This window comes from Ylistrum balloti, unplaced genomic scaffold, assembly GCF_031769215.1.
Source record: "Ylistrum balloti isolate Yb309-2 unplaced genomic scaffold, AGI_CSIRO_Ybal_v1 Utg369724, whole genome shotgun sequence".
NCBI classification, from domain to species: domain Eukaryota; kingdom Metazoa; phylum Mollusca; class Bivalvia; order Pectinida; family Pectinidae; genus Ylistrum; species Ylistrum balloti.
This window is the reverse complement of record NW_026781942.1, coordinates 3128243-3272421: the sequence shown is the minus strand read 5'-3', so window position 1 is coordinate 3272421 and position 144179 is coordinate 3128243. Positions and strand designations below refer to the sequence as shown.

At 34.3% G+C, this 144179-nt stretch overlaps 2 protein-coding genes across 5 annotated transcripts; both read left to right on the top strand.

Annotated features, from left to right (window-relative positions):
- The first annotated feature begins 50404 nt into the window (after positions 1 to 50404).
- LOC132565530 (mucin-2-like) lies at positions 50405 to 58872 on the top strand. The gene is made up of 3 exons (XM_060230180.1): positions 50405 to 50486; positions 57323 to 57559; positions 57797 to 58872. The coding sequence occupies exons 1-3, from the start codon at positions 50405 to 50407 to the stop codon at positions 58870 to 58872; spliced, it is 1395 nt and encodes a 464-aa protein (XP_060086163.1).
- Positions 58873 to 59523: 651 nt separating this feature from the next.
- LOC132565465 (histone deacetylase 4-like) lies at positions 59524 to 142213 on the top strand. Of its 4 annotated transcripts, none has more exons than XM_060230110.1 (25): positions 59524 to 59738; positions 68399 to 68467; positions 85960 to 86174; positions 91750 to 91885; positions 92200 to 92305; positions 93611 to 93708; positions 100379 to 100516; positions 105242 to 105342; positions 122578 to 122697; positions 123965 to 124097; positions 124418 to 124616; positions 124982 to 125237; positions 125406 to 125661; positions 126133 to 126266; positions 126499 to 126616; positions 127550 to 127644; positions 132203 to 132256; positions 132581 to 132636; positions 133113 to 133200; positions 133619 to 133836; positions 133974 to 134092; positions 134428 to 134561; positions 135027 to 135111; positions 136274 to 136409; positions 136630 to 142213. In XM_060230110.1, the coding sequence occupies exons 2-25, from the start codon at positions 68425 to 68427 to the stop codon at positions 136676 to 136678; spliced, it is 3087 nt and encodes a 1028-aa protein (XP_060086093.1). In that variant the 5' UTR covers positions 59524 to 59738; positions 68399 to 68424; the 3' UTR covers positions 136679 to 142213. The 4 variants fall into 4 exon arrangements, with proteins under 4 accessions (XP_060086093.1, XP_060086092.1, XP_060086095.1 ...); XM_060230109.1 differs by having other exon boundaries at positions 123962 to 124097; XM_060230112.1 differs by lacking the exon at positions 100379 to 100516 and having other exon boundaries at positions 123962 to 124097.
- The last annotated feature ends 1966 nt before the right edge of the window (positions 142214 to 144179 follow it).

Genomic DNA, 144179 nt, shown 5'->3' with positions numbered 1-144179 from the left:
TGTTGCTGCTAGAACACAATATCTCAAATGTAACTTTTTGGAGAGAACGGACATCGTATGGTTATTAAAAACACAACACTTGCGAAGTAAGTGAGTGTTTTGTTCATATAAATGACACTTTTAGTAAAATTTTGATTACTTACAAAATCATAGGCAGTTGCATTCAAAAGTTGTACAAAATGGCTGTATGAAAAATTTGGGAGCAAATTTACACTGTTTAGGCATTATTGGGATTGGTTTTTGTGTAGTCGGTGCTGATTGTGTGTTTAGGCATTATTGGGATTGGTTTTTGTGTAGTCGGTGCTGATTGTGTGTTTAGGCATTATTGGGATTGGTTTTTGTGTAGTCGGTGCTGATTGTGTGTTTAGGCATTATTGGGATTGGTATTTGTGTAGTCGGTGCTGATTGTGTGTTTAGGCATTATTGGGATTGGTATTTGTGTAGTCGGTGCTGATTGTGTGTTTAGGCATTATTGGGATTGGTATTTGTGTAGTCGGTGCTGATTGTGTGTTTAGGCATTATTGGGATTGGTATTTGTGTAGTCGGTGCTGATTGTGTGTTTAGGCATTATTGGGATTGGTATTTGTGTAGTCGGTGCTGATTGTGAAGGTTTTAGTTTCTGTAGAGGTTGATGTTGAAGGATAAATAATACCTGTAACAGGTGGGATGGGCAGCTATTTTGTAGCACCTCAGACAAAGACACAATGATCAGCCAAGGTGATCAACTCCAATAAAAACAAATATTACAATAATCAATGTTTCAGTTTGAACTATATCATAATAAACGTTTTTCTTTTTGTAATTTATAAAAAGAATAAGGAGCAAGGAAAAAATATTTTAACAAATGGGATATCATAATATTTTCACCTGAAATTAAGAAAAGGCCAATGTTCTTCAGACCTGGCTATTGTGGCTCTGTAATATATTAGATACCTTTAGAAGTCAACAAATTGTGACAACTGTAAACTCAAAGTCTATCAGTTCTTTACAATCTCATGTCTTTGTCTCGAAAATAGCCAAGATATATAACTTAAGTGTAGTGTCACGTGATGGGTCTTTCTTCTCACACAATAGCTGTGTTTTATATATAGGCTGGTAATATCAGAACCTTTTAATTCCTCTATTCATTGTAGGTGTCCATGCCAAAAACAATTTGTTGCAAAACAATTGTTAAATCAATTATTCTATGCTTAATTACTTGTTTTTTTTCTGAGTGGTGGGTCACCTTTGTGTTCGTTTTGATTCGTTCTGTTTAGAAGAATTTCTGTCCTGTTCAAAATAAACAGGCCAGACAAAGTACACCAGCACCGCTGAATCATTCAGACGTCAATCAAGGTAAAGTCGTGTTTGGTAGTAGAAAAATGTACCTTTAGTTTTGTAGCAATTTTTTGTGGTATATTTCTTTTAAAATTGATATTTTGTGATGTGTTTCATCAAACGCTTTCGTGTTTGCCAACTGTCAATGGAGAAGACAGTGATACCATCCTTTCATAGCATTAGGTCAGGACCAGCTAAATCAAGGGTAACAGGATAAAAGGGTTATGTGCATAACTACCTTTTTCACCTCATTTTCTATATGTGTATTTCGCTAAACATGGAGTATTTAACATGTACACAAATAAATCAACCACTTTATAATTATGTACAGTCTTATATTCCTCACATATTTACTATACCTCTCATTCATAATTCTTGGAGCTGCAACTGGCAGCTTTGGCTGCTAGAAGCACTTGAATGGTTCTTTATCCTAGGATATATAACCAGACATATTTCATTGTCTAGCTTCCATTCCATAGCATCCCTTCCTAAATCTCTGTCACATGTTTCAATCACTTAACAAATAGCAGTGTTGTCCATTTTTGTGTTTAAGAAGATAAAGAAATGTGAGACTGAAATGGGTAACTTATAAGAAGCCTGTTAAAAGTAGGACATTGTCTTTTTTCTGCTTCACCTGGTTCAATCACATTTTGAAAATAACCATTATAAATCTTGTTATAAAGGTGTGAAACTTAGGGTAAAGGATTCTGGATATTTCTTATGGAAAATATCTAAAATCCTTCTTGATTATTATCCCGGTTTGACAATGACCTAATGTTACCTGGGCTGCCATTTTTTTCAGAAGAACATAGATATGGACACACAGGTTGATACAATCTTAGTACATAGCATATGAAGACTTCCATAGACTAGAAAAATTCTGATTTCCAAAATATTTTTGACATGAACTTTTGAACTTCTTTGCATTGCCATCTTCAGCAACCTCCGACAGCAATCGCTTATGATGGTACGTCTTCAAAACAAATTGAACTTATTATTATAATAATTTAATCACAGATATCAGATTATCTAAACTGAAAACTAAAAAGTCTCGAGTAATAATCGGTTTCTTGCTGAATCAGGAGCTTGATCCTGGCATGTGTAGGTGCATAGACAATCCAAAATCTGGTCGGGTGAGACTACTGATATCCAAGGGAATAGGATTTAACAGGCGTAAATCTAAAGGTGTTCCAAAGCACGTTGTCTTGAATGAAAAACGTGCATTGCTTAATATCCTGATGGGTGATATGGGCAAGTCACTCACCGCGGTCTAAATATTGGGTTGACACTGGGAAATCAGTTGAGTTGGCAATACTGAAAAGAAATCATGTACGAAAATCATACAATGTCACAAAAGCATTTTAAGTGATTATGTTTGACATAAACATTTATCAATTTATATTGTTAAGTAATTTCAAAATGCCTTAAAAAAAATGAAATGTCAAATCAAAATTTGATAAGTATAATAAGTCCGTGAATTCCAATATTTGATGCATCTTGACACAAAATATTTATTTTAAAAAAGCATTTTTTCATTCTAGCATTATTGTATATTATCAGAATTTGTGTTACATAATTACATAACATAGCCAATCCGTTAAGTTACAGCCAGATGACTCGGTTTTCTCAGTTCGGAATGGGACATTTCTGCCTCTGTTGCAAAAAACAATACTTTAATATCCAAGTAAAATGCTAAAAAGCAATCTATTGTACCTATCTTGTGCCTTTTAAAGGAATACATCATATATGCTTATTTGAGGTGAAAAAACCCTCCACAACAGTTGACTTTCTTAAAACCAATGAACCCACAAAACTCCAAACTTACAGGTCCAAGAAGACCAACCAATTCAATGTAAGCATTGTTTTGAGATGTAAGGTTTGAATTTGGTGTGTCTAGCGTCTGCACTGTTTGGCAGTTTTCCTGAAGGTTATGCCAGTCTATACATTCTTTGACACTATAAAAATCTACAGTTGTATTGGTTCTGTTTTAAAACCTGACTACCTGTGAAGTTGACTAATTGCTCTGCCATTTTATTTGCAGTTTATGGTAAAGTCATACTTTTTGTCAAGACTTGTTTTATGATTTAAAAGATTTTGGAGGTGTTTAAGTGAGTGTCTTGGAGTATATAGTTCAAACAAGCTAAAGACAACAAGGTTATATAAAATCGTTTTTAGAATGATGTATTTTAAAAGTTAAATGATACCCCTTTTGATAAAGAATTCAAAATGATTTCTGATTTATATTTTTTTTCAGTTTTCAATTGTCAACATTTGTGTACTAGTCAAAGCATTATCTAGGTTTTAATGGTGGAGGGTGTCACTTGGGATTAAATTGGAGTTATCTCCCTTATAGAATTATTTTAATTGGTATTTAGTCACAATTCTTCATCAATTAATTACATACAATACGATTGTAAAAATTTTCACTTCCCTATAGACAGTTATGTAGCACAATAGTTCATTAACTGAAAATATAAATTCCTGTGTTAAATGAATTTCAAAGCCTGGAATTATAGTTATCAGGGCATCATAATTGTTTATGAAGATTTAGTATAAAGCTTATTTTTTTCAATAGATAAGTACTTTGTTTTACATATGATGCAGAAATATAACAATTAGGCATAAATGATATTAAAAAAAATATCTATTTTGATTTGTTTTGAATTCTAGATATTTTGTTTTTAATTGTGTTTATGTATCTGTTTTAATTATCAGTAAAGGTTAAAGTTGTCAATAACATCTCAACACACTGTCACATATGTCTAATTAATTAAATCTGCCACATCAACGTGTTTCATTATATATAGAACTTACTTTCCCTACACAGTGTATATTTATCATAATTCCACCAACTAGGATTGTGTAAATTATAACGTCTGGAAAGTTTGTGTATGATCTCTGACGTCAATTGTAAACTCTACAGTTGCTAGGCAGAGGCATTTTGATCATAATATCAGTACTATATTTTGAATTGTTTCACTGTTCTGAAGACACCATAAAACCCTAGTATGCTGAAATATGTGAACTAATAAATTATACTGATATCTTCTGCCGGATGCTGTCTAGTGCTTTCTATCTTCAGCTTAGTTGATCACATTGTTATGTAAAATTTGTTTTAAATGATTGTTTATCTAGTTGTGTATGTCTTTGGTTCATTTTAAATAATCTACAGGTAGATGTATATAATATATGATGTTTCTTTGTTTGTGTGCTGCAAGGGTTTATTGTCTTGTCAACAGCAATGGTCATGTTGATATATTTGATACAGAGACTTCTCATAGTAGTAAATGGTGGCTTTGGGCCTTCCCTATGTTGTTCAGTGAGGAAGTCACCAGCTATTACAAGTAGACCCACATAAAAACAACCCTGGCTGTTAACTTGGTGATAAACCTAATAAACAAATAACATCAGATTTATAAAAGTTGAGGGACAATGATCGGATGTAATCAATTATCTAATGGTTTAACCTCATCTGATACAATGATTGACAGTAATTTTTCTTAATGGTTCATTGGTACCTTAATATTTCCTTGTGCTCTAGTCAAAGCAAAATGCATATCATGAATAATGAAGATTCCAATAGCCAATCATTTTCATTCTTATGCAAATTGTTTGGTCAGTGAGATATTTAAGGTCAAAGTTACAAAAATGATATATTACTGTAATGGAGAATGTATTCAACAAAAGAAAACCATAATGTAATAAATAGTTACATTTCTGTACATATAAAAAATTATGTACTTGAGAAGCAATTTCATCAGTATCTAATGAACTTTAGTATGATGTGTTTGTAGATTAGACTTTAGATAATTGATGAGTATGTCTAACTACTTACTAAAATAGTATATTTAATCACCATCGTTATTGAAGTACTCTTGTTTCCACTAGAAATTGTCACATTATATTAAGGTTATGGGTTTAAATATTTCATTATGAGAATGAAAATAATTAGCCAATTATAATAAAAAAAATGCATGAAACAGCATTTTAAACGTATCTTCGCAGTCAATGCCAATACAGTGTATGAATAATTTATAATGAAACAATTTTATCACATTAACAGAAACACATAGACCCATAGTCTATTTATATACTGAGAGGAAAAGGAAAAACAGACACAACTTCAAATTAATGATTTAATAGAAAAATCTTAATGAGCAATATTCCTAAATGTGAAATGTGACAGTGAACTTTGAATATTGGACCATCCATCTTCAAATTTTCTGAAATTTTGAACAAATGAGGGCTTCATTAGGGTCCCTGATATACACAAAGTTGAAATAATGGCAGTTGGCAGACTGATGCCAGATATCATATGTACCCTCCCCAAACAGCTTAGCATCTCTAATTCTGCGTGGCATGGAGTTCATAAAGACATTGAGTGTTAGTAGAGGAATGTTATTCCATTCCTCGGTAAGTGCATTAACCAATCGTTGGAGGTTATTTGGGGTATTTGCCGAATTCTGAACTCTTTTGTCTAATTCAATAGGTATGATGTTATGTGTTGCGAGAAAGTCCCTACAAACTTTTGAAATGTGTGGCCTAGCGTTATCATGCTGAAAGGTCAAATGACACAACGTTAGTCCTCAGGATCTGATCTTGATAGTGTACAGCTGTTAAATTCCTGTTAATGATCACAAAAGTTGTCTTTAAACCATGAGAAATTCCTCCCCAAACCATTACCGATCCACTCCCAGATCTGTCATGCTCCAAAATACAAGTGTCTGCACTCTCCTCGACACTGGTACACATGTTGACAGCCATAACATGACATAACAGGAATCAAGATTCATGTGTGAAGAGCATGAACCTCCAGTGTCTCAGGGAAATGTCTGGGCACCAGTGTTGTCAACCATTGTAGTGATAGTGGTGTAAATCTCGCAGTCTGTTTCTCACACTTTTTGGGTGGATTTGACAGTTTCCATTACCAATGGTATTATGTGCCATTTCAGCTGCCTTTAATCTCCAGTCTTGCAAGTGGGCAAGCTTAATGAACAGATCTTGTCGTCATAACTTTACAAGTGGATGTTCTGATCTCCCATCAATTCCCATAGTGTTGAAACTTTTCTTTTCAGTATATAAATGTCATGTACTGAATATTGTAAACCATGATAGTGAATTTTTTTCTAAACTTTTCCCTTGTGCGATTATTTCAGAATTGATTGAATTTCTTTTTTTTTCCAACTTTATTTATTGTACAATTGTGAAACAAGTTTTTCCAACTTATATTAATTACTTGCGTTGTCCCTGATCTAACCACACATACATATTTATTAGTTTGTACAAACTGTATATAATAAAATGGCTATAACACCATTATATTAAGTTAATATGACATCAGTACAGTTAAGAAATCATTGTAACCAGTAATTAATTGGTTATGACTGGTTGTGACAAAACACCTGAGAGACTAGAGGTGCTGTTTATCTGTTGTTGTCCACACTTGGGACTCACAAGTTGCATTCAGATTAATAATTCTTAGAAAGCATAAGTGTTAAAGAGACTAAGTTTGTTTATATCTCAGAGTCAACAAATCAAAACAAGATAAGAATAGAGACCTGCATTTCTTAAGTCTAATTCATGGGGGTTAAAAATTGGAAAATTTGTAAATTTTGAGAATTTGATTAATAAATATCTATATATTGTAGATAAACACCATTATTTGATATGAAAAAGGTTTTTTTCCAAAGAAAATGGATTTTTTTCATTCTGAAATTTTCATATCTTCTGAGTCTGTAAGTCTTGAAATTGAAATTTTGCTGAATCAGGGAGTCAATTATAGTGTTGTCTTTTTGAATCTTTACACAGAATTAAAATTAAACTTTTCACAAAACTCCAGCCTGTCAAATTTCACACAATAACTGAGGCCGCTTGTGATGTCAGCCATGAATTCTTGTTTAAATGTAACTGACTGAGTGTATAATTATAAACAAAAGCTGGATCATACAGAATTTGGTGCCTTCATAGTCCAACAATTGGGACCTTCTATTTAACCTCTCTACTGACTTGGTATATGTGATTTTAAAAGTCATCTTGGGACACGTGTTTAACACATGAAATAGTGATGTCACACAGTGAGTATTTGTTGATAGTTTGTCTTAATGAGTAACAAATTATTGTGTTTGGTGATATAAACACACTACATATTTACTACACAATTTGATAAGTATTGCAAACAAGAAGATAGAGAGAGTAACAAAAATAACTACCATTATGCTTTGACCCTTGTCTCCCACCATGCACCGTCCACCGTCCGTAAACTTTTGGCACTTTAAACTTCTTCTCAAGTTTCACAGTTAAAATTGAGCTCAAACTAGCATGAAGTGATCCTGAGGTGTTCCTGACCAAGTGTTTTATTTTTTGAGTATGCCTGAAATCCAAGATGACCACCATCTTGAAAAAAATATTTTAAACTTCTTCTCCAGCTCCACTAGTGCCATTGAGCTCAACATTGGTGGGAATGTTAAGGAAAGGTAGCCAACAAAGTGTTATTATTTTTCAACCTTGTCAAAACTTTGTAACATGATTGTGCAATCATAGTTTTCCTGTTCAACTTATATTTCAAACTTCTTCTCAAGTTTCATCAGTTGGATTGAGATCCAACTTTACTGTCAAAAAATAGGTAACACTTGTTACAGTTATCTACTCCTTACCAAGATTATTATCTACATCATAGAAAACAGCTTCTTAGTAAGATTTCATTAAAAGTAGAAAAAATAATCCTTCTCATGGTTGAAAATTTCTGTAGTCAGATGACCATTAAGGCCTCTTGTTGTCAATGGAAAATAGATGAGAGAAAAGTTAATTATTACAATTTATTGACTTTTTATCTGATGTTCAGATAGTTTGCATTAATGAATTTGATATTTACAGTAAGGGAAACAACTCTGAGATAAACCATAGATAATGTGAAAGGTAGCATACGGCCTTAAGTAAGTGTTTTTCTAGAATATTACAAATATATTGTATAGCTGCTTATGTTCATGGAGATGATCTTTTCGCTATGAGTATGATTAGTATGATTTTGAAAGTTTAATCTGTGAAATAATGAGACAAGCTTATTAGATTCTTTTTACATCCAGGTTGGAAATTTGAATTCACAGAGATATAATTGGATCTTTTTAATAGAAATTTATTACAAGAAATTTGACTTGTGGAAATTACCAGCAATATGGTATTAGACAAGATGTGGTTGAAATATGTTAATCCTTAGAATCCTTGAATTGGATGATAGTTAATGTGAAGATTATATAACAGTTCTGATTATCTTACTTGGTTAACAGAAATATTTTTATGACATGTTACAAGAACAATGACTCAGGTGACCAAGTGAACAGACCAGAATGAAACAGCTGCTGTTATTATTCACATTGAATTGATATGTATTGCCTGGTTTTCTGATGTATTTCGCTGATTCTTATTCCAACTGATCAACCCGATAGGTCAGGATTACTTACAGCCATCAAGTTTAGTCTATTGTTGGGCCATATTCTGTCTGCTGTGCACCTTGCATAAACATTGACATTTTGAATTTTGCTTAGCCTAAGTGTCCTTAGTTTATGGGTCAGTCTGTAATCAAGTATGGTCATTATGGCTGCCATCTTGAAAAACTTGTTTTTCCTGATAGCATTAACCTGGAAACTTCTGGGAATATTGAGACACTAAATAAAATCGAAAAGTGATGTTGTTTTCCTTTTTGCCTTTATTTATAAAATATTCTGAAATGCTTCAGTCATTTTCCAACTGTTCCCAATAAGTATTACTACTGATTTAATAATATCATTGTTCACATCATATGCCATCATAATCAATATCTGACCATCCCAACCAATGAAAAATTACCCAAGTATTGTAAAAAGGCTGACGATGATAATACCTTGTATAATTATGTGTTTCAAGATTCCAAATATAAGGTCAAGTTCACTGTTTGTAATGAAGGTCATGGTCACTTTCAAATTTAAGATCATGATGACGATTTCTTATGAAGGTCATGGTCACAGTTTGTAATTAAGGTCATGGTCACATTGTGGTAAAATTAAGGTCATGGTCACTTTGTAATCAAGGTCATGGTCACTGTTTGTAATCAAGGTCATGGTCACTGTTTGTAATTAAGGTCATGATCAGTTTTAGTTATTTAGGTCAGAGTCACTTATAGTAATTTAGATAAATAAGTGGGGAAAAAACTGTTAATGCTTATGAAAATTTCTTAATATTAGTTGTTTATTGTGTAACCCTGGTAAAATACTAGCCGCAAAATACCACTCGGCTAGAGAGAACTTCTCTTTAGCTCAATTGGTTGAGCGTCAGACTAGTAAGCCAGGGGTCCCAGGATCAATTCCTAGTGGAGGCAATGAGATGATAAATGACCTCTGTTACGTAAGTGCCCATGTAGGGACTGGGGAATAGTACTTAGCCATGCCCCACCAGTGTTACTTTCACAAGTACCACTGTGACCCCTGGACACTCGAGGATGAGTTATTTCCTAGAAAGGGAATATGCAAACCTGGTCAAATACTATCCACAATATACCGATTCTCTTTAGCTCGATTGATTGAGCATCAGACTAGTAAGCCAGGTGTCCCGGGTTCGATTCCTAGCGGAGGCATATAAACAAATGATGACCTCTGTTACAATTGTACACACAGGAGGTGTGGGGCAGTTCATGTCTTAGTGGCATTTTCTTGTTAGATGCTTTATTAATTTTTGTTGCACATATTTTTTATTAGTTTTTAAACCATTTTAAGTTGAGAATGCAGCAAAAACAAATTTAATCCTTTTAATGATAATGTTACTTTCATGTTTCAAATGTTGAGGCAAAAATTGTATCCAGATAGATAGAAATAGTTTGATATCTTTGCTGAAATAAGATGTTGATTTCATTTCTGAAGTGAGGATATATGTTTATACCACTGTGGTTTTATGGTCAGAGGATGAGATAAAAGTTTAGGAACAGGAATCAAGAATTTTTAGGTTATTTCTTTTAAGAATATTGGCATCGTAACCAGGAATCAGAATGATGCGTTCTGTATTTATAATCTGATAACCCCCTGGTGGTTAATTGAATGAGAAACCCGGATGCGGTTTCGTTATGTGTTTATCATGGTGGCAATCTAATATTTTCTTTTAATAGTGGATCAGGCAAAAGCAACACCTGGAAAACAAATGTAACATGACAAGACTTTATATTTAGTCCATGTCATATTAAGTCAGTATACATGATTTTGTTACTTTTTGTTCACTTAAATGTACAGGACTTCATATTCAGTCAGTATCATATGAAAAAGTGACTTTATTTTATGTTTAAAACTTCAGACTTGTTTGAGTCAACATCATAATCTATCCATTGAGTGGTGCATCGTCGAAGAAAGAAAATGAACAACTTGTTGAGACTGTTATTTTGTGACATGACTGAATATTTCACAGTAAAACAATATTTTTGTTAGCTGTGGTATAATCAAGAGTCGATGATTCAGGCAGAAATGTTGATAAGTGGTCAGAGATTGTCACACAATGGTGAAGTGTGTACAATGTTAAGTTTCGGTACTTATTGGGGCTCATTTGTATGGACGGAAATGACACTTATTTCAATAAGCATTCTTTGATGTTAAGTGATACATTTATGTTAAATGTGGAGGTCTGTACTCATACTAATTTTAATCACAGTTTGTACATCACTGCCTCCTTGTTAAGTGATCTGTTTTTTTTTTTTTTTTTGCATTTTCAAAGATTATTTCCACGGTTACTGAAACTTAAGTTGCTGAATGGAAAAGTGTTTGGGCCTTTAAAACCAGTAAAAAATTACTAATATTCTGTTGAAATAGTCTGAATGGCTTGGAAACCAAAACACAGATAATTATTAGAATGTGTTGTTTGACAGCTTACATAACAAAATATTAATATTTGTATGATATGAAAGGTTAAAGGTCAGATGATAGCCTCCATTGACAAGATAGAGACCTCTGATTGTTGATTCAGGATGAACATTTATCTGTTATCATTGTCTGTCTAGATACAGTTTGGTTGTTTTGAAATTTTACTATGATATTGATAAAGCATTTGGTAAATAATATTGTGTGATGCTGATACATACCAACAACCAATGTCTCCTTACAAGATGTTTACTTTTCAGCAGTGGAAAACACACAACACTGTGAACTGAAAAGTTGTCAGTTTAGATCTGTATGCTTCATTGTAACTGTCCAGTTAAGTGATTCTAAACCATTATCATGTTGTTCGTTAATGAATACAAGACAAGACTTTACTCCAGGGGAAAATAGCAATCATTTGAGTGAAGTTTTGAATGGTCCAAGATTTTTCGAGATACCTTAACACCTATCTTAGGTTGTAGATGATGTGAATACTATTATCCTGTAAAGTTACAGCAAATTTGTAGCACTGTTTAAACTGAAACAATTTCCTGCAATACACATTAAATTAGTGGATTTTAGCTATGTAGATATTTGTTTATATAACTTGACTTACAGATTCTTCTTCCCTTCTTTCATTCCATTTCTTAAAGAAAATGGAAGCATTTCACATTAGTTTGTATAGTGTTGATATATATACATATTGAAGAGTTTGATAGCTTTGATATCCGTTAAGGAGATACAAAATCATCTCAGGATAACGATATTGGATTGAAAAAAAAGTTGGATATATATGTGTATCTTGTTATCTGTGTTTGACAGTTTTTATAACATAATGTTTCATGACTTCTTTTTTGTATCTATAGGTATTGAGATAGTTTTGCAATCGGATTGAGATATTTTAATGACATTTTACAAATTTATTAAAATTCCATAGTATTAATGAACAGTAATTTGGAAACTTCATTCATATTTCAAATGATTTTCACAGCTGTTAAATTGAATTAATATAAAAGAGTAATCTCCCCTTAAGAACTGTGTTGTTGACAGAATAAATTGCGAGTTATGAAATAACGAGATTATAAAATCTGCTGGATGTAAATGTTATTGCGTGTACCAGAGTTATTATGATTAAATTTTACACGTTTGGAGATATTTTTAGTCTTCAATAACCTTGACCCATTTTACTTAAAACATTAAACTCTTGAAAACTAGAAATAACTATCGCTGTCAGAAACACATTGTAGATGCCTCCAGCGAAAAAAAACCTTTTTAACGACTCAACGTATTTTATCAATTTTTAAGGTTTATATAATTTGTTGACCTCCATTTGAACAACAAAATGTCTGTTTAAAGACGTGGACTTCTCTTTTTAGTGTACAGATCTGTTTGAGTCGAAATACAATATGTCACTGTTACCATATTTTAGTGTCATTGCTATTTCATGACACCTTTGAAAGTGCTTTCGTGACGTCTCTAACATCTTTGGACAAGGTTTTTCATCAGACTTCCAATATTGTAAGAATGTCAAATTCCCGTACAGACTAAACATGCATTGTTTTACTTTACAGCTAGGGTAAATTCATACTAAAATTTCTGTGATTAAATTTTGCATGAAAAAATCATATTGCAACAGTCGAAAGCCATCAAACTTAAAAGATTCCAATGTGCAATAATCAACATCTGTATAGTTCAGCTACCTATTGAAAGACAATCCGTAAGATGGATCTGTTTTCAGTATTAAAACCTGCTTTACATTTAAGTCGCCTTGAAGTCTTCCTGTAACTGACTGGTTTTGTAAGCGAAACAAAAACATGTGACAAGAATTAAAGTAATTTTTACTTGGTATATTTTACACAGGATCTTATTTGGTATTTTGAGACAATTCGCATGAGAACAAAATATTGCTGAAAACAAAAATAAATAAAACAAATGGAAATAAAGTTCAAGCTTTATTAGGAAAGTGTCCATTTGGCATGTTATTTTCTTGAGTGAGAAATACTTGCTATGCTATAAGCTTACCCCAAAGAAATGGTTGTTTTAGAGCGACCTCACCCAGAGGTCTTACGACCCAGTAATGAGTTTTTTACCGATGCTTCAGTGCTGTAGTCTGTTGAGGGGTAATAGTAAAGGTAGATTTAAGGGGTCCCAGTGTCTGAAGATTGCGTCTATAGCCATTATAAACATAGGAATTATTCATGATGTGGTCCTCTTATAGAGCAGGTGACTTTTACTACCCCAGGAACAGGGATGTTTACTTCCTAAGGCTTACGATGATTTGGTAAATATAAGTGAATGGTACAGTGGTGGCAAAGGTTTTATATGCTAAGGAATAGTTACTTGCAGTTTTCTGTAAGAAATCGACAGTTTTTTTGTTTGTTTGTTATTTTTATCATGAAGTAAAGGAAGTTTACTTTTTTCCACAGAAAAATAAATTTGGTCATGAAAACAAATTTTTTGTGTGCACACAATAACCAAATTTTCCCCTTGGCTAAATTTCACTCAGGTAGATGAAATTACACTCATGTATTTTGTTATTATAAATCTTTCTTTTATGTAACTCAATTCTTATACATTTATCTTGTGATAAAAACAGAAAAAAGTAACATCATCCATTGTTGTTACATACAGTGACACTCTGAAGCTATTACTAGCCATGTTATATATACTATAGAGGTTTAGGTCTGTATTAATTACATACAAAGACCTAATTTTTTCTGCCTTTGAAAGTGAAGGAAAATCACCAAAAATAGATACTGTGAAAAAACCCACGAAAAATAAATATCCTAAGTTGGGATGCACATGATTTTCAGTTTTTTTTCAGGGAAATAATCTAAGATTCTGTGAGGCCGCCATCATTGATTGTCGGGATGATCTGGCACTCATAACTAACACAAAAAGGACTTGACAATTTATATATGAACAACAATGATAAGCAAGATAATTACTGTCTATGTTAATGCAAATCATTCGAGTCATTATCGTGCAAAATCTGGACAGAATGTTTGAAAATGTTTTAGCAACTAGCAAGACAAATGATTGGTAATGACAGTGGCCTGTTTTGGGCATTGAAAAATATGTTGATTATAATTTGATTATCTTTTAAAACACTAACATATTTTAACTGTTAAGAAATTGGCAGGTTTCATTTTATTTTCCTTACGTGGAATATCGCGTTTAAGCAGAAGCCATGAGCACATGTCTAATTTCATGTGTATCAGCGGATGTTAGCATTGACATATTAGTATGCGGAATGTGGATTGAGACTTTTCATTGGACTAGGGATTTTACTCATTTTTTTATTAAAATTGATCTTATTGCTGTTTACAAAGCTTATCTATACATCTACTCATGACGAGGGAGTAGTCTAGGTCTTGTTATCTTACCAAAATGTGTAATGTAAAACTTTTCTTCTTTTGACAATACACATATACACGTACAGTACATTCCATGTGATTCCATTCCGTGCTCCGTATACAGATCCCTTACATATACAGAGTTGGGGCCCCAATTTATGTCAGCTGGCACATGCTTGATGTGACAGCAAGACACGAAAGAAAAGTTGACTGGCGGAGGTTGTAATTACCTGGTTTGGTCATGAATTGCTAGATAATGACTTGTACCTGTGATTTCAACACTGAGCACTGTTGATTAGGGCTGGTGTAAGGACATGTGCTTGTATACACAAGATAAATAAGGGATAATTGGATAGGTAAACTTAATGACAGCGAGATGTGTCTCATGTCAAAGAAAGCAAGTTAGTGAGTGAGATAAAAATTGGCTCTCACAGAGATTGATTTCTTGGCTCTCACAGAGATTGATTTCTTGGCTCACAGAGATTGATTTCTTGGCTCACAGAGATTGATTTCTTGGCTCACAGAGATTGATTTCTTGGCTCACAGAGATTGATTTCTTGGCTCACAGAGATTGATTTCTTGGCTCACAGAGATTGATTTCTTGGCTCTTGATTTCTTGGCTCACAGAGATTGATTTCTTGGCTCACAGAGATTGATTTCTTGGCTCACATGATTTCTTGGCTCACAGAGATTGATTTCTTGGCTCACAGAGATTGATTTCTTGGCTCACAGAGATTGATTTCTTGGCTCACAGAGATTGATTTCTTGGCTCACAGAGATTGATTTCTTGGTTCACAGAGATTGATTTCTTGGTTCACAGAGATTGATTTCTTGGCTCACAGAGATTGATTTCTTGGCTCACAGAGATTGATTTCTTGGCTCTCACAGAGATTGATTTCTTGGCTCACAGAGATTGATTTCTTGGCTCTCACAGAGATTGATTTCTTGGCTCACAGAGATTGATTTCTTGGTTCACAGAGATTGATTTCTTGGCTCACAGAGATTGATTTCTTGGCTCACAGAGATTGATTTCTTGGCTCACAGAGATTGATTTCTTGGCTCACAGAGATTGATTTCTTGGCTCACAGAGATTGATTTCTTGGCTCACAGAGATTGATTTCTTGGCTCACAGAGATTGATTTCTTGGCTCACAGAGATTGATTTCTTGACTCACAGAGATTGATTTCTTGGCTCACAGAGATTGATTTCTTGGCTCACAGAGATTGATTTCTTGGCTCACAGAGATTGATTTCTTGGCTCACAGAGATTGATTTCTTGGCTCACAGAGATTGATTTCTTGGCTCACAGAGATTGATTTCTTGGCTCACAGAGATTGATTTCTTGGCTCACAGAGATTGATTTCTTGGCTCACAGAGATTGATTTCTTGGCTCTCACAGAGATTGATTTCTTGGCTCACAGAGATTGATTTCTTGGCTCACAGAGATTGATTTCTTGGCTCACACAGAGATTGATTTCTTGGCTCACAGAGATTGATTTCTTGGCTCACAGAGATTGATTTCTTTTCTTGGCTCACAGAGATTGATTTCTTGGCTCACAGAGATTGATTTCTTGGCTCACAGAGATTGATTTCTTGGCTCACAGAGATTGATTTCTTGGCTCTCACAGAGATTGATTTCTTGGCTCTCACAGAGATTGATTTCTTGGCTCACAGAGATTGATTTCTTGGCTCACAGAGATTGATTTCTTGGCTCTCACAGAGATTGATTTCTTGGCTCACAGAGATTGATTTCTTGGCTCACAGAGATTGATTTCTTGGCTCACAGAGATTGATTTCTTGGCTCACAGAGATTGATTTCTTGGCTCACAGAGATTGATTTCTTGGCTCACAGAGATTGATTTCTTGGCTCACAGAGATTGATTTCTTGGCTCACAGAGATTGATTTCTTGGCTCACAGAGATTGATTTCTTGGCTCACAGAGATTGATTTCTTGGCTCACAGAGATTGATTTCTTGGCTCACAGAGATTGATTTCTTGGCTCATTTCTTGGCTCACAGAGATTGATTTCTTGGCTCACAGAGATTGATTTCTTGGCTCACAGAGATTGATTTCTTGGCTCACAGAGATTGATTTCTTGGCTCACAGAGATTGATTTCTTGGCTCACAGAGATTGATTTCTTGGCTTGGCTCACAGAGATTGATTTCTTGGCTCACAGAGATTTGATTTCTTGGCTCACAGAGATTGATTTCTTGGCTCACAGAGATTGATTTCTTGGCTCTCACAGAGATTGATTTCTTGGTTCACAGAGATTGATTTCTTGGCTCACAGAGATTGATTTCTTGGCTCACAGAGATTGATTTCTTGGCTCACAGAGATTGATTTCTTGGCTCTCACAGAGATTGATTTCTTGGCTCTCACAGAGATTGATTTCTTGGCTCACAGAGATTGATTTCTTGGTTCACAGAGATTGATTTCTTGGCTCTCACAGAGATTGATTTCTTGGCTCTTGATTTCTTGGCTCACAGAGATTGATTTCTTGGCTCACAGAGATTGATTTCTTGGCTCACATGATTTCTTGGCTCACAGAGATTGATTTCTTGGCTCACAGAGATTGATTTCTTGGCTCACAGAGATTGATTTCTTGGCTCACAGAGATTGATTTCTTGGCTCACAGAGATTGATTTCTTGGCTCACATAGATGATTTCTTGGCTCACAGAGATTGATTTCTTGGCTCACAGAGATTGATTTCTTGGCTCACAGAGATTGATTTCTTGGCTCACATGATTTCTTGGCTCACAGAGATTGATTTCTTGGCTCACAGAGATTGATTTCTTGGCTCACAGAGATTGATTTCTTGGCTCACATGATTTCTTGGCTCACAGAGATTGATTTCTTGGCTCACAGAGATTGATTTCTTGGCTCACAGAGATTGATTTCTTGGCTCACAGAGATTGATTTCTTGGCTCACAGAGATTGATTTCTTGGCTCACAGAGATTGATTTCTTGGCTCACAGAGATTGATTTCTTGGCTCACAGAGATTGATTTCTTGGCTCACAGAGATTGATTTCTTGGCTCACAGAGATTGATTTCTTGGCTCACAGAGATTGATTTCTTGGCTCACAGAGATTGATTTCTTGGCTCACAGAGATTGATTTCTTGGCTCACAGAGATTGATTTCTTGGCTCACAGAGATTGATTTCTTGGCTCTCACAGAGATTGATTTCTTGGCTCACAGAGATTGATTTCTTGGCTCACAGAGATTGATTTCTTGGCTCACAGAGATTGATTTCTTGGCTCACAGAGATTGATTTCTTGGCTCACAGAGATTGATTTCTTGGCTCACAGAGATTGATTTCTTGGCTCACAGAGATTGATTTCTTGGCTCTTGATTTCTTGGCTCTCACAGAGATTGATTTCTTGGTTCACAGAGATTGATTTCTTGGTTCACAGAGATTGATTTCTTGGCTCACAGAGATTGATTTCTTGGCTCACAGAGATTGATTTCTTGGCTCACAGAGATTGATTTCTTGACTCACAGAGATTGATTTCTTGGCTCACAGAGATTGATTTCTTGACTCACAGAGATTGATTTCTTGGCTCACAGAGATTGATTTCTTGGCTCACAGAGATTGATTTCTTGGCTCACAGAGATTGATTTCTTGGCTCACAGAGATTGATTTCTTGGCTCACAGAGATTGATTTCTTGGTTCACAGAGATTGATTTCTTGGCTCACAGAGATTGATTTCTTGGCTCACAGAGATTGATTTCTTGGCTCTCACAGAGATTGATTTCTTGGCTCACAGAGATTGATTTCTTGGCTCACAGAGATTGATTTCTTGGCTCACAGAGATTGATTTCTTGGCTCACAGAGATTGATTTCTTGGCTCACAGAGATTGATTTCTTGGCTCACAGAGATTGATTTCTTGGCTCACATGATTTCTTGGCTCACAGAGATTGATTTCTTGGCTCACAGAGATTGATTTCTTGGCTCTTGATTTCTTGGCTCACAGAGATTGATTTCTTGGCTCACAGAGATTGATTTCTTGGCTCACAGAGATTGATTTCTTGGCTCACAGAGATTGATTTCTTGGCTCACAGAGATTGATTTCTTGGCTCACAGAGATTGATTTCTTGGCTCTCACAGAGATTGATTTCTTGGCTCACAGAGATTGATTTCTTGGCTCACAGAGATTGATTTCTTGGCTCACAGAGATTGATTTCTTGGCTCTCACAGAGATTGATTTCTTGGCTCACAGAGATTGATTTCTTGGTTCACAGAGATTGATTTCTTGGCTCTCACAGAGATTGATTTCTTGGCTCTCACAGAGATTGATTTCTTGGCTCACAGAGATTGATTTCTTGGCTCACAGAGATTGATTTCTTGGCTCACATGATTTCTTGGCTCACAGAGATTGATTTCTTGGCTCACAGAGATTGATTTCTTGGCTCTCACAGAGATCACAGAGATTGATTTCTTGGCTCACAGAGATTGATTTCTTGGCTCACATAATTTCTTGTCTAACAGAGATTTATTTCTTGTCTAACAGAGATTGATTTCTTGGCTCACAGAGATTGATTTCTTGGCTCACAGAGATTGATTTCACAGAGATTGATTTCTTGATTTCTTGGCTCACAGAGATTGATTTCTTGGCTCACAGAGATTGATTTCTTGGCTCACAGAGATTGATTTCTTGGCTCTCACAGAGATTGATTTCTTGGCTCACAGAGATTGATTTCTTGGCTCACAGAGATTGATTTCTTGGCTCACAGATTTCTTGATTGATTTCTTGGCTCACAGAGATTGATTTCTTGGCTCACAGAGATTGATTTCTTGGCTCACAGAGATTGATTTCTTGGCTCTCACAGAGATTGATTTCTTGGCTCTCACAGAGATTGATTTCTTGGCTCACAGAGATTGATTTCTTGGCTCACAGAGATTGATTTCTTGGTTCACAGAGATTGATTTCTTGGCTCACAGAGATTGATTTCTTGGCTCACAGAGATTGATTTCTTGGCTCACAGAGATTGATTTCTTGGCTCTCACAGAGATTGATTTCTTGGCTCTCACAGAGATTGATTTCTTGGCTCTCACAGAGATTGATTTCTTGGCTCACAGAGATTGATTTCTTGGCTCACAGAGATTGATTTCTTGGCTCACAGAGATTGATTTCTTGGTTCACAGAGATTGATTTCTTGGTTCACAGAGATTGATTTCTTGGTGATTGATTTCTTGGCTGCACAAGAGTGTGGGAAGAGGGTAGAGGGAGGATGGAAGGTAGTGGTGCACAGGGGTGTGGGAAGAGGGTAGAGGGAGGATGGAAGGGAGTAGTGCACAAGAGTGTGGGAAGAGGGTAGAGGAAGGATGAAAGGGAGTGGTGCACAGGAGTGTGGGAAGAGGGTAGAGGGAGGATGGAAGGGAGTGGTGCACAGGAGTGTGGGAAGAGGGTAGAGGAAGGATGGAAGGGAGTGGTGCACAGGAGTGTGGGAAGAGGAAAGAGGGAGGATGGAAGGGAGTGGTGCACAGGGGTGTGGGAAGAGGGTAGAGGGAGGATGGAAGGGAGTGGTGCACAGGGATGTGGGAAGAGGGTAGAGGGAGGATGGAAGGGAGTGGTGCACAGGAGTGTGGGAAGAGGGTAGAGGGAGGATGGAAGGGAGTGGTGCACAGGGGTGTGGGAAGAGGGTAGAGGGAGGATGGAAGGTAGTGGTGCACAGGGGTGTGGGAAGAGGGTAGAGGGAGGATGGAAGGGAGTAGTGCACAAGAGTGTGGGAAGAGGGTAGAGGAAGGATGAAAGGGAGTGGTGCACAGGAGTGTGGGAAGAGGGTAGAGGGAGGATGGAAGGGAGTGGTGCACAGGAGTGTGGGAAGAGGGTAGAGGAAGGATGGAAGGGAGTGGTGCACAGGAGTGTGGGAAGAGGGTAGAGGGAGGATGGAAGGGAGTGGTGCACAGGAGTGTGGGAAGAGGGTAGAGGAAGGATGGAAGGGAGTGGTGCACAGGAGTGTGGGAAGAGGAAAGAGGGAGGATGGAAGGGAGTGGTGCACAGGGGTGTGGGAAGAGGGTAGAGGGAGGATGGAAGGGAGTGGTGCACAGGGATGTGGGAAGAGGGTAGAGGGAGGATGGAAGGGAGTGGTGCACAGGAGTGTGGGAAGAGGGTAGAGGAAGGATGGAAGGGAGTGGTGCACAGGGGTGTGGGAAGAGGATAGAGGGAGGATGGAAGGGAGTAGTGCACAGGGGTATGGTAAGAGGATAGAGGGAGGATGGAAGGGAGTGGTGCACAGGGGTGTGGGAAGAGGGTAGAGGAAGGATGGAAGGGAGTGGTGCACAGGAGTGTGGGAAGAGGGTAGAGGAAGGATGGAAGGGAGTGGTGCACAGGGGTGTGGGAAGAGGGTAGAGGAAGGATGAAAGGGAGTGGTGCACAGGGGTGTGGGAAGAGGGTAGAGGAAGGATGAAAGGGAGTAGTGCACAGGGGTGTGGGAAGAGGGTAGAGGGAGGATGGAAGGGAGTGGTGCACAGGGGTGTGGGAAGAGGGTAGAGGAAGGATGGAAGGGAATGGTGCACAGGGGTGTGGGAAGAGGGTACAGAAAGGATGGAAGAAGAGAGGAAACTGCTTTTGATCAAATAAAAAGAAATGGAGATGTCATATGTCTTAATGAAGAGAGCAATTGTGATATTTATTCTGCAATGAAATCCTGCCTGATAATGAACCTCTACCAATATGTAATGTTGTTGTCTTGTCCTGTGATAAGCCCACCCTTTGCTATTATTCTGCTATAATATATTAACTCCCTTGGTTTACTGTAGAAAACTAGGTTATTAAAAAAAGGCAGAATCATTATAGACACTGACTGTATTCAGTATCAATAGTTAGGTCTGGAAGTCAAGTTTATATATCATTGATGATAGTGGAGATACTAAAACAATCAACTTGCTGGGTGTATATTGTCATGTATACAACTGTTTTGTCTGGAAGCAATCAGATCTGGACAAAGCCTTACCATTGTCTCTACATTTATAAGTCCAGCGAAATTGGTTTCTATTTCAGTGTCCTGAAAATGTATATTTCATGAGGGATATTTTGGTTAAACTTTGTCTTCAGTGTGTCAACTTTTCTTTGTTATTTTTGTCATTGATAGAGAGTGGTTCCTTTCGTTGTCCCTCTCCATTGCAGCCTTTCCTGAATGATAAATATTTTTTGCTCCCAGTTGGTTTTGATTAAAATGTCTTTAGCCTGTCAATACCAAAAATGTTCCCAGATGAGCATGTGGTTGGTTTAGGAAGCAATATTGAAGTATAGTATTTGTTTTTAATAGATTTGTGATATTAAAAAAAGATGGTTCTACTTCTGCAACAGCAAGTTTTATTGTTTTCTCATAATGAGAACCAAATCCCTTGACCCCTCTCCCTTATAAAGACCCTCACTATTCATATACCTTATAATAATGATGTTACATTTGACTGAATAATTTAGTTTAGGAAAAGCAATGAAAACAGATATTTTTCTTGAGCTATAATTTTGTCTAGTTTCGAACAATTAAAATTTAACCCACTTAATTATCTTTATCTTTATAATTCTGCCTCCAAGTTAATCTACCAACTGAAGGATTTATAAAATGGCCCCCACCTCACTGTCCAAGTAAGTGTTACTTATGTTTAACATGACAAAAGGTCTGCTGATCAGATGGTGATTTTATAGAACATGATCTACAAAGTTGAACACCAAATAAAGTTTGACATGAACAGATTCCCCAGAGCTTGACAAGAGAAGGTTCCCTGTATAAAGTTAGACAAGAGAAGGTTCCCTGTATAAAGTTTGACAAGAGAAGGTTCCCTGTATAAAGTTAGACAAGAGAAGGTTCTCTGTATAAAGTTTGACAAGAGAAGGTTCCCTGTATAAAGTTAGACAAGAGAAGGTTCTCTGTATAAAGTTAGACAAGAGAAGGTTCCCTGTATAAAGTTTGACAAGAGAAGGTTCTCTGTATAAAGTTTGACAAGAGAAGGTTCTCTGTATAAAGTTTGACATGAGAAGGTTCTCTGTATAAAGTTAGACAAGAGAAGGTTCTCTGTATAAAGTTTGACAAGAGAAGGTTCCCTGTATAAAGTTTGACAAGAGAAGGTTCTCTTTATAAAGTTTGACATGAGAAGGTTCTCTGTATAAAGTTTGACAAGAGAAGGTTCTCTGTATAAAGTTAGACAAGAGAAGGTTCTCTGTATAAAGTTTGACAAGAGAAGGTTCCCTGTATAAAGTTAGATAAAAGAAGGTTCCCTGTGTTAACTTAGACATGAGAAGGTTCTCTTTATAAAGTTTGACAAGAGAAGGTTCCTTGTATAAAGTTTGACATGAGAAGGTTCCCTGTATAAAGTTTGACAAGAGAAGGTTCTCTGTATAAAGTTTGACAAGAGAAGGTTCCCTGTGTTAAGTTTGACATGAGAAGGTTCCCTGTATAAAGTTAGACAAGAGAAGGTTCTCTGTATAAAGTTAGACAAGAGAAGGTTCCCTTTGTTAAGTTTGACATGAGAAGGTTCCCTGTATAAAGTTTGACAAGAGAAGGTTCTCTGTGTTAAGTTTGACAAGAGAAGGTTCTCTGTATAAAGTTTGACAAGAGAAGGTTCCCTTTGTTAAGTTTGACATGAGAAGGTTCTCTTTATAAAGTTTGACAAGAGAAGGTTCTCTGTATAAAGTTTGACAAGAGAAGGTTCTCTGTATAAAGTTTGACAAGAGAAGGTTCCCTGTGTTAAGTTTGACAAGAGAAGGTTCTCTGTATAAAGTTTGACAAGAGAAGGTTCTCTGTATAAAGTTTGACAAGAGAAGGTTCCCTGTGTTAAGTTTGACAAGAGAAGGTTCTCTGTATAAAGTTTGACAAGAGAAGGTTCTCTGTATAAAGTTTGACAAGAGAAGGTTCCTTGTGTTAAGTTTGACAAGAGAAGGTTCTCTGTATAAAGTTTGACAAGAGAAGGTTCCCTGTGTTAAGTTTGACAAGAGAAGGTTCTCTGTATAAAGTTTGACAAGAGAAGGTTCCCTGTATAAAGTTTGACAAGAGAAGGTTCCCTGTATAAAGTTTGACAAGAGAAGGTTCCCTGTATAAAGTTTGACAAGAGAAGGTTCCCTGTATAAAGTTTGACAAGAGAAGGTTCTCTGTATAAAGTTAGATAAAAGAAGGTTCCCTGTATAAAGTTTGACAAGAGAAGGTTCCCTGTATAAAGTTTGACAAGAGAAGGTTCTCTGTATAAAGTTAGACAAGAGAAGGTTCTCTGTATAAAGTTTGACAAGAGAAGGTTCTCTTTATAAAGTTAGATAAAAGAAGGTTCCCTGTATAAAGTTTGACAAGAGAAGGTTCTCTGTATAAAGTTAGAAAGAGTTTGTGTTACAAGAGAAGAAGGTTCCCTGTAAGTAGACAAGAGAAGGTTCCCTGTATAAAGTTTGACAAGAGAAGGTTCCCTGTGTTAAGTTTGACAAGAGAAGGTGCCCTTTATAAAGTTTGACAAGAGAAGGTTCTCTGTATAAAGTTAGACAAGAGAAGGTTCTCTGTATAAAGTTTGACAAGAGAAGGTTCCCTGTGTTAAGTTTGACATGAGAAGGTTCCCTGTATAAAGTTAGACAAGAGAAGGTTCTCTGTATAAAGTTTGACAAGAGAAGGTTCCCTGTGTTAAGTTTGACATGAGAAGGTTCTCTGTATAAAGTTTGACAAGAGAAGGTTCCCTGTATAAAGTTTGACAAGAGAAGGTTCTCTGTATAAAGTTTGACAAGAGAAGGTTCCCTGTGTTAAGTTTGACAAGAGAAGGTTCTCTGTATAAAGTTTGACAAGAGAAGGTTCCCTGTGTTAAGTTTGACATGAGAAGGTTCCCTGTGTTAAGTTTGACAAGAGAAGGTTCCCTGTATAAAGTTTGACATGAGAAGGTTCCCTGTGTTAAGTTTGACAAGAGAAGGTTCTCTGTATAAAGTTTGACAAGAGAAGGTTCCCTTTGTTAAGTTTGACAAGAGAAGGTTCCCTGTATAAAGTTTGACATGAGAAGGTTCTCTGTATAAAGTTAGACAAGAGAAGGTTCTCTGTATAAAGTTTGACAAGAGAAGGTTCTCTGTATAAAGTTTGACAAGAGAAGGTTCTCTGTATAAAGTTAGACAAGAGAAGGTTCTCTGTATAAAGTTTGACAAGAGAAGGTTCTCTGTATAAAGTTTGACAAGAGAAGGTTCCCTTTGTTAAGTTTGACAAGAGAAGGTTCTCTGTATAAAGTTTGACAGAGAAGGTTCTCTGTATAAAGTTTGACAAGAGAAGGTTCTCTGTATAAAGTTTGACAAGAGAAGGTTCTCTGTATAAAGTTTGACAAGAGAAGGTTCTCTGTATAAAGTTTGACAAGAGAAGGTTCCCTGTGTTAAGTTTGACAAGAGAAGGTTCCCTGTGTTAAATTTGACAAGAGAAGGTTCCCTGTGTTAAGTTTGACAAGAGAAGGTTCCCTGTATAAAGTTTGACAAGAGAAGGTTCTCTGTATAAAGTTTGACAAGAGAAGGTTCTCTGTATAAAGTTTGACAAGAGAAGGTTCCCTGTGTTAAGTTTGACAAGAGAAGGTTCCCTATATAAAGTTAGACAAGAGAAGGTTCCCTGTATAAAGTTTGACAAGAGAATGATCTCTGTATAAAGTTTGACAAGAGAAGGTTCCCTGTGTTAAGTTTGACAAGAGAAGGTTCCCTGTGTTAAGTTTGACAAGAGAAGGTTCCCTGTGTTAAGTTTGACAAGAGAAGGTTCCCTGTATAAAGTTTGACAAGAGAAGGTTCTCTGTATAAAGTTTGACAAGAGAAGGTTCCCTGTGTTAAGTTTGACAAGAGAAGGTTCTCTGTATAAAGTTTGACAAGAGAAGGTTCCCTGTATAAAGTTAGACAAGAGAAGGTTCTCTGTATAAAGTTTGACAAGAGAATGTTCTCTGTATAAAGTTTGACATGAGAAGGTTCCCTGTGTTAAGTTTGACAAGAGAAGGTTCTCTGTATAAAGTTAGACAAGAGAAGGTTCTCTGTATAAAGTTTGACAAGAGAAGGTTCCCTTTGTTAAGTTTGACAAGAGAAGGTTCCCTGTATAAAGTTTGACAAGAGAAGGTTCCCTGTGTTAAGTTTGACAAGAGAAGGTGCCCTTTATAAAGTTTGACAAGAGAAGGTTCCCTGTGTTAAGTTTGACAAGACAAGAGAAAGGTTCTCTGTTAAAGTTCTCTGACAAGAGAAGGTTCCCTGTATAAAGTTAGACAAGAGAAGGTTCTCTGTATAAAGTTTGACAAGAGAAGGTTCTCTGTATAAAGTTTGACAAGAGAAGGTTCCCTGCATAAAGTTTGACAAGAGAAGGTTCCCTGTGTTAAGTTTGACATGAGAAGGTTCCCTGCATAAAGTTTGACAAGAGAAGGTTCCCTGTGTTAAGTTAGACAAGAGAAGGTTCCCTTTGTTAAGTTTGACAAGAGAAGGTTCCCTGTATAAAGTTTGACAAGAGAAGGTTCTCTGTGTTAAGTTTGACATGAGAAGGTTCTCTGTATAAAGTTTGACAAGAGAAGGTTCTCTGTATAAAGTTTGACAAGAGAAGGTTCTCTTTATAAAGTTTGACATGAGAAGGTTCCCGGTGTTAAGTTTGACAAGAGAAGGTTCCCTGTATAAAGTTTGACAAGAGAAGGTTCTCTGTGTTAAGTTTGACAAGAGAAGGTTCTCTTTATAAAGTTTGACAAGAGAAGGTTCCCTGTATAAAGTTTGACAAGAGAAGGTTCCCTTTGTTAAGTTTGACATGAGAAGGTTCCCTGTATAAAGTTTGACAAGAGAAGGTTCCCTGTATAAAGTTTGACATGAGAAGGTTCTCTTTATAAAGTTTGACAAGAGAAGGTTCTCTGTATAAAGTTTGACAAGAGAAGGTTCTCTGTATAAAGTTTGACAAGAGAAGGTTCTCTGTATAAAGTTTGACAAGAGAAGGTTCTCTGTATAAAGTTTGACAAGAGAAGGTTCTCTGTATAAAGTTTGACAAGAGAAGGTTCTCTGTATAAAGTTTGACAAGAGAAGGTTCTCTGTATAAAGTTTGACATGAGAAGGTTCTCTGTATAAAGTTTGACAAGAGAAGGTTCTCTGTATAAAGTTTGACATGAGAAGGTTCTCTTTATAAAGTTTGACAAGAGAAGGTTCCCTGTATAAAGTTTGACATGAGAAGGTTCTCTGTATAAAGTTTGACAAGAGAAGGTTCTCTGTATAAAGTTTGACATGAGAAGGTTCTCTGTATAAAGTTTGACAAGAGAAGGTTCCCTGTGTTAAGTTTGACATGAGAAGGTTCTCTGTATAAAGTTTGACAAGAGAAGGTTCCCTGTATTAAGTTTGACATGAGAAGGTTCTCTGTATAAAGTTTGACATGAGAAGGTTCTCTGTATAAAGTTTGACAAGAGAAGGTTCCCTGTGTTAAGTTTGACAAGAGAAGGTTCCCTGTGTTAAGTTTGACATGAGAAGGTTCCCTGTATAAAGTTTGACAAGAGAAGGTTCCCTGTGTTAAGTTTGACATGAGAAGGTTCCCTGTATAAAGTTTGACAAGAGAAGGTTCCCTGTGTTAAGTTTGACATGAGAAGGTTCCCTGTATTAAGTTTGACAAGAGAAGGTTCTCTGTATAAAGTTTGACATGAGAAGGTTCTCTGTATAAAGTTTGACAAGAGAAGGTTCCCTGTGTTAAGTTTGACAGTAGAAGATATATATGCAGTTTATACTGGTGAGGTTCCATGTACAAAGTTTATTAAGCCTGAGAAATTTTCCTATGTTTTCATATATATGTATATATAGAGGTAAGGCTAACACTTACTAAGGCTGTAGGATCTCCAGCTCTGATTGGCTGGATGAAAATAACTTTTTGATAACTATACACACTTGTTATTCATGGCTAGGACAACTAAGTAGGTGTACTTAGGTCAGCCAGCTTGTTTACACTTGCCGATGGTGTGTCTCTATCACTATACCAAGAGTAGTGTATTCCTTAAACATTTAAGGGAGGAATTTCCAAGAGGATTAACGTATGTGTAATCAAAACTGTCCCTGTTATGTGGACTGGTTTTAAAAGTCTCCACAATGTGTAATTTCCACTGCATCTGACCTTGTCTACAGGATCACCAGCTATTAGTCTACATGTTTATATATATACACCTTTGCGTTAGGAAGGAACATTGAATTGAAAGTGGAGTGGGTCTGGGTCACAGCTAAATATATATTCAACCAGGTTAATCAAAAGTTTGATACACTTGACACAGAAGAGGAACGTAAATTGTGGAGATTTGGAATTAATGACATCTCATTGATGTGAGAAGTGTTTCTGTAATATCGTCTACAAACCTACATAGTTTTGACTTTAATGTGTGTTTACGCAACCTGTTCTACTTTTTTCATGTGTTTACAAAGTAGAACTGGATTTTAAAGGAAGCAATGATCCAGGGGACCTAAATATATCATCTGTAGACTTACTCCTAGGTAAGATTAGTGTGAGGGATTGGCCACTTTAAAGTCTATTTGTGGTAGTAGTTGAAACTCTCGTATTGGTGGCCGATATTCTGTGTATGTGACTGCTAAAGTTTTACTTTTAATCACACTCCTATGATGCTTTAATCTCAAACCTCATTTATTTGATTTAGTTAAAGAATCTATCAAGAATTCCATTTTAAATATAATTGGAAAACGAGTCATAATTTGAATTCTGAATCGAAAATTGTTGAGCTGATTTAAACTTAAATTATATTCATTATCAAATTTTTGCGGTATTGGAAGTATATAAATATAACATTAATGTCTTATTTTACTCTGGAACTGCAGTGACCTGATTACCCCACTACCAGCATTTTAAAACTTCGGTGACATATAATATTATTCTTCTGTCACTATTTATAGTCACACTGCTGTCACACATGTGACGAGAAATCACTGATAAGGCACCTCTCTCAGCTTCCAACGATAAGAGATCCAGATCGTAAAGCACACAGACGGTCAATACAAAACTGTAATTATAGCTGTAGGTAGGTCAGCTATTACCTTCATCAGGCCTGTACACTCAGCCACAGTAGTTGGGCATATGCAAATGCTTAATAAATACCTCTATTATTTCTGAACTGGCTTCTATTGGAAAAACACAACAATCAAATGTTGATTTTTTTTTTTTCAGTTGTTATTGTCCAATGTGTATGGTAGTATAATACTGCCAATGTTAACTACAGTAAAATTTACCTAGCAGTATTTCACAAGTCTGTGTGTGTTACAGACAAATGGTCTGTGGCAATGAATCAATACAGATTGCCTACCTTGGATTGAGGCAACAGTGACCAACCAATTAGATGTCCTAACCTGGATGAACATTCTGTTAATAATGCATTGATGTGACAGTTGACAAATATACATCTGTAAATGTTGGAGAAAGATCAACCTTCATTATTAGACATGTCAGCATTACGGATTAATATAGTACTATTTATAAGGTCGCAATGTGAAATGTCTGGATCGATGAAATTGCGATTGTGAATTGGATATCGTGACAAATTTTTGTGTACTTATTATATATATAGCTGTTTTGTGAGACAAGATCAGTGCTCCAACTTCATCCCAAGATGTCATCCAATGGTAGTTTCCTGAATTTTAAATGTAAGTATAACATATTTTATGTTTGTGTTCAGGAAATATAAACCATTTCAAGTATCTGTTTTTTATTTCACAATGAATTCTTTCATAACAGCAGCTGATCAAATATGTATGATGCGAGAAGTATCCAGAAGTTGAAATGTCAGTCTGGATTGGCACTGAACATTTCAACAGTCTGCTAACAGTTACCTGTGAAAACTTTTAGATGTTTAATAGTTTGAACAGATCAACAGCCATCTACTTTTGTCATCTTTCTTGTTGTTGAAGTATTCATGGCTCAATGAATATCACATCAACTTAGAGGCACAGAAAAGTTTTTTGAGTTTGACCTCATTTGACTGTTTAAGTAATAGCTACCTGTGTTTTTTACCTGTGTCTATAAGACAACAGGTGGCAAGGTGTGACATGAATAACAGATTACTTAAAGGAATCTTCTTAGTGTTAATGTTAATTACTCTATCATTAGATGAGATAATGTTTAATGGAAAGCTCCAATGTATCATTAAATTCACTATGGTTGCAATGAGAACCAATATAAAGAATTCTGTTGTTTTGCATGTTTTCAAAAAATCTTGTGACAGACTGAATGACTGTTTCAACTAAACCATAAGGTTGTAAACTGTATAGGAATGCAATTTGACTAACCTGGTTAAAAAGAAATTGAAAGTGATGATGTTGGACTGTAACTTTATACATTTAGCTGTAGGACAGTAGCTTTATACATTTAGCTGTAGGACGGTAGCTTTATACATTTAGCTGTAGGACAGTAACTTTATACATTTAGCTGTAGGATTGTAGCTTTATACATTTAGCTGTAGGACAGTAACTTTATACATTTAGCTGTAGGATTGTAGCTTTATACATTTAGCTGTAGGATTATAGCTTTATACATTTAGCTGTAGGACAGTAACTTTATACATGTAGCTGTAGGATTGTAGCTTTATACATTTAGCTGTAGGATTTTAGCTTTATACATTTAGCTGTAGGACGGTAACTTTATACATTTAGCTGTAGGATTGTAGCTTTATACATTTAGCTGTAGGACAGTAACTTTATACATTTAGCTGTAGGACAGTAACTTTATACATTTAGCTGTAGGATTATACCTTTATACATTTAGCTGTAGGATTGTAGCTTTATACATTTAGCTGTAGGACAGTAACTTTATACATTTAGCTGTAGGACAGTAACTTTATACATTTAGCTGTAGGATTGTAGCTTTATACATTTAGCTGTAGGACCGTAGCTTTATACATTTAGCTGTAGGATTGTAGCTTTATACATTTAGCTATAGGACAGTAACTTTATACATTTAGCTGTAGGATTGTAGCTTTATACATTTAGCTGTAGGACAGTAACTTTATACATTTAGCTGTAGGATTGTAGCTTTATACATTTAGCTGTAGGATTATAGCTTTATACATTTAGCTGTAGGACAGTAACATACATTTAGCTGTAGGATTGTAGCTTTATACATTTAGCTGTAGGACAGTAACTTTATACATTTAGCTGTAGGACAGTAACTTTATACATTTAGCTGTAGGACGGTAGTTTTATACATTTAGCTGTAGGACAGTAACTTTATACATTTAGCTGTAGGACAGTAACTTTATACATTTAGCTGTAGGATTATACCTTTATACATTTAGCTGTAGGACAGTAACTTTATACATTTAGCTGTAGGACAGTAGTTTTATACATTTAGCTGTAGGACAGTAGTTTTATACATTTAGCTGTAGGACAGTAGTTTTATACATTTAGCTGTAGGATTGTAGCTTTATACATTTAGCTGTAGGACAGTAACTTTATACATTTAGCTGTAGGACAGTAGTTTTATACATTTAGCTGTAGGACAGTAGTTTTATACATTTAGCTGTAGGATTGTAACTTTATACATTTAGCTGTAGGACAGTAGTTTTATACATTTAGCTGTAGGACGGTAGTATTTTATAAATCAGATACAGTACTGTAGTATTTTATAAATCAGACAGCAGGACAGTAGTACTGTACATTGTAGCTGCAGGTCTGGAGCATTTTACAGCACACTTCAACTCCAGGACTGTATCAGTTTACATTTTGAGCTGCAAGATGGAAGCACTTTACTTTGTGAATGTATAAGCATTTCACAGTTCAGACACAATGTAACATTGTATATCAACTGTGTTCGTGTAGTATTTTCAACTGCAATGATTAGGCATTGTATATTTCAGCTATGACACTGTAGCATTGCATATTGTAGCAATTCTACTTAATAAATTCATTAATCTGTTTGTCTCTTGAACAAATGTGAATGACTGGGTCATCTATGGTTTTTTAGTTTGTTTTGATTTAAGCTAAGTTGTAAAGTTGTAATGATTTTATCAAAGTAGGTCATTGACACACATTATAAAGTACATGTAGAGACAGAGAGATGTAGTTACACTCTTTAAACTCCAGACCTAGTGGAGAAACTGCCAGATGTTCCTACCAGTAAAAAAAACATTGGATGTCGATAGGGGGTTCCTATGGTAACTAGTGTTTTTATACAGAATCTCATTAATGTGAAAACTGAAAATTCCTGCATGTTCTAAAGATGGATTCATCATATGATGCATTTGGATCAGTTGATTTCTTAAAATGGGTTAGAATTTGATTATTGCTAATGCTGCAATGAAAAGAATGAAAGAATTTTTTAAAAAATTCACTCTCATTCGTAAATATTGAATCTCATATATAGCTCAGTCTGTGACATTTTCATGATGTGAATCAATACAATATTTTCTTCAGGCATTAATTCCAATGAAACTAAGAAACTCTCTGAAACGAAAAACAGCTGAACCCTCTTTCTCTGAAAGTAGAATGTTCCAACTGTTGGATTAGGTGAGTGAAAATAGCTTAATCTTCTCTATCCCTGAAAGTAGAATGTTCCAACAGTTGGATTAGGTGGGTGAAAAACAGTTGAACCCTCTCTATCTGAAAGTAGAATGTTCCAACTGTTGGATTAGATGGGTGAAAAACAGTTGAACCCTCTCTATCTGAAAGTAGAATGTTCCAACTGTTGGATTAGGTGAGTGAAAATAGCTTAATCTTCTCTATCCCTGAAAGTAGAATGTTCCAACAGTTGGATTAGGTGGGTGAAAAACAGTTGAACCCTCTCTATCTGAAAGTAGAATGTTCCAACAGTTGGATTAGATGGGTGAAAAACAGTTGAACCCTCTCTATCTGAAAGTAGAATGTTCCAACAGTTGGATTAGATGGGTGAAAAACAGTTGAACCCTCTCTATCTGAAAGTAGAATGTTCCAACAGTTGGATTAGGTGAGTGAAAATAGCTTAATCTTCTCTATCCCTGAAAGTAGAATGTTCCAACAGTTGGATTAGGTGGGTGAAAAACAGTTGAACCCTCTCTATCTGAAAGTAGAATGTTCCAACTGTTGGATTAGGTGAGTGAAAATAGCTTAATCTTCTCTATCCCTGAAAGTAGAATGTTCCAACAGTTGGATTAGGTGGGTGAAAAACAGTTGAACCCTCTCTATCTGAAAGTAGAATGTTCCAACTGTTGGATTAGGTGGGTGAAAAACAGTTGAACCCTCTCTATCTGAAAGTAGAATGTTCCAACTGTTGGATTAGGTGGGTTAAAAACAGTTGAACCCTCTCTATCTGAAAGTAGAATGTTCCAACTGTTGGATTAGGTGGGTGAAAAACAGTTGAACCCTCTCTATCTGAAAGTAGAATGTTCCAACAGTTGGATTAGGTGGGTGAAAAACAGTTGAACCCTCTCTATCTGAAAGTAGAATGTTCCAACTGTTGGATTAGGTGGGTGAAAAACAGTTGAACCCTCTCTATCTGAAAGTAGAATGTTCCAACTGTTGGATTAGATGGGTGAAAAACAGTTGAACCCTCTCTATCTGAAAGTAGAATGTTCCAACAGTTGGATTAGGTGGGTGAAAAACAGTTGAACCCTCTCTATCTGAAAGTAGAATGTTCCAACTGTTGGATTAGGTGGATGAAATTTGCAATGAAGGAATAAAAGGATACCAGGAAGTAGAGAATGAAAAGGAGGTTATTTGGGTGTAAAAGTTTGGAGGAATTTCATCTGTTTTTTTCCTGTTTTAGATAAGGGCTTGATCTTACTCTCCACTCCTTATGAGAAATGGAAAATATCTGAAAACTAACAGGTGGTGCTGCATTATTTGTTTACATTGAAAATAATCTTTTCTTTAGGACAAGAATGAGTTAAGTGCCTGTCTGGATATCAGTCACTTCTCACAAGTAAAATGGATAGATATAGTATACATGTCATGGTGTCAGTTTGCTGGTATCAGTGTAATGGTGTCTTTGTGTCCTGATGACAGTTTGCTAGTGTTTTTGTTTATGGTCCTGTGTCAGATTGAGGATGCGTCTGTGTCCTGTGTCAGATTGAGGATGCGTCTGTGTCCTGTGTCAGATTGAGGATGCCTCTGTGTCCTGTGTCAGATTGAGGATGCCTCTGTGTCCTGGTTGTGTCCTGTGTCAGATTGAGGATGTCTCTGTGTCCTGGTTGTGTTCTGATGTCAGATTGAGGATGCGTCTGTGTCCTGGTTGTGTCCTGTGTCAGATTGAGGATGCGTCTGTGTCCTAGTTGTGTCCTGTGTCAGATTGAGGATGCATCTGTGTCCTGGTTGTGTCCTGATGTCAGATTGAGGATGCCTCTGTGTCCTGGTTGTGTCCTGATGTCAGATTGAGGATGCCTCTGTGTCCTGGTTGTGTCCTAATGTCAGATTGAGGATGCCTCTGAGTCCTGGTTGTGTCCTGATGTCAGATTGAGGATGCCTCTGTGTCCTGGTTGTGTCCTGATGTCAGATTGATGATGCCTCTGTGTCCTGGTTGTGTGCTGATGTCAGATTGAGGATGCCTCTGTGTCCTGGTTGTGTGCTGATGTCGGATTGAGGATGCCTCCGAGTCCTGATTGTGTGCTGATGTCAGATTGAGGATGCGTCTGTGTCCTAGTTGTGTGCTGATGTCAGATTGAGGATGCATCTGTGTCCTGGTTGTGTCCTGATGTCAGATTGAGGATGCCTCTGAGTCCTGATTGTGTGCTGATGTCAGATTGAGGATGCCTCTGTGTCCTAGTTGTGTCCTGATGTCAGATTGAGGATGCATCTGTGTCCTGGTTGTGTGCTGATGTCAGATTGATGATGCCTCTGTGTCCTGGTTGTGTGCTGATGTCAGATTGAGGATGCATCTGTGTCCTGGTTGTGTCCTGATGTCAGATTGAGGATGCCTCTGAGTCCTGATTGTGTGCTGATGTCAGATTGAGGATGCCTCTGTGTCCTAGTTGTGTCCTGATGTCAGATTGAGGATGCCTCTGTGTCCTGGTTGTGTCCTGATGTCAGATTGAGGATGCCTCTGTGTCTCCTGATGTCAGATTGAGGATGCCTCTGTGTCCTGGTTGTGTCCTGATGTCAGATTGAGGATGCCTCTGTGTCCTGGTTGTTTCCTGATGTCAGATTGAGGATGCCTCTGAGTCCTGGTTGTGTCCTGATGTCAGATTGAGGATGCCTCTGTGTCCTGTTGTGTCCTGATGTCTATGTAGCAGTGTCAATTTAGGTGTCATAGAATCTGTCTGAGAGTGACTGTCTTTGCTGTGGGTAATTTAGTGATGTTTTTGAAAACCTCGCCTATATCAGACTTCATTTGTTATCTAATAACAAGCAAATCAGTGTTTTCCTCAGCTGCTGTTGCCTCCATCTTAATTTTCTTAATTTTGCATCCTGTTGCGTAGACTATGATTAAGCTGTTGACTTTCCAAATGACCTTTATAAAGTTTTATATTGATCTAAATTTATTTATATTTCAGAACATTTATTTTGGATTAGATGACATTAAAGTTCCTAATAACAGTGGACACTCATTGCCTATAAACAGATATTTTATTTCTAAGTTTTTCTTAAAATATCTTTGATATATGGTAATAATTTTTCAATTCCAATATTTTAGGACATATTTGCCTTTATTTTAAATGTTGTCTGATTGTAAACCTGTCTATTTTTAACTAGTAAGTACATTGTATAAATATACCTTCAATATCTTAATCATTTCAGGTGGATAGTGTGTTCCATTATAAATACATGAGAATTTGTTTATAGGTTTGATAACACTCCAATCCTCAGGGGGTCTGTTCTCTATTGCTTGTTTAGTCTTGTTATTGTTCAACTCTTATACGGTAGATGTTCAAAACATTTGCTGGAATATTTATATCAGTATTGTGATAGCTGATTCTTTGAGTGTTGATATTTTCAACTGCTTCTTATTCTGTTTAATGGAGATGTTTTCCAGAATGAATGATTTTGATAATCAAACCTGCATGCGTATTATATAGATATTTTCGTAATTTTTCTACTAGAAACTGTAAGCTTTTTTTCCCCATAATTAACCATTAATGATAGTTACATAAGGAATCTCACCTAAGAATGGAAATCTGTGTGCCAATAGGAACATGCTTGGCAATATGCTCCTCTTTATTGATAGCTGTTTTGTAGATTTACAAGCAAGTTTCCTTGTCCAGTAATAAGCCCACCCTTTGACTTTGAGTAGGTCATCTGTAATTATTGAGTGATTAATCAGGGTGTATTCATGGTGCCAATGGAAGTAAACAAACTTAATTGGTACTATGATAATTTTATACAACAAGATTAATAAAGAAATATGAAATAATATTGATTATTATAAATGTTTTGTATATTGTGATGAAAATAACAGGACAAAAGAGTTTTACATCAATAGATTGTCATGCTTCATCTTCAAGGCTGGAAAAACCCAGTAGAAGGAGATCTTGTTCAACAATGGCAGGTGTACAGGGTTGGCAACCCTGGTATATTTATTTGATGAGAATTTTCTATTATGATTTTGTGGTATCAAAGTTGTATGGGTTCATACCGTACACAAAAACAAGTTGATGCCCTTTTACATATTTTGGTATACATTGTATATCTACAAATAGCATATTATACGAGTATCCTGTTTGATAGTTATCACCTACCTGTGAGTTACCTGTCCCTGATTTACGTCGTCATGTAAAACTATCAGTGTATGAGATACATCCTGTTCGTAATCTTCAACCGTGCCCTGTTGTAATATATATCTACACTGTTGCGGTCATTTTGGTTTGGCAACAATATGAATTACATATATGTTTGACATTGAAATAATGCAAAACATGGACTGTATGACTCTGACAATGATTGACAGAGGTCTGGTGATTTTTGTTTAGTGTAGTTATAAATATACAAAAAACAAAAATATTTAACAAAATTATATAACAAAAATGTTTGAAAATGTCAGAATGTTAAATTAAATACAGCTATGTTAGTATCATATATGTTAAAATAAATAGTTGCATGCTACATAGATACTATATAAAATGGTATTTAAATTTCATATTCATCAAAATGTAATTACTACAATTGTTAATATACATATTTTGTGCAAATATATTTTTGTAGAATTTCTTTTTTGTTTGTGAAACTCTACAAAGTTAAATTTAATTCCAAGATTCCTCATTATGATTAATTACATTGTAATAGATAAAGGCGTACATTTTATTCAGTTGATTAATTACGCTGTCTGCCCAAATAAAGATATTATTATTTATTTATGTCTATGTTTTGGTATGATAACAAGGTGGTTTTACCTTACACCTCGGAACATTACACTAACTGACCTTTAACTGGAAATTATCAATACATTTTTTGACCAATGGTACGAGCATTATTTGTTAATAGAACAAAAGAACAAATAAAACTTCTCCATCGCAAGATATTGATCAAATTTTAATGCTAGCTGTGAATTGGTATGTGCAACCTTTTTTCTGTTTGATCGCTTTATTTGCCAATAAATGTAAGTCAATAATTGATATTTTCATGGATTAAATATGTGTACCATTCAACCACAACTACACAATGCAGTGTATCAGTTATAACTTAGACGTAGTATTCAAATAAAAATATTTGTTTTTCTCAATGAAAAACTGTACATATACATTATTGACTTTCTTTTCTGGAACATAACATATCAACATGACCTGGTATTTATTTATATTGTCACACAGCAATCAAATGCCAGAACAACATAAACATATGTATATATGGTGATTTTGTTTTAGTAAATTTGCCAGCAGCTTTACCTCAGGTTAAGTTATTAACACTATCATATTGAGAGACATTCGGAATCAGTTGGTCTTTCTGCTTTTTAAGCTATTTTGATGTCACATTTCCTGAACTTCAGATACTGCCATACATACAAACAACATGGCATTTAGGACAAAGACTTAAATAGAAATTATCAAGTATTAGATCAAGTTGTTTAACAGTTGGTCCATTGTCATAACGATAAGATTAAGCTATGTTAAAAGTCAACATTTTACAGTGTGATTTAATAAATGAAGGATTTTTTTTCAAATTTTGAAAGAAATTTCTTTCTTAAAAAACAATGCATTCTTTGTAACTTTTGTTTATTAAATCCTCAGAAAGTACATGTACAAATAAAAACATTTTTTAAGTACAGGCCTAATTCATGACTGTGACTGAAAGAAGATTGATTAAATGTTTTGACATCAGTTGAACCGCAGATTTTCTTTAAAGCTGATTTTTCATATTCAGGCGATATCAAGAAAGATTTTGTCTTTACAACAAGTCAGTATAAAGTTGTTGCCCCATGAACTTATCATAAAAGGAAACCATGGAAGTGATCCTTGTCTGATGCCCAGGATTTATTTGAAAAGCTGCATATTATCTAAAAGGTGTTTTGAGAATTTAGCTATGTCGTATTAATTATATTATAATTATAATAATTTTATTAAAAACCTAATGAAAAAAAAGGTTTAATTTCTGTGCCTACCCAAAAGTTTTAAAGTTCTCAAGGAAAGACTACTAAAATCATAATTACCTTCCTTTAAAATCATTATCAAAATACTTTTTAAAATCATTCACCTGTAGTACTTACCTTCCCATAAATTATTCTCCCCTTTCTGCTGACAGATCCCTGATCCCCTATTCTCCCCTAGACTTTACCTCCCCTTTCTGCTGACAGATCCCAGATCCCCTATTCTCCCCTAGACTATCACTTTACCTCCCCTTTCTGCTGACAGATCCCTGATCCCCTTTCTGCTGACAGATCCCTGATACCTTATTCTCCCCCAGACTATCACTTTTCTCCCCTTTCTGCTGACAGATCCCTGATCCCCTATTCTCCCCTAGACTATCACTTTACCTCCCCTTTCTGCTGACAGATCCCTGATCCCCTATTCTCCCCCTGACAGATCCCTGATTACCTCCCCTTTCTGCTGACCCTGATCCCCTATTCTCCCCCAGATCCCCCCTTTCTGATCCCCTATTCCCCTCACTTTACCTCCCCTTTCTGCTGACAGATCCCTGATCCCCTATTCTCCCCTAGACAATCACTTTACCTCCCCTTTCTGCTGATAGATCCCTGATCCCCTATTCTCCCCCAGACTTTACCTCCCCTTTCTGCTGACAGATCCCTGATCCCCTATTCTCCCCTAGACTATCACTTTACCTCCCCTTTCTGCTGACAGATCCCTGATCCCCTATTCTCCCCCAGACTTTACCTCCCCTTTCTGCTGACAGATCCCTGATCCCCTATTCTCCCCCAGACTATCACTTTACCTCCCCTTTCTCAGAGGTTAAAGCTGTTACACAACAACAGTGATTGAAATAGCAGTTTGTGCACATTTGATGCATAATATTTTATCCATACATTTATCTCTTTGCTTTCATACCTAGCCTCTCTTCCACAACAAACAAGATTGTGATACCAGGCTTGTTTATAATTCTAAACTCTCTCCCATTTCCTTATACATCTCTTAATTCTCTTCTAGGTTTTGATGTTGCCTTGATTACTATAGACTGATATGTCCATTTTATAGACGGGCTTGTAAACAAGACTGTGTAAAAAATAACCTAGATATGTTTACATACTGGATGTAGATAATTATACTACATAGATATTCCTATGTAAACTGTGATCGTTTTACTATCCTACCAATGCTGTTTTAATAAATACAGAATTGGATGAAAAGTTTTGTGTGGTAAATTTTATCTTCATTTGCTTCGATGTATGTTAGTTTTTCCTTGCCTACCCCATCCCATTCACCTCCCTCTCCCCCCCTATCTTGTTCCCTCCATCTCTCCCTCCCTCCACTCCTACACTGTACAGCACTCCTGACGAGGAGATGCATGTTCTGGTGCAGAGAATGTGCATGCATTGAGGAAGTATTAAAAAGGCTATACCTGTCAAGTTCCTGCAGACTGTCTGGTCTCTCAACACGGCTCTGTTGGCAAGGTCAAGGTCGTGAGGTCATATCTTGTAACTCCACATCTCATTGTCTGGAAAGAAATATGTTAATTTAGGGAAAGAATTTTATACAATATGATGTTTTTGAAGCTAGTTATTTAAAATTGTACATCAATTAAAATTACATTTCTTTAATATTTTTAAAAGCATATTGATTAATAATTTTAAATGTTTAGATAACTTTAATATGAGGGATTGTTTAACATTCATGTATGATTCTGAATTCCACTCAGCTGAGAAGTTTTCATTGTTTTGTAGATAATGGTTCTACTTTCAGATCCAAGGGTTCACAGGTTTTACCTTACCACAAAGTGTATTATCAATATACAACCTTTGACATTCACTGTTAGAAGGCACCACATGATTTATGTATAAAATAATATACATAATTGTTATCTCATACAAAAATACTGTAAATATATCTTAAAATAATGAAAATTTGGGTCATCCAAAAACTGTGATAAGATCATGGATGTCTTTATACATTTTAGAAATAGAAACTATTTCTACTATTTTTTCATATTTTTTTTGTGGTTTGAGAGATTTTCATCCAGCAAATATGTGATAAAATGAAAAGATTTTACAGATAAGAGATAAACCAAGGAGAATGGAGTAAGGATATACACATACCAGTCAGGACTTGAAGTCTGATTGAGACCATCAGAATTTTTTTCAAATTGAGATTTTTCAAGTGAAACCAATTTTCATGATGTAATATTCACCATAACCTGTCACCATACCTGGTCAAGGTCTTATTCTGCATGGCCCAGAGTTTTCTGTTCTGGGTTGCACAGGGGTAGGGCTTGCCTGTCCGGCGATCCCTGGGTAGGGCTTGCCTGTCCGGCGATCCCTGGGTAGGGCTTGCCTGTCCGGCGATCCCTGGGTAGGGCTTGCCTGTCCGGCGATCCCTGGGTAACCCAGAACAGAAAACTCTGGGCCAAGCAGAAATGGACTGGACCAGGTAACTAAATGGGAGGGAAGGCTGGACCAGTGTACTAAAGTTATGGTATTCAATACTGAAATGAAATTGAATTTACCATGTGTGTTTGTACATATGGTTTGACATGTTGGAAAATGAAATATGATATCATTCAAATAGATATTTTACCTACTCTAAGAAATTTCAAATACTGGTACTAATTAATTTTTGACTGTTATTGTCTTTGAGTTTTGATTTATACTCTCTATAATGCATTTAGAAATGTTTCTATTGATATCCTAGCCAAATGACTGATGGCCTATGTACATCAGGTAAAGACATGAGGTGCATGGTTCAATATTTCATACCTATAGTGGTTTGTGTTTCTCAGGAAGCTTTTAAACTGGTCAGTATGTACCAATGTGGTTTTGTCTTTGGGCATGACTCTTCAGTGAGTAAGGCACCAGCAACTACATGGTGACCCTGCTTCAAGGTGATCCTGGCTGTTCAAGGGACTCTAAAACTAGTAAAAAAATTGGAAAAGTACAGTGATGATATTTTGTTTTCATTGAATCAATTACCTATATTGCATTGTGCAGATTTTCTGTCAAAACCCTTTTTCCAAAGATTAATGTGAATGTACCATTTGATAAAACAAAACCCCCCATAATGGCATGCTTGCACAGGCATGAGATATGGTGTTCCTTTATGTCTATCAAGAATTGTTGACCTTGATCAAATAAATTTTCTCATACGTTAAATAAAGTTGTATATGTTGTTTGTGTGGCCTACGAGGTATTAGCTGGAGTTTATAAATAACTCTCTCTAATGCTTCAATAATAGATTGACTTCTTACGTAAAACATGAAGTTGTCATAGTTTGCTTAGTGACGAGATTGAGGGAAAGATTGAATTGGTCTGGTATACCAGGATATGTGAATAGTTTAAGAATAGTTTCAGAATCAAAAGTCATTTTTCAATTTTTTAATGTGAAAAGGCCTCCTGTTTGAAATCTGTTGAAGTTATGAATGCAGTTGTATGGATTGTAATGACTTTGTGAACGTTTCAGTAAAAAAAATCAGTACCTTACATTGAAAGTTCAGTTCTTGCTTGTATAGATACTTTCCTGTAAAGTGAACAGAGAGTCAAACTGGCCATAAAGACCACAAGCACTTGTCTGTAAAGACCACTTTCTTATACTAAATGCCTGCCTAGACTGGCCACTTCTGTATAGGAAACACCTGTCTATAAAGACCATCTCTATCAGACACCTGTCTATTAACACCACTTCTATATAGTAAATACCTTGCTACAAAGATCACCTCTTGCAAACACCTGACTATAATGACCACCTCTATATAGCAACTACCTGTCAGTTTATACCCCTTGTTTCCATTTTGTATATGATATAGTTCACAGTCTTGGAACCTCTCTATGTAAACCACCTGTCTATAGAGGCCACCTTACATTACTCCCGTGTGTGGCTTTTATAGACAGTTTTTACTGCTATTTCCATAACTACCTCAGCATTATAGTCTCTTTGGCAAAAGGTTAATATTCGTTTCACAATATTGTTTCCTCATTAACCTTTAATTCAGGTACACTAATCAAACACTGCCATTTTACTTACTATTTAGATAGGTACCACACCTAGTCTCGTTATCATTACATAGTAATGGTAATTACCAAAATCAGCACATTAACAGGTAATTGTCTGCTCATTTCCCACAGGACTAGAGACAGCTAATTAACCTTAAAGGCTTATTAAATATTTATGTCCAATCTATGACAAGCTGACATAAAGGACTTTGAAAAAGAAAACAGTGGTTTGTAGCTTTTTTTGTACCTGTATGTCTAGGTATTTCTTAAATTTTGTGTGAAAGGTTCAAGGGTCACTGTGGAATGCAGTTCAAATGTCATGTGTGATAAAAATATGTATGAAATTTGCTGTGTAATTTGAATAAAAGTTTTTGAAGGAATAGTAGGACATGGCAGATAAAAGTTACAGTGTTAAATGTAGGTCAGAGGTGAATGTTAGTTTTAAGGAGAAATAAGGTTGAAAATTATGGGAAGTGATTGTCAACAGAAAATAAGGAAGTGGCTATTAGGAGTAGGGGTCAGGGAGTGTGGGAAGTAGAGTTTAGAAGAAAAACAGGGGTCAAGAGTTCAGAGAAAGAAAGGTCAAAATTGTTGAAAAAAGACAACTGTTTACTTGGTTAAAAACAGGTAAAAGGTCATGGAAAATAGAGGTCAAAAGTTGTGAAAAAGGGTCAAGCGGAAGTCCTTTACATTTGGAGCAACACACAAATTGTCAGAGATATATGTAAATGGATTTAGAACAATGAATAGAAAATTTTACAACAAAGTAAGTTTGTTTTCAAGTTCCTAATGAATTACATAAAACAAAGATTTCATGGGTTAATAAAATTTTTTGTATAAGGAGAGTTATCTCCCATTTCATTTCAACTCCACAGTATAAACTATTAGAAAGATTTTAAAGTTGTGACACAAAGTTGACAGATGAACACCCCCTGATATACTGGAGAGGGTAGGTAGTAAGAGTATTCTGGAGTGAATGTAAATGTGTTCCCTGTTTGCGAAGAACATTTTCAAGATCCCGACTGGAATGAAAGAATGTGCTCAGTTTTCATGAGAAAACAATTTTCTGTGGTAGTTCAATAGCACTCAGGTTCACAAATATTGGCTTAATTTCAAAACATCTATTACAGATCGTAAAAACTGCACTTAAACATTCTCCTTCGATGATTAAACAACAGTAGTAGAACAGAGTTATATTTAGAAATGGCTGTGGATATTACTTGCAAATTAGACATTATCCACACAAACCATGTCATGTCTTCTTTTGCAGGACTGTTCATATGTCCTTCCCTGGATATATTGGAGAAGGGGTGCATTTTGGAAGGTAATTTCCAACAAATAGATACAGAAATAGGGAGACAGACAAATTTGATGTAGAATTAAGTTAGCTGTAGCTGAAATAGCCTTGTAGATTAGCTCTGAGGTAGTGTAGTTTTAAGTGCTTGTCTCATGTCCAGTTATATGTGATGAATATCTTTCCCAATCAAATCTTGTCTACAATTCCAGCAGTGGAAAGTTGCTTAAATATGTATCAATAATTTTATCTTATTTGTTTTTATCAGGATTCAGAAAAAATGATATAATGAGGAAAGTAGATAAGATAAAGGAAGATTGAAGAATTTAGACTGGTTTTACAGGCAGATCGTCATTAAGGACGACAGGCGATCTTTAAGGCAGAAATTTTTATACAAGAGTTAAAAAGCTATGTTGACTTCATTGTTACGTAATAACTGTTTACTTGGTTTATTGCCTTGTGAAAAGCCAGGAATTACCTGGTAGTAGCTGGTGGCATCTTTACTGAACAACATACAGAAGGCCCATTGCATACCATTCAGAGCAATATTTAGGTAAAGAGTCCTTAATCAAGGAGACAACCATGACAGCACCTGTTCTTTTCTTAGCTTCTTGAAAAATGCAAATCACCATGGTAGGTAGCCTCGATCACAGGACATTAAATCTTCATCTGATGTTGACTGACAAGATGATGATTATTGGTATCAAATGCAGATTACTACTGATTGAAAACATCAATGTTTTTGCTTCTCAATTCTAGGTTTGATAAAAGTCTGTTTACTAGATCACTGATTGACCAGATGATGAGGTAGAATACATAATTCACATTAAAGACATATAAATAATAACAATCAATGTTAGTAGTAATTTCAGACTCTATAAATAAATATATCTATCTTTGTTTGTACGCAGTGTGAATGTCCTCTGGACCATTTACCTTTAGCATGGAGTGCCACCAGCTTTGACAAAAGCAATTTATTTTCATGAAAGAACATAAAACATCAACATAAATTTATACACCTAACAGAGGTATCATGATGTTAATGATATGATGTTATTGTAAATATATATATATATAGATGAGAGGTACCTGTCCGTCATGTTCATGTAAAATAAATATGTGAGGACCTGTCGGTCATGTTCATAGATAGTGTGGACATGTCACTTTGAACATTTATTTCAGTATTTTATTGGTGAATGCTTCAAATCACATGTTAAAGATGGTTGCCATTCATGTTTAAAACAATGCATCTTTTCTTATGGTAACAGAAAATGAATTATTTGGAATGATGAACAATCAACTGCCATCCAGGGGTTCCTTAATCTTAAAACACTGAATCCACAGGCAAATTTCTCTGAGAAAAGTGAACTGATGATTGATGGCTGACTGAAGAATAATACATTTTCCTGGGGTTTTTATTCTCATTGATTTTATGGGTACTTTTTATCCATAATTCATATGTACATGAGATAATCAACAGATTTAAAAATGACATGTATTTTAGTACTTGTGTACTTTGTGGGGGAGAGCGGGGTGGGGGGGTGGGAGAGGGAATAGAAGGCTACATCACCTGAGGTAGATTTGAGTTGCATCGTTTAAATAATTTTCAGTAGCTGTATTTCTTGGCAAAGACACTTTACCCATTATATTGCTCGAGATGGCATGAAGTGGTCCTCTTGTATGTTGTTCAGGACTACAGCTACAGAATTGTCCCTGATACAAAGTGACCCTTCCTGGTATGTGTATGTTGTTCAGGACTACAGCTACAGAATTGTCCCTGATACAAAGTGACCCTTCCTGGTATGTGTATGTTGTTCAGGACTGTTCATACAAAGTGACTATGTGTATGTTGTTCAGCTATAGCTAGAATTGTCCCTGATACAAAGTGACCCTTCCTGGTATGTGTATGTTGTTCAGGACTACAGCTACAGAATTGTCCCTGATACAAAGTGACCCTTCCTGGTATGTGTATGTTGTTCAGGACTACAGCTACAGAATTGTCCCTGATACAAAGTGACCCTTCCTGGTATGTGTTTCAGTTGTCTATTCTTGGATCAGGAGAAAACAAATTTATCAAAATGGAAATGTGCGTGTGAATTATGGGAGAAGTTGCCATCTTGTTTCTAATTGGTTGTTACATGCTGTGGTATACATATTAATCATATTCTATTTCTAAAGACTGGTAAAAGTAAATTTGCCTTACCAAAGTATACAGGGCTAATTACCATATTTGTTCTAATAATCACCTGAGGAGAGAAATTACTGAATTAAAAGAAAATTGAACAGTATTCTAGGACAGAGATTACTAGCAGTAAGGATAAGAAGTTAAAGATATACGAAGTTAGTTAACTTGACAGCTATACAACAATAGAATGATAACATTTCAGTTCATTTGACTGTTCGAAATATGGCAACAGGGCTATAATTGGAGGACTATGAAAAGTCGTGGTGAAAAGGTTTTTCAACTATTTTATTTTTGCCCTCATAGCTGGTAATGGGTGAATGAAATTGAAAAATAATGTCATTCTGACAAAATCTTGAGTGTCATGTCAGTAAATGATTTAATTTTCAAGAAAAAATAGATAGTATCACTTTCATTGAGGTGACATGTTTGGGTTTTTTTCAGCAAAATAGATTTTAAATATTTTCGGAAATATAACAATTTGGATATGATTTTGGTGTCTTGTAAAGCTGTATACTGGTAATTGACCAAGGTGATTCATGTTTTGATTTTAAATATTACAACATAAATATCTTATGTGGTCATGATGTTCCATTTTCTCTGTTCCTGTATCGTACAATAAACCAGACTGATATTTAATTCTAGTCGACATCTAGTTCTTTTGCAATCATTGGTTTTTTCTTTATAAATTTTACCTTAATTTTTGAGCACTTAGTCTTTGTCAGTTTTCAATAATAATAATTTTGAAATCATATTGACGAAACTAGGCCCTTGGTACACAAATGGTTGTAAAAAGTTTTGTTTATGTAAATATTCTGCACATTACAGAAGCATTTTTAGGTCCGTTTAAATAGTTGGTAATTACTTATTGAAAATCTATCCATACATGATTGTGTACATCAAAATTATCTGGAAAAGGATTGTTAAGTAAGATTATGTTATTGAATTTTATTGTATGCAGCTGGTCTTCTATATTTGTGTGTAGCAAGTGGTTGACAGGTGGTTTACTTATTGTAGTGGTCGATCTGAGTGGGATTCTGGTTGTGGGTGGGATGGGGTGTTTGAGGGGTATGTTGAGAGGGGTGTAACATGTTTACAGAGAGAGAAAAGGGGGAAAATATAGAGTGGAGCGCAAATAACATACTTATAGGAAAACTAGACCATGCCTGATGATAAATGAACTGTTCAACGATAAATATATACCAATTCTATTTCAATGTCCTGTAATAAGCCCACCCCATTACTTTCACTAAGATTTAATATCTTGATTCCTGGGGTTTATTGTAGTATAAATTGGACAAGGAAAAAATACAGAAATAAAAGATAAGGGATGCATTATGTCGTAGATCTACCTACTTTTGTAATGGAATGCGATGAACGTTTCTCCCAAAGAATGTTACTATGGGGGGTATTTAGTATATTAATACTCAGAGATGGAAATAGAGAAGAAGGTACTGTGTTGTAGTGATTAGCATGCAGGCAAAACATTCAAGAAAAGAAAATGTCTTAAATCATTACGTGAATGGTAGATTTTCTGAGCTGTCTGTTGCGTGTTACTGGATACTGGCTGTAGTAAATGTTCACTCAAGCATTTATATCAAGATGTGAATATTACTGCTAATGTTAACAAATATTTGATAGACATAATTTAGGTTTAAGATTTGACATCATTTTTCAACCTTGATATTATCTTGAATTACTTTTATCAGTTTCTTAAAAATTTTATTTCAGAATTTGAAATATGACTATTAGATTAGTATAATATAGTGTACACTAAATTTGACTTTAAATTTGTGAAGATATTCCTACTATTTTATAAAAATTTCAGAAGATGAAATATTAAAATTTCTTTTAAAAAATGGAATTTATTGTAATAAAATACTTTGTGAATTAAAAAGTTGAAAATCAATTTTCTATGTGAGATTTGTGGACATTTACCACATGTTTAAGGGGAGGAACAGCAGAGTATGCATTTGGTTACAATGGGGTCTGTTGTTTTCATAGCTGATGAAGCCAGATACCACACACCAAGCCAATGTATAGAAATTGTAGGCAGCCATTTTCTCATCCTGTGTAATTTATTCTCAGATTATTTCCAAAACAAAAACTGTGGCACTGACACCTGTCTTTACCAGGACCTGTCCTAAATGACACTTTGTGTGATATATGACAGGATTTTATAGGTATAAACTAGCATTCTTAATCACATTAATTCATGGCATTTGGACCTAGAATGTTAATTCTACCAAGTTGTTTGCCTTAGTACTGGTATAGTCGTCATTGATTGGTTGTTTGACTTAGTACTGGTATAGTCGTCATTGATTGGTTGTTTGACTTAGTACTGGTATAGTCTAATCATTGATTGGTTGTTTGACTTAGTACTGGTATAGTCGTCATTGATTGGTTGTTTGACTTAGTACTGGTATAGTCGTCATTGATTGGTTGTTTGACTTAGTACTGGTATAGTCTAATCATTGATTGGTTGTTTGACTTAGTACTGGTATAGTCTAATCATTGATTGGTTGTTTGACTTAGTACTGGTATAGTCGTCATTGATTGGTTGTTTGACTTAGTACTGATATAGTCTAATCATTGATTGGTTGTTTGACTTAGTACTGGTATAGTCTCATTGATTGGTTGTTTGACTTAGTACTGGTATAGTGTCATTGATTGGTTGTTTGACTTAGTACTGATATAGTCTAATCATTGATTGGTTGTTTGACTTAGTACTGGTATAGTCGTCATTGATTGGTTGTTTGACTTAGTACTGGTATAGTCGTCATTGGTTGGTTGTTTGACTTAGTACTGGTATAGTCTAATCATTGATTGGTTGTTTGACTTAGTACTGGTATAGTCGTCATTGATTGGTTGTTTGACTTAGTATCAGTATGAGCTAGTCATTGGTTGGTTGTTTGACTTAGTATCAGTATGAGCTAGTCATTGGTTGGTTGTTTGACTTAGTATCAGTATGAGCTAGTCATTGGTTGGTTGTTTGACTTAGTATCAGTATGAGCTAGTCATTGGTTGGTTGTTTGACTTAGTCATTGGTTGGTTGTGTTTGTATTAGCTAGTCATTGGTTGGTTGTTTGACTTAGTATCAGTATGAGCTAGTCATTGGTTGGTTGTTTGACTTAGTATCAGTATTAGCTAGTCATTGGTTGGTTGTTTGAATTTGATACAGCTTTAACAAAGAGCCATGACATGTAGTGTTGTAGCATTTCACCTAATTTATATAAACTTCCATATTTTAGATTGTAGCATCCATCAAATATTGCTTATCATATATCATGCAAGACACTGCACATACACAACAACTACACACTCTTCAACAAACAACTATTGTTCCTATGTTTATTATTGTTTTAAAAATGATTTTCTTATGTCAAACTTGCTTTATTATGACCCAAAAATATTAATTTCAAAATGCCACTTATTAGGGTTTGTTGATATTTATAGAAAATTCCTTCAATCAATGATAGCAGAGGAAAATCAGCATTAAAGAAAGATTTTTAGTTTTATATAAAGAATACTTAGAATTTAGATACATCCAGAACACAATATTTAATGGACCAGCACCTTTGAAAGATTATTTTATTAAACCAGCATTAAACCTGTAATGAATTTAAATAGAAGAAGAAAAAAAAAGTAATTTTTCCTGCTTGGTGAATTTATTGTCACAATGATAATGAATATTTGGGTGGTCTTACCTTCACAAGTCTTAGTTATTAAAGTTTTTTTTGAAAGCACTGACTTAATTAAGTGTTTATTTATTCATGTCTTTTTCAGTGACAATTCATATTTTATATGAGTCTGAAGACATATTCCAGAAACCATTTAAAATCTATTTGCACTTCAAAATTGATTTTCAGTTCAGCATTACATTAAAATTGGTTTTTTATGCCTGTATAAAGTCACTCAGGTGGAAAGAAGTTGTAACTCTTGGGGTTTGAAGTCAATTAATAAATAATGCTATGTAGCGATATCTTGCTAATTTGGGTTCATTTTACTGGGGGGACTATTTTTCAGATCAATTTGAAAAGCAAAAACCAAATGAGAAATATTTATACAAAAGTTCATGCACTTTTAATTACTAAAGATAGCTCAGTAAAATCATGACACAGAAATTTACATGGAAGTGTTTTCGCTGATTAATATAGAGTTAAACGTAAATTTGCCTGGAACCATTGTGCAAGCAAAAGAGATCTAGGCATAATATTTCTGATTGTGATTACATGATAATCTGAAGTTCCAACTCGGTAGACACAGTTTTGGCATGTTTAACATCCTATTTAAAAAGACTCCTGAATGAAAAGCACCTTTTGATATTTTTAGGCATAGTTTAGCCGGGAAATGAATTACCTTGTATCACACATCTGTTTCCTCCTTCTAGGACTCATAAGTGATGCTAAGGATTTGATGAAACCTAAGAGACAAGAAAAATCATCTTTAAATGGGGATAAAGGTGACTAGGACCTTCATTTACTATAGTAATACTGGTAGAATTCTGAAACTTCAAAATATGAGGTAGAATTTTGAAACTTGCTTATCAAGTTTTGTTTTTTGTTTTTGTTTTCTTAAAAGGTTTTCAGTGTAATTCACCGATTAAGATTTATGTAAATCATTTAGAAATTGAATGGGTGGAGAGAGGATAGAAGAGAGAAATTCAGGGAGTTTGGGGATGGTGGAAGGAAAGGAGGGGAAGGCTTTCTGTGATAATACTTTGTGAAAAAGGAGTTGATAGAGGAGATGACCAGGGGGAGGGGGGCAGATTAAGATATAATACTTTGTGATAGGTAGTTGAGGATAGAGAAGGTGAGGGGGAGGGGGGCGGGGGGCTTCAGATATAATACTAAATGCTTCAAAAATTCACCACAGGTGGTTCATATATGACTGCAGGTCCATGGTGATGGTTCTATATCGAGAGTGAAAATATTCCAGATATGTGTTTTGTGCCAGGTTTTTATAGATATGGGTGTACCATCAATCATTGGAGAGGGTGTGGAAGATATAACAACTGACTTCTTGATGGTAATCCCTACTCTAGTTCTCGGTTTGTTTTGCAAGTCAACTGCCAATATACATAAAGTTACCCATTTCTAGATAACAAATTAATTATGGAGTGTACCTTTAGAACATCATTTTGTCTAGCATTGATTTTTTTTACTTCTGTAATATACTTTTAATCTTGTTACTTGTAATAAATCGTTGCCCTTGATCCCTGGCGTTAAATTGAAAGACCTATAGATAAAGAGTATCTGTTGTTGTATTTCTGTATCATATATTAACTTCTTTAAATGAGATTAATAAATGGCAATTCAGAAAATATATATATATATATATGTGTGTGTGTATATTTTGGTATTAAATGACAGCATAATCGTAAAATGAATATTTTTCAGTGAGATTTACAAAACGTTTCCAGAATTAGAGGGAATATTTACATTCATAAAATCCACTGAATCACTGCATTCCTAAAATACTGATATAGATGCCAAGATTCTTGTTATGGACATAACTTTGTAAATACACCTGCCCTTATTATAAACCATACTGCACATGTTTTAAGCCAAAGAAAAGCATTGTACCCACCTTTTGATCTCGTAATGTCAAGTTTTCATTGTTTGCATGTTGAACCTTCCAAACTCTGGCTAGGTTCTGGGAAGTATGGAATGGCCGAATGAATGTTACTCCATATTTGTGACTGAAATGATTTTTCTAAATATTGTATTTTCCGGGTATAAACAGCACCTGAATATAAGCCGCAGGGCTAGTTTTTAGTGACTTTTTTGTTTGCTCCACATATGCACCAAGATGCACCAAGATATAAACAGTTATGTTGACCAAAGTTTGTTGATATAAAAGAAAACGGAAGGCAATTTATAAAGGTCATCAGTACTAACTGAGTTCTATAAAACTTATACCAAGAAGATGAAACCTTAAGTGTAAAGTGTTGTAATATCTATTGGGAAGATGAAATCGAAGTTTAATGATGGATATTCAGATTAGCATATTGCACACTGATATATATATCAGTCTATATATATGTATATATATATATATGTATATATATATATATGTCTATATATTCTGAATTAGAAGAATGATTGGTCAATATATTCTGAATTTTAAAAAATGCCTAAATCTGATAAATTTGCTTTGAAACTTCATCAACAATTAGCTTACTAGAAAGGATATTAGGCCTTGTTAATGATAAGCAGAATTTTGACGTTTCTGATGATACTACACATGGTTGGTTAGTGAAGTCTGATGAAGGACTTCTTGAAATGTTTTTGAATTATGATAAAAAATTGTGATAATTTGAAATTCTTTGGAAGAAACATAGGCTATGAAAGATACGGATTTTAGTGAGTGATCTACAACACAAGGAATACTGAGGGTCATTATATCTGGTCTCCACAAGTTTCTCTTCAAGATTCGTCTAATATTTGTAAACTGATGTCTATATTCTGTCTTTCTGTAAAGCAGAGTTTTCTTGTCAGTAGCTATTGATTGTAAGGTCATTAGTTCTTGCAAGAAAATTTTGTTGTTTTGTCACAAATTAATGACATCAATATCTCACACACAAACGATGTATCAATTAATACCTGTTCACAACAAGAGCAGATAACTATGCATTATAAAAAGGTAGAATTTAATTATTATAAAGCTAAAGGTCAGAGATCAAACAGACGATGAGAAGGATCAATCTAATTTGACAAGGTTTATTTCCAACCTTAGGTTTGTGGGGCAGGATGGTTGGGAGGATAGGGAAGTGGGTAGTGTTTTATCCCATTCTGAATCAATGTCAAATTTTGAGAAACAGGCTTTAGTTCTTATACTTATTCAATAGAATCATAACAACATCAGGTTCTACACATGATCTGATATACAAAGAAGGAGGACGTGTGGGACATGGGGAAGGGGGACGTTTTGCTTGTCTTATTTACGGTAGTAGATATTTTCTGATATCTAGTTGTTTCCATGCGATTCTTCTACTTAATATCTTCCAAATAAAGTTTCAAAATATGACTTTCTTGTAATTAATACTTCCCGGTACCATGAAACAACCTTGACTAAATCATTAAAAGTTATAATAAGGATTAACAAAGTAGTCTACTTAAGGTATAAAGCTTGTTCATTCCACTCAAATGTTCAGCCATGCAGACCTTAATTTTTCTTGACAAGGCCATGCAAAATCTCTTTACAAGTTCAATGTATGGAGAATTTTGCAAACAAGGAGATTATCCAAAAGCTCAGGTAGAAGTGTGAAAAAATTTGAAAAAGATTAAGATTTGAGACAAGATGACTGCACTGTTGTTAGAACTGTACACTATGTTAAAAGTTCAGCTTATGTAGGTGTTGTGTTTGTAGACTGCTATTCTTATATCATGACTCCTGTTTGTGTTGTAGTATTTTCGAAACTACTAGTTCATTCCATGTTAAGATTTACTGTTTTTTTAAAGTCACCTATAAGATGTCATTTAACAATGGGTATTTTTTCCTTTAATTCCTCTACAAATTTGGTGGGAAATGTTGAATGGTGGCTCTGTTCATCTGTCTGTTCATCCTTCTGTCCAATGATGATAAGACAATTAATTATCCACAAATTACATCCATGGGATTCTGAATTTGACCTGTATTTCAAGCTTCGGTGATTTAGGTCAAAATTGCATGTTAATTGGTACCTGTAATGTTACTGATTTAATTAATGATAGGTGCTAATTACATTTGTTTACCAATTATTATTGGTAATGTTTCATTGCTATGCTGTTTATAAATCTATTTACCAAATTTGATAAATAAAGCATGGAAAGTTTACTTAATACTTTACTGGTGATCATTTATCAGTGCTTTTCCTGTGAGAGATAAATGTAGATATAAACATTATTTATTTTACAACAATTGCAAAACAAGCTATCAACTTTTATGAATCACTCTTGTTGACGCGGATGGAAGTACACGAAGGGTGGGAGGAAACCGCATGACACGGGGAAAACCCACATGGTCAGACAGGTGACCCAATATCTTTACAGGTCGTACCAGGAATCGTACCCTGGATGGGTAGGTGATAAACAAGTGTGTTACCACTGTACTACCCGAGTATCTTGTTAGAGATATTGAGTTAAACAGGATTTCTCTAATGGCAGTTTATGTATGGCAATTGTTGAAGATGCACAAATTCATCATAACACTATCTGTTACAAATTGATATTGTACTTAAATTTGTGTTAACTGTATGTGATGCTGTTTGGCCTCACAGTGATACATAGGTTAGTGGAATCATGACTGACACTATGATGAGTTTGGTGCATTGGTTATGCCACACATGTAACAATGTCATCCTTCTGCTATTATCTAACTTTATGTCACTGGTTTATTATCCCCTACATACTGACCACAATCCATTGTGTAGTTTTTGTAGTAGGACTACCTAGCCTCTTCTGTAGAATAGCATTGTCTTTGTGTATATAGAGATCAAAATAGATTAAGCCCGACAGACTTGATAGTGTCTATCCGTTAAATCTATAGTAGCCAACACTATAATTACAATTTGTGTCAAATTGTCTTGTAATGTTTAAAGATAATCAGTAATGATTGTAAAGGCTGGAAGATTTATATAGAAAATTTTAAGTCTTCCATATTGTAAACATTTAAGTGCTGTATACTGTAAACATTTAAGTGTTGTATACTGTAAACATTTAAGTGTTGTATACTGCAAACATTTAAGTGTTGTATACTGTAAACATTTAAGTGTTGTATATTGCAAGTATTTAAGTGTTGTGTATTGCAAACATTTAAGTGTTGTATATTGCAAACATTTAAGTGTTGTATACTGTAAACATTTAAGTGTTGTATATTGCAAACATTTAAGTGTTGTATACTGTAAACATTTAAGTGTTGTATATTGCAAACATTTAAGTGTTGCATACTGTAAACATTTAAGTGTTGTATACTGTAAACATTTGTGTCTCGGATACTGTAAACTTTGTGTCTCGTAAACTGTAAACTTTTAAGTCCTCTATACTGTAAGCATATATGTCTCATGTTTTATTTTATGGTAAATGTTTTGAGTCTTTTACACTGTAAAAGTTTAAGTCTCAAAAACTGTAAACATTAAGTCTCAAAAACTGTAAACATTAGTCTCAAAAACTGTAAACATTAGTCTCAAAAACTGTAAACATTAGTCTCAAAAACTGTAAATATTAGTCTCAAAAACTGTAAATATTAGTCTCAAAAACTGTAAATATTAGTCTCAAAAACTGTAAATATTAGTCTCAAAAACTGTAAATATTAGTCTCAAAAACTGTAAACATTAGTCTCAAAAACTGTAAATATTAGTCTCAAAAACTGTAAATATTAGTCTCAAAAACTGTAAACATTAGTCTCAAAAACTGTAAACATTAGTCTCAAAAACTGTAAATATTAGTCTCAAAAACTGTAAACATTAGTCTCAAAAACTGTAAATATTAGTCTCAAAAACTGTAAACATTAGTCTCAAAAACTGTAAACATTAGTCTCAAAAACTGTAAATATTAGTCTCAAAAACTGTAAACATTAGTCTCAAAAACTGTAAATATTAGTCTCAAAAACTGTAAATATTAGTCTCAAAAACTGTAAATATTAGTCTCAAAAACTTAGTCTCAAAAACTGTAAATATTAGTCTCAAAAACTGTAAATATTAGTCTCAAAAACTGTAAACATCAGTCTCAAAAACTGTAAACATTAGTCTCAAAAACTGTAAATATTAGTCTCAAAAACTGTAAACATTAGTCTCAAAAACTGTAAACATTAGTCTCAAAAACTGTAAACATTAGTCTCAAAAACTGTAAACATTAGTCTCAAAAACTGTAAATATTAGTCTCAAAAACTGTAAATATTAGTCTCAAAAACTGTAAACATTAGTCTCAAAAACTGTAAACATTAGTCTCAAAAACTGTAAACATTAGTCTCAAAAACTGTAAACATTAGTCTCAAAAACTGTAAACATTAGTCTCAAAAACTGTAAACATTAGTCTCAAAAACTGTAAACATATTAGTCTCAAAAACTGTAAACATTAGTCTCAAAAACTGTAAACATTAGTCTCAAAAACTGTAAACATTAGTCTCAAAAACTGTAAACATTAGTCTCAAAAACTGTAAACATTAAAAAACTGTAAACATTAGTCTCAAAAACTGTAAACATTAGTAAAAACTGTATTAGTCTCAAAAACTGTAAACATTAGTCTCAAAAACTGTAAAAACATTAGTCTCAAAAACTGTAAACATTAGTCTCAAAAACAAAAACTGTAAACATTAGTCTCAAAAACTGTAAACATTAGTCTCAAAAACTGTAAATATTAAACTGTAAATCTCAAAAACTGTAAACATTAAAAAACTGTCTCAAAAACTGTAAACATTAGTCTCAAAAACTGTAAACATTATTAGTCTCAAAAACTGTAAATATTAGTCTCAAAAACTGTAAACATTAGTCTCAAAAACTGTAAACATTAGTCTCAAAAACTGTAAACTTAGTCTCAAAAACTGTAAACATTAGTCTCAAAAACTGTAAACATTAGTCTCAAAAACTGTAAACATTAGTCTCAAAAACTGTAAACATTAGTCTCAAAAACTGTAAACATTAGTCTCAAAAACTGTAAATATTAGTCTCAAAAACTGTAAACAAAAACTGTAAATATTAGTCTCAAAAACTGTAAACATATTCAAAAACTGTCATTAGTCAAAAACTGTAAATATTAGTCTCAAAAACTGTAAACATTAGTCTCAAAAACTGTAAACATTAGTCTCAAAAACTGTAAACATTAGTCTCAAAAACTGTAAACATTATCTCAAAAACTGTCATTAGTCAAAAACTGTAAACATTAGTCTCAAAAACTGTAAATATTAGTCTCAAAAACTGTAAATATTAGTCTCAAAAACTGTAAATATTAGTCTCAAAAACTGTAAACATTAAGTCTCAAAAACTGAAAACATTAGTCTCAAAAACTGTAAACATTAGTCTCAAAAACTGTAAACATTAGTCTCAAAAACTGTAAACATTAGTCTCAAAAACTGTAAAAATTAGTCTCAAAAACTGTAAACATTAGTCTCAAAAACTGTAAACATTAGTCTCAAAAACTGTAAACATTAGTCTCAAAAACTGTAAACATTAGTCTCAAAAACTGTAAACATTAGTCTCAAAAACTGTAAACATTAGTCTCAAAAACTGTAAATATTAGTCTCAAAAACTGTAAACATTAAGTCTCAAAAACTGTAAACATTAGTCTCAAAAACTGTAAACATTAGTCTCAAAAACTGTAAACATTAGTCTCAAAAACTGTAAACATTAGTCTCAAAAACTGTCAACATTAGTCTCAAAAACTGTAAATATTAGTCTCAAAAACTGTAAACATTAGTCTCAAAAACTGTAAATATTAGTCTCAAAAACTGTAAACATTAGTCTCAAAAACTGAAAATATTAGTCTCAAAAACTGTAAACATTAGTCTCAAAAACTGTAAACATTAGTCTCAAAAACTGTAAATATTAGTCTCAAAAACTGTAAACATTAGTCTCAAAAACTGTAAACATTAGTCTCAAAAACTGTAAATATTAGTCTCAAAAACTGTAAACATTAGTCTCAAAAACTGTAAACATTAAGTCTCAAAAACTGTAAATATTAGTCTCAAAAACTGTAAATATTAAGTCTCAAAAACTGTAAACATTAAGTCTCAAAAACTGTAAACATTTATGTCACATGCACAGTAAACTTTTAGGTCTCATATTCTGTATAACTTATACTGTAAATGTTTGCCTTGTATATTGTAAATGATTAAGTCTTGTATACTTTACTGTGCTCCAGCCCTATCCATGCATTTAGTCATAATTTGCCCCATCCACTCCTGTAACAGGTATCCCAAACCATCTCCAGCCTTACCAATCCACTCCTGTCACAGGTATCCCAAACCATCTCCAGCCTTACCCATCCACTCCTGTCACAGGTACCCTTACCCCACACCATCTCCAGTCTTACCCACCCACTGCTGTCAAAGGTACCCTGACCCCACACCATCTCCAGCCTTACCCATCCACTCCTGTCACAGGTACCCCACACCATCTCCAGTCTTACCCACCCACTCCTGTCACAGGTACTCTTACCCCACACCATCTCCAGTCTTAACCACCCACACCTGTCACAGGTACCCCAAACCATCTCCAGCCTTACTCATCCACTCCTGTAACAGGTACCCCTCACTATCTCCAGTCTTACCCATTCACTCCTGTCACAGGTACCCTTACCACACACCATCTCTAGCCTTACCCAACCAATCCTGTCACAGGTACCCTACACTATCTCCAGTCTTACCCATTCACTCCTGTCACAGGTACCCCTACCCCACACCATCTCCAGCATTACTTATCCACTCTTGTCACTGGTACCCCACACCATCTCCAGCCTTACCCACCCAATCATGTCACAGGTACCTCAAACTTTCTCCAGCTCAACCCAACCACTCCTGTCACATGTACCCTTACCCCACACCATCTCCAGCCATATCCAACCACTCCTGTCATAGGTACCCCAAACTTTCTCCAGCTCAACCCAACCACTCCTGTCACATGTACCCTTACCCCACACCATCTCCAGCCTTACTCATCCACTCCTGTCACTGGTACCCCACACCATCTCCAGCACGACCCACCCCCTCCTGTCACAGGTACCCCAAACTACCTCCAGGTCAACCTAACCACTCCTGTCACAGGTACCCTTACCCCACACCATCTCCAGCCTTACCCACCCAATCCTGTCACAGGTATCCCAAACCATCTCCAGCCTCACCCATCCACTCCTGTCACAGGTACCCTTACCCTACACCATCTCCAGTCTTACCCACCCACTGCTGTCACAGGTACCCTTACCCCACACCATCTCCATCCTTACCCATCCACTCCTGTCACAGGTACCCTTACCCCTCACCATCTCCAGCCTTACCCACCCACTCCTGTCACAGGTATCCCAAACTATCTCCAGACCAACCCAACCACTCCTGTCACAGGCACCCCTTGCCCCACACCATCTCCAGCCGTACCCAACCACTCCTGTCACAGGTACCCTTACCCCACACCATCTCCAGCCTTACCCACCCACTCCTGTCACAGGTACCCTAACCCACACCATCTCCAGCTTACCCACCCACCCCTGTCACAGGTTCCCTTGCCCCACACCATCTCCAGCTTACCCACCCACCCCTGTCACAGGTACCCCAAACCATCTCCAGCACGACCCACCCCCTCCTGTTACATGTACCCTTATCCCACACTATCTCCAGTCTTACCCACCCACTCCTGTCACAGGTACCCTTACTCCACACCATCTGCAGTCTTACCCACCCACTCCTGTCACAGGGACCCTTACCACACACCATCTCCAGCCCTACCCATCCAATCCTGTCACTGGTAGCCTTATTCCACACCTATCACTGGTACCTTACCCTACACCATCTCCAACCCTACCCGCCCACGCCTGTGACCCAATTCTATCCTACACACCATATAATTACATATTACTCACATCTCCCTTGCCTAGACCAACTAAATTGTTGTGTAAAAGACTGGCTGCCTAAATATCAGTAGAGAATGTATTTATAGATATTCTGTATTGTTTGTATGTACACTACTAACTTATGTATACCTCAGGGGAGGGGAGAAAATGTTACTAATTGTATGTAACATGTAGACTCTACAGTATATTTTATATATATAGCCTAGTACATTAAACAGCCACTACTATGTAACTATTGATTTGCCTCCCTACTGAGAGATAGCTTAGCGACCTTCAAGGGTCAGCGTTACTATTTATAGATAGTGCCAGCCATTAATAGCTTGAGCTGTAGATATTACAGTCCAGCCAGCCCTGGGAGTTAGCTAGCCTGTGTGTTAGCAAATCTACCATTCTCAACGTTCCCTGATCGGATCATTTAAACCTGGAACAACGCAATCGGCTAAAATATCTGTTGGTGAAATTATTTCAGAAATTAGACAAGGCTGAATCCAGTACTTTAACATAGTTTGTTTGCCAGGATTCTGTGAAAAAAATGTAAACAAATGGCAATGGTTTGTAGTGTATGGAAGCTATAAAGCTGGTAGGTATATATACCTACATTAAACTGCCTTGGAGTTCAGACTAGTGCTAGATTGAGAACAGCATAACTCTTGTGTGTGTTTGGCTGCCTAACCTTTCCCAACCCAAGAAAATTTAATTGAAAGCTAGCATAGCACTAATTGTGCAGGACAAGCAATCAGTAATTGGATTTCATTAACAAGAGGGTAAGTATAGGGTCTGAAAGCTCTCAACTTCTACTTCTAGGACAGTTTGAAATGGTGGTGGTGTTTACGTGTGCAGATGTCTTGTGCTTCTCACATGTGCATCAACGTTGAACTAGTTGTGTGTGAACGTATTTCTGGATGGATACATTATTTATGTTGGGAGAATGTGTTCCTGTTGTCTTTCTATAAACCAGATAAAAACTTTGACACTCTTGTTTGACAGCTTTACAGAGAGAGAGAGTTTCATTTGCTAATGTATTATTGTTCAATCTAATTGTTTTGCTGCAGGTTAAATTATGTCCTAATTGGACAGAGTTCAGTAAACTCCGAGTGACCATTACTTGTTTGTGTGAAGAACAATATTACTTCATAGGTGTATAGGAACATGTGTTAGGAAGTATGTTGCTTTACATGTGTGTATGACTTTGACGAAAAATGTTTCTATAAATATGTGTATGAATTTGTGTAAGACAGAATGTTCCTACATGTGTATGAATTTGTATAAGACAGAATGTTCCTACATATGTGCATGTGAATTTGTATAAGACAGAATGTTCCTACATATGTGCATGTGAATTTGTATAAGACAGAATGTTCCTACATATGTGCATGTGAATTTGTATAAGACAGAATGTTCCTACATATGTGCATGTGAATTTGTATAAGACAGAATGTTCCTACATGTGTGCATGTGAATTTGTATAAGACAGAATGTTCCTACATGTGTGCATGTGAATTTGTATAAGACAGAATGTTCCTACATGTGTGCATGTGAATTTGTATAAGACAGAATGTTCCTACATGTGTGCATGTGAATTTGTATAAGACAGAATGTTCCTACATGTGTGCATGTGAATTTGTATAAGACAGAATGTTCCTACATGTGTATGAATTTGTGTCAGAAAGAATGTGTCTCACATATGTGTTTGTTGATTTGTGTGAAGATATATAATACTACATATGTGCCTGTGAATTTCTATCAGGAAGAATGCTTGTACATTAGTGTATGAATTTTGTGTGACAAAGAATGTTTGACATATGTGTGTAATTGATGAAAGGAAGAATGTTTTTACTTATATATGTATATTTGTATGGGAAAGAAGAATGTTTCTACATGTGTGTGTGAATTCATGAAAGACAAAATATTTGTACATGTGTGTGAATTTGTCAAAGGGAGAATGTTTTTATGTGTGTTGATTTGTGTGATGAATGTTTTTACATATATATTTATATATATATATATAAATATGTAGGAGTTTCAGTTGTGAAACCCACTTTTCAGATTTTGATTGTTATTATATATTCAATGTGACTGACGGTGGTCATTTTGGATTTTGATAGTTTCTCCAGAACTACTGAAAGAATCGCTATGACACCAAATATAATCAGTATTTTTCCTAGTTATACATGCCATGTTTAGAGAATAGAATGATGCAATATTCAAGATGGCTGCCATCAGTCATTTTGAATATTGACTTTTGAATTTTCTTATTGCTATTTCTTCAGAAGTACATGTACTGGAAAATGAACACATAAGAATGAAAGGAACAACCTTTTGTAAAACTGAAATATGTTGTATGATGGTGGCAATGATAGTGTCTCGGCTGTGGGGGCTGCATGGAATTACATAGTAGGAAGTAGTTGGATGTTGTGAGAACAGCTCGGGGTACTTGAGGCCAGGATAAGGGTTGTTGGAGAGAAATTCTCTTTTAATGTGACTGAAACAAGGAGGTTTTATATATTTCACCTGATAGTTTATAGCACCAAGTGTTAATAAAGTAGTATAAGAGTTCAAGAGGTGGTGAGTCAAGTTAGAACATACAGAAACAGCACAGATCTCTGTAGATAACCATTGGTCAGCTGTAGGAATATAGAACAGGTCAAGATAAGGTCAAAACTAGGCCTGTATAGCAGTATAATAATAGTATAATCATTACTAATTGGGATAAGTCACAGATTTACTGAAAATTAACTATAGTTGGTGAAAATCATGGACAGAGTTTTGGAATGGATGTTGTCATTAAGATACACAAGAATATCAACTGGTTTATTCAGCCACAAAATTTGATCAGTTCATGTTCCTCAAAATTCTGTCAATTAAGGTTTGTATGTAAACTTTCTCACTCTGATATGTGTGTTACCGAGTGACCCAGTTATGTCTATTTATAGGAACAGCCCACTTAAAATGGTAAATAATACATTTACCCTCAAATGAAATGACTGGTTTACCAAGTTATAAAAAACGAAATATATTTATGTTGAACAGGAAGTAGGCTTAACATTTTACAGTCACTAGGAAACAACATGTTAATAATGACATTTTTAAGTTCTGTGCACTTATGCTATCATAGAATTTTAATTCCGTATCAGAAAAAATGGCTGTTTTTTCATGGGGACATTCCTGTGTGAACATACAGTTGCCTGTAAGTTTTAGAATTCTTTAGTTGTAGGTTAACACTGCAGCTACTTTCATTAAACATTCACCTTTTCACTTTCTCTTCAAAATTGTTCATGTTTAGCCATTGATATTATAATTCATTTGATTACTTGACTGACTACCCAATGAATATAAAGGTTGTTTTGGGTGAGGTCTCATTTAAGTAGCAGGTGGCTACCTCAATGAACAACATATGGAAGGTCCATAATATATGCCCCCAGAGCAATAAGGATGAAGTGTCTTGCCCAAAGACACATCAATTCCATAACTCAGCTTTCAGATAATCACAAAATGTCATGGATATAGGGAACGTGGAAATGTTCATCTTGTATCATCACCTGGGGTTATAATAGTCCAACACTCAATGGAGTTAGCGCCTGTAAAACTCATGGAACTATACAATTGATTTAAAGTGAAATCAAATTTGTGTTGTATACATTAATTATTGAAAGAAGAAAATTTTAATGTACCTCAGTTGTTATGGTTAAAATCACTATGGATAGGGTAAGTAGGAAGTGGTATGTCTAGAAGTTCTTTTGTCTTGACCTTAAATACCAAGGAGACTGCTATGTACTATTTAATGAATATACTTTAGTTGTTTTAATATATAAGTAAAGTACATATATAACGCATTCTAAATTCTAAACATCACCATGAGGGGAACATTTCACTCACTTAGGGAAACATGGTATTTCTGTACCAAGTATCATGTTATTGTACTGATTTTTCTGACAAGGTTTCATGCATAATATTTAATTTTCTGAATTAATTGCACATTTAATTAACATACCTGCCATCAAATTTAAATTAAGATTGCCCCAGAGAAGGGTTGATAATAGCTATAGCTGGGTTTGACCTATATATGTGGGTCAAAGGGTATCGAACACAGAAAGACCTACACCCATTGTTGAGGGGGTAGTAAAGGTCAGTCCTTAGTTGTAATCATGTATTGTAGGCTGAGGTGTATATATACTTGTGTATGTGTATACAGTAGATTATAAACTATGTAATAAGGTGTCTTATCTCTGCTATCATATAGGTAATTAGGACCGGTGTAATAAGCTTGAGTGCTATAATTAGATATTGTTCCGTAGCACTAATTCTTCGTGATTTATCATGTACCTAGCTTGTTTTGATGAAATGAATTTCATTAGTGGAGGTTAATCAATGTATACCAAATTATTAAAGGCTCTGTATCATGCTTCTACTGTTAATAAATCTTTATATAGAATATAGAAATGATATGATTGAAGTACATCACAGATATGTGGGATTTTCCAAAGTAGAGATAGTTTATTTATCCAATCTCATCTTTAATTTGCACAGTAATTGTCAACTTCATTAAAAAAAAAACCTTGACTTATATACACAACTGGTTCTGTATTATTTGTATGTATATATAATCAGGGTAACGACAATGTTTGAACTGATATGATTATTTGATCAGGGTCGGATTGTTAAATCAATTTCTTCTCTTCATCTCCCATCTTTTCTTTCCTTCGTTTTTCCCTACTACATTTTACATTTAAAAATAAGTTGTAACTGTACATAGCTGTTGTCACATTCATTGTATATATTATTGTGGAGAGGGCTCTTATAAGTTGAGAGAACTTGTGCCCAATCCATTTGCTTTCGGCAATAAAATATGTTTAATATGTTTAAACTAATCAGGGTTTCAATGAAATCTTAACTTACATTATGATCCAATCAGGGTTATGACAGTGTTTAAACTAATGTGATGTTTTAATCAGGGTTATGATAATGTTTTATCTAATGTGATGATTTAATCAGGGTTATGACAATGTTTGAACTAGTGTGATGATTTAATCAGGGTTATGACAATGTTTGAACTAGTGTGATGATTTAATCAGGGTTATGACAATGTTTGAACTAGTGTGATGATTTAATCAGGGTTATGACAATGTTTGAACTAGTGTGATGATTTAATCAGGGTTATGACAATGTTTGAACTAGTGTGATGATTTAATCAGGGTTATGACAATGTTTGAACTAGTGTGATGATTTAATCAGGGTTATGACAATGTTTGAACTAGTGTGATGATTTAATCAGGGTTATGACAGTGTTTGAACTAGTGTGATGATTTAATCAGGATTATGACAATGTTTGAACTAGTGTGATGATTTAATCAGGGTTATGACAATGTTTGAACTAGTGTGATGATTTAATCAGGGTTATGACAATGTTTGAACTAGTGTGATGATTTAATCAGGGTTATGACAATGTTTGAACTAGTGTGATGATTTAATCAGGGTTATGACAATGTTTGAACTAGTGTGATGATTTAATCAGGGTTATGACAATGTTTGAACTAGTGTGATGATTTAATCATGGTTATGACAGTGTTTGAACTAGTGTGATCATTTAATCAGGGTTATGCTATATTTGAAATAATGTGATGAAAAATAATGTTTGAAATGATTTGATCTTCTAATCAGGGTTATGACGATGTTTGAACTGATGCAATGAGATTTTTTTAGAATTTGGATCTATTTCAAACAGCTGAAACAAATGCTTTTTCAATACATGTTTCATCTAGTAATATTTGCCATCATTATTTATTCAGTAAGTATCCCTGGAGCCAACTTATATTATTTGACTAAAAGTACATTTGGCTTTGATCGATGAAATGGGGATGCTTATTTTCAGGTTGATGTACAACGATTGGGTTAAGAGCTGATCTTGGTTTGATAAATGTTTGCCTAGAGACTTTCATTGTTATAGAAATTCTTGGTGCTTGGTTATAAATAGCATTATGTTATGAAATTGTACTGATCATGTAAGCTTGTTGAATTATGTCAGTACTTCATCATATTCCAAGAAGTTTATCAGTATTGAAGGTTAACCTTGATTAGAAAGATGAATATTGTGTAGTAATATATTTTCAAGATAAGAGGTTTTTGAAAAGCTCAGACATCAAAGGGGTTTAACACCAGAAATTACTGTGTATTTCAGTAATAAAATTTGAATGACATGTTACATACTGTTAATGCTTGATATTTATAGTGATGCCAAATTGGTGAAGGATGAAGTAATGAACAAAGAGTAACAAAGTTATTCAGGACTAAAAGAATGTGTTAATACCCTATCGCAATAATGTATTCCTTACTGCGGACAAAGTAGGGCACAATCAAGGACACAGAATGAATACTATAGTGTGTTCACCATTCTTTATCAGCAAAGTAGGTCACAGTCAGCAGAACAGAAGAGATACCCTATGCAATGTTCACATTACTCTCTCAATAAAGTAGGTCACATTAAAGAGGTTTACAGAAGCAGTTATCATGGAAACCCAAATAACTAAATAAGAGACATGAAGAATTTGTTTTCCAAACGATTGCTGAATCCATGTATTCTTTTTACACTTCACTGCATATGATGTATTTTTAACTTACTGTTTCAAACTGTTTTTGTGCATTGAATTAGAATAATTTCAATTGTGGTAATCTGCAGCAGAGGAAATATATGAACATTAGAGATATTGACTACTTGACGTTTTCTAATTATATGACAACCATACTACTGCTATATGTGCCATGTTTATCGTACAAAAAACCTGGGCAGACACAATTTCTCTGTAACCCATATTGACAAATGGGTTCATTGTGGATTTTCCTTTCTTCAGAACAAATAGTTTTATCACAAAAATCCTGGGCTTATTTGTGCTGTAATTTTGCACTTGAAAGATTTATACTGTAAACAAGGATTGTAATGCTTGGAAAATCCAGGTTTGTGACTTAAAATGCACAAAGTTAAGACTATGTATACCTTGATTATTGCAAAAATAGGACTGGAAAAAATACCTGAGTTTCCAAGTACATCAATGATTATACAATTACAAACTGGCTTTGTTTTTGAGGTTTCTAAGTTTATTGATAGTGTTATATACTGGGAGTTTGATATATGCAGGATTATCTGGTTTAGGAATGGTTGATATCATGTTATGTTTTGATTTGGTAGGTGCAGATTGTTTCTGGTCAAAATAAAACAAAATAGAGACACTTTTAAAAATAAAAAAATATTACAGGTAATAAAATATTTTGACAAATTTTTTATGAGTCATTTAATTATATTGAATTGGTGTTAAGGGTAATAAGAATATATAATTAAATTATTAGAAATTAAGTTTAAAAGAAAGAGTTATTACGATGATAAATTGGTAACTGTAAATATAATCATAAATCTAAAATATTATTTAATCAGTTTAAGATTTGAGGTTTTTTAATGTAAAACCAATTTTCATGAGGTAATACTTACCATAACTTTAGTATACTCCATAAAGTTATGGTAATTATTACTGAAATGAAATTGACATTTTTGACAGAAAGTATATTGAATATGTATTTTGCTGAAAACTTAAGAGAAATTCAAACATTTGGAAGTGAATTAATTTTTTGATGGTGAAAAGTGACATCAGTTGGGATGGTATATCATTTCAATGTGACAAATAAGATAATTTTTTTATTTGTTGTAATTAAATGAATTCAAGTAGATCTGCATAAATTGAGATATGAATATAGTTATAACTGTTTTAATATGGTATAAAACAAGACTTGTGGGTAAATGTGAATTATTTTATTTTCAGACATAACATATTTATCCTACAGTGAACTTTAGGGAGGGGGGGTCGAAGTCAGTCAACTAGCCCGGTGATGGGGGCAACATCTACCTACTACATATTATGATGAGCTTATTACTTAACAATGACATAACATTAAATTGCATTTCTAATGCAACAGTGATGTATACAGATGGGCTTATAACGTAACATAGCCACCAGGCACCAGAAAGGAGTTGTTTAATGTAACCACATTTACAATGAATGTTTGGGGAAAGGGGTCGTTTAGTATGTATAACCACAGTTACAACAAATGGTTGAGAATGGGGTCTTAAACATGAAATATAAATGTTAGAGGAAGGGGTCATTTAGTACATAACCATAGCTACAACAAATGGTATAGAAAAGGGTCATTTAGTACATAACCATAGCTACAACAAATGGTATAGAAAAGGTCATTTAGTACATAACCACAGCTACAACAAATGGTAGAGAACAAGGTCATTTAGTACATAACCATAGCTACAACAAATGGTATAGAAAAGGTCATTTTATACATAACCACAGTTACAACAAATGGTAGAGAAAGGTCATTTAATACATAACCAAAGTTACAACAAATGGTTTAGAAAAGGTCATTTAGTACATAACCACAGTTACAACAAATTGTAGAGAAAGGTCATTTAGTACATAACTAAAGTTACAACAAATGGTTTAGAAAAGGTCATTTAGTACATAACCACAGTAACAACAAATGGTATAGAAAAGGGTCATTTAGTACCAAACCACAGCAACAACAAATGGTATAGAAAAGGTCATTTAGTACATAACCACAGTTACAACAAATGGTATAGAAAAGGGTCATTAAGTACATACCCCAGCTACAACAAATGGTATAGAAAAGGGTCATTAAGTACATACCCCCAGCTACAACAAATGGTATATAAAAGGGTCATTTAGTACATACCCCCAGCTACAACAAATGGTATATAAAAAGGGTCATTTGGTACATAACCACAGTAACAACAAATGGTATAGAACAAGGTCATTTAGTACATAACCACAGTTACAACAAATGGTAGAGAACAAGGTCATTTAGTACATAACCACAGTTACAACAAATGGTAAAGAACAAGGTCATTTAGTACATAACCACAGTTACAACAAATTGTAGAGAACAAGGTCATTTAGTACATAACCACAGTTACAACAAATTGTAGAGAACAAGGTCATTTAGTACATAACCACAATTACAACAAATGATAGAGAACAAGGTCATTTAGACTTTACATCTGCTTTCTTTTCCTACTGGTGAAACAGGTGGAGGGAAGGAGACTATAATTTTCTGCTCCTTCCATGTTCACACATGCATCATTACAATATATCTGGACATTTTTAAGTTAATGGATTGTTGGGTCAAGGTCACTGTAACTATGTTTAGACAATCATTGTCAGTGCTCCAGTGTCTTCATTCTTTCAGGGTATTCACATCAAACTTCACTCACTTATTAAGCATAAAATATCACAATTTAAGATATAAGGTTGTTAAGTCAAGGTCACACAGTATGCTGGTAGAGATACATAAATGTACAATTTTGTTAATTCATTTGATGATTAATTTTGTTCTTAATTTTCTGTCTTTCCAGATCCCATTGGTCCACATGAATCCACCATGGAAATAAACAGCCACTTTTCTCCTGTCAGTCAAAAAGCTGGTAAGTTTCTTTTTAACTATTGATTAACAATCACTTATACCAGAGGTAATTATTGGAGAATTTTGTGGATTTGCAGATTTAGGACCAAGATAGAAATGGATGTATGGTAGGTATAAATTCTTTCCAAATATTGTAAATGTTTCCCTGTGGGTATATAGATATCAGGAAAGGACGAACAGTGTGTGTGACTGTTTTATTGATGATTGTTCTAAAGTTATCATAAACTAAAGACTTCCTGATATAAAATGAAACTTTTAACAAACATCAGAATTTTGATTAAAGAGTCATCATGGTGTAATATGGTCAGCTAGCTACCAACAACATGGCATTTATCTGGAGAGCTAGCTAGGAACAATATGGTGTTTATCTGAACAGCTAGCTACAAACAACATGGTGTTTATCTGGACAGCTAGCTACCACCAACATGGTGTTTATATGCCTAGCTAGCTACCAACAACATGATGTTTATCTGGACAGCTAGCTACCAACAACATGGTGTTTATCTGCCCAGCTAGCTACCACCAACATGGTGTTTATATGCCTAGCTAGCTACCAACAACATGATGTTTATCTGGACAGCTAGCTACCAACAACATGGTGTTTATCTGCCCAGCTAGCTACCAACAACATGGTGTTTATCTGGACAGCTAGCTACCAACAACATGATGTTTATCTGCCCAGCTAGCTACCAACAACATGGTGTTTATCTGCCCAGCTTGCTACCAACAACATGGTGTTGATCTGGACAGCTAGCTACCAACAACATGGTGTTTATCTGAACAGCTAGCTACCAACAACATGGTGTTTATCTGCCCAGCTAGCTACCAACAATATGGTATTTATATAGTCAGCTAGCTACCAACAACATTGTGTTTATCTGGACAGCTGGCTACCAACAACATGGTGTTGATCTGGTTAGCTAGCTACCAGCAACATGGTGTTGATCTGGACAGCTAGCTACCAACAACATGGTGTTTAACATGACAACTAGCTACCAACAACATTGTGTTTGTCTGGTCAGCTAGCTGCCACGAACATGATGTTTATCTGGACAGCTAGCTACCAACATCATGGTGTTTATCTGGACAGCTAGCTACCAACATCATGGTGTTTATCTGGGCAGCTAGCTACCAACAACATGATGTTTATCTGGACAGCTTGCTACCGATAACATGATGTTTATCTGAACAGCTAGCTACCAAAAACATGGTGTTTATCTGGACAGCTAGCTACCAACAACATGATGTTTATCTGAACAGCTAGCTACCAAAAACATGATGTTGATCTGGACAGCTTGCTACCACCAACATGGTGTTTATCATGACAGCTAGCTACCAACAACATGGTGTTATCTGGTCAGCTAGCTACCAACAACATGGTGTTTATCATGACAGCTAGCTACCACCAACATGGTGTTGATCTGGACAGCTAGCTACCAACAACATGGTGTTGATCTGGACAGCTAGTTACCAACCACATTGTGTTTATCTGCCCAGCTTGCTACCAACAACATGGTGTTTATCTGGATAGCTAGCTACCAACAACATAGTGTTTATCTGGATAGCTAGCTACCAACAACATGGTGTTTATCTGCCCAGCTTGCTACCAACAACATGGTGTTTATCTGGATAACTAGCTACCAACAACATTGTGTTTATCTGGACAGCTTGCTACCAACAACATGGTGTTATCTGGTCAGCTAGCTACCAACAACATGGTGTTTATCTGCCCAGCTAGCTACCAACAACATAGTGTTTATCTGGACAGCTAGCTACCAACAACATGGTGTTTATCTGGACAGCTAGCTACCAACAACATTGTGTTTATCTGCCCAGCTTGCTACCAACAACATGGTGTTTATCTGCCCAGCTTGCTACCAACAACATGGTGTTTATCTGGATAACTAGCTACCAACAACATGGTGTTTATCTGCCCAGCTTGCTACCAACAACATGGTGTTTATCTGGATAACTAGCTACCAACAACATGGTGTTTATCTGGATAGCTAGCTACCAACAACATGGTGTTATCTGGATAGCTAGCTACCACCAACATGGTGTTTATCATGACAGCTAGCTACCAACAACATGGTGTTATCTGGTCAGCTAGCTACCAACAACATGGTGTTATCTGGACAGCTAGCTACCAACAACATGGTGTTTATCTGGACAGCTAGCTACCAACAACATGGTGTTTATCTGGTCAGCACATTTCAAAATAGAGGAGCTTAATTCTCATTTGAATTCTTCTTTTAAGCAATAAAGACAAGTTTGCTATCTTAATTTTATCTTAGAAACTTTTATTTTGTGACCTGATTTTCAAATTTTATATAATATGGAATTTTTCATGAATATATATTGATTTTGTTATAGAAAATGCCAATAACTTGATTATAGATATGAACTATATTGATCTGTATTGACAGCTGATGTTACTATATATACTGTTCATGTTGATGACCAGATTTGTTTTCAGAAAAGTTATCGATATTGTAAATGAAATAAATACAAAATGCTAGCTGGCCAGGTGTAAATGGGGTATTGAATCGGTTGTAGTAATTTCATGTTAGTACAGGTATGCACCAGGTAAACATTACATGTAAAATACAGGTGTGTTGTTGATATTACACTGATATCGAGGTGCTTTACACTTGTGCTATTTACCTGTATATTTACATGCTGTATATGAAATATATGAAAAGAAATTAGAACATTGAACCACACCTGTTAACGATCTGTTACCACACCTGGATGTATGTATGAGAGATAAGTATAGTGTCCTTCCTCCCGCAGCAGGGGGTATGGCATTGCTGATGATAATTGTCTTCCTGCTCTGTTCAGAGATGATTACAGCATAATGGCCGAGCTTTGTTTGGCTATAGGACCATAGCTGCTAGTAGCAATAGTGTTGATAGAATTGAACGGGGTCCACATTGTTTACCCATTCAAACCTTTAGCTCATAACTCTTCATAGATGAAGCCTTTGTATATATGTATGTGCGCGTTGAGTGAGTTTTCAGTAATCCATTTTTGCACCAGGTTTAAATGGTTATATAAATACAATACGTGATCATAAAAGGTGAATAAATGTGTTTCTGATGAATACAATGTTTGCATGTTTTGTTCATGTTGATTCCGGTGGTGCCTTAATTGTGATCAATTTTCTGCCGTTTGAAAAAAAAATGAATAAATATATCACATTAAAAAGTTTCAGACAATTATGAACTAATGGGCATTTGGATGGAATTCTTCTCCAAAGATGTATGAAATATTGTTTAGTAAATAATGGATGTTTTTTTTTATAGATTTTGGTTTTAATTCTTTAAATCTCAGCTCATTACAAACATGTCCGCTTTAATATCCCTTATTAACAGAAAATGGCATTCTTAATAGTAGAAAAAAACTTCAAAAGAGGTGGTGTTCCGAGTCTGATTTTGCTTATTTGATTAAGTTTCAATAACACATATATACTTAGATGTACAAGTCTTACAGCATATGTTCAGTGTTATAGCACTTCAACAAATGTCAAAGCAAACATGAAAACTGCATTCAAAATTATATTGGATTAAAAAAATATCTTTTTCATTAAAATTTTCAAATGAAAATTGATAATTTTCGATGATGGTTATGAAAAAAATCTGCTTTAGTGAATTTTGAAGTAATGCTTAATATCTAAATATCTTATAAGATTAATTTGATATTTTTTGAGAGTTAGCTTTTGAATAGAAAGGAATGGAGTTGTTGTTTAACAAGATTGTTTACAATCACGAACTGAAATCCAAATGAGCTTGGTTTAGATGATGACAGTTATACTTCAGATAAACATATTGAAATTGTTTTGTCATGATATTAACATTAAAGCTGGAGTGTTTCCTGGAATAATTGTAAAAGATAGAGTCAGATCTCAATGACTAGTCATGTTCACCATTCATTACCATAAAGATTACAGACAAAATGGTTATCATATTTTGTGCACAGATAAACAACTTGCTTTTAAGAAGCATGTCTGAGATAACTGGTTTCACATGCACAACTGTTGGGTTTACCCAGGAGAAATTAAAACTGCCTTATTTCAATATTCCATGTTAAGTTCAGCTTAGCAGTTAATTTTACTTGGACTATAATAAGGTTGTAGTTTTTTTTATATATCTATGGATTAAGTGGTATTACACTATTGTCTTGAATCACTCTATTGCAGTTGAAATTGACCACCGATTACTGTTAACAAGCTTTTTTTTGTAGCTGCTAACTTCGCGATTTCAGTGATATATCAAGTTTGTGGCAAGTAACTTTCGGTTTAGAGCACAATTCATGGCACATAGTCTCAATCTCTAGGGATCAGCCCCATATCTGGTCTGGTTCCTCATTTAAGGATCAGCCCCATATCTGGTCTGGTTCCTTGTTTGGTCAGTACAGGTGAGCTTACTATATACAAAGTTAGAGGGACATCAGTCAGTATAGTGAACAGTGTTCACACACCAGAATGACTTTTGACATCTTATTCACAGCATACTTTTCAAATTCATTAAGTGTCTTATAGTTTTGTTTGGATGGCAATGTGAAGAACAATCACAACAATCATAGTTTCTTGAAAGTTTGCATGACTTTATATAGGTAACCCAGTCATAGAACTTAAACATGCTACAGATCTCTTAGTGGAGTGTTTCATTTTACCAAACATGAACTCCTGAAAGTCCCACGCTAAAGGGAATAAATTGTGTAAATTATCTTTGATTAATTTCCCCAATTTTGCCTTGGACCATGTCATTCACTAAGCCAGTCATACAGAAAGTGGTTTAGAGTCTATCAATATATATTGTAGATTCTGTTATTCTCACCTTGTCATTGTTATTCAAGAGGTAAAGGTGCGAGTTTCTTACATGTGACAGGATACAATCAGGTAACAGATGTTACAGCAGAGCTGGTCTCTTGTTACTGAGAAACAGAAAAATAGGACCTTTGATTTTCAAAATTCTTACACTCTTCACTTAAATTAGATCCAAATTCATATGAATAATCATCACTTTTATCAAAAACTGTCTGTATTTGCTTTGCCAGTATAGTCGAAGTATCGTCACTTTTATATCTCAGATACTTTTATTGTATGAGGACATGATCATGAAGTTTTAATTTTGAAATTCTAACAAATGTCTGCTATCAATGTTAAAACTGCTTAACATATTCACACATTTCATGTTTACTCTGTGTTAAAAATTTATAAAGTTATCGCAGATATATAACAAGTGTTGTACAAAACACACCAGTGAGAATGGCACCTTTCAATGCAAAATTTGTAATCAAGATACATTGTATCCATATAGTGATTAAAATTGCATCCTACAGCTGATTTGTCCTCCTAGGATCAAGATGGCCTTAAACATGGCCTCAGTGAAACCTTTCACTATTCATACTCATTTGTGGATCAAATTATTTTTGCTGTTCATCAGACTCGTTATATAAAGAAGTATAATTTGCATTATGACAGCACAAGAATATTTTGGTTTCAGAACAGTTATATTTAGAGGTCTGCATAGATTCATTAACCTTTTATAGATCATTGTGTTATTTATGGTCTCATTATATTTATAAATCTCCTCTCATAAAAAAGGGAAAGATAAAAATAACATGAAATTTACGTCAAGTTATTAGTTGTTTTGTTGCTTAGATTTCACTACCTACACTATATGGAAGATGATTGATCATTATTGGGTCTTGTTACTTCTCTCAACAAATTCGGTTACAGAGCATTCTCAAAATAGATATTAATTGATCAAAATCCATTGTTAAGAATTGGCTAATAGATCAGTTTAGAATAATGAGTATTTCTGGTTGGCCTTATTCTCGCTGATGGCTGTAATAATGATGTCGCTGTCTTAGCAAATCTCCAATTTTGGCAAAATATGTATTTGTAGTATACGAAAATTCTTAAGAAAATTAATTATATTAAGGTATCAATAAAGATGAGACAATTAAATGGGTATGGATATTTGTAGGTCTGCATTTTTTATTCTGATTAAAGTTTTTCAGTTTTTGTCAATCTGGAAACAAGAAAACATAATCAAAGAATTAAAAATTTTCTATAGAGAAAATACAAATAAATGAAATAGACTTTGTATGGAATGTAAAATTTTACAGCATTATAAAAAATTATCTACCAATACCATAGTTTGATTTGATATTTTCCTAAGGGAGGTAACTCTTCTGTCAATCATCAGTGAACTGTTATAGCAGAAATGACAAGTATTATGTATAATGTAGTTTATATCCTTATCTCAAATTTAAAATCATATGTGAATTTTGTAAGGTAGCTTATATCCTTAACTTAAATTCAAATCACATGTATGTTGTGTAAGGTAGTATACATCCTTAACACAAATTACAACTGCATAAAAACAGATGTCCTCAATTCAAATTTAAATTACTAATGTGATTGATTTAATGAAAGTTAGGTGCTATCTACATGTGTGGTTGATACATCCACAATAGAATGAAACACAATCCATATGTCATTGATAATTACTGGGTAAGGTGTCATCCTAGTGAATAGAAAAACTGATCTAGTGATTATCCAGATCATATATCTCAATAACTTAACAAAACTTAATAACCCAATCATGTAAACTGAAATTTATAATTGTATTTAAAATAGATAGAATATCTAGATAGTGTTTAGCATGCAAACACACTGTTATCAGCAAAACTGTTTGTACACTCTTCTGTTCAGTTAGAAGATAAAAAATAATTGGAATTATTACCATGATCAAATTATCTTGTTTAGTTTTCAAAGTAAGTATATATGTATAATTTGATGCTATCAGGACAACTGTGTATTGATATCTTGTAAAATTGGTCTATTAATACTTATGATGTGTTTAGTTTGTTATTCAAACCGTCTATGTTCGATGGCAGTTAAGCAGTGTATGTGATATGAAATTTTATTTTATCAAGAATTCAATAAAAAATAGTGTACATAAGTAATTTTTGAAAGATAAAACGCCACAAAGTTCGAACAAAAATGTAAATTGCTTTTCCAGTCACAATTAATGTAAACAATATTCTTCAATTATAATGTGCAAGCAAAAAAATTATGGGTAATAAAAATTGATAACTTTTTTATAGCTGACATATAACAGTGGAAGACAGATATATCAGGGAAGTGATTTTTTCTGACAAATATGAAATGGATTTTTTCTTGAGTTACATGTATAGTTAGAGTGTAATTGCAGCTGTTATTATCTGGCAGTGAGTGTTGCATGTTGTGTAAAATAGATTATTTTCCTCCATTAAAACCTCTGAAAAGGACAATATATTGTTATTGGTATTAATTGTGTACGGTCATAGACATTTATTTTTTTTTTTTTTAAATCTATTTTGAAGAATTCTATAGTTTCTATTCATTCCTTTTGGTGATAATGACATTAACTTGGTACATTGTGCATGCAACTCTTAACAAAATAAAAACACTTTAACATTTCTGCATATCAAATACATAGTGTATTTGTTGGAAAGAAAAACAAAACTGGTAATTCAATTTGTGATTTCTACAAGAGTTAGCTCCCTGTAACATTTCAATAAATATATCCTGAATTTCAAAGTGCATGCTGCTTCATGCATTGTTTGTTTGTATAGTTAGGGTCAATTCTGAGCCGGGTCTCCTTGTGGTAGCTGGTGGCTACCTCACTGAACAACATACAGGAAGCCTGTCTGATATCATAGAGAGCAATTGTCATAGAAATGTGACTTTATCATGAGCATTCAGTATGATTACACTATAAATGAGTATTTGAGAGGCCCGTTCATCTTTATTCACGCCATCTTAAGGGGTGGAAGAATTGTGTAATACCCAGAGCATGCATTTCAGTTGTTTGCTCAACTTTTAACATTGTTATTGATTGTTAATATGAATAATTCTTTAAAGTTTGCGGCAGTTATATCAGCTTGATTTTCACTACAAGAGGGGTGACAGGTTGGTTGTACACAGATTTAGATGCATTAGGGGAGATAACTGGAGAAAATCACTAATATCTAACATAATTATATGTGTGCATTGTCATAATTTAAAACAGGAATTAGGGACTTACAAACTTTGTAGTACTAGCATTGAAATAAGTACATCAAGGTCATATAAAGACTTACAGTGATAAGCAGGCTACATGAAAACAACTAGCTCAATATGTACTCATATACTGTTGCTATAATACACATGACATAAGGTACTTGTCTTGTGGGGATAGAAGAAAAATCTGTCAGCTGTAGATGAAGAACTTCAGTTCTGTACCATTAGGTGGTGGTGTGGGTGGGCTTATCATAAGCTATGTCAAGGTAAATTAAGTATGAACATATGCTAGCGGTTGAACCCCTCTACATAATTCAAGTTTAAGTTTGAATCCTAATTTTAAGTATTTAAAAATATTGTTCATCAGGGTTTTCACTGACTCTCGAAAACCTGCATTATGACTTGGTAAATTGACAAAAGACCCTTAGTTTTATACTATATCACATGTAGTTTGAATCCCTGGACTGGTATATTCATAAAAATTGAGGGTCCCAGGGAAATCCCTGGCTCACAAGCTGTCTGGATGAATCTGAGGTGAAAAAAGAAGAAATAAGGAACAACATCTAACTAATTTCCCCAACAACAAATCTATTAAAACTTTAGTATCCAGAATATCAGACAATAACGAACTAAAAAGCCTTCGTGTAAATCCAGTTAACTATATTGGAAATAAGGTACTGTCACCAAAAGTATGAGACTTGTGTTTATTGATTAAGGATTAGGGAATATGTGTGACCTTATTGACCACATTTGACCAGGTAAGATGATAGAGTCACTTGTCATCCAGTTACTGTTAGATCATATGTCAAGATATGTGAAATAAACAGCTGTTAGATATGTACACACATATGTGGCCTTTCAATTAGGAAATTTCCAAACTTGTTTGCATTAAGTTTCATCTTGAGAAAATATGTAGCATGAAATTAAAACAAGCCAACAAATACTGTAGCCTTTAATTTGAGGGTATTTTTCCACATTTTTTCCAATAGATTACTATCTGTTTGGAGATGCATGCAATTTTTTTACAGACAGTTTTAGACTTGCCTGGCATGGATTAACAGTACAAGGAGTCAATTCTGATTTACCTGTATGATGTCAGATTGATGTAAATATATATATATATGTCTGTTTTTATACTGATATACCCACGTGTGATGTGGTCAGCTATTAAGTATTCACTCCTGTGAATGGCAGTGAGAATAGTTAATGATCACAACAATAACAGTTTCCCCGGCATGGTTGGATGACGTAGTATAATCATATGTTATAATTGATCAACTGTAAATGACGCCCATTACCCCGTGAATGACGCCCATAACCCAGTACATTTTACACAAACTTTGCAGTTACTTTCAATCATCTCTGCCCTGAATGGAAATTGACATGTCATACCACAATGGATTTTATAGCTTCTATTATAAAGGATACAAAAACATCAATATTAGACATTATATAAAGTCACGGCAATTGAAGAAGAGTATAGAAAAACTTGTATATAGAGCAGGGTCTGTATTTAAAAGCTGTGGTGTATATACCTACACACATAGATATATATATATATACACACAGTATATTGTTTTAGATATATATATATATATATGCATTTATAAGCAGTGGCTTGTTCCTGCCAAATACATTTCAACATCACATGACCAAGAGACCGGAGGTGTGCATAGCCTGCTGCTCCAGGCTTTGTATAAAGGTCTAGTAAATAACAGTATTTACGTCACAGATTGGTGATTCGGACAAGCTTTTTCAAGTAGTGATATCCTATTCGTCAGCGCAGATTTTAGCTTGTTTATCACAGACATAAAAAGCTGTTTTACGTATAGTGGTGTGCTGACACACAAGAGGTCTAGCGGTGTTTGCACATGTTTTTCAGTCGTTCTGTTATCTGAAGGACATGCATAGTGCACTCTCTCAGTGTTTGGAATAAGGAAGAATATTTCAAGATGTTCACTTTCATGTCACGGGGCGGATTTAAACCTGGTAAGAGTACTTTTACACAGTGTTGTCTTGCCTTCATGTTCTGTTCAAATTTTCCCCATATCTGTTAAATTTTACTGAATTTTTAGGTGAGTTCAATTTATCAATTTAATTAAATGATTATTTAAAAAAAGAGATTCTTTAGTTAAAACTATTATTCTGAACTATTCCAAACATGATTTAATTAGAATTAAGTTTAATTCATATTCCAGTAGCAGTTAAAATAATTTTGTGCCAACTTAAAATTGTCTGGCTGTTTTAAAAATAAACAATAACGTAATAAGTTTGCAGGCACTTAGAAAACTAAATGGCAGAAATCCAAACTTGAATTTTAAATGCCACTATCCAAATTGTTCTGTTCTAAGTGGTACTCAGACATAAGGGGCGGAACAGGTTGTGTTGTTGGGATATTTACTGGTAAATACTCCACTGTTTACAGTATTGTCAAGTTACAAAAGGTCACTGAAATTAAATACAAATGTGACTCTAACTAAGTGTTCTTCAAGTCAATTAAGTGCTTTGTATATCCTGAACATTTTCAACTGAGGCCAAGAATGTTTTCCTAAAATGTTGTGTGATTTATTGTTTATTTATAATGTTATGTACAGTAGTTTTTCTTTGGTATGTTACCTCATCATTGACAAAAGCTTATCACATGGTAGAAAAGGATTGTGACATTTTGTAATAAGCCCATGTCTCAAAATAAGCCCACCCTAATCTGATGCATTTTTTACATCATTGTCCTGTAATAAGCCCACCCTAATATGATGTGGTTTGACATCATTATCCCGTGCTTATTGGATGAAATTTGGCATGGTTGTCCAGTAGTAATAAGGCCATACTATTCTGACACATTTTGACATCAATGGCTAGTAATAAGCCCTTGCTATTCTGATGCAGATTGACGTCATTTGCCTGTAATAAGCCCATGCTATTCTGACACATTTCAACATCATTGGCCTATAATAAGCCCATGCTATTTTGACACATTTTGACATCATTGGTCTGTAATAAGGCCACACTAATGTGACATAGTTTGAAATCATTGGCCTATAATAAGCCCATGCTATTTTGACACAGTTTGACATCATTGGTCTGTAATAAGGCCACACTAATGTGACATAGTTTGAAACCATTGGCCTGTAATAAGCTGGCACTAATCTGATGCAGTTTTACATTATTGTCTTTTAATAAGCCCACCCGAATGTGATGCAGTTTGACAATAAAAAATTATTAACTGGTATCATTACTGATTACCCTGTAATAAGCCCGCATCTCTACTTTGAGACAGTGGTTTGTTGGCCACAAGGGATTACTACAGGAAATCTAAGTCATTTGGATGAAGAATGTGATTATCAGCATTAATCAGGAGTGACATTGCATACAATCAGGTGTCTTAATTTCAAGTCTATTACCAAAATCTTTTTAATGATTTTCTTTTAAAGTATAAAAAAACATGTTGTTCATGTGTCAAAGGTAAATGAATGCTCCATGTGTTTATACAGAAACAGAATACTTTCACAGTAATGATAACCCTGTTAAAAGTACTCTTTGTTTTAATATCATATCTCTTATTGATATTTAAATCAAATAACGTCACATATTTCTGATCAAAACAAGTCTATTTTGTATGGTATTCAGAACTATTTTTGAAGCATAATACTTAATAAAATATGTACCATAAAAACACCACCAAGATTGGCACAGAGTCAGAGATTACAGCCAAATATACTCCCAATGTTGATGGTACTCGTGAGCTGGCTGGTTTCATTGACATGCTGAATGGATGTGTATAGCCATTTTTACCCTTGTCAGTAACGTATGTCTGGGTGTATACAGACTACCCTACAGATGTAAGTTCTGTGATCACATATCACCTCTATTCACTAAGTATGACATTAAAAGTTATGGGATGGAGTTAGAATGAGTGTTTACATGTTGTTGGTGCCATTTATACTAGCCAAAATATAATGTTGTGTTCCTTCAGTATTGTCTGGAACAATTCATCAGAGACTTAGTTTGAATTTCATATTATTTGGAACAAAATATCCAGTTTCCGGATTGGGATATCCATGAAAAGTTACAAAATTTGAGTGATGATACCTAATGATCTCATTGATTGAGCTGGTGGAGGCTCATTTGAGTTGGGATAATGGGATTGAGTTGGGTTTTGAGGGTTGAGGAATGTGTTGGTGTAATGGACATGGGTTGGAGGGGTTGGAGGGGTCTGGATGAGTTGGGATGGGTCTGGAGGGTTGAGGTTGGGTTTGGAGTGATGGGGTTTGATTGGGATTGAGGGGTGGGAGGTTTTAGGCTGGAGTTGGGGGGGGAAGCATCTGATGTATTTCACTATATAATCTATTTGATTGAGTTGCCATATAGAACTGGGGGGAGGGAGGGGGTCAGCTGTCTCCTTGTTTAAAGAAACTTCTAGGAAATGTCTTACTTTTCTATGTTAGTGATATCAACTATTTTGGTGGAGTTTTACTGAAACAGGTAAATTTTCAGAATAATTTGGTAAAGTTTAATGGTCATTTAGAATAATTAGGTCAAGGGAATTTGTACAGATCATAACATTCTAGTGTTGACACTTTCTTTGTTGATGTCATGTGACTTTGGTTGGTTAATTTCAAAATAGAAAAAGGTAGTGCTGATACTATACACAATCTTTTGCTTGATGTTACTGAGAGTCAATCAATTTTACTTAAAAGCATGCCACATCAATATAGGTTAGATAATACTTCCCTGCATTTCAGTACCTACTTATACAGCTGCTAGACCTTCACTAATCAGATTTATGTTCCTTCTCCAATTAAAATGTATTATGCCTAGCAGCATGCAGAAGCAATGCAGATGTATGAAATAAAACATGATGAAAATGGCAAAAGAGAATTTGTCATTATGTGTATATATTGTGACCTAACTTTGTTTATAAAGTGTTGTTCTGTTACTTATTTGATTACTGGGTCATTGATAATAAAGTAAAACTATATGGAGACATTTTCAGTCCTATTCATAAATGCACCTGTACAGATAGTGAGGAAGAGCTTGTGTAAGTAGTATTATACACCTGATAGGTAGGATATAGCCCCAGGATGAAAACCTTATTTATATATAAGTCTGCTAGGCATGAACGTCACGTTTGCCACCTACTTCTGTGAATAATCTCCACGCTCAGTTCAGCTGTTGAGGATTGTCTATATAGGGTGTTTATTATATGTAGGGCAGACTGAGTCAGGAAATTATTTCATCCTCGAATGGAGAATTATTCCCGTTTTGGATTCAACTATTGTTTCAAACCGTTTTTACCTCGGATGTGTGTTTTTTATTTTGTTTGAGATCTTTACTTGAGTGTGATGCATGACAAGTGTATCAGATTTCAGTCCCATTTTATGCATGATGGATGAATCAGTGTTTCGCAACAGTGTTTTATCTATACAATAGGAGTTGATAAATGTACAAGAAGAAAAGATAGGTCTCTTTTCTGTAGATAACCAGAGGATGGAATATTTTTTCATTTGTTGTGTTTCTTTTTAGAAAATATTTTTTCTGATGTGAATGGAAAGTGACAGTCTATCCACTTGTGAACAGATAAGACTGAATTTTATAATTGTCAGATTCCAGTTGATAGTTTTCATGGAAAGTACAACAGTTTTTTTGTGATTGCACTGGTGTTGTGTTGAGATGGATGTGGTTAGATTTCGAAGTGGTAAAATTTACCATAAGAGGAAGTCAAGGTTCTCTGGTTGTCCCATGCATGGCATTCACAGCAAGAGTAAGTATTGACAAAACCACTGCTTGGACTTGTACATCTCTTGCTGTCAGATTTATTTTGAGATTGAATTTGATATGACAAAACTTTTACAGAGCATGAAATGTTGGTCCGAGAATTATAAGCAATTTGAGTCATTTCTTGGATTGATGCGACTGTTTGGTTGATTTCCTAACTATCCCAGTGAAAATCATTTTCAGAATATATAGTTAAACATTACTAGAAGTTTCTACTGCTTGTGGTGTACTTGCATGTAGGTACTAATTTTTTACACAATATGGAGCTCATCTCAATTCTCAGTGTCCGGATTTTCAAAGGAAAAATGGTCAATGATAGTTTTATTTGCCAAAGGACACAACAATGACAGCATGGTCTCTTTGATAGGTCAACCTTTCTCAAAAGGCCACTGAAGGGAGCAGAGAAAAGTGGTCTTTATAGACAGGTGTTTGTTGTAAATAAGTGGCCTTTATCAACACACATTTATATAGACATGTTTTGTTGTGGACAGGCTTTATAGACAGTTATTTTTTAAGGATGTTATTTGTAATATCATGTGGCCTTTGTGGACAGATGTTTGTATTCACACTTATTTGTAGTATGCTGTTGGTATATAAGGTAGATTTGACAATGTACAGAGAAACTTCTATACATCGTGCACATGTATATATCTGGTTTATCGAGGATAACTTAAGTACAGTATGGTTTGACCCAGCTACTGTCACTTCTAGATATGACAGATCTATGTCCTGAAGACACATTCCAGGAAAATGTCAAGTCTATAGTCAACACTAGAAGAGTGACTGTACTTTTAATGATGTACGAAAATTTCATTGAAATGTCATATGGTCTGAAACAAATTCCTACTAATTGTATCTACATTTCAAATATCATTTTAAATGTAATTGTTGATAATGCAATTTCTATTATCATTTAACAGTATATATAAGGCCCCTGTTGCAAAATCAAGTTTAATTTTGAAATAAAAGAAACAAGTTCTTCTAGTTAACACTGGAATTAGGGAAAAATTGTCTTCTAAAGATAGATAAAGAACTGTATAAAACTTTATAAAACCCTGATCATTCCAGACTTCTATCGATGTAGCTGTTTTACTTTTATAAGTATGAATGGGGATGGGGGGAAGGTGATCAAGGAAGTTGGTTTGATTGCTTTCAAAGTGAACAGAAAGTTGAGATACAATGGCCTTATACTTGATAGTCTTGCTGTTGATAGCATGTGGTAGGTCTCTTGCATTATGTTCAGTGAGGAAGTCACCAACTACTGCGAGGATCAGACTTTACCTCAAAACTTTTCAGAGGGATGATAAACACACTAAACAAACATATGTGTACACAGGCAGCATGGCCGTCAGGTCAAGATGAATTATTCTGTTTTTGAGTGCGTCATCAACAATAGAAAATTTGACAAAACTCCTCCAGCATGTTCTACAAGTTTTTATTTAAAACATGAAAACCAGGTTCATTGTTCTACCAGGATATGGTTTCTTCACGCTTTTAATTAGCTGGTGGGAGGGGAAAACTTGATGTATCTTGACATTAAATATTTTTTTTACAAAATATTATGACTCTGGTCATGAATTGTTAAAAGCCTGTATAATCTGTTGAATCATTGTGTTCAATTTTCTCCATGTACATCACACGGTTGTATTGTTTAATGATGAAAAAGTGTTGTCATGTTTCTGTTTTGAAACAAACATACTTATAAATAATGTAAACTTTTGTCGATTTTGAATTTATTTGGGATTTATATGTAAATATGGTAAACTGTCAATGCTTTTGAACATGAGAGACGTAATGAATAAATTAAAATGTAATGTATTTGTCTTGTCATTCTATTTGATAACTTTATAGCTAACTGTACAATCATTTAGAAAAGAGGAGTAAAAATAGGATGTGTTAAGGTCTTTTAACGATCGAATCAGGTGATGTGTCATTAAACAGACAGTTTAATCATCACTGGCACTATTATACCATTGTCAGGCTAAATCCAGATATTTCATTGAGTGAAAATAATAAAAATGTACGTTAGGAATTGTTTTGATTTAGAAAATATGACTGAATGGGGATCAATTTATCCAAACAATGATGAAAAATAAGTCTTCCATAGAATGTTTGATTTGTTTCACCACCAAAAAATGATGACGTCATACGACATGTTTTATCTGAGTGAAATGATAGATATGCTTATCAATGGATCAAAGCATCATCAGTTTCATTTATACTTTTTTTTTTTAAACATGTAAACATGCAGTCAGAGCCATTTTGAGGTGGTATTTCCTCAAAGTAGCTGGTGACTACTTCTCTGAACAACATACAAGAGATGCATCACATCAAATCCACATCAATTAGTGTTAAGTGTTGTGACCAATGCTACAACCATGTCAGCACAGACTGCTTTGTTTCCTGAGTAACTACCTAGCTTCTTCATACACAGCTAAAACTGACAAGAAACTAGTTTGATGGATGATTGTGATCTCTTTTGTCATCTTGATTAATCATGTCACAGTCATAAGATAATCACACTACGTGGTAAGGAATAAGATAATCACACTACGTGGTAAGGAATAAGATAATCACACTATGTGGTAAGGAATAAGATAATCACACTACGTGGTAAGGAATAAGATAATCACACTACGTGGTAAGGAATAAGATAATCACACTACGTGGTAAGGAATAAGATAATCACACTACGTGGTAAGGAATAAGATAATCACACTACGTGGTAAGGAATAAGATAATCACACTACGTGGTAAGGAATAAGATAATCACACTACGTGGTAAGGAATAAGATAATCACACTAGACTAATGAGACAGAAGAGGTTTGTTAAGATTATTAAATTTTGTAGGGAATGTGTTCACAAACTGTTGAAATAATTCCACAAACTTAAAGAAATTATCATTAACTTTATTAATCTTTATCCATGAAATTAAGCATTTATGCAATAACAAAAAAAAAACCACAAAAATCACCCTCACACAATATATGATTTTGCAGTAAGACCAAGCTTTTTCAAGCTGCAGTTCATATTAAAATTGAAGGGCAAATGAGTTAAGCTATGGTGAGGAGTTCATTACCAGTTTACCACATCAACAGAAGACATGAGATTTTGTAATCACCCTCCGTTTGTAGTAATACATCTGCCAAATATCCTTTAACAATTCTTGTTACTGTGATTTTATATGCAGACTCGCCCTGTTCTTTATTAAGTGTGTTCAAGTTTGAGACTTATTGGAAAAAGAAAATGGCTGACAGGTTGCCATCTTGGTTTTAGACGCTTTAAGAGTTTTATTCTTACTTCTTCAGAAAAGGCTTTGATGTAGCATTCTCAAGGATAAGATATAAGTTAACTTGGTCTCTTGTTTTGCATGCTCAGATTTGAGACTGATAGGAAAAATGAAATGGTTGATATGAATCATGGAATTTGACTGTTTAATAAGTTTAATTGTTATTTTGAATGTTTTCCTGGTCCCTAGTCATGCCTTTTGTTGAAATTATCACTAATGCATGTGTTTGTTTGAAGATGGAGTTTGCAAAAGGTTGTCAGTCATTTTGAAAGTGGAATGGCTGTAAAACTCCTTGTGGTATTTCAAAATTTAGATTTTTTAAAGTTATATAAATAAAATTTTATCTGAAATGATAATAATTGACTATTTCAGACATCACTCCATCTCCGCTGGCCTCCCCAGTGTTGAGTCGTCGCCCACCACAGAGTAATTACTTCACTGACCATCAGTTACAGCAACAGATTGCGTCACTGAAACAACAGCAAGATCTACAACAACAGCTTCTTCTACAACAGTTCCAGCAACAGCAGCAACAATTAGCGCAGGAACATGAACAACAGCTTCAGGAACACATCAAGGTCAACATGGTATGTACAAGGTCAAATATATCTAGGTCAAGATCAAATATTGTATAACAAAGTCAAATATATATATATCTCAAGGTCAGGTATATGTGTTTTCAGGACAATGTAAAGTCATGGTCAAGTCCAATAGATGTATCTTAAGGTCATTTTCAAGTCAAGTTTATGTATACCAAGTTGAAGTTTGAAGTTCAGGTTCAACATTATATATTGTATCCCAAAGTTAAGCTGATATTTTATCATTTGGCTGTTGTGAAGTGTCACTACAATGAAGGACTTTTTACATACAGATACATAAACAAAAGATTCAAATCTATCGATTTGTAGTGAAAGGTATATGATTAAAGATCTTCTTAAATTATGAAGGCCAACATGCTTGAAAGAAGGTCCTCTAAAAGCAGGCCATGAAAACTGTCCATCACAAATAATAAGGTTATATGTAGATGAAGTAGTGCAAGATTTGGAGCAAAGAGTTTTGAATTGGATTTAGAAAGTTGCAAGGAGTTTAAGGCTGTAGCTACAAATAAATCAATCAAGGTTGTAGGGAACAAAAATGGCAAGATTTATTGTGCTCATGATCAGGAGACATACTTTTTAGTGTACTCCGTGACCTTTTGCTTCATAACGAATCAGGCGAATGATAAACAACAGCATTTAGTAACATGGAAATAATCATTACAATTTGGAAATGGATCACCTGTCCAGAGAACGATTTGTGCTGCTCTTAAATCACCAGCTGATGTTAAAAATAGAGTTGAGTGTCAGGCTCTAAATTCCCAGGAAACCTTGGGGGTGGAGACAACTGTTCATCTTTAAACTCTAAACATCACTGCGATTATTGGCAATCTAGTGGGTCTGCTTTCAAACTCCGCCAGGATGGTTTGAGTCACTGCAAGATAAGTTACTGTTTGAAGTATTTATAGCCTAAAATGTTATGGTTTTGAAAGTTGCAGTATTCAAAAAAACAAAAAAATTAAAGCCTGTTTTTCAGTAAATTGAGAAAAAATTAATTGGGTGAAAAACACATTTTGTTGACAGGTTTACAAATATTATGGCAAAACTTTCTTGAAAACAAATATTTCAAAAAGAAAATTAAAAGGTTTAAGAACAATTTACAACATTGGGATTAGATTTCCCAGGAGAATGGATGAATGATTAGAGCTGATTAGTCCACTAGAAGGCAGAAATTTTATGGTTTAGTGATGGCTGCTGAAGGACAGAGCTCCGCTCTAGTGATGAAATTACAGTTACTTCCCTTCATTGTTTTCATTCATGTAAGAATTTCTGATGTACCTTTCAGGTGTGCCATCATATCTTTCTTGTGTCTTCACATCTTCCTGTGTATCTTTCTTGTGTCTTCACATCTTCCTGTGTATCTTTCAAATGCGTTTGTCTTCCTGTGTATCTTTCAAATGCGTTTGTCTTCCTGTGTATCTTTCAAATGCATTTGTCTTCGTGTGTATCTTTCAAATGCATTTGTCTTCCTGTGTATCTTTCAAATGCATTTGTCTTCGTGTGTATCTTTCAAATGCATTTGTCTTCCTGTGTATCTTTCAAATGCATTTGTCTTCCTGTGTATCTTTCTTGTGTCTTCACATCTTCCTGTGTATCTTTCAAATGCGTTTGTCTTCCTGTGTATCTTTCAAATGCATTTGTCTTCGTGTGTATCTTTCAAATGCATTTGTCTTCCTGTGTATCTTTCAAATGCATTTGTCTTCCTGTGTATCTTTCTTGTGTCTTCACATCTTCCTGTGTATCTTTCAAATGCGTTTGTCTTCCTGTGTATCTTTCAAATGCATTTGTCTTCCTGTGTATCTTTCTTGTGTCTTCACATCTTCCTGTGTATCTTTCAAATGTGTTTGTCTTCCTGTGTATCTTTCTTGTGTCTTCACATCTTCCTGTGTATCTTTCAAATGCGTTTGTCTTCCTGTGTATCTTTCTTGTTATGTATTGTGTCTTCCTGCATATCTTTTTGATGTATTTTGTCTTCTTGCCTGCATATCTCGCAGATTTTCTTTCTGTTTGTAAATGGCTGTCAGCAATATTCTTTTGTACAGATACAATGTGTCCATATGCAATGGTAGTAATTGTTTGTTTTTTTTTTTGAGACTTCCCATCTAAATCAGAAGTTAAGATTTTTAAACAAGTAGGACACAAACAGTTAAACAGTTTTACTAACATTGACAATTAATAAAGGTATAATAATTACACAATATTATGACTTGTTTGTGTAGAATTTCTATCTCCCTGGAAATCAAATAGGTCATTCCAACTGTACTGTTGACTTTTCCAACTTATTTCCAATGACTATACACTATTTTCATCAAGATCTCATGAAAAAGAGAGCAGTATTGTAACACTTCAATTCCATGAAATAGTACTTAAATTAGTTGCCAAGAAAATGAAGAGGACAATTTATTGTCAAAACTTCCAGTTCATAGTCAAAAGCCACTGCCTCATGATTTGTATGATAGAAAAACTAAATTTTTAACCAATGTTTCACGGAAATTCAAAAAAATGTTTTGATGCTAATTTTGAAAGTGGGAAAAAGATATTTTAATTCTTATTTTCTAGCTGATTCATCCAGCAGCCATTGTTTACACCTGTGTTGATAGACCATATGGCACTTGGCTTGCATATTCAGCTATGTATAGAGATCTGTGGACTTTTTCAGTCACCAGTGTTTAGAGATCAATTGACCTTTGACCTTTGTAGCCACCAGTGTTGAAAGACCATTTGACCTTTGACCCTAGTTGTCACCTATTTTTAGAGATCACTTCTCATGTGACTTTTTTTTATTCTTCTATTTATATAAACCCATCAATATTGGACCTTAGTCACCTATATGTTAAAAGATGATTTGAACTTTAACCTTTGTAGTCACCGAGGTTTAGAGAGAGACCACTTGACCATTGACCTTTGTAAGCACGTAAGTTCAAAGACCACCATCTTTGATAAGATGGTGCATGCAGACAGATTTTACAAAGATGAGTGGTGAAAGAAATATCTTGACAGGGAGACTAATAATTATCATATATAGGATAAGTGGGTTTTTAGTTCTTAACACTTAGTTCTGTAAAGCTTCACTCTGATATACACAGACATAAGACACTGACTTCAGTAGATGAAAAGTTGAGTGACAAAGTGTTTTTCTCTGGGATTTCAATATCTTTACTTAGCTGCTAAATATAAAATGTGTGGGCTTGTATTGCGAGGAATCTCATTGGTCAATCAACTCTTCTCTTATTATTGACAAGAGTACAGAGCTGAGCGGGGAAGCCATTTTTAGCAATACATAGCCGCATTTAGAATATCAGGATTGGATGTAAATACAAGATAAGATTGATTTTCAGAAGATGTTTAGCTGGAGCTCTCATTAGCTGGGATTGATGCAAGGCTGCGTTCTTGATATAATTGAATGTGGTAGTTGATGAGGCTCCTCATGACCAGGAGATATTTGTGGCTGATCCATTTGTTTTCTTCCAATGTCATTAAGGGGATCAAACAACTGGTTATTTAAAAATAATACTTATAATGGATAAGGTTGGCATGTGCAGGTAGACAAATAATAGATAAATTTCGGTCAGAAATATATTGAACTTTTGTTTAGTACAAGTTTGATGAAAGGACATTGATATTATCATAGCTTAATCTATATTGTTTCCATTAAAAACTTCATGTGGTTGGTTAGTTGACATGTTGTCATCTGTTGTTAATGGTTGATATTTTAATATGTTGGTATGTGTTGGTACCAGTAGGGTCTATTGGTAAATATTGGTATATGTTGGTATACATTGGTATATGTTGGTACTGGTAGGGTCTGTTGGTAAATATTGGTATATGTTGGTATACATTGGTATATGTTGGTATACATTGGTATATGTTGGTACTTGTAGGGTCTGTTGGTAAATATTGGTATATGTTGGTATACATTGATATATGTTGGTACTTGTAGGGTCTGTTGGTAAATATTGGTATATGTTGGTATACATTGGTATATGTTGGTACTTGTAGGGTCTATTGGTAAATATTGGTATATGTTGGTATACATTGATATATGTTGGTACTTGTAGGGTCTGTTGGTAAATATTGGTATATGTTGGTATACATTGGTATATGTTGGTATACATTGGTATGTGTTGGTATCAGTAGGGTCTGTTGGTAAATATTGGTATATGTTGGTATACATTGATATATGTTGGTACTTGTAGGGTCTGTTGGTAAATATTGGTATATGTTGGTATACATTGGTATGTGTTGGTATCAGTAGGGTCTGTTGGTAAATATTGGTATATGTTGGTATACATTGATATATGTTGGTACTTGTAGGGTCTGTTGGTAAATATTGGTATATGTTGGTATACATTGGTATATGTTGGTATACATTGGTATGTATTGGTACTAGTAGGGTATGTTGGTATACATTGGTATATGTTGGTACCAGTAGGGTCTGTTGGTATACATTGGTATACATTGGTATACATTGGTACCAGTAGGGTCTGTTGGTATACATTGGTATATGTTGGTATACATTGGTATATGTTGGTATGTGTTGGTACCAGTAGGGTCTGTTGGTATACATTGGTATATGTTGGTTTACATTGGTATATGTTGGTACCAATAGGGTCTGTTGGTATACATTGGTATATGTTGGTATACATTGGTATATGTTGGTACCAATAGGGTCTGTTGGTATATGTTGGTATACATTGGTATACATTTGTATACGTTGGTATATATTGGTACCAATAGGGTCTGTTGGTATATGTTGGTATACATTGGTATATATTGGTATATGTTGGTACCAATAGGGTCTGTTGATATACATTGGTTTACATTGGTATATGTTGGTACCAATAGGGTCTGTTGGTATACATTGGTATATGTTGGTATACATTGGTATATGTTGGTACCAATAGGGTCTGTTGGTATACATTGGTATATGTTGGTACCAATAGGGTCTGTTGGTATACATTGGTATATATTGGTATATGTTGGTACCAATAGGGTCTGTTGGTATACATTGGTATATGTTGGTATGTGTTGGTACCAGTAGGGTCTATTGGTATGCATTGGTATATGTTGGTATGTGTTGGTACCATTAGGGTCTGTTGGTATACATTGGTATATGTTGGTATGTGTTGGTACCAGTAGGGTCTGTTGGTATACATTGGTATATGTTGGTACCAGTAGGGTATGTTGGTATACATTGGTATATGTTGGTACCAGTAGGGTCTGTTGGTATACATTGGTATACATTGGTATATGTTGGTATGTGTTGGTACCAGTAGGGTCTGTTGGTATACATTGGTATATGTTGGTATACATTGGTATATGTTGGTATGTGTTGGTACTAGTAGGGTCTATTGGTATGCATTGGTATATGAGAAGACCTTGCCTTAAGGTAGCGAGTGAACATCACACCTCTCCTGTCTGTATATGAGCTTGATGTACATTGTGCTGCTGGCCATAGTTCAGTTCAATCACTCCTTCTACAGAATCTAACAAATTGTATTGCCATTATGATTGAGTTTAAAAGTTTATTTCTAAATATAGACTTTCTGCTGTTTTGTTGTTTTAGCACCTGGTGTTACTCCAGAAACAACAGGAATTTATTGAGCAGCAAAAGAAGTTAGAAGAACAACACAGACTCGAAAAAGAACTTTTAGAAAAAGAAAGATTGGAACAGATCAAAAATAAAAACAAGAATGAAGAAAGTAAGTAACTTTAGATTTTACAACAATTTTAAGATGTTTTGAAAATCAACCACTTTCTGCAGCAAATTTTTTCTAACAGTAAATAGTGAATTAGTACAAAATGACATTCAAATATTCCAGTGTTATATTTAAACTAGTCCTTGTACACATTTCATTGAAACCTTGAATCTCACAGAATCACTTTAGTATAAATTGTGAAACCAATGAGAAATTAAAGAGATGTTGAAATTTCTTGAATTGTATGTGACTTAGTGTATGTGACTTAGTGTATGTGACTTAGTGTATGTGACTTAGTGTTGTTTTCATTGCTGTAGGTGCTATAGCTTCTTCTGAAGTAAAACAGAGACTTCAAGAATTTGTCTTGACGAAAAAACAAAGGGAAGCAGCTGCACGAAACTCTCCTCCACAGTACCGTCATTGGTAAGACAACTAGCTCTACTGTCTATATATAGATATTAGGAAATCACCTCACACACACCTGCAGTTCACAAAATATTGAGATAGTGTTGAAATGTAGTGAAAAATTTTCACCATACAGTTGAATCTTGATATCTCAAACTTGTGTAAGTTAAAGACCCCATTTAATTTGAAGCATTTGGTTGGTCCTTGACTAACTTTACACAAAACATCAATACTCTTTTAAATCAAATACTCTTGTTATCTCAAAGTTTTTCCATGATCCGACCTAGTTCAAGACAATGTGGTTTGACTGTATTTTAATATGATGTAGTTTAATTGAACATATGGGCTCCACTCCATCCATCCTTTCACCCATCCATACATACATAAAGTTCAGTACTCTATATCTTATTAATCCCTTAGCAGATATATATATATATCATACTTACATAATTATAGCCGATGATTTTCCTCAATATCAGATTCAATTCTTGTGGTTTTCAGTTGAGAAGAAGCAGTTAAAGGTCACTTTAGAAATATAAATGTTGTACTCAGGAAAGTCTGCACCACAACATATTAACTTCATATTTATACCTTAGTACAATCAGATCAAAGGTCATTGGTCAAGGTTAAATGGTCAAATGTCACACTTGACAACTTCAAATAAAACTATGTTCAAAGTATTTACAACTTATTGTCATATGGACAGACAAATACTGGTAAAACTAGAAATCAACAGAGAAAGAAGAAAACATAATTTTGTATTTCTTCAGCTGTGTACTGGAGTAAGCATTTTAAGTGTATTTTCATTGCTTGTCTTTTCTGAAACACTTACATAATGAAGAAAAAAACAGGTTTGCTTTTCTTTTGCTAATTTAAAAAGCATAGACCATGTTGATAAAGGCTTGTATGGTAAATAGGGCATTGTAAATTAATTGTAAGCAAAACTTGTCTATATTCGGACTATGACTTATTTATGTTCCAATCCTTCACAGTGTCAGGTTTTCCAATATCACCAGTGAGATCCTGTTTGTCAGTGCTCTCAGTTTTACTTACACTATATCTATTTAATAGTTAATGCTGTTGTCATTCATCCACTTTGATGCCTCTATTTAAAGTTAATCTAATTTGGCTTCTGGATCAGAGTTCTCAGATATCTTATAAATGAGACCATGGTAGAGGAACAACAGACGTGGGTGGGCTTATTAACAGGCATGGCATATAGCTTGACAAATAAAGTATTGTAGGAACTGGTTAAAAAAAAGAGTTTTCATGGAATTCACTCTAAAAACTATTAAAAACTTTGTGTTGTCTTTTTTTTTACAGGGCTGATCAAAGCTCACCACCACAGACAGGGCTGTCCCCCCCATATGGGCCACATTTATTAGGAAAATATGAAGATGACTTTCCCTTAAGAAAAACAGGTATGTACATTTGCTTGCTGTTATTTTACTTGTGTTAATGCATCATGTTAGTATTGCTTGAGTTTGTGAGAAAGTTTTTACTTTTAAAACCATTTTGTTTTGGAACAGATTGATTGTGTTTGCTTTTGTCCTAGATCTAGTTTGGAGTCTTTTTCTTTGATTAGTATTAATTCTATAACTTACTGGGATACTTTAACATGGAAACTTCCAACATCCGTGTGGCAAGACCTATATATTTCTATATGCCAATGCTGTTTTCATTTTTAGCTCACCTGGCCGAAAGGGCCAACTGAGCTTATGCCCTGGCGCGGCGTCCATCGCCTGTCTTCCGTTATCCATCCATCTGTCGTCTGGCATCAACTTTTTCCTTTAAACAACTTCTCAATAACATATGGACCAAATGTTTTGATATTTGGCTGGTATGTTTCTTGGATGACAAATTTGGGGAAAGAAATGACCTTAAATCATATTCAAGGTCATAGGGGTCAAATTTGTTAAAACCTTTATAAATGACATTTTCATGAACTGAAATGCCTAGAGCAATGTTATTTGGCTGGTGTGTTCCTAGGATGAATACTGACAAGGTTTGTGAAAAGAAATGACCTTGATGTATATTCAAGGTCATAATGTTCAAATTTGATGAAACATATAAATAACTTATTCTCATGAAAAAATAGGCCTAGAGGCATGAAATTTGGCTGGTATGTTCCTATGATGAAGCGCACAAAGTTTGGGAAACGAAAATACCTTGACCTATGTTCTAGGTCACAGGGGTCAATTTTTAAAAAATATATATACATATACATGTACATATATACCAAGTGAGTGCTGCAGGCCCATTGGGCCTCTTATTTTCCATTTTTGCTTTAAATTTATATTTTTGGGGTATTTTCATTTTTACAATATTTTTGAGCACTGATCCTAAACACCCAGTTTCCAACAAATTACAATTTCCAACAAGTCCCTACTTCCAACATATCCTAATTCCCATTAAAAAACCCTATCCCACAAAACTCAAAATCCTCAAAAAATCTATAATCCTCACAAAATCCCAACAAACCAAAATCCTCTCCCAACCAAACTTTTGGAGTTGAGATTATTTTGTACACTTACAGTCCTAGTCTGAATTAACAATACTATGGCTTTACTGTAAAGATAAGTTACATAAGTTAAAAAAACAGATTTTGTACATTTACTAAATAACAAAAAGTTCTCTCAATTACAATTCTTGGTATGTTGGTTTGTTGTGCTTTATTCCTTGTTAATGATAAAAATAAATTAATAACATTAAAAATGTTTTCTTTTGGGGCATTACAGAAGCTATTTTGGGAGAGCAATTTTCTTTGATGTGTTTCATTGTGGAACATCACTGACAAAATTTGCTCCAAAAATAATACTCAGGGAAGTTTTGACATTTTGATGATGGTAGATAAGAAACACACCTCATGGATGTTTTTATGTACAGGGTTTGGATCATTAACAATTTTCCCTTTCTAATTTTGTAGAGTGGAATTTTATCTAAAAATCTCTCCATCCATTCATTATTAATCATAATGGAAAATAATTTCAGAAATTAAATATAGATGGAAGATAACTCCTGTTATGAGACATCTTTATATAACAATGCTGTACAAAAATAAACTTTCTTGTCAGATTTATGTGGAACATTACAGAGTATCCAATGAAGGTTGAAATAATGATATTGGATCTTGGTAATGTATACATGTTTCCATCCTCATGGAATTGAGATAGATATATCCAGTAAAACACGGAAGAGTCCAAGTTAACGCGACAAATGAAATATCTGACATATCCAAGGTTCTATTCAGCCATGTTTCTACGAACAGAGACGTTTTGCATTGAAGATTGACCCTATTTAATCCGTTGTTTACCAGATATGTGTCTCATAGCATGACGTGACAGTAATGAATAAGTAATAAATAAAAAAAGATTTAGTAATTTTATACACTAACAATATTTCTTATTTAAATAAACAATTATAAGTATTAATATAAAACAAGAAATATGAATATGAAACATGCAAAACTTAGTGATATCGATACCTAAAGTAATACATGTACCTATGTTGTACACGCAGTTATATCCTTAAGTCATGTCAACAATTTTTTTAAATATAAAACTTGATAAATGCATACTCATGAACATTCTACATTGATATAACATCAATAACACTGAGCTAGGTTATGAAAAGGTGAAGGCTGCAGCAACATCACTGAAGCATACGGCACCGTAAGATCGTATACCGTAAAAAGAATAAAATCAAATTTGCACTTTGTTTATGTAGCTTTCATCTGTGCACCCGTATAAACACAGGGATTAATGTTCAAGGGCTCGTTAACACAGATAGGACTGACCGATCGCACTCTGTCTTCGGACCAAAGCCAGGAAATTTTCACCTGAGACAAGGTGACACCTGAATGTTCAACACGAAAAAGGGAAATTTTGGTAGAATTTAGAACAACAAAATATGTTTGACACAAACGCAGTATTCGACTTAACAGTGTTAAAATCATCTGTGTTTATTTTACTAAGATAAAGAAGAGAAAAAATCGGGACAGAAAAAAATATTATCTGATGTATTGGATTCAAGCGTGTTTGACACAAATGAGTTTTACTATATATACTTTTGGCTTGAATTTAATCATGGAAGTTGATTAATAAATATGGTTTTTTTTCTTTATATAATTATCATTTCCTTGAACTTTTGATGAAAAAATTTAATTGAATATCAAATTCTTAGGGCATTTTAATATATGTTGTTTTTTCGGTTAATTTTTTTCATTTCCTGAAAACAGATATTGATACGATTGATGCAATTTAGTAGATCCAGTGTTATGGAAGCAAACTATATTGGTAAATTTTTTTCATATTTTTAGTCCTTTTTTTTTTGTATACAAGAATACCTTTCAGACACAATGAGTGAAATTCTTATCAAGGCTATTGAAACAACGCCCAATGTTGAAAGACGGTAATGGATTTTTCTTAATATAGGATATTTGTCTAAAAATAGTTGAGAAAACAAGGTTGTGTAGCATTCCGTCTTCAAACATACAATGTTCCTCACGCCTGGAATGATGCTGAACCACTGGGATAATAGCTAACGCTGTATGGATTTAGACAGTCTCCGCATGATATTAGGCTGGCATTTTTAGCACGAGAGAGTAAGATTTTGTCAGCTGTATGTCCTTGCGTTATTTGTTTCCTATTGTGATGTACCTGTGATTGTGTATAGTTTTTCAAATCAACATGTCATTTGCATCTGAGTTATTTCAAACCGTCCTTTTTTTTCCTCATTGCACACAAGATATATGCAGCGACTTGTTCTTTAGAATTATTTTCTTGGCCTCATAGTTTCATTTCTTTTATTTACCTGTACGTTCAGTTTATGTTTAATTTTCGTTTTGCATTAGCATAGGATATAAACAAAAATATTCAACACAAAATACTGCCATTAGATGCATCAAGATTGTTAGAAAGTAAGATATTAATTTTTTTCTTCTTTACTTTTTCTTCATATTTTTATTAAGATATATCAATCATTTAAAATTGATGAATAATTCAGGAGAAATCAATGATGTTATGATTGATGAGTGGTGTATGGTATATCATATTTCCGTTACACTTATTTTTCAATTTGACATCAGTCTAATGTTTTGACAGTTGAAAGAGTTTGTTATTGTCGACACAGAAACTTCCGTAGCCATTTTCTTAGTTAAATGTTTAAAAGTACATATTTACACATTTACCAAATTTTAAAAAATGATATTAATAATTATTAAAATATTTAATTGTATATTAAAATCCCTGAGAATTTTAAGTTTGATGTACATATGCAATAAAGTTGATATTTTTTTTGTTGTAAAAAACAAAGATCATCTTATGAAGAGCAGATCTATAACTGATGAAAAATAATGGACTCTAAATTCCTAAGTAAAGCTGAGATATTTTTGTTCCAGTTCACTTCGGGTGTCCAGATTAGTTCTAAATGAGCTATAGTTCCAAACGTCAAACATTCAATTTTCCTGGGGTATTTTAGCTTTCTCTTCAGACAAGGAGTCATCTAATCTGTTTGTATTAAGTTGATGTATAAGAGGTAAGAGAAATCTGGTCAGTTTGTATTAAGTTGATGTATAAGAGGTAAGAGAAATCTGGTCAGTTTGTATTAAGTTGATGTATAAGAGGTAAGAGAAATCTGGTCAGTTTGTATTAAGTTGATGTATAAGAGGTAAGAGAAATCTGGTCAGTTTGTATTAAGTTGATGTATAAGAGGTAAGAGAAATCTGGTCAGTTTGTATTAAGTTGATGTATAAGAGGTAAGAGAAATCTGGTCAGTTTGTATTAAGTTGATGTATAAGAGGTAAGAGAAATCTGGTCAGTTTGTATTAAGTTGATGTATAAGAGGTAAGAGAAATCTGGTCAGTTTGTATTAAGTTGATGTATAAGAGGTAAGAGAAATCTGGTCAGTTTGTATTAAGTTGATGTATAAGAGGTAAGAGAAATCTGGTCAGTTTGTATTAAGTTGATGTATAAGAGGTAAGAGAAATCTGGTCAGTTTGTATTAAGTTGATGTATAAGAGGTAAGAGAAATCTGGTCAGTTTGTATTAAGTTGATATATAAGAGGTAAGAGAAATCTGGTCAGTTGATATATAAGAGGTAAGAGAAATCTGGTCAGTTTGTAAATGACTACAACTGATAGTTTAGATATGCACATGGTAATTTCCTTCCTTCATGGCTTTGTCATGATAATTTGAAACAAAATTTGATAAGTTTTTAATAGTAAATGACCCTTGGTCAAGCCCAGCTTCACCTAGCTTTCATACCATGAAATCAACATTTATTTTGTATCAATGGAAGGCATCACATCTTCCTTTTATTTTTACCTACAGTCGTCATTTCCTGATCTTGATGACTTCAAATATCCAATCTTTTCAGAAAATATTGTCTATGATTTTTTTCCCAATATTTAATGTCTCTCATGTTTATCAATATTTTATACTTTCTTTAGCCATACCACATCATATAGCTAGCTATTATTGGCATAGAGTGAAGAAATTGAAAGAAGACTGTTTTAACAAGACTTTTGAATGGCAATTATTATTCAAACTTGAAAATTAAAATATTTTTTTAAAAATTTTATTTTACATTGTTCATGTTAATCTTGATATTCATGTAAAACCTGTTTAGTCTTATAAGAGCGAAAATCAAGTCAGAAAGATAACCTTAAAGAAACATATTACTTTACGATTCATTCTTCAGATATTATAATTAATTTGAATTAATTTAAACATTCTTGTATTAGTGTAGTAGCCTGACATATTTTTGATTAATCCAAAAGTCTGGGATAAGTTCGCTGTGAATTTGTTAACCTTTCTTTTGACACAAATAAAAAGAAAAACTCATTAGAAATGAAGTAGGTATTTTATTGGTTGATAAAATAAATGTGTCAGCTATTGTATAAGAGAAAAACATTTAGGGTGTTATACACTTTCTTAAACAAAAATTTTGAACTTTTCCTAGTAATGTCATATGGTATGTGTTTCGAATGCTTGAATTGACATTGTACATGATGTCTAAATTTATTGCTTTAAGTCAAAATTGTGAATATCAATTCTAAACTTAGTCAAAAGATAACATTATACATTCTAAAATGCCATGCCCAATTTAGTTTAAACAAAACATTATCAATCAGTACATTAATAAAATTTATTCCAAGGGCAATCAACTGTTTAAATGCCAGATTTTCACGGAAAGCTACCACAACATAACACACAATACACTTATACGCTGATCGTGGAAAACCATAACACATAATACACTTATACGCTGATCGTGGAAAACCATAACACATAATACACTTATATACTGATCGTGGAAAACCATAACACATAATACACTTATATACTGATCGTGGAAAACCATAACACATAATACACTTATACGCTGATCGTGGAAAACCATAACACATAATACACTACACTTATACTGATCGTGGAAAACCATAACACATAATACACTTATATACTGATCGTGGAAAACCATAACACATAATACACTTATATACTGATCGTGGAAAACCATAACACATAATACACTTATATACTGATCGTGGAAAACCATAACACATAATACACTTATATACTGGAAAACCATAACACATAATACACTTATATACACTTAAAACCATAACACATAAAACCATAACACATAATACACTTATACGCTGATCGTGGAAAACCATAACACATAATACACTTATACGCTGATCGTGGAAAACCATAACACATAATACACTTATACGCTGATCGTGGAAAACCATAACACATAATACACTTATATACTGATCGTGGAAAACCATAACACATAATACACTTATATACTGATCGTGGAAAACCATAACACATAATACACTTATACGGTGATCGTGGAAAACCATAACACATAATACACTTATACGGTGATCGTGGAAAACCATAACACATAATACACTTATACGGTGATCGTGGAAAACCATAGACTGTTTGTAGTTACACAGCAACACCTTTTCGTCATTTCATTGAAGTTAGTGATTTTTAGGTCAAAGAGGATTTCAGGATATACAGGTTCTGGATTAAACAGGTTTTACTGTACGTAATGTATTCTTGTTTTCAGCCTCAGAACCCAATCTTAAAGTGCGCTCTGCTCTGAAGCAGAAATTGGAAAGCCAACGGAGAATTACTCACAGCCCAATTCTCCGAAGGAAGGAAAAGCTGGGACAAGCTTATCTCAAACGTAAAACTCCATTATCAAGTATGTATGCCCGTATCCCCACTTCCTTCCTGCCTTTTCCACCAATCAAATCCATCGTTACATCTTTTTTCAAAAACAAAACTTTCACAGAGAACAAGTGAAGCACTTCTTACACATCAGAAATAAGGACTTCATTTTTCCCATATATTTACACATCTGTTGGTCTCCAGAGGATAAATATCATATAAGATATATTTACACATCTGTTGGTCTCCAGAGGATAAATATTATATAAGATATATTTACACATCTGTTGGTCTCCAGAGGATAAATATCATATAAGATATATTTACACATCTGTTGGTCTCCAGAGGATAAATATCATATAAGATATATTTACACATCTGTTGGTCTCCAGAGGATAAATATCATATAAGATATATTTACACATCTGTTGGTCTCCAGAGGATAAATATCATATAAGATATATTTACACATCTGTTGGTCTCCAGATAAATATCATATAAGATATATTTACACATCTGTTGGATAATAAATATCATATAAGATATATTTACACATCTGTTGGTCTCCAGAGGATAAATATCATATAAGATATATTTACACATCTGTTGGTCTCCAGAGGATAAATATCATATAAGATATATTTACACATCTGTTGGTCTCCAGAGGATAAATATCATATAAGATATATTTACACATCTGTTGGTCTCCAGAGGATAAATATCATATAAGATATATTTACACATCTGTTGGTCTCCAGAGGATAAATATCATATAAGATATATTTACACATCTGTTGGTCTCCAGAGGATAAATATCATATAAGATATATTTACACATCTGTTGGTCTCCAGAGGATAAATATCATATAAGATATATTTACACATCTGTTGGTCTCCAGAGGATAAATATCATATAAGATATATTTACACATCTGTTGGTCTCCAGAGGATAAATATCATATAAGATATATTTACACATCTGTTGGTCTCCAGAGGATAAATATCATATAAGATATATTTACACATCTGTTGGTCTCCAGAGGATAAATATCATATAAGATATATTTACACATCTGTTGGTCTCCAGAGGATAAATATCATATAAGATATATTTACATGCCAAGGTAAAAGGGATTTTTATGAGGTTACCTTAATTAACACATGCAGAAAAGTGGGTGGGATTTTCGTGCATTTTGTATGACCTGCAGTGTTGCATGCAGTAGATGAGATGTTACAAAATCAGTACTACAAGTACTTTGATGATGATGTATCCATATCATGTTCAGTAGATAAATCAAGATTGGAGTCGAGTTTTAACTTAATTTGCATTTCTGTATCGAAATTCATCAATCAATTTCAAAAGTGAGATATTCATTGTCAGCAAAACTTTGAAGTTTTGAAGTTTTGTTTTTGTTGCTGTTTAAATTGATTGTAAAATAAAGATGCAATTGTTCTTGTTCATTAAACTGAATAGATAATATATATATAATGCATAAATATTAAATCGTTTTTTTGTTTTAGAATTTCATATACTGGAAATATATAATCATTCTTCTTTAAGCATTCACTAGTTTGATATCAGTTTTCCGTCTTAGTAATCCTACATAGTATTTTGAAAAATTGATGTGGATGTTTTTGAAAAAGGAACAAGAGAATAGTTCTTTCTATAAAAGAAAAAAAACAAGAGCAAAAACAAAAATAAAGAACAAATAAAATTTTCCACTTCTTTTGAACTCAAGGATTTATAAACAGGAAATTTTTCTCTGTCAGGATTCAGGGCAAATTGTTCTTTATAAAAAAATAATAGTAAAAAACTTCCAAAACACATTGGCGTAGTCAAAGTTATGGAATGTGAAATTATATGGTCTTGCAAACAGTTTTTTAAGGAGGTTGCATACTGCATTATGTCTGTTTGGTTTCACAGGAGCTCTTTTCAAAGCCAGAACCAACTATGTGAAAAAAGAAATTGGCATTTTCCTGAAAAAAAAATCTGGAATTGTTTTGAACAAGAACCATCAAAAGTATTTTACTGGTTACAAAAGAGCTCTGAATTATTTAATAATTTGTATTAACACAATGAGTTTATTAATAGTATGCCAACCTAACAGGTTTTTATCGTAACCAATCTATTACCGCTGTGATATAGCTCTTGTTGCCTGTTTGTCGTTGTTTAATGTGTTCATGTAGATATGAATACATTGTAATATTTAACAATTTCTGCTCGTATTACTTATATGTTTCACAGATTTATTGACAAAAACATATTTGGAAACCTATGTAGATGAAGATTTCAGGCACCCAAGCAGTGAATGATTGATTGTCTCAGGCAATACTGATTGATCTCGCATGACTTTCGATATCGCATGTCAAACAGAAAATAGTAATCAATACTATATAATGTCACTGTTACATTTCTATTTATTTGCATATAGCAATGACAAGACAGAAAAAAACCTGAATGTTTCAGTTGACAGCCACTTGAATGATATTAGATAATAATTTTTTTCCCAAATAAATATTTGATTAAACAATTATGATAAATTCTTCGAATGCTTCAAATAAATGAAAATCTATTTATATGGTTGGATGATAATTGCTTCAAATGTATTCTAATTATGTTGACATTTTAAAAGAAGATAATGTTTATATACTTTTTTATTACCTAGCATATTGTGCTTTGATTTTTCTATTCATAAGCAAAAAGATAAATTTCAAATATTGCTTTAGATTTTTTCCAGTTTCTCAGGATATTTCCAACATGTGTTTTATCATCCTGAAGTAATTTTTTATTGCATTTTCAAGATGACATTTGAAATACAATTTCATGATTATTTTAAAGGCTCTAACAAAGCTCCATATGGTAACCACTATTTTTTATTTTTTTTTGTATTTACTGTGATTCATTTGATATAAAAGAAAAAAAACCTTAAGAACACCTATATTGACCAGAAGTGTAAGCTAGTACTTGTATACAAATTACCGTACATGCTGCACCAGTTTCACACCAGAGTTGTTTACAGACTGTTGTTACTTTGGAATAGTTTCGGTGAAATGATTTTTAAAATGTCACCAAGATGATTGGATGAGTTTTGCAACTCTCGTACAATGGTCGGTCTTGTGGCCGCCTAGCCAGGCCTAGTGTCGTAAGCCAATCAATATTGTTGTTTCATGTCGTGACTACTTGTGCTATATATAGACCCAATTTTTATAGAAGCTTTTCAATCCCAAATGCTGCCTACATTTGGTTTGATGTTTCCATGGAAACACAGAGTGATGTGACAAAGGCACGAGATCAAAAAGGAAATGTCCAAATAATGTTAACATTAAATGTCTATATTTAGATCACTTAGAATTGTACTCGGAATGCTAAGGGCACAAACATGTTTACATCGCAGGAGGAAAATGTAGGAACAAGCTGTGTGTCACAAAATCAATTTTTATATGGTCTTTCCATTTACAGACTGTCATAGAAAGGAAATTGGTATTAACAGCATTTAGCTATGTGTAGAGAAATTAGAAACTGCTAGGTTCCAATTTTCTTCTCACATGCATGGAATAAAAATATCATGGTTTATTACACTTGAAATATTTCAGACTGTGTCTTTAAGCTAGAGATGTATATAAAGATACCTATGTAATGAGGATAATGAAATATAATGTTCATTAGAGATAAACATCTAGATATAACACAGTAAAAAGGCTTATATTGATACACTTGGATCTAAAAGCTTGGTCGTGTCAGTCAATAGACCATTAGTAGACGTAACCTCAGGTGAAGAACTGAGGTATGTGGTTCAACACTCCCCACCTGCGGTGATTTGAATTCAGTTGAAAAACTGATCAGTCTGTGCTAACATGGTTGTGGCCTAGAAGAAGACACTGTACCCTAATTGCTTTGGATGGCATATGATGAGCCTTCATATGTTGTTCAATGAGAAAGCCACCAGCTTCTAGAAGGAGATTCAGGCTAAAAGTTATCTCTGTTGTCAACAGGATGACAAATCCAGCAAACTACCTAAAGCTGAAAAAATGAAAATATAAAATGGTTGTTATGTGGTACATCAAATATCACTTCCTGGTGTTTATAAAGTCAACCAAATGTAGGTATATGTGATGTGGATATTCTGCCTGAAGGTATGGAATTCGGGTCAGAACCCAAAATCTATACCCCATGGTAGAATTTATCCATCATTTCTGCATGAATTTGACTATCTTCATCCCATCTGTTACAGGAAGATTTGGTAAACATAACATTGATTAATTAGTGCTGTATAGAGAACAGTTTTTACATGACAAACATATAAACTAAAGTCATATTTGGAAAAGATTAGGAAAAATTGTGGTATACCTCTAATCTAAAGAACATTGCAGTCTCTTCTAAAGCTTGTAAAATAATTTATTTTATTGTGGAGATGGAGTCAGACATTACCAAAGCAAAAATTACTTAAACTGACACAAAATCAAAGGCAAGAAGTCAGATTATAGGTTCATATTTACTTAATTAACTCTGCAGCTTCATTTCAACAGAAGCTGCAATTGTTTACAAAATCAAAGGAATTTCATTCATTTATTAATGAATAACTTCAAGAACTAAAATTCAGCTGCTTTTGAACTTTCTGCAAGCTATCAGGAAGGTTGGAACTCAGTTGCTTCTCATTTGTAATTAAGATTCACAAGTAATTAAGGTTTACCTGTAATTAAGGTTTACCTGTAATTAATTTTTAACTGTAATAAGTATTTACTTGTGTATTTCTTCCAGTTGACTGCAGCAGTAATTCTGATTCTGGCCCAAACTCTCCCTCCGGTGCTCCCCATGGGAACATGCCAAATGGAAGTCTTGCAACTCTCCACTCAAAGGAGGTAAGATTTTCAAACTTTCTTTGTAGGAAGGAAATATTTGAATGGCATATATATGCTATATTTAAACAAATTTACAGTGTTGTGAGTTATTTTTGAAAATCTTTTTATCTATAGTGTTTATAACCATATTCTTGTCAATCTTGTCTACATTAAGAAGCAGGTGTTACTGTAGACATCTCTCATACAGATATAATAGGGAGAGGTTTTGCATTTCAATTTCATGTAATTGTGTTTAGTTAGAATATTTGAGATCATGTTGGTAATTTGTCACCTGACAACTGTAGTATTAAGTAGACATCAATCAGCAATAAAAGTATTCATTTATTCTAATGAACTGAGAATATAAAGATAACACTGAGACCAGACGTGGCTGCTTTTTGTTTTCCCTTTGATGTTTTGGCCTACTTGGCATTTCAGAAAATCATTGCACTATACACACATCTGTAGAGTGTATCTTATTAACTGGGCGACTATGTCACATGGTTAAGACATATTATGCAATTAATTGTATTTTCTATCAAAACTTAATTAGTGTCACTTTTGTGTATATCTTAATCGTTATGTAATGTTACGTCAGCTTCCTGTCTAATAAATCTTGGGGTGTTTTTGCCTGTTTTGTTACAAATGTGAGTTTTTAGTGACCACTTTATGTCACAGCTTTCTGTGTACATCACCCAATATTTTGTGTACAATGTCACAGGTTTATGTGTACATTTTTAAAACACTTTCTTGCAATGTTACAGCTCTCTGTTTACATTTGATAATTTCAGCACAATGTCACAGATTTCTGTGTATATCACCTTTTTTTTAGCACATTGTCATAGCTTTTTGTGTAATTTTCCCAATTTTTGCTTTTCAATTATGTTGACATTTTGTTTAGATTGTTGATATACTATGATATCATCATAAAACCAAAAGACTTTAAATGTTTGAGAAGACATGTAAATGTTTGAGAAGACATGTAAATGTTTGAGAAGACATGTAGATTTTACAGGCTATATATACCTATATCTAGTTTAAGTTCACCAAGAAGTTCACAGTACAGGTTGCCTTAGGAATTTCCCTTCAGACGAGAGGTAGAGTGTCCGCCTAAGAGATCGAAGGGTCGTTAGTTCTAACCCCACTGATGGCAGGGTGTGTTTCATTACTACTATGTATTACATATCTATTAAACCAGTGTTATAAGCCTACTGTCTGATTTGGAGTTAGAGGCTGCATTGAGAATTAGATATTAAATATGGAAGTTTGGAAATATACTAAGGGTAAACCACTAACTTTGACAAGTATTATCCTCTATTTATTTCATAGCAAATTTAAGAAGAAACAAAATTTATATTTTTGTAATAAATTTGGTAATAACATAAGTCCTACCCTGGTCACAGGTGTGTCTTGTAAGAGTCATCAAGTCATTTTTACAGCCGTACTGTCTGTATAATGTATTTTAAATCTCTGATGAATGTTTCTCATCCATTATTGTCTTTTCAATCAGTTTTCTCCTGGTGACTAATGTTAACCTTTGTCATGGCTAATTAAGTCCATTTTTTTTTGTGTGTTTATATAACCCCAGCTTATTAACAAAGTTTTGGTCTGCTAGTGTAGTGAGATTGAGGGTCAGTGACATTTTCAAATTTCAACATTTGTTCCCATTAATTTGTCAAAATGGAAATTCATTGCCTATCTTTGCCTGTTTGTATAATTATCAGATGTGTGGGTTCTCAGATGTATATTGAAATCACCTGTAACCAAAGCCAAGGCTGACTTACCTAGGTGTTTTACCTGTGTGATGGTCACTATGTAGTAACTGTAAATGAAAAGCTCTTAAATAAGATTACTGCTAAAACAATATTAGTTTCAGTACATGAGGAGTATATTAAAGACCTCAATGAATTGGGGCAAGATTTTTTAATAGCAAACACACTCTGGCCATTCATAGGTGAAACACGTGATAAAAACATTTTTCTGTCTCCTTCACAGTAGCGTTACAGCTGAAGTAATAACATACTGATAATATGTCGCTTCCTGTATGTACATCTATATATGGTGTCAAACACAAATTAATTCTATTGTACAAAAGATGTGTACAAGCTGATAATTAGACACTTTGTGTCTGTAGGACACTTGGCATATATAGCCATCACCAAGATCTGCTGCTAGCAAGGCTATTTATGGTCTGGACCAAAGTTTATACTACAAAAAAAACCCAATAACACACATATACCTCCATGGAGAGGATGTAAAATGTTTTTTGAAATTAGATCATGAAGTAGTTGATGCTGTTATTCTATAGATACATGAATATAAGATATATAGACATGAAAGAGAATGCAAATATATGGTAAGATGTCATGTTTTAAATGTCAGCTTAGAACTATTTGTGCAGATATTACTACACCTCTTCTCTGTTTGATAGAAACAATTACCATCTTATCTCCCTTCGTCAGTACTTTTAAAACTTCTAATACACTTTATACGATAAGGTCTTAATTCCAGGACATAACTAAAAACATGTTTCAATAGTTTCAACTAGTTTATCGGTGTTGCCTAGAGTATATATATAGTTGAAAGGGTGACTAGTTTCTGACATGATTTATCAGTGTACTTTATAAATTCCTGTGATAATTTCACACGTGTACAATCACAAGCAAGGATTTGTCAACTAATGTTCAATTGAAATGAAGCCTGTTGTGTAGTTGTTGATTGTATCTGTAAATTGGAGATGCGATTGGTTTATATTTTGGTAGAGAAATGAGCATGTTTAGATCTTCGTGGAATTTGATGCGATAATTAATATATACAAATGTAATTGGAAGAAGTAATGAAAGACAAAGCTCCTAGTTGCTTGGGTTTGAAGTAGGCTTATAGCTTGAATTCTTCCTGGTTTTTACCTCCATGGATACTGGTGATTCTGATGAAGCTATAGTGACGCTTTGATCTCCATCCAGACACTCTACCATTACACTAAAGAGAAATCCTTGCTAGCTAAGTCTAGAAAGGTGACCATGGTTACCTTCAACTTCTCCAACCTCTAGTATTGGTAGGATTCAGTCAGGTTAGAACATAAACTTTGTGTTTTTAGATCTTATAATGTTCAGTGCTTTAACAGAATAATAATACTGAACTAATTGGATAAACAAGCGATTATGGGATGTTGAAATCTCAATCCATCGCCACGGACACAAGAAAATACTCAACTGATTTATGAAAGACCTTCAGTGGCCTTTAAAATTATTACAAATGTTGGCCAAAGGCATCCATCTGTCAGCTTTAATTCTCTTAAAATTTTCCTTTTATCATGTGCGTTTAAACTTTTGGGTCAGCCTGGTTTGACTGCATTTTCCACAGTCCCGCATTCACAAAAATTCCTGTAAATTCTATGTACTATAGTCCAAGTCCTATTCAGTAAGTCACCAACGATTTGGAGAGATAAGCCTTTTCTGTATCCTACATACTACACTTTGTTTTTGTTCCTTACTTGCCTATCTCCACTTTGCCTCCATTTCACTACTTCTGTTTGTAAACAAACCCCTTGTGAGCAGATGATAAAAATAGAATGCCAATCAAAAGCACGAGACTGTGACATTTCGAAGGATGTAAGCAGTGTCCTACTCAAGTTCCAACTTACATAGAAACCGACACACTATCATCGCAAAACGGTCATCATTTCAGTACTTTTGTCAACAGACTGTACATCTAGAACCTTCGTATCTGTATTTCAGCAAGATGACTCTCTACAGACCATATGCTTTTTCATACTGATTTTCCTTATTTCAATATAAATTATACACAGGGCCGATGATTGTCCTTGAAACTCTATGTTTCTAGTTCTTAGTCTCCTGGATTCATGTGTGAGATGATATGAGAATGATTTTTTATATAGACATGCTTTCCAAACATTCACTTTTCTTAAGGGAAAAGGGAGTTGGGAGGGGGAGGTGGTTCATATTGTTGCCTTTCAATGTCATACATGTATTTTCATCAATATTCTTGCAGTGTTTGAAATCATTTTATGAAAACAAAGCAGTGATCTGGCAAATATCTCAAAGGATTGATTAAAACTATTTTTAGTGTCATTAACATATAATCATGCTACAACAACAACAATCAACCTGACGCTATTATACAGAGTGCACAATAATAGTGTCACTACATACGGAAACAGTTTCCATGGTAACTGGTGATAATTTCTGTACCTTATCTAGAAACCTTAACAACTGGAATGATTATATCACTGAAGTAACAATGACATTTGAGTAACCAGTAATTGTCATTTGCGATGTGAGAAAATAAGGAGAGTCAGCAGAGCTTACATCGGAGACATTATAGGATGGGCAGATCTATCACTTGTTTACATTAATGATTGTTGGTATATAAAAAGCTGTTTACCAGAACAACCTCATATTGTGAATTTCTGTGAATATGATTAACAGTGTAAAAAGTATTGAATTAAGACGATGGTAAATTACAAATATTTTGTAGTTTAAATGTTTCTACTACTTCTTGTGTTTAAAATATGTTTTTTTTCATGTCTCGTATCTGTTAATAGAATTAAGATCTGTTATTTTCTGCTTTTAGCAATGATACAAAACAAGTGGATTCTGCAACTCTTTTGAAATGTTAGGTCATTTGGTCTACAAAGGGATATTCAACTGAAACACTGAGAGAAACGATTTGTTGTAGATAAGGGGTGGGGTTGGGGGAGAGTTGAGGGATCAAGTGATTCCATACTTAGGATGTATTTATACAGACTACAAATTTGAAATATAAAATTGAAAAAATATTAAGTAAGATCAAATTTTTTATTGTTTTTAAGGGAATTCAGTGCGAAAGATGTGTGACCTGTAGCATTCCTTTTCAGCTGTTTACTTGTAGAATCTGGAAGGAGTGAAATCATTTGGCACCCTGTACTTCTACTAATTGTGATTAAAATATCTCCGAGTTAATTACTCAACTGCAAGGTTAAATCTATAGCTTCCTGCATTGTCATCTTGAATAGAACTATAAAACACTGTTTTCACAGGTATGTAAGCTAACAATACTTTTTAATAAAGCATATGGAGAAAGGACAGTGACTTTTCTGGAACACAGTAATACTTTTCGTAGTGTTTTATTACAATATACCTTTTGGCCACAAGAGTGATTCCTTGTAAAAGCTGACAGTCATCTGTGATTTCTTATTGCTGAACCTTGAGGCAGCAGAGTACAAAGATGGGGGTGTTGCATTCCTCATGGCAGCCATCTTTGATTTCTGACTATCTACTGAAGCATATTACTGTGTGATGAAGTAAACAGATTTCGTTTAGAATGTAACTATGGTGGAGACTTATCACATTTCCAGTTGCATAATAAAAATGTCTGAATTGTTTTGAACAGAAAATGTCTGTCAGACCGATGTATCTGAGACACAGTAGATGTACTATTGTGTGAAGATGATGTAATAGATGTCACAGTATTTCACTCTGCATACTAACACACATACCAGTATATGTAACCTGATTAGTTCTGTTCACCAGCTTTTTGCAATGATTCGTGGCATTATCTCTTCTTACAATCAACCGAGGGTTTCATTTCTTTCTACAATCAACCAAGGGTTTCATCTCTTTCTACAATCTCTTCCTATAATCAACCAAGGGTTTCATCTCTTCCTATAATCAACCAAGGGTTTCATCTCTTTCTACAATCAACCAAGGGTTTCATCTCTTTCTACAATCAACCAAGGGTTTCATCTCTTTCTACAATCAACCAAGGGTTTCATCTCTTCCTACAATCAACCAAGGGTTTCATCTCTTTCTATAATCAACCAAAGTTTTCGTCTCTTCCTACAATCAACCAAGGGTTTCATCTCTTTCTACAATCAACCAAGGGTTTCATCTCTTTCTACAATCAACCAAGGGTTTCATCTCTTTCTCTCTTTCTACAATCAACCAAGGGTTTCATCTCTTTCTACAATCAACCAAGGGTTTCATCTCTTTCTACAATCAACCAAGGGTTTCATCTCTTCTCTACAATCAACCAAGGGTTTCATCTCTTTCTACAATCAACAATCAACCAAGGGTTTCATCTCTTTCTACAATCAACCAAGGGTCATCTCTTTCTACAAGGGTTTCATCTCTTTCTACAATCAACCAAGGGTTTCTCTTTCTATCTCTTTCTACAATCAACCAAGGGTTTCATCTCTTCCTACAATCTCTTTCTACAATCAACCAAGGGTTTCATCTCTTTCTACAATCAACCAAGGGTTTCATCTCTTCCTACAATCTCTTTCTACAATCAACCAAGGGTTTCATCTCTTCCTACAATCTCTTTCTACAATCAACCAAGGGTTTCATCTCTTTCTACAATAACAACAAGGGTTTCATCTCTTTCTACCAAGGGTTTCATCTCTTTCTATAATCAACCAAGGGTTTCATCTCTTTCTATAATCAACCAAAGTTTTCGTCTCTTCCTACAATCAACCAAGGGTTTCATCTCTTTCTACAATCAACCAAGGGTTTCATCTCTTTCTACAATCAACCAAGGGTTTCATCTCTTTCTACAATCAACCAAGGGTTTCATCTCTTTCTACAATCAACCAAGGGTTTCATCTCTTCCTACAATCTCTTTCTACAATCAACCAAGGGTTTCATCTCTTCCTACAATCTCTTTCTACAATCAACCAAGGGTTTCATCTCTTTCTACAATCAACCAAGGGTTTCATCTCTTTCTACAATCAACCAAGGGTTTCATCTCTTCCTACAATCTCTTTCTACAATCAACCAAGGGTTTCATCTCTTTCTACAATCAACCAAGGGTTTCATCTCTTTCTACAATCAACCAAGGGTTTCATCTCTTTCTACAATCAACCAAGGGTTTCATCTCTTTCTATAATCAACCAAGGGTTTCATCTCTTTCTACAATCAACCAAGGGTTTCATCTCTTTCTACAATCAACCAAGGGTTTCATCTCTTTCTACAATCAACCAAGGGTTTCATCTCTTTCTACAATCAACCAAGGGTTTCATCTCTTTCTACAATCAACCAAGGGTTTCATCTCTTTCTACAATCAACCAAGGGTTTCATCTCTTCCTACAATCAATCTAAGGTTTCCTCTCCTAAAAGGAGGCCTAACATGGACTTCCTTTGTAAAATTGATCTTGTGCATGAATAACTTTTTTTTTGAGTTGACAAGAAGTAGGACATGATACAGTAAGTGTTATGTGTGTAGTAACTGGTTTTCACTGATGTCCAGGAGAGACATTCGATATTAGGGCCTGACATTGTCACTAAAATCTTTTACATGTTATAATGATGAGTTGAGTTGAAATTATCTCCTTCACTTAACAAAATGGCTGATGTGTTGATTAAAGAAATCAAAACTGCTATGCACAAAAGGTCTTTTTACTGCGGACTAAAACACATTTGGAAAAGCATTACAAATGCACATGTGACTCCGTTGGCCCCATCATATTGGAGTTAGGTGACGAGCACCACACCCATAGACAAGTACAAACAGTTTTACTATGTCTGGGAATATTTGTTTGTGCTAGCTGTCTCCTAAATCTGACAGAGATAGAACTGTACTATAGCTATAGGGCTCTAACAGTCCAAGACTTGTCAACTTCCTACCAAAATAAAAACAAAAAGAAAACAGCGTCGTTAGAGTAGATTTTAAACTTTTAAAGGTTAAAGATTTCATTGAAGGGAAATTCAGTGATTCCAGTACAACATTTGTAACTTTTATGATATGAAGTGAAAGTGTTTGAAATAATTGCAGAATGATGAGGTTTTGTATTGTTTCCTTTGTTGAGTATACTTCTGTTAATGAGGTTTCTGTTGAATCACCTTTAACGAGCTTTGTCAGGTATTCAGCTTTGTTCTATGCATCGCTGTCAGGATTACTTGTATTGCTATGAGTGGTCTATTTTTAGAGTCTTAAGTATAAACCATTTGTACCTGCATCAGAGTTATTTTTACATCCCATGTTGTGTTCCTGTGGATGGGATATCTTCTGTTCTAAGGTCATGATCTCCCCACCTTTTAACTTTCCTCACCTCCCTTGTCTCTTCCATTTACATCTGATCGTGAGTTATCTGACCTTGTCATGGAGAGTTATCTGACATTTTCGTGGAGAGTTGGAGAGTTATCTGACATTGTCGTCATCCGAAGGTAGATTCATTTGGTGATTTGTATACACATTTCATTTCAAATGAAAACATATCTCACGCCTGTGTAAATGATAGGTACATGAATTAAACTTTCTTTTCATTTCTGTCATTGGTTGAATTATATCTGATTTCATATCTAATAATCATTACACCCCCCCCCACTACACCCCCAACAGCCAACCTGTCATTACCCCATGCCCAATCCAACACCTATTATTCTCCCACACCCAATCCCAACCCCTTCACCCCTGACAATCCACCTGTCATTCCCCCACCCCCCACACCTGTCCTATCTTCCCCTGGCAATCATTCTTTATTCTTTTTTCACTCCTTATTTGTCCTTTTCTATTCTTTCCTCACACCCCTACAACTGTCCCTCTCCCTTCAGACCTGCCTTTTCTCACCAGTACCAATGCCCCCCCTTCAGTTCTGACCTGTCTACTATACTATTTCACCCCTTCCAATATCCCCTCCCCCCTCCTCCACCCCTCAGACCTGTCTACTATACTATTTCACCCCTTCCAATGTCCCCTCTCCCCTCCTCCACCCCTCCGACCTGTCTGCTATACTATTTCCCCCCTTCCAATGTCCCCTCTCCCCTCCTCCACCCCTCCGACCTGTCTACTAAACTATTTCACCCCTTCCAATGTCCCCTCCCTCTCCTCCACCCCTCAGACCTGTCTACTATACTATTTCACCCCTTCCAATATCCCCTCTCCCCTCCTCCACCCCTTAGACCTGTCTATTCTTCTATTTTAGCCCTACCACTGTTCCCCCCTCCCCCAGAGACTAAAACAGCAGTTATCTGTACAATATTTTGGTTGAGATCCAAGTCTTTGTACCACTCCTCTCTCCAGCTGTTGTTATGTTGGGTAACTCCAGACATCCTCACAGGCATTATTGGTTATAGGCTTAACCCAACATAGGAAATTTTATTTTAAAAAAATCAAAATCTTAGTGAAATCTAGAGATTGTTCATTTAACTTTTCTGATAATTTTGTGCAGTTTCCAGGATATTTTTTTATCAAGTTGATGTAGTTTCCATGTTGTTTCAGTGTCGTCTTTTTTCTCAAAAGGCTTAGAATCCAGTAAAACCTGCCATAGAGTATGTGTGGTTATTATGAATGATTGGAAAGAAGAACTTGAAATGTTATGTTACATTAATTCATAGCCAGGTTTATTAGATGAAGATGTATAGCATCTGTTGCAGTCAGTATGTAGTTATTTTGGTTTACATCTGAGATAATTAATTTTGAACTCAACAGAATATTTTCAGCTTCTGGAGGCCTGAGGCCCAAGGCAGGGTCATTCTCATTGTAATCTTACAGTTATTAAAACAAGATGATCATTGGTTAAAAACTGATCCACAAATATCATTATTCATTTGCTAATAAGAAATTACCTGGTAACCTTACTTAATGTTTTGGATCAAAGTATGTTATGTAAGGATAGCTATTGTTTGTTTTTTCAAAACAATAATGTACGAAGAGAGAAAAAATTTAACAAATAAAGGAATGTATAGGAACAGCTATGTAACTGATGTCTTGATTAATTAGCTTAGATAACTGTCCATATGCAGTAGAAAACCGGGTCAGAATACCTTAGTCATTAGAGTACTGGATAGCTGCCTCAGGTGAACATTCAAGGTGTCTGGTTTGACTTTTGATCTCTACCCATAGCAGTTTCTCAGCAAATGGACTAGTCTGTGCTCTCATGGCTGTGACCTTGGGTGAAACACTTTACCCCAATTACTCTGAATGGCATGCAATGGGCCTCCAGTATCTTGTTCAGTGAGGAAACCTTCACAAGTCTCTACCTCAAATTGACGGTGGCTGTTCATTTGGTGTAGCCCCATCAAACAACTGTTATAATAGGAGAAAGATAGGACATTTTTCTTAAGCAAAAATAACCAAGAGAAAGCACCGTGGTATATTAATTCTCTATGTAGTTTTAACTGTTTTGGCACTTTATTGCATTCAGAAATAGCAATCAAATTTTAAATTTGTATTATGATGAGCTGGATACACTAAAGGCAACCTTGGTTCTCATCTAATATGTATGTAGACATATTTGGCAATGGAGAATTGGAAGAGTATTCAATAAATAATTAAATAAGAACAAAGATTCTATGGAAAATAATTAGATTGGATTGCATGAAACCACACATTTTCCACCTTTTTAGTATTTTTTTTAAAAATGAAACGTTTCTGTTTTACCAGAAACAAAAGTGAAAAAAAAACTAGATGTGAATGATTGATGAGTAATGCTATAGTAATCAGATCTAGCTGGAGTCTCTGTTAGGGCTGACTCGTGTTAGCATGGAGAAAAAATGACGTTTGTTTCTAATCGTCTCTTTTGGTGTGTAGGTGGGCCTATAGTGGCAAGAAGATTGCTTGGCGTGTTTAGTATCTTCATCGTATTATTGATCAGGTATTGGTGTGATTGCACTAAAATTGGTGTGGTTGTACTTGTGAAGGAATTTGATCTACACACACATATATGAAACGATGATATCATAGATCTGGAAAAAAATCAATAGATATAAAACTATTTAGAAAACTAATGGTAAATACTAACTGAATACAGCTAGGCTTTATAACATGTTACATTGATTTGATTTTTCATTACTTTATATTCAAAACAAGAAATAAAAAACAGAAAGAAGAAAGACTAAGGTGACTTTAAGTGACACAATAATTTAGTAAATTGAAGAAGATTGTTGAGAATTAGAACACCATTTTGTCCTAGCTGTATAACGTTTTTATCTATTTAGGGTCACTAATGAGTCTTTCAATATGAAGTTCTAATTGTTTTCATCACGTCTATTCTTACTTGTGATACTGTGTAAATGTAATGAAAACAAAACACCACATGTTTGTAATTTTATAAGGGAATATACAGATGTATCTAGTTTCTTCAATAGAAATGATTTGTGAAACCCTGCCAGAACATGGCCTCAACGCGGTTATCCAAAAGATTACAAAACTTACGTCATTCATTTTTTTCAAACCTTGAAAAATGTTGATGAAAAAATGTCTGTAAAGTCACCTGATACGCTGTTTTTATTAGCACGCTATTTTGAGTGGCGCTTACAAAGGAGGCTAGCTGGCATTGAAATTTTTTTACCAGTTATGTTGATGTTAAGAACAACAAAAAATTTCTACTTGCTAGGATCTGTGGAGATAGGTATAAAAATGTTGGTAAAAGCCGTTACTTTTCCATACTAATCTTGGAAAGGTCAAAGTTCAATCTATTATCAAAGGCCAGGGTAGTTCTAATGTCTTGAATGACGCAAGTTGTGGCAATGAAGGGGGATGCCGGAGAATCTACTGTAACCCTAGAGATAAAGCAAAACTTACCAGGCCTACACCAACAATTCACCAAATCTTCAATACTTCTTTCATCTCCTTTCTAACTGTTCACTGCATGTCCATCCTTCTCACCCCCACAAATAATTGACTTATAATTTCTTCTTCTGTCATGTGATCATCCACATTGGTATGATGTGTTTTTGATCAGACTAGTTTTCAGTTAGGATTTCTTATGTAAATTCAATAGAAACTTGCTTTTTTTTGTTTTTATTGTTACCTGGTTATCAGATATGTTAATTTATAAATGATTGACGTAAAATAAGACTAATTGAATACTGTCCAGTAGAATTGTTGGTATTTTGAAAACAAGATTTTTTAGAGATTTATTTTTAGTATAGATGGTTTACAAGAGCTTTGAGATATAAATGTACATGTTGTTGATATGTTGAGCACTCACTTTCGGTTCCATTACTTGAAATAATAATGATAATAGATGTAAAAAAACATTGTTGTTCCAATTTGAAATCTCTTCTTATGCCAGGAGTCGAACTGTGATCTACCATGCTTATAAAATGTTTGTCTCACTGGAATACTGTCAAATTTTGTGGGCTTAAATTTTGTTATTAAAAAAAAAAAGTTGTGGACATTTGATTATATGGATGAATAGTTCTGGCAAAATCCACTAGCGCTAAAAGATAATTTGTATTCATAACTATTAATGGTTTTTGTGGTAATATTGGTTTTGTGGACTAAGAGGACTTACAAACTCACTGGAAATACAACAACCCCCCACACCCTCCACACCCCTCTCCCACAACCCCCAAACCCCCCTCCCACAACCCTTAAACACCCCACACACCCCCCTCCCACAACCCTTAAACACCCCCCTCCCACAACCCTTAAACACCCCACACACCCCCCTCCCACAACCCTTAAACACCCCACACACCCCAAAAATTATAGATTTTACAGTAGGTTCCAAGATCTGAGCTATTTGCTGTAAAGAACACAAAATAAAAAGTGAAAAAAAAGTTGGATTAAACAAAAAATGTAGGATATTTGATGCTTTTGTTTTTTATAAGATTGAAATAAATGTTGTAGAGATGGAATCAAGTTTTTTATCAAGATTTACATATCATCTAAATCCACTGATAAAGTCTGAAATTCAAGTGGCTTTACACCTGTAGGATGTCGATTAACGAGATTCCTTCCCTCTGTTATTACCTGTGTGCACCAAAATAAACTAGTAACTGCATAAGCACTCACTTGGTCGTGGAATTTCCGGTATTTCTAAGGAATCTTCAGGGAGCTTGATAAGTGTTTGTTTATCTATACCTACAGAGTTCAAAGCCTTGTAAACAAGTTAGCACTGCATGAGGGTAGATTTAGTATATAAGATATGTGGTTTTATTAAATGTTGCAGCATTCTATAGCCTCAGAAAAATTAGGTGATGTTTTAGTCTGGAATAAATTTGATCAAATATTCAAGAAGGAAATAAAATTTAAGACCAATTTGTTTACGAAATTTTCTTGAACATGTTCAAAGCTTATAATACTTTGCTTGTGTTATTGTGGGATACTTGGATGGAGTACTGAAAATAGAAAACAGGAAGAGATGCCAAAACCTGTTTTCCCTTTTACTGTAGAGGTCATTTAATGTTTCTCAGCTCAAAACAGGTTAGAAGGGTTTATACACGTATTAATGGATTCTAAAAATACAGCTTGTTCTAAACAAAGCAACAGTAATGTAGAAATTCCTTTATTTTGTTATATACATATAAATATAAAAGAATTAGGCAGAACTTTGGTGGTCAGGTGTGACATTGGTATCAACACACTAACTCTTTAGCTTGGAGATTGCAGGGATGGAAATCCCAGATTTCATGTGTATGTTATGGAGTCATCTGCCCAGCCCAAGTACTTCCTCTGACATTTAACACCTTTCAGGGAAATTGTTTTAGGATCTGGTTTTTTTTAAATTGTCTGAATGACTTTTAGTGAAATTTAATGTTGATCTTAATATTGCTGAGTATTTCAGATGCTCCAAAATATATATTGATAATTTGTTGGGAAACTCAACTAAATGTCCATGTTAGAATATTTTATAGGTACGTGGTTTATCATCAAGCAAGATGAGACAGTTTGGTGATATAGCATGTGGTAAAGTTGTATGGTTTCTCTGAGGCAGATTTCATACACAAACAAGTAGTTAAGACAGACTGTAAGTCCTCCAACGTGACACCTAGACGTAAACAATTTGTCGTTAACTCATTTTGACAGAAACTATAATCACTTAACTATTTACCTCAGAAACTTATTTATTTTCTGTAAAAATTGTTGCTGTAGGATCGACATACAGTGGTGATGTAAACAGCATCCAGACATATTTGGCGTTGTTTTCGATCATCATTACTATATTTAGAATAAGCCTTTATTTATCAGGCAACATTTATAGATTTTCCAAACATATCAGGTCAGGCAAAATGCTTTATCCAGACACAATCCTCCTCTGTGATGTAATCAATTTCAAGGTACCGGTTCCATTTACAGCATAAGTGGTATTTGCCGTGTATATCTAGAACTTGTGTTACCAAACGTGGCTCACAGAGGAGGAAATTGTTGTTGTCTACTCCAATCACTGCTGGTATTTAGACATATACATTGAAATAAGACTTACAAAATGATGAAGGCCTAGACATGGGGTTTCAGGTATTAAGTATCTATGATAAATTAACTCCATCTCAGTATAATCTACTACAGACTTAATTTGGAGTTCCATTTCTGTCTATTTAATCATGTGGCCTGCAAAGCTGTATGAAAAAGTACCAGAAATGCAGAGAAGCAATCCTGCTATATACTGGTGTCATTTCAATGGTTAGATTTTTATGTACTTTTGTCAGTATATCAGTACTAAAATGATCAGTTCCTTTTGATTTTTAATTATTAAAGGTTGATAATTGTCCAATTGCTTCTCTCTTGCTATGCTTAGGGTATCTCGTATCTAATGTATTAATTGTCTCACATTCACATTTGGTATGTCAAAGTAATGGCCTGACACAATGGATCTGATTAATTCAAGACACTCAGATGTTCTCTAAAAAGCAGTAAACTCAGATGTTCTCTAAAAAGCAGTAAACTCAGATGTTCTCTAAAAAGCAGTAAACTCAGATGTTCTCTAAAAAGCAGTAAACTCAGATGTTCTCTAAAAGGCTTTAAATTGTGATATTATCAATAAATCTGTAAACTCAGGTGCACTCAATAAAATCTGTAAACTCAGATGTTCTCAGTAAAGCTATATACTCTGATGTTCTCAATAAAGCTATATACTCTGATGTTCTCAATAAAGCTATATACTCTGATGTTCTCAGTAAAGCTATATACTCCGATGTTCTCAGTAAAGCTATATACTCCGATGTTCTCAATAAATCTGTAAACTCAGATGTTCTCAGTAAAGCTATATACTCTGATGTTCTCAATAAAGCTATATACTCAGATGTTCACAATAAAGCTATATACTCTGATGTTCTCAGTAAAGCTATATACTCTGATGTTCTCAATAAAGCTATATACTCTGATGTTCTCAATAAAGCTATATACTCTGATGTTCTCAATAAAGCTATATACTCTGATGTTCTCAATAAAGCTATATACTCAGATGTTCTCAATAAAGCTATATACTCTGATGTTCTCAGTAAAGCTATATACTCTGATGTTCTCAATAAAGCTATATACTCAGATGTTCTCAATAAAGCTATATACTCAGATGTTCTCAGTAAAGCTATATACTCTGATGTTCTCAATAAAGCTATATACTCTGATGTTCTCAATAAAGCTATATACTCTGATGTTCTCAATAAAGCTATATACTCTGATGTTCTCAATAAAGCTATATACTCTGATGTTCTCAGTAAAGCTATATACTCTGATGTTCTCAGTAAAGCTATATACTCTGATGTTCTCAGTAAAGCTATATACTCTGATGTTCTCAATAAAGCTATATACTCTGATGTTCTCAATAAAGCTATATACTCTGATGTTCTCAATAAAGCTATATACTCAGATGTTCTCAGTAAAGCTATATACTCTGATGTTCTCAATAAAGCTATATACTCAGATGTTCTCAGTAAAGCTATATACTCTGATGTTCTCAATAAAGCTATATACTCTGATGTTCTCAATAAAGCTATATACTCTGATGTTCTCAGTAAAGCTATATACTCTGATGTTCTCAATAAAGCTATATACTCTGATGTTCTCAGTAAAGCTATATACTCTGATGTTCTCAATAAAGCTATATACTCAGATGTTCTCAATAAAGCTATATACTCTGATGTTCTCAATAAAGCTATATACTCTGATGTTCTCAATAAAGCTATATACTCTGATGTTCTCAGTAAAGCTATATACTCAGATGTTTTCAATAAAGCTTCTCAATAAAGCTATATACTCTGATGTTCTCAGTAAAGCTATATACTCAGATGTTCACAATAAAGCTATAAACTCGAATGTTTTCAGTAAAGCTGTGAACTCTGAAGTTCTCTCTAAAGCTTTAAACTCCAAAGTTCTATATAAAGCTCTGAAGTTCTCTTTAAAGTTGTAAACTCAAAAGTTCTATATAAAGCCCGGGTCAGATATATGCCCCAACCTAGAATTAACTTCTCCATTCTATAAAAGTATTCATCAGAAGTTAATGTTGTGTAAAATGAATATGGAACATAAAAACCAATCATGAGTATTAATTTCAGCCTCCATAATGACTAGCTAGGATTCCTTATAATGTATTTCTCTTAGCAACCTCTGGGAGTATCTGCTTCCAATTTCTCTCATTTCTTGCCTGGAAAATGTGTTTATTTAAACTATTTGGGTACATCATTGCTTACATTATTATCAAAACATTAAATAAATGAATGATTTATGAACCGAATGCTGTATATTGCTTATGATAATGGTGATATTTGATTTGACTCTAACTTGAGCTTTGAAGCATTTCTGGTGTTGTATTTCATAGGAAAAATGTATCATATGTGACAAAAATTGATAGAAAACCTTAAAAAATATTTGCATTATATCAGGTTTGGAGGTGTATATTCTGTTTTATCATTTTAAGCATTTTGATTGGTTGAAATTAATACTATAGGGATTGATTTTGATTTTAAATCATCTATGCATTAGTTTGGATTTTAGAAGTATATGCTTGAAAAATGGTTTCAATTATAACCATGCTACATCCTGATAAATACAATAAATAGATAGTAATGTTGTTTTATATTATAAAACAAACAATTTATCAATAATTAAAACAGTAGAGTAATAAAAGAGTCATGTAAAGTCACACATGACTGAACAACTGAAACATTGTCATCTAAAAATGTAAAATATTTTGTTTTATGAGGATAGGATGGGACAGGGGATGCTATTCACTGTACTGGCTGTTTATAAACTACATGTGATAAAGTCTATTTTTTCCAAACATGTCATACCTGTTTGGCAGTGAAAAAAGAAAGCTGAATATTTTCTGTTTGGAAGTCTTTTGCAAACCGGCAATAGTTTTTTGTTTCATAAACTCATCCCTCTTTGTGCCTTAACAAGAAATATCACAACCTCAAAATCAGCTCAGTTTAAGATTGAAAACGGATCATTCATGTAAAATTGTGTTTTTGAGTATCCAGGTTGAGAAACCGGAGTTATGACAGGAATGAAATTTAGTTGTAATGTCTTTTAAAATGATAATGGCAAAAGAGTTCTGCAGGAAGTATAATTTTATGTATCTTACTGTATTTTCAGGAGAACGGTGCCTACCCATTCTTGTCAATGTACAGATCCATAGGTTACCATGGTACCAACGATCTCTACCCATCCCCATCCATGCCCAACATATCACTAGGACGACCACCATCATCATCAGTAAGTTTCACATAAGTTATCTATCATTTTGTACAAGTATAATTGGCCAGGACTACTATAGACTTTTAGTCAGTCCCCCATCTGTACTACTGGCCAGGATTATAGTAGACTTTTAGTCAGTCCCCCATCAGTACTACTGGCCAGGATTATAGTAGACTTTTAGTCAGTCCACCATCTGTACTACTGGCCAGGATTATAGTAGACTTTTAGTCAGTCCCCCATCAGTACTACTGGCCAGGATTATAGTAGACTTTTAGTCAGTCCCCCATCAGTACTACTGGTCAGGATTATAGTAGACTTTTAGTCAGTCCCCCATCAGTACTACTGGCCAGGATTATAGTAGACTTTTAGTCAGTCCCCCATCAGTACTACTGGCCAGGATTATAGTAGACTTTTAGTCAGTCCCCCATCAGCACTACTGGTCAGGATTATAGTAGACTTTTAGTCAGTCCCCCATCAGTACTACTGGCCAGGATTATAGTAGACTTTTAGTCAGTCCCCCATCTGTACTACTGGCCAGGATTATAGTAGACTTTTAGTCAGTCCACCATCTGTACTACTGGCCAGGATTATAGTAGACTTTTAGTCAGTCCCCCATCAGTACTACTGGCCAGGATTATAGTAGACTTTTAGTCAGTCCCCCATCTGTACTACTGGCCAGGATTATAGTAGACTTTTAGTCAGTCCACCATCTGTACTACTGGCCAGGATTATAGTAGACTTTTAGTCAGTCCCCCATCAGTACTACTGGCCAGGATTATAGTAGACTTTTAGTCAGTCCCCCATCAGTACTACTGGCCAGGATTATAGTAGACTTTTAGTCAGTCCCCCATCTGTACTACTGGCCAGGATTATAGTAGACTTTTAGTCAGTCCCCCATCTGTACTACTGGCCAGGATTATAGTAGACTTTTAGTCAGTCCCCCATCAGTACTACTGGCCAGGATTATGGTAGACTTTTAGTCAGTCCCCCATCTGTACTACTGGCCAGGATTATAGTAGACTTTTAGTCAGTCCCCCATCTGTACTACTGGCCAGGATTATAGTAGACTTTTAGTCAGTCCCCCATCAGTACTACTGGCCAGGATTATAGTAGACTTTTAGTCAGTCCCCCATCTGTACTACTGGCCAGGATTATAGTAGACTTTTAGTCAGTCCCCCATCAGTATACTGGCCATATAATATTGTAGTTACTTTAGATAAATGTAGTTAGCCTTATAGTTTGGTTTTGAAGAGAATAATTAATATATCATTTTGTTTTTTAGCAGGGATCAAACAGTAACAGCTCTTCGGGGCCATCAGAATCAGACCTTCGAGCCATGGAGGCAGCTCGACACGCGATTAATCCTCTTTCTGGGCACCACATGCATGGAACACTACCATTTTATCCATCTTTACCAGGTAAGAGCTGTGTGATTAGTTGAAATTTACATTTCATAGTTAATTTCATGATGTCACTTACTTATGAATGAGGTTAGTTTATGAAATCAAAATGATTTATAATGTAATGAATAAAATCTAATATATCCCAATTGCTTGTAAACCATTTTGGTCAAAATTCTGAATTAGCAAAGAATGTGCTCAAAATTGTTTCATGTAAATTTCAAAGCTACTAATTTCTTTTTGCTTAACTAGCTCATTTTTTATACATGAGATGCTATTTTTTTAATGTGTTCAAATTTCCGATGATTATTTATGAAGATCATTCATTATTATTTCAGCTATAGATGGAGAATTTAATCCTCATACAAATCCAGCATACATATCTGCACATGTAAAAGCATTAGAGGAAGCACGCAGCCAAAGTCAGGGTAAACTACAACAGGTGCCAATGGGGGCCAATCCATACACTGCCATTCCTGGGGCAGCTGTCCCACCTGGTAGTGCTGCCTCCGAAGCTCACCAAGCACAAATACATAGGTAAGTACAGTTACAACATATACATAGTCAGGGCCATCACAGTTACAACATATACATAGTCAGGGCCATCACAGTTACAACATATACATAGTCAGGGCCATCACAGTTACAACATATACATAGTCAGGGCCATCACAGTTACAACATATACATAGTCAGGGCCATCACAGTTACAACATATACATAGTCAGGGCCATCACAGTTACAACATATACATAGTCAGGGCCATCACAGTTACAACATATACATATTATACTATATTATTTGATTAGGTTACTGCATGGTTGAGAAGGATTAGATGTTTTTTAAAACAAATTTTTTATGTACTGTAAGCAGATTTGTTTATTTGTATCATTGTATTTTAGGCACAAAAAATTAGGGCGAACTCAGTCAGCACCGTTACCCTTAGGCCATCCATACCTACAGCAGCACATCCTGCAACAACAGCAGCAACAACAGCAACAACAACAGCAGCAGCAGCAACAACAACAACAGCAGGAAAAGAAGATGAAGGAAAAGATGTTTGTAAAGCAACACATTCGCCAAGCGGTATTACAGAGGGCCAACAGTAAAACACACATGGAGAATGTAGATGAGGAAACAGAAGCCAAACTACAACAGGTAGGTGTATATATCTTTGAAAGGAAAGAAAAGTAAATAATGCACTCTGCTTCAAAAAACTGATGTTCCCTAAAACTTTTTTTTTTCTTTTTTTTCACACTTTTTGCCTTTTCCATAACCAAATGGTATTGTGTTAATTATATTAATGATTTTCTTTCTGGTTTTCAGGAAATGCGTGAAACGAGGGAACAAAATGAATGTATTGTCATCAAAGATAACAAAATGGATGACTCCTCGAGTATGGAGAAGACACCAGACCGAGAAACATTCCCTGCTCACCACCGTGAGGCTGTCCGACCACGACACAAGGGACCCTCACATCACCGCCCACTCGCACGCACACAGTCTAGCCCCCTTGTCACCTTCTCAATGCCCCCTCAGCAGCCCTCCGAGTCCAGCCCAGTTAGATATACTTTTACTACAGGTAGGTACTGAGGTTACACTACTTTTACTGACTGTTTAGCTGTATGTACTGGCTTGTAACTTTACAGATAACTTCTACTATTTACCCTATCTACAGGGCAAGTTACCTCCTTTCGATTATCTCCCTTTATGCATCAGGGTGAACAGAACAAGTTACCTTCACTTTAAAGTATATTTTTTTCTGTTCCAATCAAGTTACTTCCTCTTTATATATCCATGACAAAAAATTTCTTCAAATTACATGAATAACTCATGTGTCTTTTCCTTAAATTATTTCCTTTTTTTTCAGATTGTTTGGAAAAAGTTACCTCCCCTCATTTGTTAGATTCAACAACTGATATTATAGAATATTACTGAATTGGTAGAATATTTAATAGATACATGTTGTCGTTCAAGTGAAGGCTACAAAGAATATTTAACTTTATTTACTTGAATTTTGCTAACAAAAAGTCTTTCTTTTGTATATAAACAGGGTTAGCATATGACTCTATCATGCAAAAGCATGAATGTACATGTGGCAACAATGCCAACCATCCCGAGCACGCTGGTCGCCTACAAAGCATCTGGTCTCGTCTCCAGGAACGGGGTCTCAACACGCGCTGTGAGGTATGTGAACTTATACTACATGCTAAATTAGATGATACAGGCTAATTAGACCTCTTTCTTATTTCAAGTCAGCCATCATTTTAGGACATAGTTTGGAAAATTCCTTTTTGACCATTTCAAACTGAAAATGACGAAGATTGTCAGAAAATTTTTTTGATTGGTTTTGTATTTTCATTTATTTATCAATTTATTTATTTGTTTACTTCTTTAATTCTTGAATTCTTGTCAACAGAGAATAAAAAGTCGTAAAGCTACAATGGAGGAATTAAAGAGTTGTCATACAGAGGCCCACACATTACTGTATGGTACAAATCCCCTGAACAGACAGAAACTTGATCCACGCTTATTTGGTATGTGTTCCTATTTGGATGATCTCCTTGCCCTTAGTTTTGTTTAGTTTAAAAAAATCAAAGAATTGTTAGTCATTAAAGAAATTTTATGAATTATTTACAAGTATTTACTGACTAGTTATGTATAAAGGACTAATAAAGAAATGTGATACTGTCACCACTTGGTACGATATATATATAGGGGATTATTAATACCATCAGAATACCATCAGAATATAGCATTGCAAAAAAAAAAAGAAAAAAAAAAGAAAAGAAAAAAGTTTCACAGTTTTGTTCAGCGGAATAACTTGGTCATTATGGTTATATAAACTAAAGTAAAAACATCAGGTATAAAGACCAACAGTTTTCTATAATATCACTGCATGTACTTGTAAAGGATAATTCTAAATTCTTACAAATACTGATGTTTTATCTCTAATTGGTTCAGTGAATGAATAGAAGATGCATATAAACAAGCAATTAGATTTTCTGTATGAAATAGTCAACTGTGCTCTGTTGTCATGAAATATGGTCTTTGGAATGATTTGTTTTCAAAATTAAAAAAACATTTTTGAATACAAGAATTTTTAGGGACTCAGATATTCCAAGACTTCATAAAAAATGAAAAAAAAATCTTGGAATGCTTTTTATCTGAAAAGGACAGGAGTGATTCAATGAGCTTTACAGGACTTTGGTTGTGTTAGTCTGTTGCTGTGACAACGTTTAAACAGGCTTGTTTTTGTCATCGCTATAAACATAGACATCTGATTCCAGTCTTACAAGGAAGTTATCGTAGAAGGAAGCCATCTTTAATTGTCACATTAATGATTTCTTAATTCTTATTCATTCATATGATACAATTTCTCTTCCTTGTCTTCTAACACGGGGATGTTGAAGAGACCAAAATTGATCTTCTGCCCCCATCTGTTTCATCCATGTTTTTTTCTGTTGTAGAAAATTCTCGATTTTGTTTGTTACCATGCGGAGGTGTAGGGGTGGATTCTGATACTGTCTGGAATGAACTAAACACATACATTGCCGCAAGAACAGTGAGTGTGACTTCTTTAAATTGTCAGAAATTCTGTCGATTTGGACCCATTGAACTTGATTGAGTCCAGTCTGAATGTGTGACATGTTTATAAGGTTTTAGTGATTTTGTTAAAGTGTTACATCACAACCTGGCTGTAAGATTCTGGTTACTGATCACACAAAGTCTATCATATTAGTGAGCTTCTTTATTGATTAGCTTGTTAGTGCCCAATTTCCTTCCAACAGATATGTTTGTGGTAAGAAGGCTGAAACAGTAACAAACTCAAACAGTACTGTCTCGCCATCCATCCCCCCCCCCAAACACATGGATCTTACACTCATTTTCTTGAATGGCTATACAATGCTGAGTTGAACATTTTGAAATCAAGAAATTCTCGTGTCAAATGCTTAATTGTTGAATTGAGAGATTTATTATAAAATCATTCTAAGTGCTTCCTAATGATATTGAAATATTTTTCCATGAAGAAAATTTCATAATCATTATCAGTATAGAATGGAGATAGCCTTTTTATGTTCTGTTGTTATTTTAACCTACATTAAGTTTTAATGTTTTGTCACCATTTTTTTTATTTAATATTGTGACAAACAAACATTAAATTTTGTGGCATCAAAAAACAAACAAATAAAAACAGCTGTTTAATAAATCGTTCTTATTTAAACGGTGAACTAAATTGATAAAGTCGATATCGAGTTACATGGTCATGTCTTTCATTACAATTTTTTTTAGCTGTTGTATTGATTTCCTGTCAGAGTAAGTGGTCCCATACAAATAGTTTTTAAGGCCAATAGTAATTATACGTCCAGGGGAGGTCACTAGCCACAGTGTTAGGTCATGCGATGGATTGTACGATACAGGATGGCCATATGACAACTTTTAAGTCTAAACAGAAACATAAATTATTGATGATTGCAGCCTTTTCAAAGCTGATAACTGTAATTACTATCAGATATACATAGATCATGCCTGTTTTTACATGTTTTCATGCGTTCTGTTGTCACAATTGCTGAAGGCTGATTGGTGTTTTGTTGTTGAAAAGGATCAGGCCACTCTGCATCATAACAACCACAAATGAGTTTGATGAGAAACATGAAAAAAGAAATATTTTTAATTTTTTGATGAGTTCAGTGCTGATTTAATTTAATTGTGTTATGTAGATGAATGATTAAATGAGTATTTCACTTCGAGAAGTACAACTGTCAAGTACATTTGTCTCAGTAATCAGGAGAAGACCTTTCGAAACATAAATAGAAGATTCATAGTACCATATTTATCCAGTAATAAGCCCATGCCTGGTAATAAGCCCACCCATTTCTATTGACGTTCTTTAGAATTAGCTGACAACCATCATGTCAATATCCCATAGTAATCCTACCTTCAAAATTTCCATATTGGTTTACTGGTCTGATTGCAAGATAAGCTAAAGGTGTTTTACAACAGTGAATCAATGATTATCATTCTTAGTAAATTAATAGAAATTTAGAGTATTTATTCTGATATAATCCGGGCTGACATTTTGACCTCTGACTCCAAAATCCTGGGATGGGCTTATTAAAGGGCATTCAAACAATAAACATTTTACTTCAGCACATAGAGGATTGGTGTATTGTACAAGTATGAAATATTTTTTGTTGAATTTCCACTAAATAGTGATAGCTGCAGGTAAGGATCGACATAATTCTAAGCACTAGGTTATATCGTAGGAATTATATTAACTTACTCTCTAGTTTAAATTTTATTGATATTGTTGTGAAAATGATGGGAAAACAGGTTGCATTTTCCCTAATGATGGCTTATGATTGTTAAAATGAATCTATGTTTCATGTTACTGTCAGAAAGAAGTACAGCTATAAGACAGAACGGTATTTTCTCTTGATTAATGGGGAATAGTGTTATTTATCAGTGAAATATGTTCTCAGTAAAGAGAGAGATTATCATTATATTTACACTCAGTGGCCATAATGATGTCCCTAATTGGTAAATAATTTACTCTCATTTACTCCAGCAAAAAAAAATTATCAGAATATCAAATATATAACTTATCAGAAAAGTTGTTAAAGTACATCTGACTTCTCCCACTGGATCAGAGACTAGGGATAGAGCTACAAGTTTTTAGATGAACAAGTTTATTTCTACATTATGTATGCATAAGCAGTTTCTTTATACAAAACAGAAAGTACATGTTACCTCTAATCGTAGAAATCTTGTAAGTATAGATTTTATAATATGAATTACATAACAATCTGGTGTAGATAGTTTCAGTTATACCTCAATACAAATGAGCACAATATGTATACATGCAAACCTGCTGAACACCAGTGTGCATGATTGCTATTACTAAAAAAAAAATTAATACCATTTCATTGCCAGCCCCAAACAGGAAATGATTTGGTTATATCAAAGATGTGTTCAGTAGTGTTTTGTAACAAACATGTGGGTTGGGCTCAAATTTATTCTAGATTATAACGGGATTTTATGGAAAGAGAAAAATATTCCCAACTATAACATGACTTTACTATTAACTGTACTTTGAGCTATTAGTAATTTTTAAACGTGTAAGTTTTTTTTCTATCGATTCTGGCCGGGCAAAAGAGCCTGTAGCTGTTGTTTAGCACCAGAAGTAACTACCACCGATTACTATCGATTTACAGGAACATGGTGATCCCCCAGTATATGTTGCTGTTACTAATTATAGCAGTGCAGGTCAGAGTCGTCAGATAGTACATCTGTGACTCATTAGAATCGACAGTATTATATAGACTGTTTAATAACGAGTAATATCACTGTTCTGATGGCATTTTATGAGATTTTATCTTGTTTTATGACCTTACGAGACGTGTAATTGTGAAATTTCTTCATTGGTTGTTCTTAATATGGTATTCTATCAGTTTCTAATCACTTCAATAAATGGTATAATACTTTATAGTTATAGGTATATGATCTTTTGATAGTTTTTAACATGGAATATGGCCTTACATTATGGGAGTTTGTAGACATATGTAGTTTTAATGAGATTTTGTAATCACATTTACAAACCTCATGAGATGTATTACAGAATCATTAAAATGGTGGTATGTTTTTATCTGATACAGATATGGGATGTTATGACGTATTTCATACATTCGTAAATATTTACACGATTTATTTGTTTGTTGAAGTTGGTTTTGATTATTATGATGATGTTGAACTAACAGAAGGTCATGGTGTACAATTTTATCACTGATTGTAAGTGTTTGTGTTTTTGTCCTGATTCAAAGTCATGGGCTTATTACACGACAATTAAGTAGCATTTGTTTCATTGAATGGTAATACAGATGATTGGGCTTATTACATGACATGGACTTATTGTATAACTATGAGTGTAAACTTGGTAATAGGCCAATACCCATGTCTATTATAGTACAGGAACAGTGCTAAAATACCATGTCCTTATCCAGCAACATACTCCCTCCTCTTCCTAATTTTATTCAAATTTGTTGTATTGTGCCTCTGCTTATTACAAGATAAGTTAAGTTCCCAGCTCTGAGAGTTGTGACAGATGGTCCAGGGTACTGGATATGGGAGAAGTCAATTTCCTCGGAACACCCACACTTACATCTGGAAATGACCTTTTGAAATTGAATTCAAAATTATATTTGTATGGATCAGTTATAAATACAGCCTCCCCCATGTAGAACTTCATATAGAGATTAAATCTGCAGTTTTTCATCGAGTGAAATTGACCTCACGAGGGAATATTTTCAATCTCTGTCCTTTTAAAAGCAGTGTATTTACCATACAGGGAACATTTTATTGAAGGTACCTGTCTTTCCTCATCAACAATATAGTATTATTGAATTTCTGTACAATATGAAGTAAAACATGGGGCTTATTATGTTATTGTAAAAAAAAATAGACTCTTTGTCGTTTAGTGAAAAAAAAAGTTTCCGTTTTGGATGACCAGTAACGATGTGAAATGTTTTGTGTAGATGATATATACTTACAAATGATGACAATAGCATTGACAGTAATTGGTATATATTCATGAAATGTAATCAGCCACACTAGGAGAATAGAATTTCCTATTGTCTTTTAAAAGAAATATAAGTACAGCCAAGTTTTGCTGTTTAATGATTTATTGGGTGTCCATCGTCAGGGCTATTTTTTTTGAAAACATGTTTATGGTTTTTCCTGAGTCCTAGATAATTGTGGTTTGTCCAGCATTAAGGTTAGCAGTATTGATTTTTTGATGCAGCCTATGCCACTGAGAGCTTTTAGAACTGTATTTACAATGAAACATTCAATAAACACATCAAGTGAGGTCAAAGTGACCATGTATGTAGCGTTTTACTCTAAAACTCAAATGAGGACAGTTTTAAAGAATGCTATCATTAACTGAAAGCAACAGGTGAACTTTATTCTAAATTAGTTCATGTTTACAGGGTGAAATGAGGTGTTATTGTCGAAAAGATGAGGCATAGAACAAAATGAATATAGAAAATCTTCATATGATTATTAAATTATAATCATTTTTGTTTTTCTCTATTTCAAAAAGAATTAATATTTGGTTTGATTTACAGGCGGCAGGATGTGTGACAGAGTTAGCTACCAGAGTGGCCTCTGGGGAGTTGAAGGTAAAAAAATGGCAATATGCAGTCCATTATTGTATATAAGCATGTCTATGATACAGTAACGAAAAAGAAATTCCACATATAAACAGAATCATAATTCAAATACAAATTTGATAAACATACGACAAATTCATAATGAAATTAAGATTTTTAAGAAAAGACAAGCATTATAAGACCAAGTATTCCAGAAGGGTGAGAGGTGACACCCACTATACAAATCTTCATTTTCATGGAAGCTCAATGTTTTCTCTATTTCTGTTATAAAATTTTATCATATATAAATCAGTTCCTTTCAACATCTAATAACACCTTTGTTATTTTATTCAGAATGGTTTTGCCATCGTTCGACCACCTGGTCACCATGCGGAATCTCACCAAGCTATGTAAGTATATATAAAATTTGGAGTTCTTTTGTGTTGAAATCTCTATTAGGTTTCTGATGATTTACCTTTAGTTGCCATCAGAGCCCTCTTTTGATGTCTCTGTCATTCAAAACATATGCTTCCTTATTTGCTTTCAAACACTCCATTGGCCTTGTAAGTCATGGTTATCGATATATCGCTGTATTAGTTCAGTCAGCAGAGTGTTGGTCTGTGATACCTCTGTTGAAGTTTTGAGATGTGTGGTTCAACACTCCTTACCCATAGTTATTTAGGTTTCTCTCTGGAAGCTGAGAAACCGAACCATCTCTGTTGATATAGTTGTGTCTTTGGGCAAGACACTTTACTGTAATTCTTGTTTGTTATTCAGTGAGGTAACCAGACCCTTCAAGGAGATCCAAGCTCAGAACTAACTCGTGCTGTACAAGGAGCGTACTTCATCATTGAAATAATCTTAACTTCATTGATCTACTTTTCAGGGGTTTCTGCTACTTCAACTCCATAGCTATAGCTGCCAAGCAACTGAGGGAAAAATGCAAACTAGAAAAGATTCTAATTGTTGATTGGGTATGTACTATGTGGACAGTATATGGTAAAAGGGAGGTAACTGTTAGATATTTTTATATGGTGTTAATTACATAACACAAGGGAAGTAACTCCTACATTTTTAAAGAGAAAAACTAACTAACTCTATCATAAAAAATTTGCTTTTTAAATAAATTGGAATCCTAATTTGGAAAGGTGTCGTATAGATGATAATATTTTAGAGACTTCCTTCCACAGTACAACACCTTGTTGTATCAGTAGCCAAGTTTTCTGCTAGTGTCAAATACAATATACATACTTCTTGCCAAATATTTTTGAACATTTTCTGAATTTTGATTATTGAAACTTATAGTGAACTCTTGATATGTTTTCCAGGACTTAATTGATAATAATAAGACTGGGCTTTCCATGATTTTGATTAGTTGTTTTTTTGTTTCAGGATGTACACCATGGAAACTCAACTCAGCAGATGTTTTATAGTGATCCCAATGTCTTGTATATTTCAATGCATCGTCACGACAACGGCAACTTTTTCCCAGGCACTGGCTCACCTGGAGAGTGTGGGGAGGGAAAGGGCCTTGGATTTAATGTCAATATTGCCTTCGGAGGCGGTTTGAACCCACCCTTAAAAGATGCAGAGTATCTGGCAGCATTTAGGTGAATGGTCATTTGTGTTTCTACAAGTGGCTTTTAATTCAAGAGAAAGTGAGGTTTCAGTTCAATTTTTAGATAGTGAAATTCTTTTTTTGAATTTTTTATCTTTTTAAAATTAATTCTGTAATTTTCTCTTTCAGAACGTTAGTGATGCCAATAGCTAAGGAATTCCGGCCAGAAATGGTTTTGGTATCGTCAGGATTTGATGCAGCGGTAGGTCACGCAGCTCCGCTTGGTGGATATGAAGTCTCAGCTGGATGTATGTATCAATTTACTTAATAGTGTGTTTCCATTTGTATCGTTGAACTCTGAGGTTGGAAAGCATTTCAAACACATGGGTCTTTACTCTAAAAGAATAATTTGTAAAAGAATATGATAGTTTAGAATCTGGTTGTCAAATGATGTATGAACTTTGATGTGAACTTCTTAATTAAAGGCTGAGTGGAAGAAAGCTCAAAATTTGTATTTTCATGTGTAGAATAGCGAGTTGTTGATCTAAAAATTTCATGTTTTGTTAATTGGTAAATAATTTGTCAGACTTCTATGTTACATTAAGAACTGTGTTAAATTTTCTACAAACATTTTATTTTACAGGTTTTGGTTACATGACACGAGAGTTGATGGGTTTGGCTGATGGGAAGATCATATTGGCCCTAGAGGGAGGATATGAACTCACAGCCATTTGTGACTGTACAGAGATGTGTGTGAAGGCACTCCTAGGAGAGGAAGTGAGTATCCTATTGGTCAAATTTAAACAATAATACAATAGCTTTAAACATTTTGTATTATTGATAATTCCATCATAGATTCATAATTTTGTTGAGACTTAAGAAACATCAAGGTTATTATTTTTGTATATGGTAGCCTGGATCAAGTTGTCACTCAAATGCTATGTGTCACTTTGGTTGAAGTTTTTCTCTTTGAACCAAGCTGTGACTTGACTGTAGGAACCAGGTGTCACTCAGGATTAAGTTTCAAGTTGTTGCTTATTATCAGAAAAGGGTTTCCTTGTTATTCAACTATAACTTTTAAACCCATACTACATCCCATGTGCTTCACTAACTTACAATTATCACTTATCATTTTCAAACTCTCAGAATCTTGAATGGGTCCAAAGAGCAGTTATTGATAGTTTAAACTCTAAGAAGATAGTCTAATTTGACTACTGAACAAATAAACCATTTGATTCACAGCTGCCACCATTAAAAGAGGAGGAGCTACAAAGGTCTCCATGCCAGGCAGCACTGGAAACATTAGAGGAAGTCATCAAGATACAAGGTGGGTAAAACACATATGTCAAGGTCATCATAGTGTTATGTCAGGGTCATCATAGTGTTATGTCAAGGTCATCATAGTGTTATGTCAAGGTCATCATAGTGTTATGTCAAGGTCATCATAGTGTTATGTCAAGGTCATCATAGTGTTATGTCTATGTCATCAAAGTGTTTGTCAGGGTCATCATAGTGTTATGTCTATGTCATCAAAGTGTTTGTCAGGGTCATCATAGTGTTATGTCTATGTCATCAAAGTGTTTGTCAGGGTCATCATAGTGTTATGTCAAGGTCATCATAGTGTTATGTCAAGGTCATCATAGTGTTATGTCAAGGTCATCATAGTGTTATGTCAAGGTCATCATAGTGTTATGTCAAGGTCATCATAGTGTTATGTCTTTGTCATCATAGTGTTATGTCAAGGTCATCATAGTGTTATGTCAAGGTCATCATAGTGTTATGTCAAGGTCATCATAGTGTTATGTCAAGGTCATCATAGTGTTATGTCTATGTCATCAAAGTGTTTGTCAGGGTCATCATAGTGTTATGTCTATGTCATCAAAGTGTTTGTCAGGGTCATCATAGTGTTATGTCTATGTCATCAAAGTGTTTGTCAGGGTCATCATAGTGTTATGTCTATGTCATCAAAGTGTTTGTCAGGGTCATCATAATGTTTTGTCTTTGTGATCATAATGTTATGTCTTTGTCATCAAAGTGTTTGTCAGGGTCATCATAGTGTTATGTCTATGTCATCAAAGTGTTTGTCAGGGTCATCATAGTGTTATGTCTATGTCATCAAAGTGTTTGTCAGGGTCATCATAGTGTTATGTCTTTGTCATCAAAGTGTTTGTCAGGGTCATCATAGTGTTATGTCTTTGTCATCATAGTGTTATGTCTTTGTCATCATAGTGTTATGTCTATGTCATCATAGTGTTTGTCAGGGTCATCATAGTGTTATGTCTATGTCATCATAGTGTTATGTCTTTGTCGTCATAGTGTTATGTCAATGTCATAATAGTGTCATGTCAATGTCATCATAGTGTTTTGTCATGATCAATATATTTAGTTCAAGAAAGTTCATACACAAAGCTCTTGATTGAATATGGTAAAAGGTCTCCCTACTTTATAATAGCTTGTATATTCTGACCCTTCTCTCTAATCCATTGCAGCCAAACATTGGGTGTGTGTAGAGCGCCACCTTGCGTCAGTACGGTGCTCGCTGGTTGAAGCACAGAAGCAGGATGTGGTGGAAGCCGATACCGTCACAGCACTCGCATCATTGTCCATGGTTGCAGCAAAAAGAAGGTAAAGTCTAGTTGATTTTATCAGATATTTAGCTTGCGCTCATCCTATGTTTTTACAAATTTCAAATTTGTAATGAAGGTATCAATCTAATGGTTTATCGTTTTCAAAATTTTATAACTGTGGTTTTTTTTTCCTTTTCTCACTGCTAATATGTAATTGATTATGATTTATGTAAAAAATTTCCTTTGATCAATAATTTAGTTTCTTTTTTTCCCTCCAGTGATTCTGCGGAACAGGAGTCTGAACCAATGGAAGACGAACAATCTTAACAGTTGATCACTTGCAGTTGTTACACATGAAGTCCAATACCATTGGTTGTTGTGTTGCCTTGAAGACGACCTTCTTGACGACCTGTCATGAAGCGGTCAGTCACTTGTTACAATCAGCTGCGGGTCGGCGTTTTGTGGCATGGTGGTAGAGCTTTGTGGCAGTGGTGATGATGCCCCCTGGTGGTGCTTTGATACACTGAACGAGTCAAGAGGCAATTAATGTCAGTGTTGTAGCCTTAGAATCCACATGGTGGATTTCCCAGAGAAACCCCTGGCAATCCAGTGAGTTGTCTACCCTGAAGTGATTTTTTTTGTGGAGTTGTCTCCCCTCTCCCAAGCTTTTTTCAAAATGTTTGATATTGTTATGAGAGAGATAAAGTACACATCACCATGATTTATCTTTCAGAAAATGTGTATATTGTACAACGTGTTGACCGGAACATACACAGGACTTTTTATTGTTGTATAAAGACACCACAGAGTGTGTTACCTGTTGTTGTTCTATGCTGTTAAAAGTTGTTAAAAATACTGACCGGTGTATTTGTACAGAATGAATGAACAGTGACCGCCTGCCGTGTACAGTGGAGCTCATCTCCTGTGTTGTTGGTGCGGGAGGAGACACCTGTAATCAGGAGAGTTCTGGTGCAATTTGTGACTGTGATAGCATGTTATATAAGAAGTTACACATCCCATCATATTACATTGTATTTGATTGGTTAATCAATGTCACCTGACATGAGAAAGTTATTGCGATTGGTTGATATGATCATGGTGTTAGATTGATACAATTATTTTTTGAACTACTGATTACATCGTCACCCTGATGAGAGAATTTATTTTGAACAATTCTTTCACGATGCCATATGACTTAATTTTGTCTTCATTGACGGAGGTTTGGTATCTTGTGATGTTGGATTTTTATAAGATCTCGAAAAGAATAACAGCAGATATGTCGGTATAGTGATTTTTTTGAAAGTTCATTTCTATAGACTTTTTGAGACTTTAAAATATTGCAATGAACATTAATGATTTGTCAAACAGATTTTATTGTTGTGTTAGTTATCTACAAAGATCTGAACAGGAATGTCAAGTCTTTTATCCCTGTTGGTGTCTTTACTGTATAGAATATATTCATCTTTGCATTGTGTGTTGTTCGGTGACCTATGTTTAAAACTCTGTTAAATTTAGATTATGTCTTGTACAGTATTGAAATAGTGATATATAATTGATGTTTAAATTTATTCTATAGAGTTGATGTTAGATTTTAAATTTAAAATGATTAAGTTTCACTGTTTGATTTTTTTTTTTTTTCTTTCATTTTGACTTTAATTTTTTTTTGGATAGATTCAGACTAGATATGATTAAAGAAATATTTGAGAAAAAAAAGAATGTTTTGATGTTGTGGTATTTAGGTTATCAGATTTCTGAGTATTCTTCAATCATTTCTGTATATATTTTATCAGAAGACTTTGTCTATTGGGAAAATACTCCAGTAGGCTAAATATTGTTTGTCTGTTTTTTCACAAGTCACAAATTCACCGATGCCTTTTTCATTCTAATCGTGGTGTTTTCGCTTTGGTCTCATCAACTCATGTTTTGATCTTACAATGGAAACAGTCTTTAAGAATTTTTTGACATTTTTGATGATGAAAGTAAAAGAAATTTTACATATAAATATTATATATATATATTTGAGATATAGTAATTTGTTGGTTGTTAAGCGTTGTATTTTGTAGCGTTGTTTTGGTTATCTTAGTATATTGTGACAACATGTGACCGTAAGTCACATCATTGACGACTGCGGTCAGACATTTTTAACAGACACACCCTGCTGTCATTAAGGGTCGTGGAATTTTTAGACAACCCACATGATGTTTTTGGGTTAAATGATTTGAAATTGGATTTTTGTTGAAAATTGAATAGCAGAGGAATTAAAAAATTCTTCACAGTTTGAGTAAAATTTTGTTCTTTTAAAACTTTTGTATTTGCAAAAAGTGCATTTATATTTTGATCCTATAAGCGAAAAGATATAAAAATGTTTTTTCCCTCTCATACTGGCATTTCAACCAACCAAAGATTGAAAATAAGATGTTTCATTTGAAACATGTTTCTGAGTCAGCAAAAGAGCTTGGACAGTTCAAATGTGTTCTTCTCAAAACTCATTCACATGTTCTTTATGTCTGTAAATTCAGTATTTTAAGATTGCTGGATTTTTCAATGAGAATTTTTTCTTCTTTTTCAAAAAGACAATCTTCATTATCGAGACACTCCTTTTCTATAATTGCTTGGCAATTAATTAAACACAATGTATTAATCAATTTCCTGCGATCAAAAAAGTTAATTTTTCAGCCAAGAAATGAGCCTTCTTAAGAATCTGATTGTTTGATTTTGTTGACAGATTTTACTGCAGAAAGCCCCATCTCCTCTCCTTAAGAAACGAGAAGAAAAGATAAACTAAAATTTGGGTTGGGCTGGGAGGATGATAATAAAACTTTTTCATGTAAAGTATCTTTTACCAATCTGCTGGTGTTTATGACCTTATATATCTATATTTAAAATCAAAGGAACATTTAATAAGGCTGAAAATTGTTCACCCATTGATAACCAGTGTAAAGATCGTAACACTTGTAACGGTAGTGAAATATTCTGACAAAAGAAATTACTGTCAAATCTGCCTTAAAATCTAAAATACAACTTTATATAACAGTTATTTGTCTGTTTAGGAAATCTCTACATAAAAGACACCTGTCAATAAAGTACAACTTTATATAACAATTATTTGTCTGTTTAGGAAATCTCTACATAAAAGACACCTGTCAATAAAGTACAACTTTATATAACAATTATTTGTCTGTTTAGGAAATCTCTACATAAAAGACACCTGTCAATAAAGTACAACTTTATATAACAATTATTTGTCTGTTTAGGAAATCTCTACATAAAAAAATACCTGTCAATAAAGTACATCTCTATATAAAAATACTTGTCTTTAAAGGACACATCAATAAAGGAAAAAAATACCTGTCTATAAAGGACACATCTATATATAAAATACCTGTCTATAAAGGACACATCTATATATAAAATATCTGTCTATAAAGGCCTCTTTTTTTTAAGGTTCCAGTGTTATACAATTCAAATCAATAGAACCTCCTTACAAAGGCTGTTATTGTTGGATATTTTGAATGATCTGTATTAACAGGTCCTTTGCTATAGATAACACTGAAATTTTTAATACACACCAGTGGGAGTTTTACAAAGCTATGTACATATCGGCCATTCAGAAAATGTCACATTCATTCATGTGTTGGGAACAATTTTCTATGGAATATTAATCTACACTTTACACTTTTTCTGTAATTAGTGTTTTAAAGAACTGCAGGTTGAAGTTTTTAATTCTGAAAGATTTTTTTCATTGAAATATCTTCTCAAAATTGTTGTAATGGTTAATGTATTTTGTGATATTGTATTCACAATACATTCAATCATTTTTATATCATTGTTCAATAAAAATCAATGTAGAATGAATTTGAGAAAAAGATTATACCTTAAAATGAAATTTTTTAACCTGAATTGTTGATGAAATTTAGCACTATTTTTTCTCCAAGTTTTAGATCCTGATTTTAGCATGGAAATGTAAGTTTTGATGGGCATCAAGTAATTATAATTAGGCAAATCAACCCTCACTGCCAATTCCAAATTTTAAGTATAAAATTTTTCATTTTAAAACTTGCACTTGTTCATCAAATAAGGTGCAGAAATTGTGAACCTAATAAATAAATTATACACCAGGCTTAAGATTAAGTCAATGAATGATATATTTGTCATGGAATTGAATCTTACATACAACTGCAATATGTTTTCTGTAAATGCATTTGACATGGTTACAATGCGACACCGTTCCATTTGAATTTGGATTGTTTATAGTCATAAATTTTGACATTTTTCAACAGTCATATAGATATTTTAGTAATTATCTTTTCATCACTTGTAATTTGTTACAGTGTATTTCTTTCACATGATTAAAATAAATGTAGCAATATTCTTAAAAACAAACTTTTCTTTTTAAATTCATGTTTTTAAAATTTACACGTGTGCCTGAAAGTGGGATAAATAAGTATTTATTGTGTACAGGTAGTGATTGTACAATTACCAGCCAAACTTTCCCTCAGCTTTTATCTGTTGTATAGTGTACAAAGAAGCCATCAAGCAAATTTTCCTATTAGTTTGTGTTGTCCATGTTGTAATTTGGCCAAATGTCTTTGGGTTTATTTAGTTATTGTATTTTTTTTCTCTTTCTCTCTCACTTGTTGAAATTCAAATTGATTTGATTTTGGAAATTTTTTTTTTTACAAAAGCATGTATTGAAAACTACAAAAGTCATGTGAAAATTTGTGATTAATTTTGGGTATTGAAGTATTTTTTTATGGATTTTTGGGTTTCTTTGTAAAAGTTGTTGTAATGGTATTTATTGATGTGCATAAAGATGGCAAAATGAAAGTATTAATTATAGTTTCTATTGATATTTTTGTCATAGAATCATATGCTTCTCATTTCCTCTTTCTAGAAAAAATATTGCCAGCCAAAATATTTTCATTTCTATTTGACTTAATTCATATGTATATTAATACATGTGATTTTAAAAATTCTAACATTTCTTTGTTCTGAAAACTTAGTATTCAACAATTCATTATACATGTACATCACTGTTTTTGGAAGTTCTTTAGAAATTCTTCACAGTGGTTGAAACAACCATTATCTAAATTTCATGAGAAAGGGTAATGTTTCTCTGAAGTGTCGGCCGCACTTTAACTTTAAGTAACATTTGATGAAAGTCCTTTCTAGTATCTGCCAGTCGGTGTAAAATAAGGAAATAAGCATTTTTTATTCTTTTATTTATTTTTTTCTAAGACAGATAAATATCTTGAAAATAATTCTCCCATAAATCATTTCCTCGGAAGCATTTAAATTTCAGCTATACTAGTTGACAGTTTCATTCCATGCGGCAGACATCATTATGGTTCCTTTTTTAATGCTTGTAGGGAAAAGGATGTCAAGAAAGGAGTTTCCTAAGATTTTACATATTCCTAGATTAGATCCAGCAATTAAAAATAAGTCTCATTAACTTAATTTATTGGAATACTCATCAAATTCAAATGTCATGTAAATCAATGATTAACATATCTAAAGTAATCTGCTGACTTCATGGTGTTTTTTATAAAGTATAAACATGTAGAATTCATTGTTCTTTACACTTCAAGATCATGACGAAATGACATATATATGTATATATACGCATAGCTAAAGACATAATCTATAAACTTAAAGGTCACAACCGATTTAAAACAACAAATAATTGCATTTTTTACCACGTTTATTTCAAGATGTTCCTGCAAATTCGTATTTGAAGTATATATGATAAGCCTTTGTTGGAAAGTAGTGCTATGTTTTATATACAATGCTATGTCTCTTGTTTTATTATAATGTAAAAATTCTTGTCATAATTTGTGAAGTAAACAAATGTGTTTACAGTCATCAATTTCTTGTGTTTTTCTTTTAACTTTGGGTAAATAGAACATGTCCTAAAATGGATTTATATTCTGGAAGAAGGTATGAAGTACCTGTCCTAACAGGTATTTATGTACCGGTACAAGGTATATGATACCTGTCCTAACAGGTATTTATGTACAGGTACTAGGTAAATAGTACCTGACCTAACAGGTATTTATGTACAGGTACTAGGTATATGATACCTGTCCTAACAGGTATTTATGTACCGGTACAAGGTATATGATACCTGTCCTAACAGGTATTTATGTACAGGTACAAGGTATATGATACCTGTCCTAACAGGTATTTATGTACAGGTACTAGGTAAATAGTACCTGACCTAACAGGTATTTATGTACAGGTACAAGGTAAATAGCAACAGTCCTAACAGGTATTTATGTACAGGTACAAGGTAAATAGCACCTGTCCTAACAGGTATTTATGTACAGGTACTAGGTAAATAGTACCTGTCCTAACAGGTATTTATGTACAGGTACAAGGTATATGATACCTGTCCTAACAGGTATTTATGTACAGGTACAAGGTAAATAGCACCTGTCCTAACAGGTATTTATGTACAGGTACAAGGTAAATAGCACCTGTCCTAACAGGTATTTATGTACAGGTACAAGGTATATGATACCTGTCCTAACAGGTATTTATGTACAGGTACAAGGTATATGATACCTGTCCTAACAGGTATTTATGTACAGGTACTAGGTAAATAGTACCTGTCCTAACAGGTATTTATGTACAGGTACAAGGTATATGATACCTGTCCTAACAGGTATTTATGTACAGGTACAAGGTATATGATACCTCTCCTAACAGGTATTTATGTACAGGTACAAGGTAAATAGCACCTGTCCTAACAGGTATTTATGTACAGGTACAAGGTAAATAGCACCTGTCCTAACAGGTATTTATGTACAGGTACAAGGTATATGATACCTGTCCTAACAGGTATTTATGTACAGGTACAAGGTATATGATACCTGTCCTAACAGGTATTTATGTACAGGTACTAGGTAAATAGTACCTGTCCTAACAGGTATTTATGTACAGGTACAAGGTATATGATACCTGTCCTAACAGGTATTTATGTACAGGTACAAGGTATATGATACCTGTCCTTATACAGATTGAAGTCCTTGCAATGGTGGATAGTAACATAACAACAAACAATAGATAACCCCTAGAGTGATTGTCTGAAAGAATGGACAAGGAAAAACTGAAAATTGTGAACTTGTGAACAATTTAGATAGTATTTCAGAGGGAATAGTTCCTTACACTTTAAGTCAAATAAATATTCTTGCCAAGTCTATGGTCATATCTGTTTTTAAAAATCTGTAAATTGATCTCCCATCATATATAAACTCGTTTTTGGACAGAAAACAACATCCATTATAAATGATTTCTGTTTGTATTTAAGAACAGTAATCCAACATGGTGTACTTGGTCACACTTTGATACAAAATCGCGACTTGACATTTCATCTGATGATACTGCTAGTGGACTTTGTCCCCAAGGTTTGCCATAACCTGTATGTCACGTTTTAATTCATTCCAATTGTGGCACGGTTCTGAATATACACATGAACATGAAGTTGTTGTAAAATTATAAAATGGAAGGTGGTGTTTCAAGGTTTTAAGGTTTTTTCATCCTTTGAGACCACTCACCGATGCAGTTTCATTCCATTGGAAATTATTAAGCATACAGATAGCTTTATCGTTTACCCTAACCCTGCCCAAAGGTGGTAACTTCACCATTTGTACAAAGTGTTGAATTTTTACTTTGATGTGTATCACTTCAATGACTTGTGCAATGAAAGTTGACATAGGAGACCTGTTATACTCTAAACCTTCAAGTACACGTGTGTCTGCCCTAACATTTAACAACTCTAGCACACATACATGTAATGCCGATATGTCCTTGAATGACTATATCTGTT

Coding starts and splice junctions, on each gene's coding strand:
- LOC132565530 (XM_060230180.1), top strand. CDS start 50,405: ATGGGTGTACCATCAATCATTGGAGAGGGTGTGGAAGATATAACAACT. Junction 50,487..57,322: donor AATCCCTACTCTAGTTCTCG/GTTTGTTTTGCA, acceptor CTCCTGTAACAG/GTATCCCAAACCATCTCCAG. Junction 57,560..57,796: donor CCCACCCACTCCTGTCACAG/GTACTCTTACCC, acceptor CTCCTGTCACAG/GTACCCCTACCCCACACCAT.
- LOC132565465 (XM_060230109.1), top strand. CDS start 68,425: ATGGAAATAAACAGCCACTTTTCTCCTGTCAGTCAAAAAGCTG. Junction 68,468..85,959: donor TCCTGTCAGTCAAAAAGCTG/GTAAGTTTCTTT, acceptor TGACTATTTCAG/ACATCACTCCATCTCCGCTG. Junction 105,343..122,577: donor CAACTCTCCACTCAAAGGAG/GTAAGATTTTCA, acceptor CTGTATTTTCAG/GAGAACGGTGCCTACCCATT.